General features: G+C 34.8%; 2 protein-coding genes across 4 annotated transcripts; both read left to right on the top strand.

Moving 5' to 3' along the window:
* The first annotated feature begins 45880 nt into the window (after positions 1-45880).
* On the top strand, positions 45881-89537 carry LOC109793341 (nuclear-pore anchor). 3 transcript variants are annotated; one of them, XM_083066041.1, is made up of 49 exons: positions 45881-46341; positions 46500-46646; positions 46725-46823; positions 47174-47302; positions 47407-47499; positions 47585-47650; positions 49229-49318; positions 49417-49494; positions 49779-49891; positions 53220-53340; positions 53433-53525; positions 54303-54351; positions 54890-54993; positions 55072-55140; positions 55380-55535; positions 55621-55725; positions 55825-55938; positions 56263-56338; positions 63605-63657; positions 64086-64159; positions 66438-66540; positions 66621-66755; positions 66861-66959; positions 67023-67064; positions 67147-67200; positions 67333-67512; positions 67596-67643; positions 68469-68519; positions 70642-70725; positions 70803-70877; positions 70970-71154; positions 71234-71336; positions 72530-72646; positions 81475-81567; positions 82278-82436; positions 82547-82600; positions 83439-83552; positions 83700-83777; positions 84049-84198; positions 84291-84362; positions 85976-86131; positions 86210-86263; positions 86393-86480; positions 86591-86658; positions 86763-86891; positions 87349-87453; positions 87626-87800; positions 87968-88225; positions 88307-89537. In XM_083066041.1, the coding sequence occupies exons 1-49, from the start codon at positions 46036-46038 to the stop codon at positions 89302-89304; spliced, it is 6162 nt and encodes a 2053-aa protein (XP_082922167.1). In that variant the 5' UTR covers positions 45881-46035; the 3' UTR covers positions 89305-89537. The 3 variants fall into 3 exon arrangements, with proteins under 3 accessions (XP_082922167.1, XP_082922166.1, XP_082922165.1); XM_083066040.1 differs by having other exon boundaries at positions 88298-89537; XM_083066039.1 differs by having other exon boundaries at positions 87968-89537.
* A 2043-nt stretch (positions 89538-91580) lies between these two features.
* Positions 91581-92650, top strand: LOC109793338 (nuclear-pore anchor-like). Its single transcript, XM_083065779.1, has 3 exons — positions 91581-91779; positions 91843-91884; positions 91967-92650. Exons 1-3 carry the CDS (start codon positions 91606-91608, stop codon positions 92042-92044), a joined length of 294 nt encoding a protein of 97 aa, XP_082921905.1. The 5' UTR covers positions 91581-91605; the 3' UTR covers positions 92045-92650.
* The last annotated feature ends 51529 nt before the right edge of the window (positions 92651-144179 follow it).

Raw genomic sequence — 144179 nt, 5'->3', positions numbered from 1 at the left:
AACAAAGCTAATTGTGAAAATTTTTGTGAAAATTAGTAACTAATTTTAGTGACGGAATTTTTGGTTTCTAAAACTTGTTTTTCCTTACAAAATCCGTTACTAAAATTTGTTTCTAATTAGTGGCTAATTTGTTTTTCTTTGAAATTAAGTGCAGCCACTAATTTCATTTGAAAGTAAATTTACATTTCATTTGGAGTGTGAATTTACATTTCATTTGAAGCAAATTTGAATTTCATTTTCCTTGTAATTTTTGGTTTTCTAAATTTTTGTACAAGGCCTTTATTAAGGAGTGTCTTGGAGTGCCTTTGGTGTATCTCCATCTCTCCTTAAGAGTTTTCATAGTAAATCACGTGTAGTACTTGTGAGAGTGGTCCTTGAAGGTCTTTGGTACCTTTCAAGCTCTCACTTAGGTTTAATTGCTTTCAACGTCTAGTTTATGTTTTCTTGTCTTTAAGTTTTCAAGCACTTTATGTTTTAAGCAATTTATGTTTTCAGTCATTTAAGTTTTCAAGCAATTTATGTTTTCTTGCTCTTTATGTTCTCAAGCATCATATAAATTGTACACTTAGGCACTTGTTTGTTATTTTTCTTTAAGAAAAGATCTTTGTGAAAATTGATTTGTGCAAGGCAAAAGTACAAGGGGGTTTAGAGATTTTTACTTGAAGAGGCTTGGTTATTAAGTGGCTCTTTAGTAGCTCACCTCCCTCCAAAGTTCAATTTGTACTCTTAGACCTCCAAGTGTCAAGTCTAAAGCACTTAAAAAAATTATTTTCATAAAAACTATTTTTGAGTGAAAATATTTTCTTGAATTAAAATGTCTCAATATTCCTCACATAGTGAAAGTGATGGCTCTCCAAAAAGTCTTTCATATATTACTAAAGAGCTCAAATCACTTAAACTATGGAAAAAGCAAGAGTCCATTCAAAGAGAGAAGGAAAAGATTGAAAGAGAAGGACAACTTGCTTATTTAGAGGAAGAATTGAGAATTTTAAGGCAAGAAGAGGAAAAATTGAAAGAAGATATGAAGAAACATAGGAAAAAGAGTAGGAGCTCACTTTCCCAATACACATCCCCTAATGAAAGCATGAATCAAGGGGATCACTACCATCATAATCCTAGAAGGTCCATAAGACCTAGGGAAATCAAAGTTGACCTTCCACATTTCTTTGGTAAAGATGATGTGGAAGTATACTTAGATTGGGAAATGAAGGTTGAGCAACTCTTTGCTTGCCACAAGGTGAGTGAAGATAGAAAAGTCCCTCTGGCTACCCTTAGCTTCCAAGGGCATGCCATGTATTGGTGGATAGCTCTAGAGAGAGAGAGACACCTCCACAATGATCCTCCAATTCAATATTGGAATGATCTTAAAAGTGCAATGAGAAGGAGGCACATTCCCACCTATTATGGAAGGGAGCTTATGAATAAGCTCCAAAGGCTCCAACAAAGAGATATGTCTGTAGAACTCTATAGGCAATAAGTGGAGCTTTTAATGATGAGGGCAAGCATAAGGGAAGACGAAGCTACAACTGTAGCTAGATTCTTAAGTGGTCTTAATTTAGAAATAAGAGACCAAGTGGAGCTACTACCCTACAGGGACCTAAATGACTTGGTCCAACTTTGTGTAAGGGTAGAACAACAAAGAATGAGAAAATCTTATAAAAAGGATAGCTCCCACTCTTCATTTCTAAAGAAAGATTCCAAGAAGGAGGGTAAGACTTTTGAAAAGAAGAAAACTTTTGAACCCTCCAAGAATCTAGCCACAGAAAAAGATAAGGGAAAGGGGAAAGACACTACACACACTAGTTCTAGGACTAGTGATATTAAATGCTTTAAATGTTTAGGGAGAGGTCACATTGCCTCCCAATGCCCCACTAAGAAGGTCATGATCATGAGGGGGCATGACATTTATAGTAGCCAAGATGAGGCTACTACTTCCTCTAGTAATAGTGAGGAAGAAGCAAGTGAGCAAGAGGAAGGTGTAGAGTCTACTTTTCCTTATGAAGGGGAGCTCTTAATGATTAGGAGACTCCTCAACAACCAACCTAGTGATACTCTATCACAAAGGGAGAACATTTTTCATACTAGATGCAAAGTTTCAAACAATGTATGTTCTCTCATTGTTGATAGTGGTTCATGGTGCAACTGTTGTAGCACTAGGCTGGTTGAAAAGTTGGGTTTAACTACTATTTCACATCCTAAACCTTATCAACTCCATTGGATTAATGAGGATGGTGATTTAGCAGTTGACCAACAAGTGAAGGTCAAACTTTCCATTGGGAACTATGAAGATGAAGTGCTATGTGATGTAGTACCAATGGAAGCTTGTCATATCTTATTAGGAAGGCCATGACAATTTGATAAGAAAACCATGCACAATGGCCTTACTAACGAGATTACCTTCACACATAAGGAAAAGAAATTTGTGATTCATCCTCTTACTCCTCAACAGGTAGCTGAGGATCAAGCACAAATGAAACTCAAAAGAGACAGTGATGTAAATGATGGTAACACAATAAGACAAAGAGTCTACCTGATGAGGATCCACTTGGAAATCCTCAAGAGTCCTTCAATGCTCCTCGGTTCCTTGGAAGAATGTCAAGGAATGGCAGCTCCAAGAAGCACCAATGTGACCTTAGCTTGCTTCTAGCTAAGTCCGGAAGAAGGAAGAGTTTCCTAGCTCTACAAGGAGAAGATCTCAAGTAGGGTAGAGATAGGAAAAGAGACTTTCGGAGGAAAGGTTTCTATGGAGAGAAAACTCATCAATATAATATCCAAAAGTGTGTACAATGGTCGGCCATTTAGAATATATATAAAAACAATTAGGTTAAAGTGTTCCATGGGTTAGCCTAAGGTTAAGTAACCATGGTATGGTTACTTAACTTTAGGCGCCCAAAATTTGAATTCAAAATTCAAATTTTGGGAACCAAATCCGGAACCACCCATGTGATTGTCATTTGGCATGTGATTAGCTTCTCATTTGAGTTGCATTTAGGTCACACCATGTGCATGTGTGCACATGGCCGTAAATGCTAATCAAATGCCAAGCTAATTACATGCTAATGATAATTCACATGTAACCTAAATAACCCTAAATTCTAATGGCCTCCAAATGTAAATCCTAATCTACAAGGCCGGAAATACAAGGCCCAAAAGAAAATACAAGGCACTAAGGCCCAAATCCTATACTACCCTAAGCTACTTGGGCTTGAGTCAAAGCCCAACAAAACAAAGTAATGGGCTTCCATTGGGCTTGGGCCCACTCTTCTTGCATCCTCCTTGCCATTGCCCTAGTAGTTGGGCCCTTAGCCCATGGGCCTCCTCCATCACTACCTAGGAAACTTAGAAAGACTTTCAATAAGTTACTTTGGTAAGATCAAATAATTTACCCAGGATTACCTCATGTATGCCTCTATAGCAGGAGGTTTTACAGATAGGAATTTAGGAGACAAGCTGTTCCTAAAACTCCCAGGTAAATTAAGACAAAAAATTCGAGATAGCTGGAATAATGACCAGGTAGACCCTGTCATGAATAACTTAGCTGTCCGAATACAACACATCATGAAAGTGATGGAAGACACCTGTACAAATATTGCCATTAATAAACAGATTAAGATGGCAGATACGGATATTTGTAAGCAGATATATACACCTCAGCAATACCATAAAGAGGTTAGAAAAAAGAAACCCCAACAAAGGTATTCTTCACCTCCTAGGACCAATAATTCTAGGAAGAAACAACAAACATGTAGGTATTCTGTTCGTGCATCTAGTGCAAAGAAACCTACCCTGAACAAAGATAGACATGTGAGAAAAATCAAGAATAACAAAACATACACCAAGCAATTGGAATGTTTTGCTTGTCACCAAGCTGGACATTACTCTCGTGACTGTCCTAACAAAGCAAATCTCTTTAGCAGAGATGCAGAACTAATAAAAAGTTGTAGGATGAATCTTATTCCTATAGACGAAACAGTTTCTACTGATTCTGAAATTTACTCAGTAGTTAGTTGGTCTGATTACACCTCAGAAGAAGAAGAGACTAATAAAGATTATAAAATCATAAATGATTTTACAAAAAATGAGTATAGTCATTTATATCCCCCTATAAATGATAAATACAATAAATATGGTGAAATTCTTGATGACTTAGGATATAGTCTCATGAATATCACAGAAGAACAAAATTTTTGCAATCATGAAATAAATTTCTTTGCAGGTCCTGAACATATAGATTGTTTCTATTGCAAAAGATTTTTCCATAAAAATTTGAGAGCTCATTGTCCTCTCTGTTATAAAAATTTTTGTAAAAATTGTCTTGAAAAATTTCATAAGATGACTTTTCCAAAAATTGAACAAAAAGAAAATGACCAGAATGATAAATTGGTTAATAATCGACTATTTGTTCTAGAAACAAGACTAAATCAGATAGAAAAAACTGTTGATTTTCTTTATGAAAATTTTGAAATTCAAAACAAAAATTATGACGAAGGCCAATCTAGTGGCTTGATGGCTTTACAAAACAAAGATTGTATACCAATCATTTGCAATAAAAACCCTAACACCAGTCTTCATATTTTAATTAAAGTCAATTTTCCAAAAATTGATAAACAAGATAAAACTGAACTGGTCATCCAAGCCCTTGTTGATACAGGAGCATCTTTTACATGTTTATGTGAAAGCATTGTTCCAAAACAAAATGTTTTTCAAAGTGAAAAAACTACAAAGACAAGAAAAATGTCAGGTGACATCATCATCAGAAACAAAAAATTTCACAATTCAGCTTTCTACAAATTGTGATATTTTTGGTTAAAAAATATTTATGACAAAAGCAGACGTTATTAATCTCCGCCCTGCTAATGAAAAAATGATTTTAGGCCTAGATTTTATAATTTCAAAAAATAGGTCTATAACAATAACAAAAGACTACTTGATTATTTCTAATCAAGCACAAATGTCACCAATTTTGGACGAACTTTCATCAGAGTTGCGAACTGAGCATGGTGATACCCCTCAAAATAAACAAACTACTGAATGTCTTTGTGAAATTTCAGGAAGTTGCAAAATAAAAGAAGCCGAACAAATGCTGGCAGATAACTACAAAAACTCTGAATTTTCTGAAGAAATAGATAATTCTTATGAGTTGGCTTTAACAGATTTTGATATTGATTGTTATAACTGCATTAGAATTAATAAGGTTATAACATATGACAATATACAACAAATCATTGACAGGTTAAACAAATCCAGTATAATAGGAGAAGATCCTACAAAGTATTGGGAAAAAGACCCTGTTATTTGCAATTTAGACATAATAAACCCCGATCTTATCATCAAAACAAAAGATATTCCTTACGGGAATTTCGAACAAGATGAATGTAGATCTCACATAAAAGCCCTACTAGATCTAAAGGTTATTGTACCTAGTACAAGCCCTCATAGGAGTCCAGCTTTTATAGTAAACAAACACTCCGAACAAAAACGAGGTAAGACTTGAATGGTATATAACTATAAACGTCTAAATGATAACACTCATATAGATGGTTATACTATACCCTCAAAAGAAGTCTTGATAAACAGAATTCAGAAAGCAAAATGGTTTTCCAAGTTCGACTTAAAATCAGGATTCCATCAAGTTAAGATGCATCCTGACTCCATAAAATGGACTGTTTTTTCTTGTTCTGAAGGACTTTTCGAATGGAAGGTTATGCCTTTTGGACTGAAAAACGCACCACAAATTTTCCAAAGAAAAATGGACAACATTTTTGGAGAATATAAAGATTTTACTTGTACATATATAGATGATGTACTGGTATTTTCTAAAACAAAAGAAGAACATTTTCTTCACCTAAAACAAGTATTACACCTTTTTGAAAAATTTGGCTTAATTGTTTCAGAATCCAAAATGGAAATATGCAAGACTCATATCTCCTTTTTAGGTACAGAAATTGGGAATGAAAAAATAAAACTCCAACCCCACATCTCACAAAAAATTCTTGCATTTCCCGACAAAATGGAAGATGTGAAAACTCTCCGAGCATTTTTGGGATTACTTAACTATGCAAGAAATTTTATAAAGGATTTAGGAAAATTCACTGCCCCTTTATATAATAAAACCAGTTTAACCGGACAAAGGAATTTTAATTCTGAAGACATAAAGTTGGTTAAACGGATAAAAGAGATTGTAAAAACTCTCCCCTCTTTATCTTTACCTCTCGACTCAAACTACCTAGTAGTTGAATGTGATGGTTGTGAGATGGGATGTGGTGGTATTCTTAAAAAGAAAAAGAACAAATTTGAAAATATTTCCGAAGAACAAATATGTAGATATGCTTTTGGGAAATATCATACAAAACCACAAATATATTCTACTTCAACAGATTATGAAGTGAATTCTATCATCAATAGTTTAAAATCTTTTGAACTATTTTTGATAAATAAAAAAGAAATTACCGTTAGAACAGATTGTGAAGCAATTGTGGCTTATGGTAATTCTCAAATAAATTCCGATAAAAAACCTCATAAAAGATGGCTTTTATTCCAAGAGTTCGTCTATCACAATGGGGTAAAAATAAATTTTGAGCATGTCAAAGGAACAAAGAACATTGCTGCTGACATTCTTTCTCGTTTTGCAGGAATGGTAGACAATGAAACCATCTAAGGTTTCATACCCTGGCGTGCGACAAAAAATGAAGTTTGGTAACCAAGAGTTGCCAATACTAACAAATGAATTTCTCTACCCTGGTAGGGAAAATACAAATGAAAAATTCAACTGCATAGTTGATAATATCTGGAATATTCCCAGGTGTACTGAAACAAATGAACAATTAATTTGTTCAATAAAGAAAGGTATTATCTGTGCCTTGTATAAATTTTGTATAATAGACAATCAAGGAGTTCCACTCCTAAACAAAGCCTCTCCTTCAGGAAAAGGATACACATATTTTGTCTTGTTATCTGGCCCTTATAAGGGTGTTTATACAAATTTTACCGACTTGTGCACTGCCAAGGAAGGTTTACAAAATCCTCGTTACAAAGGCTTTTACTCTCGAGAAGAGGCAGAAAAGGCTTTGGAACTGGATACCACTGATATGACAAAAATAAAAAAGGCTCTGAATCCAGAACCTGAAATAAATGTCATTCATACAAGTTTACGAAAACCTCAGCCAAATTCGTTTAAGGAGGCTGTGAGACAAAACCCAAATTCTCCTTAGGAATTAAACCTGAAGAAGTTTTTGGTTTTACAAAAATTCTTATTGAAAGCACACAGAGATCCTCACTCAGTTACAAGATTATATGTAGCAGTTAAAAGCTACTTCAACCAAAGGTTTGCCTGTATAGAAGAATCTCCTATTTGCAAGGAAATCAAAAATGGAAGATGTCCTTGTAAAATCAAGTTTTTGTTCAGAAAGGCAAAACTTGATCTAGAAAACTTCAGGCCCGTCACTTTTGAAGACTTGCCTATAAATATCAAAACATTACTGGACTATGGATGTTTGGACTCCATTCTCATCCATCCTACTGAAAAGTTTGATGGTTTCGATCCCTCAATCAATGAAGCCATTAACTCAATACAAGCAATTTTCATGTGCCACCTTACTGTGAAGATTGTTACTTGCCCAAGTAATTTTTCAACAAATCAGTATCCAACTCATGTAATGAAGCTGCTTACTGAAGGACACAAAGAATATCCAGGAGTTTTATACCATGATGGGTATGAATCATGGGATGTTCAAGGCAATTCTCATTACCAGTATTGCTTATACAGAGCTCAAATAATGGGATACAATTAGTTCTTCTCAACCACTGATGAAGAAGAATTTAACCTAATTAAAGAGTCTCACAACACAAAGTTGTTCCTCCCAGAAGAAAATGGAAAGTTCTTTATTCCCTTTCCAACAGAGAACAACAACAAACTTGTGCAATTTTTCCAAAGAGAAAAAAGACACAAAGAAATCTATGAAGATGGTGGATGTTTTGGGCAACAAACACCCACTGACACACAGTCTATGGCCAGATCATCAGAAATGCAAGATGCCGGAGAAGACGAAGAAATATTAGTCTCTAAATGAAGACTAAAAATAAACAGGACAGAGAAATGTTGGAATGCAGCTGTCCCAACAAAGAACAAAACCTTATCTCTAAAGAATCTACTTTAGATAAGGCCTATCTGTAATTTACGCTTTCTGTCTAGTCAATTACCCTGTGACATAGTAAATGTATGGTAATTCTCACCATACTTGACTGAAGGGGTATTCTAGTCTTTTCTTTTCTTTTGTCGTTCTGTAGTTTCTTTGCCTATAAAAGGACTCTCTCCCTCAGTGTAAAAACGTGAATGAAAACAGAGATAAATCTTTGATAAGTGTAGAGAGAAGTTCGTGGTTTCTTTCCAGTTTGTAATTTCCTCCTCCATCAATAAAGCTTTGTAAGTAGTATTTGTCTTAAAGATGGTAGGCTAAACCATCCGTGGGTAGTTTTTTAGAATGCCCTAGTTATTTTATTTAACATATGCGAATATAATTTAGAACTCTGAACTCTTTTCTTGTGAAAACCTGGGATTTGTAAGCCTAAGAAATTAGGTGTGCCCTTGATAACTGTTTGTAAAAATAAAGAAATAGCAGAAAAAGGAATTTGTCTGGAGGATCATCTGAGGCCGTCGTAAGACCTTATAGATAAGGCAATGAGTAAGTCCTCAAAGTTTCCAGAAGACCCAGAAAATTATTTTACTACTATTCTTTATTTTAACTAATCTAAAAGTATCCCTCTCACTTATACTAGAGTTCTGGTTGTTCATTATATTCTATATTATGTTAAATTTTCTAACTTACAACACATTTCTAAAAAACTATCCTATCTCTCTTGATTGCTTTCTGCTCGTTATATTCACTTTGCTTATTTTAGAAATCCCTAACTAGGAGGCTCTGCCACCTTTACTGGGGTGTTGTGTTTTAAATATTGTTTTACCAGTCTTTTAAATTTTTTTATATAAAAAAAAGAGAAAAAAAATTTAAACCCTAAAAAAAAAAGGGGGGGCTATCAATAAGCCTTCTTTGTTTCTTATATTTTCTTTTAAACCCTGACTAGTACCAGTTTTTGCTATTTAAAATTTAAAATTTAAAATTTAAAATTTAAAATTTAAAATTTTAAAATTTAAATTTAAAATTTATTAATTAAAAATTAAAACTTAAAATTTAAAATCTAAAATCTAAAATAAAAAATTTAAAATCTAAAATCAACAATCTACAATCTAAAATCTAAAATTTAAAATTTCAAATTTCAAATTTCAAATTTAAATTTAAAATTTAAATCTAAACTACAAATTATAAATTTCAACTTTTAAATTTTAAAATATAAATTTTAAATTTTAGATTTGAAATTTTAAATTTTAAATTTTGAATTGTAGATTGTTGATTTTAGATTTTAAATTTTTTATTTTAGATTTTAGATTTTAAATTTTAAGTTTTAATTTTTAATTAATAAATTTTAAATTTAAATTTTAAAATTTTAAATTTTAAATTTTAAATTTTAAATTTTAAATTTTAAATAGCAAAAACTGGTACTAGTCAGGGTTTAAAAGAAAATATAAGAAACAAAGAAGGCTTATTGATAGCCCCCCCTTTTTTTTTTTAGGGTTTAAATTTTTTTTTCTCTTTTTTTTATATAAAAAAATTTAAAAGACTGGTAAAACAATATTTAAAACACAACACCCCAGTAAAGGTGGCAGAGCCTCCTAGTTAGGGATTTCTAAAATAAGCAAAGTGAATATAACGAGCAGAAAGCAATCAAGAGAGATAGGATAGTTTTTTAGAAATGTGTTGTAAGTTAGAAAATTTAACATAATATAGAATATAATGAACAACCAGAACTCTAGTATAAGTGAGAGGGATACTTTTAGATTAGTTAAAATAAAGAATAGTAGTAAAATAATTTTCTGGGTCTTCTGGAAACTTTGAGGACTTACTCATTGCCTTATCTATAAGGTCTTACGACGGCCTCAGATGATCCTCCAGACAAATTCCTTTTTCTGCTATTTCTTTATTTTTACAAACAGTTATCAAGGGCACACCTAATTTCTTAGGCTTACAAATCCCAGGTTTTCACAAGAAAAGAGTTCAGAGTTCTAAATTATATTCGCATATGTTAAATAAAATAACTAGGGCATTCTAAAAAACTACCCACGGATGGTTTAGCCTACCATCTTTAAGACAAATACTACTTACAAAGCTTTATTGATGGAGGAGGAAATTACAAACTGGAAAGAAACCACGAACTTCTCTCTACACTTATCAAAGATTTCTCTCTGTTTTCATTCACGTTTTTACACTGAGGGAGAGAGTCCTTTTATAGGCAAAGAAACTACAGAACGACAAAAGAAAAGAAAAGACTAGAATACCCCTTCAGTCAAGTATGGTGAGAATTACCATACATTTACTATGTCACAGGGTAATTGACTAGACAGAAAGCGTAAATTACAGATAGGCCTTATCTAAAGTAGATTCTTTAGAGATAAGGTTTTGTTCTTTGTTGGGACAGCTGCATTCCAACATTTCTCTGTCCTGTTTATTTTTAGTCTTCATTTAGAGACTAATATTTCTTCGTCTTCTCCGGCATCTTGCATTTCTGATGATCTGGCCATAGACTGTGTGTCAGTGGGTGTTTGTTGCCCAAAACATCCACCATCTTCATAGATTTCTTTGTGTCTTTTTTCTCTTTGGAAAAATTGCACAAGTTTGTTGTTGTTCTCTGTTGGAAAGGGAATAAAGAACTTTCCATTTTCTTCTGGGAGGAACAACTTTGTGTTGTGAGACTCTTTAATTAGGTTAAATTCTTCTTCATCAGTGGTTGAGAAGAACTAATTGTATCCCATTATTTGAGCTCTGTATAAGCAATACTGGTAATGAGAATTGCCTTGAACATCCCATGATTCATACCCATCATGGTATAAAACTCCTGGATATTCTTTGTGTCCTTCAGTAAGCAGCTTCATTACATGAGTTGGATACTGATTTGTTGAAAAATTACTTGGGCAAGTAACAATCTTCACAGTAAGGTGGCACATGAAAATTGCTTGTATTGAGTTAATGGCTTCATTGATTGAGGGATCGAAACCATCAAACTTTTCAGTAGGATGGATGAGAATGGAGTCCAAACATCCATAGTCCAGTAATGTTTTGATATTTATAGGCAAGTCTTCAAAAGTGACGGGCCTGAAGTTTTCTAGATCAAGTTTTGCCTTTCTGAACAAAAACTTGATTTTACAAGGACATCTTCCATTTTTGATTTCCTTGCAAATAGGAGATTCTTCTATACAGGCAAACCTTTGGTTGAAGTAGCTTTTAACTGCTACATATAATCTTGTAACTGAGTGAGGATCTCTGTGTGCTTTCAATAAGAATTTTTGTAAAACCAAAAACTTCTTCAGGTTTAATTCCTAAGGAGAATTTGGGTTTTGTCTCACAGCCTCCTTAAACGAATTTGGCTGAGGTTTTCGTAAACTTGTATGAATGACATTTATTTCAGGTTCTGGATTCAGAGCCTTTTTTATTTTTGTCATATCAGTGGTATCCAGTTCCAAAGCCTTTTCTGCCTCTTCTCGAGAGTAAAAGCCTTTGTAACGAGGATTTTGTAAACCTTCCTTGGCAGTGCACAAGTCGGTAAAATTTGTATAAACACCCTTATAAGGGCCAGATAACAAGACAAAATATGTGTATCCTTTTCCTGAAGGAGAGGCTTTGTTTAGGAGTGGAACTCCTTGATTGTCTATTATACAAAATTTATACAAGGCACAGATAATACCTTTCTTTATTGAACAAATTAATTGTTCATTTGTTTCAGTACACCTGGGAATATTCCAGATATTATCAACTATGCAGTTGAATTTTTCATTTGTATTTTCCCTACCAGGGTAGAGAAATTCATTTGTTAGTATTGGCAACTCTTGGTTACCAAACTTCATTTTTTGTCGCACGCCAGGGTATGAAACCTTAGATGGTTTCATTGTCTACCATTCCTGCAAAACGAGAAAGAATGTCAGCAGCAATGTTCTTTGTTCCTTTGACATGCTCAAAATTTATTTTTACCCCATTGTGATAGACGAACTCTTGGAATAAAAGCCATCTTTTATGAGGTTTTTTATCGGAATTTATTTGAGAATTACCATAAGCCACAATTGCTTCACAATCTGTTCTAACGGTAATTTCTTTTTTATTTATCAAAAATAGTTCAAAAGATTTTAAACTATTGATGATAGAATTCACTTCATAATCTGTTGAAGTAGAATATATTTGTGGTTTTGTATGATATTTCCCAAAAGCATATCTACATATTTGTTCTTCGGAAATATTTTCAAATTTGTTCTTTTTCTTTTTGAGAATACCACCACATCCCATCTCACAACCATCACATTCAACTACTAGGTAGTTTGAGTCGAGAGGTAAAGATAAAGAGGGGAGAGTTTTTACAATCTCTTTTATCCGTTTAACCAACTTTATGTCTTCAGAATTAAAATTCCTTTGTCCGGTTAAACTGGTTTTATTATATAAAGGGGCAGTGAATTTTCCTAAATCCTTTATAAAATTTCTTGCATAGTTAAGTAATCCCAAAAATGCTCGGAGAGTTTTCACATCTTCCATTTTGTCGGGAAATGCAAGAATTTTTTGTGAGATGTGGGGTTGGAGTTTTATTTTTTCATTCCCAATTTCTGTACCTAAAAAGGAGATATGAGTCTTGCATATTTCCATTTTGGATTCTGAAACAATTAAGCCAAATTTTTCAAAAAGGTGTAATACTTGTTTTAGGTGAAGAAAATGTTCTTCTTTTGTTTTAGAAAATACCAGTACATCATCTATATATGTACAAGTAAAATCTTTATATTCTCCAAAAATGTTGTCCATTTTTCTTTGGAAAATTTGTGGTGCGTTTTTCAGTCCAAAAGGCATAACCTTCCATTCGAAAAGTCCTTCAGAACAAGAAAAAACAGTCCATTTTATGGAGTCAGGATGCATCTTAACTTGATGGAATCCTGATTTTAAGTCGAACTTGGAAAACCATTTTGCTTTCTGAATTCTGTTTATCAAGACTTCTTTTGAGGGTATAGTATAACCATCTATATGAGTGTTATCATTTAGACGTTTATAGTTATATACCATTCAAGTCTTACCTCGTTTTTGTTCGGAGTGTTTGTTTACTATAAAAGCTGGACTCCTATGAGGGCTTGTACTAGGTACAATAACCTTTAGATCTAGTAGGGCTTTTATGTGAGATCTACATTCATCTTGTTCGAAATTCCCGTAAGGAATATCTTTTGTTTTGATGATAAGATCGGGGTTTATTATGTCTAAATTGCAAATAACAGGGTCTTTTTCCCAATACTTTGTAGGATCTTCTCCTATTATACTGGATTTGTTTAACCTGTCAATGATTTGTTGTATATTGTCATATGTTATAACCTTATTAATTCTAATGCAGTTATAACAATCAATATCAAAATCTGTTAAAGCCAACTCATAAGAATTATCTATTTCTTCAGAAAATTCAGAGTTTTTGTAGTTATCTGCCAGCATTTGTTCGGCTTCTTTTATTTTGCAACTTCCTGAAATTTCACAAAGACATTCAGTAGTTTGTTTATTTTGAGGGGTATCACCATGCTCAGTTCGCAACTCTGATGAAAGTTCGTCCAAAATTGGTGACATTTGTGCTTGATTAGAAATAATCAAGTAGTCTTTTGTTATTGTTATAGACCTATTTTTTGAAATTATAAAATCTAGGCCTAAAATCATTTTTTCATTAGCAGGGCGGAGATTAATAACGTCTGCTTTTGTCATAAATATTTTTTAACCAAAAATATCACAATTTGTAGAAAGCTGAATTGTGAAATTTTTTGTTTCTGATGATGATGTCACCTGACATTTTTCTTGTCTTTGTAGTTTTTTCACTTTGAAAAACATTTTGTTTTGGAACAATGCTTTCACATAAACATGTAAAAGATGCTCCTGTATCAACAAGGGCTTGGATGACCAGTTCAGTTTTATCTTGTTTATCAATTTTTGGAAAATTGACTTTAATTAAAATATGAAGACTGGTGTTAGGGTTTTTATTGCAAATGATTGGTATACAATCTTTGTTTTGTAAAGCCATCAAGCCACTAGATTGGCCTTCGTCATAATTTTTGTTTTGAATTTCAAAATTTTCATAAAGAAAATCAACAGTTTTTTCTATCTGATTTAGTCTTGTTTCTAGAACAAATAGTCGATTATTAACCAATTTATCATTCTGGTCATTTTCTTTTTGTTCAATTTTTGGAAAAGTCATCTTATGAAATTTTTCAAGACAATTTTTACAAAAATTTTTATAACAGAGAGGACAATGAGCTCTCAAATTTTTATGGAAAAATCTTTTGCAATAGAAACAATCTATATGTTCAGGACCTGCAAAGAAATTTATTTCATGATTGCAAAAATTTTGTTCTTCTGTGATATTCATGAGACTATATCCTAAGTCATCAAGAATTTCACCATATTTATTGTATTTATCATTTATAGGGGGATATAAATGACTATACTCATTTTTTGTAAAATCATTTATGATTTTATAATCTTTATTAGTCTCTTCTTCTTCTGAGGTGTAATCAGACCAACTAACTACTGAGTAAATTTCAGAATCAGTAGAAACTGTTTCGTCTATAGGAATAAGATTCATCCTACAACTTTTTATTAGTTCTGCATCTCTGCTAAAGAGATTTGCTTTGTTAGGACAGTCACGAGAGTAATGTCCAGCTTGGTGACAAGCAAAACATTCCAATTGCTTGGTGTATGTTTTGTTATTCTTGATTTTTCTCACATGTCTATCTTTGTTCAGGGTAGGTTTCTTTGCACTAGATGCACGAACAGAATACCTACATGTTTGTTGTTTCTTCCTAGAATTATTGGTCCTAGGAGGTGAAGAATACCTTTGTTGGGGTTTCTTTTTTCTAACCTCTTTATGGTATTGCTGAGGTGTATATATCTGCTTACAAATATCCGTATCTGCCATCTTAATCTGTTTATTAATGGCAATATTTGTACAGGTGTCTTCCATCACTTTCATGATGTGTTGTATTCGGACAGCTAAGTTATTCATGACAGGGTCTACCTGGTCATTATTCCAGCTATCTCGAATTTTTTGTCTTAATTTACCTGGGAGTTTTAGGAACAGCTTGTCTCCTAAATTCCTATCTGTAAAACCTCCTGCTATAGAGGCATACATGAGGTAATCCTGGGTAAATTATTTGATCTTACCAAAGTAACTTATTGAAAGTCTTTCTAAGTTTCCTAGGTAGTGATGGAGGAGGCCCATGGGCTAAGGGCCCAACTACTAGGGCAATGGCAAGGAGGATGCAAGAAGAGTGGGCCCAAGCCCAATGGAAGCCCATTACTTTGTTTTGTTGGGCTTTGACTCAAGCCCAAGTAGCTTAGGGTAGTATAGGATTTGGGCCTTAGTGCCTTGTATTTTCTTTTGGGCCTTGTATTTCCGGCCTTGTAGATTAGGATTTACATTTGGAGGCCATTAGAATTTAGGGTTATTTAGGTTACATGTGAATTATCATTAGCATGTAATTAGCTTGGCATTTGATTAGCATTTACGGCCATGTGCACACATGCACATGGTGTGACCTAAATGCAACTCAAATGAGAAGCTAATCACATGCCAAATGACAATCACATGGGTGGTTCCGGATTTGGTTCCCAAAATTTGAATTTTGAATTCAAATTTTGGGCGCCTAAAGTTAAGTAACCATACCATGGTTACTTAACCTTAGGCTAACCCATGGAACACTTTAACCTAATTGTTTTTATATATATTCTAAATGGCCGACCATTGTACACACTTTTGGATATTATATTGATGAGTTTTCTCTCCATAGAAACCTTTCCTCCGAAAGTCTCTTTTCCTATCTCTACCCTACTTGAGATCTTCTCCTTGTAGAGCTAGGAAACTCTTCCTTCTTCCGGACTTAGCTAGAAGCAAGCTAAGGTCACATTGGTGCTTCTTGGAGCTGCCATTCCTTGACATTCTTCCAAGGAACCGAGGAGCATTGAAGGACTCTTGAGGATTTCCAAGTGGATCCTCATCAGGTAGACTCTTTGTCTTATTGTGTTACCATCATTTACATCACTGTCTCTTTTGAGTTTCATTTGTGCTTGATCCTCAGCTACCTGTTGAGGAGTAAGAGGATGAATCACAAATTTCTTTTCCTTATGTGTGAAGGTAATCTCGTTAGTAAGGCCATTGTGCATGGTTTTCTTATCAAATTGTCATGGCCTTCCTAATAAGATATGACAAGCTTCCATTGGTACTACATCACATAGCACTTCATCTTCATAGTTCCCAATGGAAAGTTTGACCTTCACTTGTTGGTCAACTGCTAAATCACCATCCTCATTAATCCAATGGAGTTGATAAGGTTTAGGATGTGAAATAGTAGTTAAACCCAACTTTTCAACCAGCCTAGTGCTACAACAGTTGCACCATGAACCACTATCAACAATGAGAGAACATACATTGTTTGAAACTTTGCATCTAGTATGAAAAATGTTCTCCCTTTGTGATAGAGTATCACTAGGTTGGTTGTTGAGGAGTCTCCTAATCATTAAGAGCTCCCCTTCATAAGGAAAAGTAGACTCTACACCTTCCTCTTGCTCACTTGCTTCTTCCTCACTATTACTAGAGGAAGTAGTAGCCTCATCTTGGCTACTATAAATGTCATGCCCCCTCATGATCATGACCTTCTTAGTGGGGCATTGGGAGGCAATGTGACCTCTCCCTAAACATTTAAAGCATTTAATATCACTAGTCCTAGAACTAGTGTGTGTAGTGTCTTTCCCCTTTCCCTTATCTTTTTCTGTGGCTAGATTCTTGGAGGGTTCAAAAGTTTTCTTCTTTTCAAAAGTCTTACCCTCCTTCTTGGAATCTTTCTTTAGAAATGAAGAGTGGGAGCTATCCTTTTTATAAGATTTTCTCATTCTTTGTTGTTCTACCCTTACACAAAGTTGGACCAAGTCATTTAGGTCCCTGTAGGGTAGTAGCTCCACTTGGTCTCTTATTTCTAAATTAAGACCACTTAAGAATCTAGCTACAGTTGTAGCTTCGTCTTCCCTTATGCTTGCCCTCATCATTAAAAGCTCCACTTATTGCCTATAGAGTTCTACAGACATATCTCTTTGTTGGAGCCTTTGGAGCTTATTCATAAGCTCCCTTCCATAATAGGTGGGAATGTGCCTCCTTCTCATTGCACTTTTAAGATCATTCCAATATTGAATTGGAGGATCATTGTGGAGGTGTCTCTCTCTCTCTAGAGCTATCCACCAATACATGGCATGCCCTTGGAAGCTAAGGGTAGCCAGAGGGACTTTTCTATCTTCACTCACCTTGTGGCAAGCAAAGAGTTGCTCAACCTTCATTTCCCAATCTAAGTATACTTCCACATCATCTTTACCAAAGAAATGTGGAAGGTCAACTTTGATTTCCCTAGGTCTTATGGACCTTCTAGGATTATGATGGTAGTGATCCCCTTGATTCATGCTTTCATTAGGGGATGTGTATTGGGAAAGTGAGCTCCTACTCTTTTTCCTATGTTTCTTCATATCTTCTTTCAATTTTTCCTCTTCTTGCCTTAAAATTCTCAATTCTTCCTCTAAATAAGCAAGTTGTCCTTCTCTTTCAATCTTTTCCTTCTCTCTTTGAATGGACTCTTGCTTTTTCCATAGTTTAAGTGATTTGAGCTCTTTAGTAATATATGAAAGACTTTTTGGAGAGCCATCACTTTCACTATGTGAGGAATATTGAGACATTTTAATTCAAGAAAATATTTTCACTCAAAAATAGTTTTTATGAAAATAATTTTTTTAAGTGCTTTAGACTTGACACTTGGAGGTCTAAGAGTACAAATTGAACTTTGGAGGGAGGTGAGCTACTAAAGAGCCACTTAATAACCAAGCCTCTTCAAGTAAAAATCTCTAAACCCCCTTGTACTTTTGCCTTGCACAAATCAATTTTCACAAAGATCTTTTCTTAAAGAAAAATAACAAACAAGTGCCTAAGTGTACAATTTATATGATGCTTGAGAACATAAAGAGCAAGAAAACATAAATTGCTTGAAAACTTAAATGACTGAAAACATAAATTGCTTAAAACATAAAGTGCTTGAAAACTTAAAGACAAGAAAACATAAACTAGACGTTGAAAGCAATTAAACCTAAGTGAGAGCTTGAAAGGTACCAAAGACCTTCAAGGACCACTCTCACAAGTACTACACGTGATTTACTATGAAAACTCTTAAGGAGAGATGGAGATACACCAAAGGCACTCCAAGACACTCCTTAATAAAGGCCTTGTACAAAAATTTAGAAAACCAAAAATTACAAGGAAAATGAAATTCAAATTTGCTTCAAATGAAATGTAAATTCACACTCCAAATGAAATGTAAATTTACTTTCAAATGAAATTAGTGGCTGCACTTAATTTCAAAGAAAAACAAATTAGCCACTAATTAGAAACAAATTTTAGTAACGGATTTTGTAAGGAAAAACAAGTTTTAGAAACCAAAAATTCCGTCACTAAAATTAGTTACTAATTTTCACAAAAATTTTCACAATTAGCTTTGTTCCTTCTTGCTCCAATTCAGCCACCAAACTGCAACCTCACAAGGTGTTTTCACTCCTCTTTAGAAGCAACTTTGATTTTAGTCACTTCTAGGTGTTTTCAAGAGCCTAGCCATCAAGAGAGAACAAACTCCCTAAGCAACCACCAAAGCCTTCAAGTGGATGTCCTTTGCCTTGGCCTCCTACACCTTTTAAGAAGCACTCAACCACCTTCAAGACTGAATATTAGTGTTAAAACTGAAAAGAAACAATTTAGGAAAGCTACACCAATTGGTAGAATAAAATGTGACAAACTAGAAAGAGTTCCACAAAAATGACAAACAACAATTAAAGGAAATTTTGAAAGCTAGCACACAAAGATTAACCTAGGAAAGGCACTAGAATGGATTACCAAATCAAAAGCTAAGATTATAAACAAAAATAAGACACAAATGATATGGCTGAACCAAAAAAAGATGTAGGCAATCACACCAAAACCGAGAGCAACATTTAACAATTTTAACTCCTTTTTGGCTTTTTCTTTTGCTATTTTCTTTCTTTTTCTTTTGCAAAATATTTTTCACTTATTTTTCTTTTGATGTTCAGGAGTTTCAATGCCTTTTAAACACTTATAAGTCTCGGATTTAATGTAAAAATACTGCAGCAAAAATTTCACACAAAACAAGAGGTGTTCACATACATGTTTTCACTAGTGCTTCATAATTTTGTAGTATTTTTAGGTCAAATTTTTATGCACTTTTTCCTTTGTTTTTCTCATGCAATTAGGACACTCCCACCTCTGTTTTGTCTCTGTTTTAATGCTTATAAAAGTGTATTAGGTTTCAGCCACCACAAGACTCAAGGAAAAAACCTAATAGGAAAGTGTTTATGAACTTTTCTTGACAAAACTTTTAATATGACATAATAGAAACCTAACTCTAGGAAATTTGCTAGAACTAATAGAAAATTAGGAACTCAAACATGTAAATCAAAAGCACATATAGTAAGGTTCAGATTTAATAAGAAAAAGACACACAAAATTCGGACTCAACAACACAACACAAAAATTAGGTCAAACAAGCTAATCTAGGAAGTTTCAACATACAAAGAACTACACATGACTTTCTAGGATAACACAAGTGATTCAAAAACAAAATCTATGCAATATGAATGTTGTCCAATCACGGACACATGTTATAGAATGGAGAGACTCAATTAAAAATAAAATGCACAAGTATAGGAACCTAGGCGCACCAAAACAAATTGATTCAAGAATTAGGAACAAGCAACAATATGAATCAATTATTTCTCATGTGACAAATAGGATCCATCAAAATATGAACAAAATTAGATCCATACAGCAAACACACATTAAGACATAGAAAAGGAAGATTAGACAACACGGATTCAAGTAAGAAAAGTTAGAACAAAAAACCTCAAGAGCACTAGGCTCTAGATACCAAAAATGATGGAGAAAAGTTGAAGAAGATTGTTGTTCTTCAATGACTCCATGCTTAGGACCGAATATGCCTTGAGGTTGACTTCAAAAGAAGCTTGAAACTCCATGAGCAAAAGCTTCCATGGAGGAGAAGCCTTGGAGAAGGTTCGGTCACTTCTAGTGTAGTGTAGAAGCTTAAGGAACCTAGGTAAGGTTTGAAACCTTTGGTGAATTCTTAGTGAAGAAATTCTCCACGGTTTATAAGAGACTCTTGATGAGAGAAATTCTGAAGTTTATTTCTCAAATTTGTCAAAAGTGATTACAAATGAAGTAATTAGAAATATATAGGGAAAGGTAGCTTGTAGGAGAAGCTATCCTTAACCATGGTTCACTAGGAACCATGGTAGGGTAAGCTTTAACTCCCACGGTTTAGGTAGGTTGTAGGAGAAGCCAACCTTGACCATGGTTCACTTAAGAACCATGGTAAGGTTGTCTTAACCTTCCAAGGTTTAGAAGCTTGCAAGGTAAGCTTCAAACCTTGAAGAGCAACAAGCTAATTTCGGCCAAAGAACAAGGAGAAGAGCTAGGCGGCCTTGGTTCATGTTTGCTCCTTGAATTAATCCAAAAATGTTTGATTTGGTTTAGTTAGGTTCATCCTATGATGATGAGACCTAGCTAAATCAAATCTATGAAAAATTAGGAGCAAAATGAGTCCAATATGCAAAATTTTGCCTAGGCCCAGTTCTGGCCCAATTACTTGTTACACCCTCAAGCATTGCTAAATATCACCCATTTTCCCTACTGAAAAAATATAAAATGAATGTATCAACTAGGGAGGTTAAATGGAGTTAAACTCTCCAAGTAACCTACCTCAAAATCAATTTACAAACACTAAGAAAAGCAAGTAAAGTACCTCACAAATACAAAGGCAAAAATAACCTATACAAAAGACTATGTATAAACTGTACAATATAAACAAATAGAACTAGGCCTTCTCTTCATGATAGAGCATTCCAAGTGAAGATTACCTTGGGCGTAACAAGCCCACTAGTCTTCACCATGTCCAACTCTTTCTGTATTCTTCTAGCCATAGCTCTGGTCACTGGGCCCTTGGCCCATGGTCTATCAGTTGTAGTCATAGTGACCAGGATTAGAGACATGACTACTATGGTAACTATCTCCCATGAAACCTTTATAAGATTGTATCTCAGAAACTGGTTCAGAAATTTCAGAAAGGTTTTCTTGTTCAGAAGTAACAGAGATTACTTCTTCTTTATGAAGAATCAGTTTATTTTTGAAATTTATATCATTTTCTAACCAATTTTCAAGATCAGAATCCCCTTCGATTTCATCAAGGAGTTTTTGTTCAGGATTTTGTTCATCTTCTTCACAATTTTTACTCAATTGGGAGAAGAGTCTTTGTCTAAAAATAAAATCATCTTCTTCATCTGAATTAGAGATCTCATTTTTATAAATTTGGGAAACTGTTTCCTTTTGTTTTTGGACTTCTTCCTTGTGCTTTTCCCATTTTTCAACAGCAAGAAGGAGTCTTTTTGAGAGTTGACATTTATTAAATGAACTCTCTTCTTTTATTTGTTCATATTCTGGAATGTAAGACCATCCTGTCCATAGATTCATAAAAGAATTTCTAGGTGGTTGTTCTTCTTCTTCGGGAATATGATCAGTTATGTCATCATAATCTGCAAACCTAATAGAGAGACTATTCCTACGGTTTGTCACGATGGTTGTTTGTGGTGCTGTTATGGCGGTTCTAGTAGATCCAGAATTAAGGTGGGTTTGCCACTCTATTCCTTGGTTTCTTCTAGACTCAAAGATTTGTGGAGGAAGAAAATTTATTCCATTTGATCCTAAGGAAGTAATCAAAGGATTTGTATTGATTCTATATCTAGGAGATATATGGTCACTTATTCTTCTTATGAAAGTAATGTCTAGGAGGAGATTATTTCCTTCAAAATTTTCTCCAAAACCTCTAGTTTGTATTTCCAGATTTATATTTTGAATAAAATCTGAAAGGTTCATTGTAAAATTAGGAGCTATGTTTATTAGGGAAACATATTGGTTGAGGTCTACTTCAACTATCCCTATTATAGCCTGAGAATTGTTATATCTAAACCTTTGGTCAAACAAGACTAGGAAGGCTTTTGCTCCTATAAAGGATCTGGTTAAGGTTCTTATACCTATGGTGATCAGTCCTAGATGGACATATCTTCTCTGGGTACTAAGAAGCTGTCGACCAGTTTGTTCAGAGATTAACCTGATAATCTCATGGTGGCCATCGGGTAAATGGAAGTCATCTAACCGACGATACCTATAAAGACTAGTCCTCTTAGAACTAAGCCAATTTAGGTTGTATAATTGTCTAGGATTTAGAGAGTCTATCCTAGAGTTTGTTCCAATATCTATATTAGTTTGGATGTCAACTATTTCTTCTAGCTGGCGAGTATTAGAATTTGTTCTCCTTAGAAACTGTATTATCCGTACTTCGAATCCGGGCTCCGAGCTCGAATTAGCAACGCAAGGCGACCTCGGACACGAGTTGGACGACGTCAGCCCGGTATTTAAGTAAACCACAACTGAAACCCTAGGATCCCGCCCTAGACGGGCTCCCTCATTTAATTATATTATATCATAACATATCTTATCTCAGGCCCAAAGCCCAAGGCAAACCTAAACCACTCCAAGGTATGTGCATTATATATATAAGACTATTATTCATACAAACCCTAACTTTGGCATCGGAGTCTCTTTTGCAGGTACCTCCCCCATCTTGGAGCACCAACATATCAGCAAAGGAGGCTCACCGATCTTACTGGACGGATCACCTCTACGACCAAATTCCGGTAAGAACATTTGGCACCCACCGTGGGGCCGATCAAGACAGCTCTTATCGGCCACCTGTATGGTTTCTACTAGAAGCCATACCAGACGAGCAACAGACGACGCGAGCCACTCAACTACCATGGACAGCGACGCTGCAACCCTGAGGCGACTGATCGACCAAGTCGAGCAGATGCGACAATAGCACGATGCTGACCTTCAAAATATGCGTGCCCAGCACGAAAATGACCTTGCAGCGATGCAGACCGCCAATGAGGCAGACCTCGTGGCATTACATGCCGAGAATGAGCACATTCGCGCCCAGCTCCCTCGAAACCACTCCAATAAACCTCCACACGAGAGTAACACTCATGAGGAAGAGGCACATTCAGCCTCCCAATCCCGAGCGACGACCAAGGCACCAACTTCACGGCGTGCCACGCACCGATCTCACGCATCGACGCACAAATCAGGGCAGGGTACCAGCAGAGCCCCCACTCATGTTTCCGAGGGCCAAGAACCCTTCCGCCGTCATCCTTTTGTGGACGGCATCATGGAGACCCCACTGCCCCGCGGATGGAAACTCCTCCACCTCGACCGCTACGACGGCACAACGGACCCCGACGAACATATCGACTCATATACAACCCAGGTAAACCTCTACACTAACAGTGACGCTATATTGTGTAGGGTTTTTCCGACCTCACTCAAGGGACCCGCATTTCATTGGTACACTCAACTACCCGCCGGATCCATCGACAGTTTTAGCACCCTGGTGCGGCGATTCATGGCACAGTACGCCACCAGCCGACCTCACCATACAACCTCGGCCGCCTTGGCCAACCTTAGGCAGAATGACGAGTAACCTCTGCGAGCTTTCATGGAACGCTTCTCCAGCATCTCGGTCAGAATCCGGAACTTGAACCTCGAGGTCGCCCTGCACGCCATGCTCATGGCACTCAAACCCGGGTCATTCGTTGACAGCCTATGTCGCGACGCCCCCCGCGACATGGACGAACTGCGCGCCCGCGCCGCCGGCTACATTCAGATGGAAGAGCACTCGGCCTTCCGTGACCAAGTTCGCGGAAAAGACCCCATGAAACCGGAACAGGGCCGCAAAGATAAAGTAAAAGTCAATAATGACAGCCAATTCAAGATGCCGGCCAGGGCAAACAGAGGCGGAAGGTACGACTTCTACACTCCCCTGAACGCCCCGAGAGTCCACATCCTGGAGGAAGCCAGCAACAGCAACCTACTAGCCCTTCCGCCACCCGGCCACACTCCCAACAACGCCGACAAGTCCAAGCATTGTCGGTACCACAAGAACCATGGCCACACCACGGAGGAGTGTCGCACGCTCCGGGATCGTATCGAAGAACTCATCCAGGCAGGCCACCTCGGCCAGTACGTCCAACGACAGCAAAGTCACCGAGGTGGCTATGGCGGCCGGGGACGAGGGAGAGGTCGCGAGTCAGGAGCTCGCACGGACCTACCCACAGGGTCCCAGCAACATGCTAGCGGCGCAGTACAGGCCGAAATAAGTCAGGAGACAGAGTCAGTTCCCTTGCGGGGAGTAATCAACATAATTGTAGGCGGCTTCGCTAGAGGAGGCGCCAGCAGCTCGGCCCGGAAAAGACACCTGCGAAGTATCAACTGCGCCCACTCTACCGTTTCGGTCTCACATCAGAGCTCGCCACCGATCTCTTTTTCTGACGAGGACTACGCAGGCGTTAGCCCTAACCAAGATGATCCCATGGTCAACGTGGTGGAAGTCGCCAACTGGGAGGTACAAAAGACACTCATCGACCAAGGAAGTTCGGCCGACGTCCTGTACTAGCCAACGTTCCTCAGGCTAGACGTCCCCCATTCTCTCATCCAACCGCACACAGAGCCCCTAGTCGGCTTCGCAGGCAAGCGGGTTCACACCCGCGGGTACATAGACCTACTGACAACCTTCGGAGTACCCTCAGATGCAAGGAGAATCATGGTTCGATACCTCCTCGTGGAGGCCAACACCTCTTACGACATCATCATCGGGAGGCCGACCCTGAATCATCTCGGCGCGGTGGTATCCACTCCGCACCTCACCATGAAGTTCCCAGGGAATGACAGTAAGATCATCTCCGTCAAAGCAAACCAGAAGACAGTTCGGCAATGTTACGCCAAAAGTTTGAGGATCTCCTCGTCCGGCAAGGAAAGCAAGGGGGTCCCCCCACCATAACCCGCTAGATCCCGTTCTCCTTTAATGTACGAATAAAGCTGTGCACTCTTTTCCCGCCTCAGTCCCCGACTGAGAGGGTTTTTAACGAGGCACACAAAAACAATCAATAAAATTATTCGTTCTGCTCAATCCATTTTCTTACCTATTGCTCTTGTAAAAATCGAAATTGAACTAGCCTCTTTTACGATTATCCGAGGTCGAGTCTGAACCTCTCTAAAAACCTGAGGTCGAGTACGAACCCCGGTACTCTCGTTAAAGGTCGAATACGAACCTTAATCAAATCCTTCACATAAATCCGAGGTCGAGTACGAACTCCGGTATCTCGTTAAAGGTCGAATACGAACCTTAATCAAATCATTCACGTAAATCCGAGGTCGAGTACGAACCCCGGTACTCTCGTTATAGGTCGAATACGAACCTTAATCAAATCATTCACGTAAATTCGAGGTCGAGTACGAACCCCGGTACCCTCGTTAAAGGTCGAATACGAACCTTAGTCAAATCCTTCACATAAATCTGAGGTTGAGTACGAACCTCGGTACTCTCGTTAAAGGTCGAATACGAACCTTAATCAAATCATTCACGTAAATCCGAGGTCGAGTACGAACCCCGATACTCTCGTTAAAGGTCGAATACGAACCTTAATCAAATCATTCACGTAAATCCGAGGTCGAGTACGGACCCCAGTACTCTCGTTAAAGGTCGAGTACGAACCTTAGTCAAATCATTCACGTAAATCCGAGGTTGAGTACGAACCCCGGTACTCTCGTTAAAGGTCGAATACGAACCTTAGTCAAATCCTTCACGTAAATTCGAGGTCGAGTACGAACCCCGGTACACTCGTTAAAGGTCGAATACGAACCTTAATCAAATCATTCACGTAAATCCGAAGTCAAATACGAACCCCAAACATTCAAATCCGAGGTCGGGTACGGACCTCGATGCCCTCGCCCCAGGTCGAGTTCGACCCTAATCAAATCATTTCACTCAAAATCGAGGCCAGGAGTGAACCTTAAACGAACCTTAGTCAAATCATTCACGTAAACCCGAGGTCGAGTACGAACCTCGGTACTCTCGTTAAAGGTCGAATACGAACCTTAATCAAATCATTCACGTAAATCCGAAGTCGAGTACGAACCCCGACACTCCCGCTAAAAGGTCGAATCCGAACCTTCAACTTGAGGTCGAATACAAACCTTGAACACATTTATCCGAGGTCGAGTATGAACCTCAATATTCTCACTTAAAGGTCGAATTCGAACCTTCATTAGCCAGTCTATCACAAAGTGAGGTCGAGTGCGAACCTCGAACACGCAAATTCGAGGTCAAATGTGAACCTCGATATCCTCACAAGGTCGAGTCCGAACCTTAATCAAACTGCTTCGCTTATCACTCTGCCAAATCGTTTAACCCATAACCCGAAGTCGAATACGAACCCCAAACATTCAAAACCGAGGTGGAGTACGAACCCTAGTGTCCCCGCCTAGGGACGGTTTCAGACACTACACGCACTTACTCGAGGTTCAAATACGAGTCCTAAAAATTCTCGCCTGCAGTCGAGAACGAACCTGATAAAGATTTACCCAACCTCATTCTAAGGTCAAAAATAGACCTCAACACACCCTCACTTACGGCCGAGTCCGAGCCTCGATAAAGCCATTTTCATCTAAATCTGATCATCCAACCTCGACGCCTTCGTTACAGGACGAGTCTGAACCTCAACTAAATCACTTTACTCAAAGTTGAGGACGACTTCGAACCTTAGCTCAATCATTTCACTCAAATTGGAGGTCGAGTACGAACCCCAGGCGTGCAAGTTAAGGCCGAGTACGAGCCCTAGCTAAATCATTTCATCAGTGTCGAGATCAAATTCGAACCTCAGTTCAATCGCTTCACCCAAATTGGAGGTTAAACTCGAACCTCCACGAAAACCTAAGGTCGAGTCTGAACCTCGTGTCATTAAGGTCAAATCTGAACCCTCATGAAAATTTCAGAGAACGGATACAACAGACATCAAAATACGTACACAAGGGAAATCAAGCACAAGCGCAGTTCAATCAATTCCCTCAAAGTTGAGGTCGGATTCGAACTCCGACACCCTCACCTAAGATCGGATACAAAACCTAACATATCAACCTAACGACGAGTCCAAACTCTCACCACGGATCACTCAACAAAAAGCCTAGGCGAAGTCCAAAGCACACCATGGGCATCAGACATATGTCTTAGAACACGCAAGTGTCGAAAAATCAGACGCAGTCGCAGACGAAGAAAAAACACACACACACACACACACACACACACACACATATATATATATATATATATATATATATATATATATATATATATATATATATATATATATATATATATATATACATTCAAGACAAGTTCTCAAGGTGCAATACATAAATCCGAGAAAAAGAAACAAAAACAACTAAGTTATTACAAAGGCAGCCTAGGCGGAGGCATTCTCACTAGAATTATCGTTGACATCGTCCTCCTGAACCAGCCTCCCAAAGCGGACCACCTTCTCCACATGCATGGAGGAGAAGTCAAACCCAGGAGCAAGGAGTCATGCCTGACGGGCAGCCTTCTGAAAACCCCTCTTGTGCTCTGCCACGACGGAGCGTTCGACGACCGCGAGCCTCCCCTCCATGGCCGCCTTCCCCGTTGCCAGCTCCGCAAGCTCTGCCCTCAAGGAGGCAATCTCGTCTTCTCGGCCACCAAGAATGACCTCGCTGCGGAGGCGCTCCTCAGCCGCCGCCGCCAACTCTCCTTTGAGAGAGGTCACAACATCCTCCAAAGCCCGTACTTGGCCACGGGAGGATGTCACCTCGTCCTCTAGAGAGCGGGCGCGACCCCGCGAAAAGGCGACAAGCCCCTACAGCTCCCCCACCTGGGCGGCATAAGTCTCATTAGACCGTAAGGCAATCTCAAGAGACTTTTGTACCCTTGCAAGGTCGCCTCGCACAGATCAGAGCTCAGCTTCTTGCCGCTTTGCCTCACCAAGGGAAGCGCTGAGAACCTTGTTCTCCTCCCTCAGGATCCTATTCGCCTCCTTCCAGGGTTGAAGTCGACCCTTAAGCTTAGCCAACTCCTCTTGCTGCTTGGCCAGGTCTTCCTGTTGCTGAGCCCACCTAGGCTTCCAGTGGCTCATTATGCCCATCGCCCTCTACAGAAGGACCTAGGCAGCATCGAAACTGTCCTCGGGGCCGACCCCGTCTATCAACCCCTGGTCATCAGAGCTCAACGAGCCTTGAGGGAAGAATCTCTCGGCGGTCACCCCCGCGTTCCACAGCGAGTCCATGTCGGCGAGGCACTCACATGGTCCAGCCGTACCTTTGAATGGCCCTTCCCGAAGTGATGAGATAGGTATCGGCTCCGGGAGGCCCCTTGCGACGAGCCAGACGGCGGCGCCGAAGCCGCGGCGGTGGACGAGGGAACCCCACGGTTTGGACCCTCGCCATGAACTCCAGCAGAGGCAGAAGTCGGCGCCCCCTGCTCAGCATCTACAAAGTCCACAATAGGGACCTCCGACCTCGCCTGCGAAAACCAACCTTAAGTCAAAAAAAAAATGAACAAGGCGACATACCAGGAACCACAAAAGTAAACAAGCACTACTTACCCCAGCAGTATCAACGACCTGCTCAGTGGCTGGGGGCACCACCCCGGCAGCAGGAGCAGCCGGCCCAGTGCCAGAGGTTGCCACCCCGGCAACATTTCCTGCCTGAAACGACCTCAGGTCAAAAGACAAGAAAGCATAATAAAAAGATAAACGGAAAGCCCAAGAGACAAGGTACCCACCACCTCGGCAACTCGGGCAACTTGCTCAGCAGCCTGGGCTTCCACCTCAGTGACGGCCACCCCGGCCTACAAGAGGACCCATATCGTCTCAACAAACCAAGCAAAGTCAACGCAAAAAAAAATGCACAAAGCAATAAGATACTCACCTCGGCAGCCTGCATAGCAGGCTTAGCAGTCCGGGCCACCTCCTCAGCAACCACTGAAGGAACCTCTTTAGACGGCGGACTCTCAGTAAGGTCCACCGCATCAACATCAACGGCCTTGGAGGTCACCTCCTCGGCATCATGAGGGGCGGAGGTCCCCCCGACCTCTTTCTCCCCCCTTTTTCTTTTTCGGTGTGTCTTCAGGGGGGCAGCATCCTCCTCCGGAGGCTCGGGAACCTCGAGCTCGGTAACGTTGTAGCGATGCTTAAGCTCGCGCCACAAGTTTTTCCCCATAATGCCTGCAGACAAAAACGGAAACGCATCGGCAAAAGAAAATCACACAAGTCCTAGCAAATTACCAAAACACGAGATACTCACTCTCTAGTAGGGGTGGGTATGCGGACCGGTCCGGCCCGTTTAAGGCCCGGTCCGCGAAGTCCGCATTTTTAACGGGCCAGATAAATCCGGTCCGCAAAATAAATGGACTTAAATCTTCAAGTCCGTATCCGGCCCGTGAATCCCGCGGATAAACGGATAAGTCCGCGGGCCCAATTAAATCTAAATTGTTTAAATGAATATTGACTTAGATTTTGAATTTCTTTTCCTTTATTTAACCTATAAAAATATGAGGAAAAAATATATATATAAAATGATATAAATATACTTCTAATAATAACATCAAACATTGTAAATAATAAATCAAAGTCTTAAATAACAAAGTTTACACTGTCTAAATTCACTACAAAAAAAATAACTTATGCCTACAGACACTTTTACCTATAGACCTGAATTAGTGTAGGTAAAACTAAAAAAAAATTTACCTACAAATATTTAATGTAGGTATAACTCAAAAATCTTTATTCCTTTAATCACCTCTTAAACTATATTTTTAAAATTATTCTCTATCTCTTTTATATTTTTCAAAAATTACCCTTACAAATTATAATTACATCTATTCAAAAATTTATTATTAATGACATTTTTACGCATTATTACAAAATTGACGATAAATAACTAATTTATGTTTTCAAGATATAACTTTGGTTCAGCAAATATTATTTTAAACTTTTAAAAAAATAATAAAAAGCAGAACAAATTCCCTCCAACTCCAAGTGATTGGGCAGAGGAAAGGAAAGCAAGGCAAGTCTACTAATCTCCTGGCTCCCCACACCTCTGTGCCCCGCCAAAAGGAATGCCTTGGTGACGATACTATGTCTGCCAAATGCGCACTCTCTCTCCCCTTTCCAATATAAACCCTTCGCTTTCTCTCTTCTTCTTAGTTCTCACATAACAAACCATCATATTTTCTCTCCCTCTCCGCAAATCGCTCAAACTTCCAGAACTTCGCGCCATTCAGGTCAGATTTCTCTTCTCTCTCTCTCTCTCTCTCTCTCTCTCTCTCTATATATATATATATATATATATATATATATATAGATATATTTCTTCGAACGAAGCGTTGTTTCTAATTTTTCTCGTTCCAATTTTCGGCGACGATTTCTCTGCGACTTTAATGAATTCTGATAAGTTGCTTCTGTTTGATTGCCGATAAATTTTGACCAAAATTGAAAACGACCTCTGTTTTTTTGCATGCGTTCTTCAGTTCGATTTTATTGACCGAGTGAAATGCAATTTGCATGTGTGCGGAATTCTAAGTTAGGAAACATTACACTGAACTGCGGACTGGTGCTAGGGATGGACTTCCAACAGATTTAGCTAGACCATTATATGTTGGACAGCGAGTAATTGCTCTTCATCCAAAAACAAGAGAGATTCATGATGGTAGTGTGCTTACTGTTGACTATGACAAGTGCAGGATTCAGTTTGACCGTCTTGAATTGGGTGTTGAATTTGTAATGGTAATATGATTTCTTATTATCATGCCAACTTTTAAATGTTATAGTCTTTCTTCTAAAGATAGTATCAATCAGTACGTTTGGCACATTTGTTTCAGTTAAATTTAGGAGAAAAATTGGCCTTTTCCTTTTCTCAAAAGTTTCTCAGGAAGATGCCTAAAAAAGTGATTATTTCCTCGCAATAAGTTGAACCAAGCATGCATGCTACACGATGTAATGTTTTAATAAACTAAAGAGCTGCTTTGTGCTATAAAGCTCATGCTATGCAGAGTGTCTAGGGAAAGGTTGGACCTATAGAAAGCAACCTTGCATAAGGTTGATTTCAAGACTTGAATTTGTGGTGTCCAGCTCACTTTGTGATAACTCTAATTGAATAAAATTGGTTTGTTATTTGTAAAATATATAAATGATCTTTGTGAATCATGTTCTGTAAATAAAAAATCAAAGGTTTAATATTTCTTTCTCCCAGTTGAATAAATTATCTTGATATATTTTATGTCTGATAATGGTTTTCACATTTTCTTGTTTTTAATTGGTGTTTTTTTTTTTTGTTCAGGACATTGATTGCATGCCTTTGAATCCATTAGATAATATGCCAGAAGTTCTGAGGACGCAGGTTGGTGCCGGAAAAGCCTCTTTTATGACTAAAGAGCCACAGATTAATGGAAATTCAAATTTTGGGGGGTGTGAAACACATTCTTCACCTGTGAAGGTACATATCTCAAGTGCTTTTGTAATTTGAAATGTTAGATTGCTAACAAGTATCAATGTACTAATATTATGCCTCAATGGCTTGATTTGGTGCATAAACTTTTATTTTTTACATTCCATCTATAGTCTATACTTGACATTGTACTATCTATCATGTATTGTCACTTCATTAAAGGAGTTTGACTATAATAATAGTTACTTGAAAAGTTAAACTTTTAAATTTTAATGTGTTAACATGTGATTTGACTAGTGTTAAAATCATTTAAATCAACAGTACGTCAAAATTAAATTCTTAATTTTTTCATTGCAAGTCAAATATTTTTATGTTCTTTTATGCTTGCATAAAATAATCTTGAACAGTTAATAGTAGAACTTCATAGTTATTACTTCTAATGGTTGACTAATGGACAAACCTTCACCATCTCATATCTTACAGATGTAGTAGTGATTCTGTAATATTCTAAATTTGTAATACAACATTATTAATATTATATATATATATATATATATATATATATATATATTCTTAAAATAATACTTCTTTTAAATTTCAATTACCTTATTTAAAATAAATAAAATGGTTGTATTATTATTTTTAGAATTAGTTATAATTCATATTTTAAATATATATAAATACATATATATCCAATGATATTATAGATAATTATAATATTATAATTACATAACAAACTATTTAATATAATTACATATATATTAAATTAAATATATTAGTTAATGAAATTTGACTTTTTTTTATACTTTAATAAATTAAATATATTTATTTATTAATTTATAGGTACAATAATAATAATAATAATAAATAAATAAAAATATTTTTACCTATAGTCAGAGCATGTAAGAATAAGTTAATGACTTTTACCTACAGTCATGACATGTAAGTACAACTTAATGGTGTTTACCTATAGTAGGGAGTGTAAATATAAGTCAATGACTTTTACCCACACATATTGCAAATTGTAGGTAGCTCTTATAGTGACAGTCAAATGTAGTTGTAGGTAAAATTATGTCTGTAGGTAAAACTTACAGTGATAGGCTATTAGTTGTAGCTATATGCCCCCTCAAAGTTGACAACTTCAATGTCTGTAGGTCAAAGTCCATGATACCTTTACCTATGAAATTTATATTTTTAGTGACATTTTTTGTGTGTAGGCATAGGTCATTTTTCTTGTAGTGATTTCTAATAGAAATATTTAAGTCTCAATGCCTTTAAAATTTAAAGTCCAAGCATACCAACTATTAACCAAATATTAAAGCTTTACTACCTTTAAACTTTAAAAATCTTAATACACAACCAAACAAATATAAAACATTTATAAGTCCAAGTAGATCAAAGTCTAAATACCTTAAAACATCAAAGTCTTAATTAATATCTTAAAAACAAACATAAAATATTTGTAAGTCCAATTACATCTATCAAATATAATCAAGTATCTTCAATAATAAAATTTGAGTCCACATTTAAACGGGTAATCCGCGGGCTCGCGGATTAAATTCGCAAAATCTGCGGACTAAACAGGCCGGACCTAAAAAGTCCGTATGATTATACGGATTAAAAAAAATGGGCCCGTTATCCGTGAAGTCCGCGAACTTACGGACCGGTCCACGGACTCAAGTCCATATACCCACCCCTACTCTCTAGGCCCCTCTCCCTGTAGAGTGAATTCGCAAGCGACAGAACGAGCTTGCAATCCAAGGGGCGAGGGAGCGCGGCAAGGTTTTCAATGGCGGCCGCCTCCGAGGCCGTCACTTTCAGGTCACCCAAACCGTGAAACCTAGACGGTTTGGGGCACCAATAGAAAGGAAACTTTGGCAGACCGCCGAAGTAGAACACCTCTTCCTCCAAAGGGTTGACACCCACAAGAACAACCCGGAAGAGCTCTTGTTTAAAATTTTTATAGGACTGGGAGTAGGGAGTAAACAGACCCCCATCCCTACTCCTATTCAAGGACAAAATGCCATAAGGCGGAGCGCCTATCTTCAGCTGATAAAAATGAAGAAAGATGCGAAGAGACACCTCTATCCCTAAAACTGTTCACAGGACTTGGAAAGCCCTCTAAAAACCCCAACTGTTGGGGTGCAACTGGCAAGGAGCCGAGTTGATGAAGTTCAAAAAATCACACTCGAACTGAGTGAAGGGAAGACAAACACCTAGATCCCTAAAAAAGCATTGATACATATAGAAATGGGGGGGTCAGTAGACTTCCCCATGTACACACCCTCATCGGCCTGACAAGGCTCAAGCCGAATCATATGGGAGATGGAGGAGTCGCAAATCCTATGCGTCCTCCGAATCGCATTCACCTCAGAAAGGACCGGAAAATACTTTGAACCTCCGCCACCTCGTGTTTAACCCAGTCGTAACCAAGGACGTCGGGCTACAAGCCCCTAGGCGGCGACAGGACCTTCTTCTCAGCAGTAACCCTTCCAGCGGCCACCGCCTTGCCACGCACCTTGCCCCCGGCAGGCGCAGAAGAACCAACACCACTTCCACCAGCCATCAAAGGAAGAAGAGCACCTGAAAAATGATTTGGGAAAAAGAGAGAAGAAACAGTAAAAAGGAAGTACCTGGTACTCTTCCTCAGAAAATAACCCTAACAAGGAAGGGGTTACCAGAAACGGTGACGGAAGCACAGAAAAGACAAAGAGAGGAAACGAAGGGAAGCAAGAAGGCAGGAAAGAACCACCGTACTCGAGAAGCCAAAGGGGAAACAAAGAGTAAAGTAAAAGAGTTGAAGAGGCGCGAGTGAAAGAAAAGAAAAAGTTTTCCCCCAAAAATTCAAAACCGTCACGACACGTGTCGACCAAGGGGCACACCTGCCAACTCATTAATTACAAAACATCATTGCATAACCGTCATTTCCCCTGATGCGCCGCTCGCACGATTCCGGGAAATGAACAGTCGTGACACATGGCTCCTTTTCAGGCAGCGAACGCGAAAAGTCACTTCCCCCCAACGAGCCCGGTCTTAACTCCTCGACCAACGGTCTTCAGAGCTCGGGGGGCTAGTGTACTATCCGTACTTCGAATCCGGGCTCCGAGCTCGGATTAGCAACGCAAGGCGACCTCGGACACGAGTTGGACGACGTCAGCCCGGTATTTAAGTAAATCACAACTGAAACCCTGGGATCCCGCCCTAGACGGGCTCCCTCATTTAATTATATTATATCATAACATATCTTATCTCAGGCCCAAAGCCCAAGGCAAACCTAAATCACTCCAAGGTACGTGCATTATATATACGAGACTATTATTCATACAAACCCTAACTTTGGCATCGGAATCTCTTTTGCAGGTACCTCCCCCATCTTGGAGCACCAACGTATCAGCAAAGGAGGCTCACCGATCTTACTGGACGAATCACCTCTACAACCAAATTCCTGTAAGAACAGAAACCTATCCAAGATTCCAGGTTGTCTATTTATTGATTCTCCTATGGGAGTATGCCCAGTGAGAGTTTGTGAAGTTCCTATAAAAGGAAGAGTTTGTGTAATGGTTCTATTTGTCATTTTCTAGGCTTTGCTAGAATATATTTGTTAGAACTAATGTTGGGGCAAGAGGAATTTCCAAGACTGAGCTTAGAAAGTTGTTTAGAGATTTTATCTAAATCTCCACTTATGGGTTGAGATCTGATTTTGACAAGATCAAAAATCTGATCTATTTTATCTTCTAAAAATTTTATCCTAGAAAGGATAAGATTTTGAGTTTTTATTACACTATCGAGATTTTCAGAAAGAACCTCTAGATCTCTCTTAGTGGCCAGAACGTACCAACTTTTTAAATTTTAAATTCTAAATTACAAATTTTAAATTTTAACTTTTAAAATTTAAAATATAAATCTTAAATTTTAAATTTTAAATTTTAAACTTTAAACTTTAAATAGGGATATTTTAAATTTAGAGTTTTAATAAGTTCAATAAATTTAAATTCATTGTAAAAATATAAAAAATCATTAGAAAAAGTAAAATTAAATAACTTAGTTAAAAAAGACTATAGTTAATAATTTTATGTAGAATTTATTTTAAAAGAATATTGTTAAAAAAATCTGAAAAAAAAATAATAAAACAAAATCCGTTAAAATCGCAAATCTAACTACAAATAATAAAAAAATCTAGAAACAAATAATATCAAAAAACAAAAACCTTCGAAATAATATCACAAAACAAAAAATTTTGAAACTGTTAAATTTTAAATTTAAATTTTAAATTTTAAATTTTAAATTTTAGATTTTAAATTTTAGATTGTTGGTTTTAGATTTTAGATTTTAGATTTTAAATTTTAGGATTTAAATTTTAAATTTTAAATTTTAATTAATAAATTTTAAATTTTAAATTTTAAATTTTAAATTTTCAAATTTAGATTTAAAAATTTTAAATTTAAAATATAAATCTTAAATTTTAAAATCTAAATCGATTGGAGGTCAACTTTCCTTCGCGGTTTCCACCGTCAACTCGGAAACGTGCTCGTGAATTTCACACACACAGAAAGTTTGATTAGTGCGTGTTTGCTTTAGTTTTTAAACGTGAAAATTCAATGAGAAGCAAAAAAATGTAACTTCTATGTAAATTGGTTTGTAAATGTGGAAAGAGAATAAAAAATCACGTTTTTAAATCTAAAGCAAACACGCACTTAATCGATTGGAGGCGTGTTGCACTGGCATTCCTTTCCCGAGAAGATGACCATCGACTTGGATTCGGTCGCTCGCAAAATCGAGGTTGATAACCGCATTCCCCTTCGCTATTACTATCGGATTACCGATAACCTCCTGAAGCAGTTAAATCACTACTTCAATTTCTCCATTTAAATGTTGATTGCTTCATCCTCAACTACGTTAGGGCTTTGCCTTATTATCATGATTCGAACCTTCTCGAAGCCAAATATAGGATCCTTTTCGTTTATTAATTTCTGCTTCGGTGCTTACAATTAACGAATTCGTATCCGAAGAAGAACCTTTAATCCTTGTTTTCCCTGTAGTTTTTGATTATGATTGTGTGACTAATTCATGCTATTTAGGATCAGTTAAAATTTAAGATTTAAAATTTAAAATTTAAAATTTAAAATTTAAAATATAAATCTTAAATTTTAGATTTTAAATTTTAAATTTTAAATTTTAAACTTTAAATAGGGATATTTTAAATTTAGATGTTTAATAAGTTGAATAAATTTAAATTCATTGTTAAAATATAAAAAATTATTATAAAAACTAAAATTAAATAACTTAGTTAAAAAAGACAATAGTAAATAATTTAATTTAGAAATTATTTAAAAAAATATTGTTGAAAAATCTTGAAAAGAAATAATAAAACAAAATCCGTTGAAATTGCAAATGTAACTACAAATAATAATAAAAATCTGGAAACAAATAATATCACAAAACCAAAACTTTCGAAATAATATCACAAAACAAAAAACTTTGAAACCGCCATTGAACCTTTTTGTTATTTTGTACATGTTTCCATGGTACAAAACTTTTATAAGTTGCTCAATCACATGTTATTTAAAGAAAGAAGAAAAGGAAGGGAAAAAAAAACCCAAACAATATCAGATATCGTCTTTTAAATTTATTACACAGTTTTAAATATGTACGTCATCAAAACTAATTTGATTCATTAAAAAATAAATTGAGGCAGAATAATCTACGTATATGATAAACACTCATTGTTGAAAAAATGGAATGTTACTTTACAATAAGCAACATTGAAAATCAAAGGAAACAAAATATGAAGGAAATAAACACTCGATGTTGAAAAAATGGAATGGTACTTTACAATTAGCAACAATGAAAATTAAAGGAAACCAAATATAAAGAAAACGTACCGTAAAATGGAGAATAGATTTTGTAGTGATATGAAGTTGGTTTAAAAAAAAAAAGAGGAAGTAAGAAATACAGAATTGTGAGAATGAGACAGTTGCTTGGATGTATGCGGTTAAAATAAGTAAAAGTGGCGGTTACTTAAATAATATTTGGTTAAAAGAGTGTTTGGTGAAGAATAAAGGATTTCAAAATTATATATAAAGACAAAATAATTAATTGTATTATTAAGGGTAAAAAGATAATAAATAAAAGTGGAGACCAAATGACAGTTATCTATATTTGTATCCCTTTTATATAATGTTTGTATTATTAAGGGTAAAAAGATAATAAATAAAAGTGGAGACTAAATGACAGTTATCTATATTTGTATCCCTTTTATATAATGTTATAGATTATATTATATTATATTATATTATAGGCTTAAATATGTTTTTAGTTCTTTAAATTTAAGATAAATTTATTTTTAGTCCCTTAAATTTAAAACCTTTATTTTTAGTCCTTTTAATTTTTAAAAATATTGTTTTAGTCTCTTAAATCACCAATAACATATTTAAAAGTGACTAATTAAGACAATTATGTAATATCAATCAAATTTAATGTAATATTTCCACTAATAGAAATACTAATAGGTAGATTTTATGCAATAATGTTTAAAAATTTTCTTAACAAAATTTGAATATAAGGACTAAAATAATTTTTTTTGGAATTACAAGGACTAAAAACAACAATTTTAAATTTGAGGGACTAAAAATAGATTTATCCTAAATTTCAGGAATTAAAAACATATTTAAACCTATATTATATTATATTTTAATAAAATCAATGAATTGATCAGTTTTTTTTTTGGATTTGAGAAAATAAAATTAAAATTAATTAATTTTTCTTGAAATTAGGAGTAAAATTTGTCGGTAATTTTAGTTAACAATTTTCAAAAAAATAAAATATTACACAACTAAATCAAGAATAAGTTAGTTTAATTTAATTTGAATTCCTACATATGTAAATGTACAAAATTTTAACTCTACTAGAGCACAAACTTAAATATTTAAACATATATAAATTATATTTAAAATTTATATAAATTGAAAATATTTATTAAAAGGAGATAAAATAATTATCAATTGTGTCATTTAATATTGATTAATAATATCTTATAAATTATATTAATATTTTATTTATTTATTAATAAATTTTTTAAAAATATTAAAATTAATTCTTAAATAATTATTATAAATAAAAAAATTAATTTTATAAGAATTTTTAAAAAATTTATAAAATCTCTCCTTGAAAAAGAAATTCTTATACAAGATAAAGGTTAATGTTCTTTTATAGTAATTGAAGTAGAAGAAACAAAACAAAAAATTACACCTTCAGAAATGGGACACCTCTAGCATCATTTGAAAGCAAAGCAAAAATAAATAAAATAGATGTTCAAATTTAATATATAAGAATAATTTATTTTTAAAATATTAAAATTTAATTCATAAATAATTATAATAAATAAAATATAAATTAGATAAAATGTTAAAATTTCTCACTTAATCTCATTCTACCAAACAATTAAAATTTCACATAAAATTATCTATTTTTTATCAAAATAATTTTCACCTATTTTCTCTTATTCTCTTCAATTACTTTTTTCTTCTAAATAGAAGGTTAATGCGTTGAAGTTTGTGTGGAAAAAAAATAGAATTTTTGAGTTGGAAGAATTTGGGGATGTGCATGTTAGTGCATAGAAATGAGAGAAATGAAAAAATTGAGTAAGAATTTTGTTTTTTGATATGTGATTACACAATAATTTATACAACAATTTATATAATATTATTTTTAGTATCTTTCTCTTTTCATCATTTTCACAATATCATTTATTACATTTCAAATTCTCATCTCTTTCAATTTGTACAAATTATTATATGTTAAGCCAAAAGATGATTTTGGATACCTTAAGTTTAGAGTTTTAATGCTAACAAACAAATTATTTTTCATTGAAAAAGTATCTTTAAAAACGTATTTGAAAATATCTTTGAAAATGTTTATCAAATGAAGTGTAAGACACATATCATCTATAAGACAATGTAAATCAAATGAAACATACAATCTATTTCATACACATTAAATGCTTATTATTTATTTAGACTAATAACAAAAACTTCTTGAATACTTCATTTCTTAATAAATCAAACTAGAAGATTATCTTAGAACTCACAAATTTGTTAAAGAAAACAAAATCATGCTTTTCATCAAGACCAAGGACAAAGATTCATAAAATCACAGAAAAAGTAGATAAAGTCACTACTATTACTACATTGAGTTGACATTATTTCCGAAAGCTCTATTTAGTATGTAAAGTTGATAAGTAGTCTCCTTGATTAGATAAAATACATCTAATGCTCACATTAAATAAACAATGGTCATCTATCATCATAAGAAAAGATGATGAAGACAGACGAAGCTAACATGAGTTGGACTCAAAGTGTTACAATGGTCATCTTCTTCAAGCTACTATATAAGAAGATTTAAAGCTCAAGAAAGAAAAGATGAGCAATATATAGACAAGACTTGTATAAAAAGAACCACTTTTTGTAAATTTATTCTTTCTTGGTAAAATCTTACTATTCTATACTAGTTGTATAACGTCTAAGTGAGACAAACATAATATTTGTGTAACCTTCATAACCATTGTTAAAAGGTTAAATCTAGAGAAGCTTGTCTGGAAAAGAATGCTTGTTTTGAGCTTAGAGAGACTTGATTGAAAAAGAATACTTATTTTGAGCCTGGAGAGGCTTTTTATTAAAAGAATACTTATAGTACGTTTGGAAAACCATTTTTTTAACGAAAACGTAAAAACACACTTTCCAAAGCATCAAAATACAAAGCAATTATTTTTATTTTTTCCGTTCAACGTACGTTTGCAAAATTTTAACAATAAAACAAACACACACTTAGGTACTTACTTGACAAGGCAAGTCAAAAAATACTTAAGGTTGAGTCAGAAGCGGCTTGTTGGAAGAATACTTGTATCTTTGTTTAAAGATAATGGAACTCAATCTAGTTGAATTGAGAACTGAACATAGTCTCTATGGTTGAGACGAATTAGAATAAAAATATTCAATATTCCATCTAACTACTTTCTTGCTTCATTTGACTAGCATTACTACTTCACTACAAAAAACGTGTAAGTTTTCAATACACATTATTCAAACCCTCTTCCAGTGTTTATTTTTTCTCCAAAGTTTGGTATCAAAGTTCAAACTTTGATGGGGTTGAGCATTTAACCTTGCTAAAGGAAAAAAATCTATCTTGGGAAGTAGTAAAGGACAGTACGTACTGAAAGGAGCTTCTCTCATAAGGTTTTCTTCCTTTAATGGAGAGGAATACCTGTATCAGAAGGATCAAATGAAGATGTTCATCAAATCCACCCAATACCACCTTTGGAGAATCATCACTCGAGGTGATGTTGCTATTACTAAGCTTGAGAATGAATATACTCAAGATAACTACAAACACATTGTAGCTTAACACTAAAGCAATATACATTCTTACTTGCTCCTTATCCATAATAGAGTATAACAAGTTCTGCAACTGCTTAACAACCAAGGAAATGTGGGATGTCATCAGCGTAACTCATGAGGGTACTAAAGATGTAAGGTTTAAATTAGTTCCTACACTTCAAAGACACTATGAATTGTTGTCCATGAAGGAAAGCAAGTCCATAGATGAAATATTTAATCCAAACAATTTTGAATGGGTTAAAATCCACGGGAACTGAGTTCTCTAAAACTTATAATAACTTGAAGATTTTGGGCAATCTTCCTAAGATTTGAGAGCCTAAAGCCACAACTATCTCAAAAGCGAACAACCTTAAAGTTCTCATTCTTGATGAACTTCTTGGAGTTCTATAAGTTCATGAGATTTATTTGAATATCAGAGATCATACTAAAGAGAATGACATTATTGCTTTGAAGGTTGGTGAGACCAACAAGAGTAGAGAGAAAAGGAAAGCTTTGAAAGCAAAATCTAAGTCTAAGGGAGATGTTTTCAAAGTTGCTCATCACATTGTGTGGATTGAGATAGTTGTGGTGCTCTAAGAGTCCAATTTGTTGAAAAACCCTCATTGGGAAGTTGTCCCTTGGAGTGGTCGTTGTGTTGTTCTCCTTTAGGACTTAGTTGATCTCGTGTGTGGGCAAGGTCGAGGCACACGTGTATAAAGCGACCACGGTATAGGGGCAACGTTGAGCTATACCGATTATAAAGCGACCACGGTAGGGGCAAGGTCGAGCTATACCGATTAGAAAGCGACCACGGTATAGGGGCAAGGTAGAGCTATACCGATTACAAAGCGACTATGGTATAGGGGTCAGGTCGACCTATACCGATTTCAAGTGGCTAATTTGAGTAAAGTACGAAGTCGGGAACTTAGTTCCTAACCGAGTACTATACTTCCTTGTTTAAGTGGCAAAGTCTGAGAAATCATTATCGTGTTGTGGATTGATATCCAAATTTGTTGTGTTGTCGGTTCGGTAGGACCTAGCCACTTAGACTACTTACCATGTTGTAGGAGATCTTTGAGTCAAAATGCGTGACGACGCATAAGTTATTGATGAGTTGATTTGTTGTTGATATGAGTTGTATATTTGTTGTTGTGTTGTTAAGCTATGATTGTGTTGTATGTTGATTGTGACACCCTCTACCCCATTATTAATATACAACAAATGCAACAATAAAATATTTCTTTTCTTCTTTTTAGGTAAATAAAATCTTTCATAGTTGACAAATATTTCAAATATAACAAGGTAGAAGATTCACATTCGTAACTCATAAATCATAACTCCAGTGTAAAAATTATAAAAGAAAAGAAGTTAAGATTTTCAATACAATTTAGTGTAAAACAAGAAATCATATATATACAAATAATAATAAAGGAAATATAAATTAACTCCAGTAAAGGTGGCAGTGCCTCCTAGTTAGGGATTAATTTATACTCCCAAATCATATAATAAAAATATAACAAAAATGTACATCTTGGTCTTTTATCAAGAACGTTCTAATTACAAATCTTAACATATAGTTTCCTTGAATTTTACATGTTATCTACGTTATCTCTTCGTTAGAAATTACAAAAGAAAAGAAACTAAAGTTATAAAAACAATAACATATTAAACTAAAATAACTATGCCCCGATGTCACATCCTATCAGAGCATGCCCAATTGAAGCCTTAAGCCTCATCACCAACATCCCCATGATGCTGATCATCTGCAACACAATTTAAAACATATACAAAACAACAAGGGAGTGAGAAACATCTCACTCAGTTTCAGGTGCAGAAATAAAGGTTAAATAGCCCACACACACACAACAAATATAAGTCACATGTAAATAACATACATAAATAATCAAATATCACATATATATTCATTTATCATGCTATGATGTCATGGACTCAACTCATAAATGCATGCATGTGGCGCCATACGGAAGATTCACAATTCATCGTTGGTGACCCTAAGGTACACCTGGTTACATCGCTGGTGACCCTAAGGTACACCTTGTTAGCATGTTACATCGTGGGTGACCCTAAGGTACACCTTGTTAGTCGTGGGTGACCCTAAGGTACACCTTGTTAGTCGTGGGTGACCATAAGGTACACCTTGTTAGTCGTGGGTATGCGGCCTCAGCGGCACACCTGGAGTAATATATGCATATGATGCATGTCATACATTCATAATCTCATGGACTCAACATTTAACTTATTACATAATTTCATTTAATACATCATGTCCTCATTTTTCATAGTCTCATAATCATAGTTTGTCTCAATAGTCCATTCTTAAGTCTCCTGTCATTTGTCCATATTTCACTAGGTCATGTCATAAATACTCCTCATAAGGTCCGCACAGGAATTCACAGAGATCCAGAGAGCATTCTTGTTCATATTAAACCTCATTTATTATTAACATTAATTTCATATTCATTTATTACTTTCAACAAAGAACAAAGTAGAATAAATAGAAAATCGGACAGAACAACGGCACCTTTAACAAAAACAAAGTAGAGTAAATAGAAAATCAAACAGAACAACGGCACCTTCAACAAAGAACAAAGTAAAGTAAATAGAAAATCAAACAGAACAACGACATCTTCAACAAGGAACAAAATAGAGTAAATAGAAAATCAGACAGAACAACGGCAAGGGATTGGGGGCCAATCCGACAAACAACTATCCAACAATTATCCCCACACCCCTGAGCGAGGTTCTCACTCCCCCCCTTACCTGGATAGGCGGAGTTGGAACTTGGGCAGGGTCTCCTCCTCTGGATCCCCTTTTTCTTCCCTCTCTTTCTTTCTTTCTTTCTTTCTTTCTCTCTCTCTTTCTCTCTCTCTCCTCTTTCTCTCTCTAAGATTTTCACTTCTTCTCCTCTGTACCAAATTTTCACCCCCTGCCCCTATTTATAGGCCTCCTGGCGCAACCGGAACGGCCCGTACTGATTTTGGAACGGCCCGTTCCGGATCCTTCAAACGTGGGCAAATTTCTCAACTGGAACGGCCCGTTCCAAAACCGGAACGCCCGTTCCCAAAAAGCAGAACGACCCGTTTTGAAACCAGAACGGCCCGTTCTCAATCTCAGCAGAACGCCCCGTACTGCTTCCAGAACGGCCCGTTCTCCATACCAGAACGGCCCGTTCCAGGCCCCGTTCTGGGTCTTTAAAAACAAGCATATTCCTTCTTTTGGAACGGCCCGTTCTGCATTTGGAACGGCCCGTTCCGAAACCCAGAAATACCCTTGTCCCTTTATTAAAATTACGAAAATGCCATCAATAATTACGAAAATGCCATTATTAATAAAAAATATCCTTTTAAGGAAATTGGGGTGTTACATTGATCTTGTTGAGAATGACGTTAGTGTTGTTATGTTGTAAGTTGAAATGAATGTTAAGATGTATAGTATATATATATGTTGTTTGTCTTAAGTGTCGAATACGAAGATGATTATATAGTTGTTATGTTGAATATTAAATTATTATGAGTTGTTTATTGTCTCTAGCTTACCCTTGCATGTCTCCATGTGGTTTGGACTGCGATGATCATACGTGGTATGAGAGCAGGACAGAGATAGGCTAGGAGGTAGTTGCTAGAGGCTACATGAGGTGCTTGAAGATGAATATTTTTTTGGGCTACCTTATATAGTAGCAGATTTTCTTGTATATAAGTAAATATTTATTATGCTATTTTAGTATATTTTCGAGCCGTATGTAGTGTTGTTCCGTAGTGTGACGGCCACGGCAGGTCGTTACAAATTACATAAAAAATTTTAAATTATATTCTAAAACCAAATAAATTAATTAAAACTCTACTATTATTTTTAGGAAAAATTTGGAATGTTACAAGTCAATACCTTATAATATAAAATTAATAATTAATATAATTTTTTAAGCTAATTATTTTAAAATTAGACAATTTTGGTCATATTTTTTTTTTATGAGTAAGAATGTAAACAATAAGTTAAAGATAAGAATTAATGCCATAAAATACAAACACACATAACATCAACTAGGATGATATGTTACATAAGGATGAAGACATTGTTCCAAAATGATGAAATCAACAAGAATCAATGAACATTCGTTGGCATGGGTATCAATCAAACAATTACCCTCTTTAAAGTATGTTGAAACATGATGTGTCAATCCTTATCACAATACTATTTGATTTTTGTGATTAAAAAATCATAAGGATGAAAAGCCATGTTACTACTAGTGATAAGATTTATAGTCAATTTAGAATTAGACTCACAAATAAGGTTTTTAATACCTTTTTTCTACACAATCTTCAAGTCATGATAGATTTTAAATATGCCATATATGTCAATGCTTGAATTGTAATATGGTGAATATGAATACTTATATTTTTCTTATACAATTATTTAAAATAAAATATTTTAAAATTCAAAAATAAAAAAATTAGCTTAATTATGTCTTTAGTTCTTAAAATTTAGAATAAATTTATTTTTTTCTCAAATTTAAAATTATTATTTTTAATATTTATAAATTTTTAAAATTTCATTTTAATTCCTCAAGTCACTAATAATATATATGAAATTAATGCTTTGAAATAATTATATAAGTCAAGTTTAACATGATGTTTTTATTAACAAATACACAAATAATATAGATTTTATGCGATAATATTTAACATATTTTTTAACAAAATTTGAATATAAAATTTAAAATATTTTTTTTAAATTATAAAAATTATAAATATTAATTTTAAATTTCAAAATTTAAATATAAATTTACTTTAAATTTCAAGAAATAAAAATATATTAAAAAAAATTTCCCAAAGCAAAACGGTTTTTGTTTATCCAAAGAAAAACCTGAATTCCAACAGGGCCTGAAGTCCATTCCGTAAAATATCAGGGAACTTGTCTCGTATATTTTTACAATCGTTTCCTGTCCTCTTCAAATTTCTCACTTCCCTCTTTTCCTTTCGATTCCATTTTCCCTTTACTCTCTTTTTTCTTTCTCTCATTTATACTATCCCTTCCAAACTCTTCTTCCATTAGGGCACGCGCGATGCCTCTCTTCATTTCCGACGAGGAGTTTTCGCGCTGCTCCGGCGACACCGCCGCCGTGGCCGCCAAGGCCGACGCCTTCATCCGCGGCCTCCTCCATGAGCTCGACACCGTCCGCGCCAAGGCCGACGCCGCCGACATCAACGCCGAGCAGAACTGCGCCCTCATCGAGCAGAAGTACCTCAACATCGCCGGCGAGTTCTCCACGCTCGAGTCGCACGTCGCCGAGCTCCAATCCTCCCTCGATCAGCGCCGCCGCGAAATCTCCGAGGCGCAATCGCAGAACCACCAAATCGAAATGCAATTGGTTCGAACCACTCAAAAAAAAAAAAGCTTCTCTCGTTGCTTGTTGTTGCTGTGGTTATTGTTGTTGTGAAAATATTATTTTATTTTATTTTTTATATTTATATATATATATATATATATATATATATATATATATATATATATTTTTTTTTTTTTTAGGTTGAGAAGGATAGGGAGATAGAGCGGTTGAGGAAGGAGGCGGGGGAGTTGCACAAGTCCAGGAGGGACTTGATTGAATTGAACGAGATGAAGAATGCGGAGCTTAGTGAGAAGAATGCAACGATGAAGAGTTATCTTGATAAGATAGTGAGTTTCTCTGCTTTTTTTGGTTTGTCGTTTTGGTATTGGTTTGGTTGTAACTTGTAAGTTGTAACGGTTTTGAAGGTCCATTTAACTGAACATGCTGCTCATAAGGAGGCTCGTTTGAGTGAGCTTGAGGCAGAGTTAGGGCGGTGCAAGGCTGCTTGCACTCGCCTTGAACAGGTATTTATTTATTTATTTTTTTTTTCCATATGGTTTTGCTCTTATTGTGACGTTCCTTTGATTTCGCCTTTTTTTTTATTGCCTGGGGAGATTACTAGTGGCACTGGATTTCTTCACTCACTGGCTGTTTTAAATGACTTATTTTTGAATGGATGGTAGTTATGGCATGTTATAATGATGATTGACTTGGAAATTTTCAAGTGGGCTGTTCTGTTTTGTTTTCCGAAATGACAAAATGTGTTTGAATCTGAACATCTATTGCTCTTATTGTGGCCTGGATTGTTTCTTGTTTATCTGGAGTGAAAGCTTGAATGTTTCTTCTGCGGCTACTGTTTGATGTGTGTGAGCAGGAGAAGGAGATTGTCGAGAAGCAGACTTTTTGGCTTAACGAGGAGTTGAATGCTAAAGCTAACAGTTTATTTGAGCTGCGCAGAAAGCACTCAGAATTTGAAGCTGATATGTCTTCCAAGCTGGCAGATGTAAGCTAGTTTAATATTGTAATTGAAAATTGACTTTTTGTTTTGAATTTTAAGGGTTTATTCCCTTACCGTGATGATATTGAAGTTGTTGTCAATGTTTTCAGATGGAGAGACAATTCAGCGAAAATTCTAAATCTCTGCAGTGGAATAAGGATAGAGTGAGGGAGCTTGAAATGAAGCTTAAATCCGTGCATGAGGTTGAAAATGGAATATTATCTTGAAATTTGACATGGATTCCTTTTCTCTCAAACCCTGCTTGATTGATCATTTTTACCTTTTCAGGAATTTATTTCAGCTAAAGATGCTGCTGCAGCCAATGAAGAACAATTATCTGCTGAACTCTCCACTGTGAGTGCTATCACAATCCATCTAAAAAAAATATGCTCTTTGTTGATATGGCTCTAATATAGGTTAGGGATTGGATATAGGATTATAGGTTCATTGCTATTGACTATGCTTTTGTAGTATAATGGAGGAATCAATTGGAAATGAGGAGTTCAATGAAAAAGAAGAGAGTTTGAATTTAAATTTAAGTAGGTATTTACATTACAATGCTTGAAATTGATGAAGTGGAATTTGGTGTCTTTTTGTGTATCAGTTAGAACAGAGAAACATGAATTCTAAAGCTCTGTTTCATGAGAAACAACAATTTCTTTTTTATGTGAGGACATCCATTTGGGGGTTACTGGAAAACCAATATGCATTTCAAGATTTTTATAGCATGTTGCTTAAAAGGCTCTTTTCCATAAACATTTGCCATAACAAATATAATCCATAGGGAGGGAAAGCAGAGAACCCAAAGACAATCATATTTTAAATTTCTTAGTAAATTTTGAATGTCTCTTGTTGTTTACTATTGTAGTGCTTTTGAGGGTAGCTGCTTCATGATGTGTTCTGCCATTAACTAATAAATAAAACTAATGTGAACAGTAGAGGGAATGTTTATCACCTTGCACATCTCCACCTGTCCATGAAACCTAGAAATTGACTTTTACCAGTCACTATCACAGAATAAGTAGCATTTGAGACATTCATAAATCCCACCTTGTTTAAGATTCAGAGAATGTTGATAAGGTTTTGAGAATGAATAGTGATTGTATTATTAAACTGATATTATACACCAGATATTTATATAAAGAGATACAGAGGGTTCAGTACTTCAGTTGTGACTGAGGGAATGTGCAGCCCCTTCAAGCTTTTCTTGATCACCTTTTCTCTAAGAAAGAAAAGGACCCACTCCATATGATTTGTTGATTTGTCCTAGCATGAAGTATTACCGTGCTTATTTTTTTTGGGGCACTGAATTTGAAGGATACCAAATATTTTGATTGTAAAATAGAGACAAGAGGGATGGATTGAAGTACAACTATGATGGGGACAAAGAGAACCTTCAATGCTAAGAAATCTATGTAGGGGGAGTGGGAAAGTGCTTGAAAAAACTTGGAATGCAACTATGTTGTCCTTTATGTTAGCATATTTGAGATAGTAAATTCACTTAATGCAGTAATGAGCAGAAGACCAAAAGAGAAGTGAAATGTAACTCTACCCGGTTTCATTTTTTGGGCTACAGATGTATATACTGTGGAAAATTGAAATTGGGTCTATTTGTTTAAAGTTTAAAATTTGTTTCTAAAAAAATGCTTTTTAAAAAAGCAATTCTTTAAGAAGAAAATAAGAGTTACTTCTTAAAAAAGAAGAAAACTACTTATTTTAAATGAAAAAAAATTAGACAAGCTCGTTAAAAAAGTAGAGAAGTACATATTTTATTAAGAAAGCGCTTTCTTTAGGAGGAAAAAAATTTAAACAAACAGAGTCATTGTCTTGACACTTTATGAACTATGGCATAATCTTCAGGCTAATAAGCAACAATTGTTGATTTATGTGTCTTTATTATGTATTTTGAATTTGAATGTGTCCCATTTTTAGGTTAATAAGCTTAATGAGCTATATAAAGAGAGTTCTGAGGAATGGTCAAAAAAAGCAGCAGACCTAGAGGGTGTGATAAAAGCGGTGGAGGTAGACTGTCTTTTATTATGCTATCTTAATGCCTGGAATTAGTCAGATTAGAAGTTAAAATGCTTGATTTTTATTTTTTGAATCTTGTGTGTAATCAGTCACGGCTAGAGCAAGTTGAAGATGATTATAAAGAGAAACTTGAGAAGGAATTATCTGCCAGAAAACAGGTTGAAAAGGTATTATATTCTTCCTCAGTTGTGTTAATGTTCTGTGTTTGCTTGCTTTCCCCTCTTATACGAAGCTAGTTATTCTGGAAGAGATAATAATTAACTTGCTACTTCAAAAAATTATATATATGGGTCTGTAAACTGCTACATGTAATGCTTAAAGTTGATGACTACTTAGGTGACTTTGGGTTCCCATTGCTCTCATCTTATTTGTTGCTAGATTTCTACTCAAAATATATTATGTGCTTGGATGTACTAATAACCATTCTTTATGTCTATTTGGGTGCTTGTAGGAAGCCACTGATTTAAAAGAAAAGCTTGAGAAGTGTGAAGCTGAACTTGAGACAAGGAAGAAGACTACCAATGAACGCAGTAATCTTCCTCCTGGCAGTTTCACTACTGAATTGTATGTCTTTCATCACTTCTTTTGCTGCTTTGAATTACTTGATTTTATTCATTTTTGTGTCTTGTTCCCCTGTGTACTTCTCATGGCTTAAGTCATTGAAACTGTCAAGCCTCAAATGTTTTTTATATATAATATAATATATGGTTTATATATAATACCCATTTGATTAGTTGAGAAAAGGCTGAAATATGCAAAATTCAACCTCTTCCATTCTGGAAGTTGTAGCCACCTGAGTTATGTTACTTGGCCATGAAGGTATTATGATGTGGAACTGTATTGCTCTGTCATGGTATTTATTATCCACTATTGACAACGTTGAGCAGTGGGCATGGTCAGACATATGTTAGTACTTTAGGTGTTGGAATGTAATTGGGGTGAGATGTTGGAGTTGGATGTCATAGTCGAAATCATATTACTATCTTAATTATTGGATCTTTTGTTTTATCTTTATTAGAAAGGGTATTCCTTTTGTTTTGGGGGTGATGAATAGAAATTACTCAAGTACAATGTTTGAATTAAATGTTTTTGTTATGAACTAGCATTTAAACCCTTGCAAATGCACAAGCTAAATATTTTATATAGAATCTTTTAATTATATAAATTGAAATCACTTATTGTATTCTTTCAATGAATCATATTAATATAAAAAATAACATCTAGTTTGATTTAAATTTGAAGATATTATTATCATTATAACAATAACATTTTAAAGACAATATGATTTGTTAGAACTTAAAATAAAGTAGGATTTATTTTAAATTTGAAGATAACAACATACTCGTAATAACAATAATTTAAATACATTATTTTAAAATCTTAAAAAACCAATCCCACTCTCTGATCACTATGTAATGAGGGGAGAGAAAATGTGTAAAAATTGAGTTAATTAAGAGAATGGGGAGATTCCCTCTCCAAAGTGAGACTCATGTTTACTATATAGGATTATATCATATGCTTAGGGTTATGGAAGAAGATGAAGACAGAAAGATGACTATCAATAGTAAATTGAAAATTAGATGGTTAGATGTAGCATTTTAAAAAATCTTAAACCAATATTATTATAGTAATAATGATTGAGACAAGTAGTCTACTAGTACAAGCCCAATTTTTTTTTTTAACAATAAGACAGATAATTCTAATATTTTAACAGTTATACTGGAGCCCAAACACAATCTTTTACAAGTAGCAAATCCATATGCTAAAACAAAGAATTCCATCTCATTTCAACATAGCATAGCACTCGATACTTACCCTGAAATATTAATCTTGATGTTCTTGTAGTGCTAATTAATTATATCTCCAAAAGCCATATGTCTCCTAGATTGTCCTTATCACACATCCTTAGCAAATGTGACATTTTTTGCAGTCTTTGATCTTTCTCTTGCTTGGTATCCAAAGTATTCAAACCACACTATCATTAATTGCCACACGAAACTAATATATTTCACCCCACTAATCAATTTGCCCTATATGTTAACATAGCACAAACCATCTTAGAAGTGTAGGATTTAGGATTCACCACACAACAGAGAATGAGAATGAGAATGATGGGATGGAATCAGATTATGATTGGAAGTTGTGAGTGTTACTGTAGTTAGTCTGTTAAAGTATAGCTAGTTATTCTGTTAAACTACTGTATGTTGGTTAGTAAGTCAGTTCGTTGTAACTGCCTCTGTCAGACAGTTATAGCCTGTCTTCTTTGAGTCTCTGTAGTATATATAGGATTGTAAACAATGACTCATTATATTGTATCATAAACACTTTAGTCTATCATTTACATTTTTAGTTTACTCTAATATGATATTAGAGCTATCATAGATTTGCTCTGAAAGGGTTACCCACCATTTATACACACACCAAGTCCAATAGTGCTGGGTGTGAGGAGGTGTATTGGGAAAAATCCAAGTCCCACCTATCCTTGATCACCAAACTCAGTAATGCTAGACGTGAGACGGTGTATTAAGAAAAATGGAAGTCCCACATCGGCTAGAGATAAAGCAAATAAAGAGTTTATAAATGGGGGGAAATGACAACCTTCACCCTATAAGCCGATTTTTGTAGGATTGAGTTAGGTCCAAACTCACTATTCTACGAGAAGTGATTAAATAGGTTCAAAAATGTATTTAGGAGCGGTAATATTTTGTTTATTGGTCAAGGAAGAGCAAAATGTCTCTTTTTTTATTTGAAAGGGAGAGCAGAAGTTGTTATTTTTAGCCAAAGAGGGACACAAGGGTATTTGGGCTTTGAAGGAAAAAAAAGTTGGGATTAAGTTTTGGGCTTTTTTTGGCTGAATGATGTTTTAAACTATTGGTTACAAAACTGGGTTGCAAACCTGACCTGCAAAATAACCTAGAAACAAGCTCACATAAAAGCGTCGTTCCACAACAACTTGTGATTTTCAATGTCGATCTGCTACAATCCTACACATATGATCTTACAAGTGAAACTGCGATTTTGACTACCTTGCTAATGACTGTAATATGTGCGATGTGCCCAGTTTTAGTTCTTGATTGATAAATATTCTCTGTGAAGGCTGTTGCAAAGATGATTATAGTTTTCACTTTTGACATTTTTGTGTGAAATCAACATATGTAACTGAATTTCCTTCCTACTTTTTTCATGTTTTAAGTTATGAAAACATACCCAATTATGGCAATGATAAGAAATAACATTAATAGTGTGTTTGGACGAGGAATTTATATAGGGTAATTCATTTATTTGAAGAATTTCAAATTCCTTAAGGTGAAATGCTTTGTTTGGATGAGGAATTTACAAAGAATTTGAAATCCAAGCATTTGTAAAATTCCTTAAAATAGTATAATTTCAAATTCTCCTAAAAGTGAGAGAATTTGAAATTCCTCATATTTGTTTTTCTTATTTCACCTATATATTTTATCTTATCTCTTCATTCTTTTAATTATTATTGGATATTCAAAAATATTTTTAAAATTATTAAATATTATCTTATATTAATTTTTAAAATTATTAAATATTATCTAATATTAATTTTTAAAATTATTAAATATTTAAAAATGGATTAATATTTATTTTTATAAAATTTAATTTAAAAATTTCAACATATAAATATATTTTTAAAATCAATTTTACTATGATGGAATCAAATTATCATATTCAACCTAATAATTTAAAATTTAAGAAATTTGAATTGACTCATCCAAACAAAATATTTTAAGAATGATAGAAATTGAAATCAAAGTAATTCAAATACTAAGAATTTAAAATTCCTTGAATTTGTAAAATTCTTCATCCAAACACACTATAAGGTCATTATGAAATTTTTTCTTAGTAACTTGATTTGTTCTTGAAGGTGGCTGGAATCAACTGAAGCTGATAGCTTGGTTGAGGAAAATAGTTTAGTAGTCCCAAAATTTCCTGTTGGTGTTTCTGGAACTGCATTAGCAGCTTCACTTTTGAGAGATGGGTGGAGTGTGAGTTATTAAACTTTTAGTTATACTGGCGCCATTTTTTCATTTGATTTACCTGATTAAATCTTCTTACCATATATGCCTATATTTTGAAGTTGGCCAAAATGTATGCAAAATACCATGAGGCTGTTGATGCATTGAGACATGAACAATTGGGAAGGAAGGAGTCAGAATCATTACTACAACGGGTATGATTGACCTGATGCATCTTTTTTGTATAACCTAGAAAGATTAATAAGACAAATCACTTCTTTAATGTTTTGTGTTGTCTGTCTGTTACTGATTTGTAAAATGGATAGTAAAAGGTTTGTCAATGGGTGGCTGCAATGATATAAATTATTAATTATCCATTAAATAATTTGTTTGCAAGCATCTAACAGGATGTATTCTGTCTCCCAAAAATGTCTAACTTGATTCAAAAAAAATTGGCATGAAATGGCTATTTTGATGTATTTATCAATGGAGGACCAAATTAATGAGTAATGATACTTGTATTTTTGGAGGACCGAGAATTGGTGCCAACTCTTACTATTATTTCTTTTGTTTTGGTAAGCTAAAAGAGGTTTGATGATTGCTTCTGATATTTCCCCCCCTAAAGAATATAATTTTGTTGTCTGTATTGAGCTATTTGGCACATATCTTCTTTGAGGTGCATTTTGGTTTAGACGGTTAGTTACACCTCTGGATGCACTGTTTTGATTTGGAGATGAATTGTTTTACAACAATCCTACAACTGTGTTCTGGACTTCTGGTATGCTTGAGTTCATAGTATATATCTTATGAATGGGAAACTACATTCATTTTAATATGATTTTTTTTTCAGGGCTTTTGTTTATGCTATACTGTTAACTATTATATTTTTAATTTTGCTTTTTACTATCAGTATAATTTAATAATACATGCACTCATGTTTTCCATGTCTATTTTGTTAAAGATGATGCAATGCTGTTCTATAACTTTTTCAGGTCCTAAACGAGTTAGAGGAGAAAGCGGATGCAATAATGGATGAAAGAGGTATATCTTTCTGTTGGAATGAATGGGTTTATTAAATATGCTGTAAATTTAGAGAAGAAAAAGTCATTAAATCCCAATCCAACATTGCTCTCCTTATTGTTCTGCAGTAAAAGTTTAACTAGGAAACATAAAATGCAGATCTGCATCTCTAATGTACTGCATTGTTGCTTTTATTATATATAATGTGAAATTGTGAATGGACCAACAGTGGGTGGATGGTTACTTTTTTTGTGCTTGCTCCTGTTTATGGTCATTTTGATGGTTGTAGTCTTGTTATCTAGAGATTTTATTTTGCAACTACTTAGGGAAATTACTCAAGGATTTGAAAATTCATCTTAAATTTCAATTTTAAACTGGCTGTGTAGATTTTCATGTTTTATTATGCTGATTTTTCAATCAGGAATCACTTGTTCCTGACTTCCTGTTGTCACTGTAGAGAAAAAGCTATGCTAGCATGGTCATTGCTACATTGTTTATTTGTTTGTCATTGATACTGTATTTTTTTTTTACTAAAATAATTATATTGGCGTGCTTGCAGTGGAGCATGAAAGGATGGTTGAGGCATACTCCTTGATGAATCAAAAATTGCAAAATGCCCTCAATGAACATTCGTACTTGGAGAGAACCATCCTCCAACTGAAGGTTTAAAACATGAAATACAGTTTCATCTTTCTCAATTTTTTGTGTACATGAGGATTTGCTTAGGTTTAATCCTTGCAGGCTGACCTAAAAAGGCGTGAACGGGACTGTGATCTATTCCAGAAAGAAAATGACGACCTTCGAAAACAGGTAACAGAAAAATACTAATTTTTCTGTAGTGAATGATGATTTGCTTTCTTGGTGCTTGTTTAGAAGCCTACACTTTTTAACTTGTTAAGAAGTAATTTTTGTACCAAAATATTATTATTGGTTGGGCATTGCATAATTTTCTTACTCTATTATAGTTATCAAGGTCATGAATTTATCCTCATGGCCTTGATTATTATCCTTTATATATAAGTTATTTATTGATAATTTATTCTTTACAGGTGACAGTACTTTTGAAGGAATGTCGAGACATACAACTTCGTTGTGGTGGCTCAATGGGGTATGATATTGTTGATGATGCTTCAAATATTGCTTCAAATATTGCTTCAAGGACAACTACAGAAACCGAAGCTGAACATGTCATATCACAGCACCTTGTAAGATGATTTTGGATTTATTTTGTCTCCTTTTGAACTTGTCTGTTTCATTGTTACATGTGTTTAACTGAAATTTTGAATGCAGTTGACCTTCAAGGACATCAATGGACTAGTTGAGCAGAATGCCCAACTTAGAAGCCTTGTACGTAGTCTTTCTGGCCAGATTGAAAATCAAGAGCTGGAATTCAAGGTTTGTTGGAAAAGAAATCTAATGCTATCCTTATACTTTAGCCTGCAAAGACCCTCAACCTTAAAAATATTTGGATGTTCTTCTACTATTAAATTGTAGGAGAAACTTGAAATGGAACTTAAAAAACATACTGAAGAAGCTGCTTCTAAAGTTGCAGCTGTTCTGCACAGAGCAGAAGAGCAAGGGCAAATGATTGAATCGCTTCATGCAACTGTAAGTCTATAATTTTTTGTTTATAATTCAAGGTCTGCAGCTTGGGGAGGGTTTTGGGGTTTTCTATGAGATAGGAGGAAATACCTTACAAGTCCAAGTGGTATTAAAAACAACGGACCCAAAGCACACTAACTGGAATAACTCAGTTATAATTGTTGGTCAGAATGCTCTTATTGATAATTATTTCATTGATAAATGTCATTTATTTACTTTTGTGGTTGTTGATAAGAGAGCCTGTCAAACAGTGTTACTGTTACTAGCATTCCCCTTGTTACTTTACTTTTTTTTTTCTGGCAAGTTTGTACTTATTTCTAATTCTCGTAGGTTGCGATGTATAAGAGGTTGTATGAGGAGCAGAATCTTCATTTATCTCATACCCACTCTTCAGAAGCTCTTGCAGGTTTCATAAATATTTATTTGCTGTTGTTTCCTTTTAATCTCCCTTCTTCCTTTGTGCTCAATTTTGAATAAGAACAGGTGCTTTATGGGATTGGTTTTTTTTTTTCTTTTTTTTTTTCTATATATTTGGAAAAAAAACTTTGTAACTTGTAATATTTGTGGAGATTGAAAGACGTTATGAGAGAAAGAGATATGAGAGAGTTTTAGAGAATTCAGTAAATTGTATTATTGATGAAAATGAAAGAGATCTGCAAAGATTACAATAAGCGTATATATAGACATAACCAACTTCTAACTAACTATAACAATTAACTAATTTCAATACACTTAATAAAGGTGTTTATTATTCTATTCTCTAATATACCCCCCACAAGCTCAAGGGGGATGAAAAATAGTGGACGAGTCAGTCACATTGAGCTTGGACCTAAGAAACAGGAACCTCTTGGGCGACAGAGCTTTAGTTAAAACATCTGCATATTGATGCTGAGCAGGTATGTGTGAGACAATAAGAGTTTTGCTTAACACCTTCTCTCGAACAAAAAAGATGTCTATTTCCATATGCTTAGACCTTGAGTGTAGCACAGGATTGTGAGATAAAGAAACAGTACTTTGATTGTCACAAAGTACTTTGGGAGTATTAACTTTGACTTGCAATTCCTTTAGAAGGGATTGAAGCCATAAAACTTCCGTAACAGCTTGAGCCAAGGCTCTGTATTCAGCTTCAGTACTTGACCGTGCAACAAGTAGTTGCTTCTTTGACCACCAAGATACAAGATTAGGACCAAGATAAATGCACGCAGCTGAGGTAGATCGTCTATCATTAGGATCAGCTGCCCAGTCAGCATCAGTGAATGCAGTGAGATTAAATGAATTAGTAGATGTAGCAGGTGTGAACAGCAGACCATGACCAAGAGTGCCTTTGAGATATCTAAGTATCCGTTTAACCACTTTCCAATGCTCCTCCATTGGTAAGCACATAAACTGACTTACTTTATTAACACTAAAAGCAATTTCTGGCCTTGTAATTGTGGCATATTGTAGAGCACCAACAATGGATCTGTATAAGGTTGGATCATCAAATAAAGTGCCATCCTTAGGGAGTTGTTGACCACCAATCATAGGAGTAGATATTCCTTTACAATCCTCCATTTTAACTCGAGTGAGAAGATCCGTAATATACTTGTCTTGAGATAACAACAGTCCACCTTGAGGAGTAGTTTTAACTTCGATACCCAAAAAATAGTCCAAGGAACCAAGATCCTTGAGAGAAAAATTGGCATGAAGCTCATCAACCAATTTTTGCAACAAGACTGACGAAGTACCTGTAAGAATGATATCATCTACATAGACTAGCATGTAGACAGTGGCTGTGGACTGAGAGAGAATAAATAGACTTGGATCACATTTGCTTTTGGTAAAACCCAGTTGAAGTAAAACAGAGGTCAATCTGTCAAACCAAGCACGAGGGGCTTGCTTTAGACCATAAAGGGCCTTTTTCAACTTACAAACAAGGGTTTTGTTTTCAGATTGAACAAAACCAGGAGGCTGAGACATATAAATGTCTTCCTCAAGCACTCCATTAAGGAATGCATTGTTAATGTCCAGTTGCCGAAGAGGCCATCAAAAGGAAACTACCAAAGAGAGAATAGTCCGAATGGTGACCAGTTTCACAACTGGAGAAAAAGTTTCTGAAAAATCAATGCCAGGCTATTGATGGAAGCCTTTTGCAACAAGTCTGGCTTTATATTTGTTGATAGAACCATCAGGATTTTCCTTAATCCGAAAAACCCATTTGCAACCAATGGGTTTCCTTCCAGAAGGGAGATCAACTAGAGTCCATGTTTGATTGTCATGAAGAGCTTTAATTTCAGCTTTCATGGCATTTAACCAGTTAGGGTCAGTGAGAGCAGCTTTCACTGTCTTTGGTTCAGCGTTAGACAGTAAAAGTGTGGGAGTGATTCGAGGTTGAACAATTCCATTCTTGGAGCGAGTAATCATTGGATGAACATTGAGTTGCCTGGCAGAAGATGAGTTGGAGGGAAGAATAGGAGCAGCAGATGATTGGTGCTGAGAAACTGAAGGTGAAGGTGAGGTAGCAGTACCAGCACTTGAATCAGAATGCAAAGTGTTGAAACTTGAGGAGTCTGAGTTGGTGTTGAATGCAAACTGAGTTGGTGTTGACAAAGAAGGATTGTGAGCACAGATTAAAGAAGGAATTGTTGACACCGAAGTTGCAGGGTTGGTAATTTTGGTCTTGGGAGAAAACAGATCATGATAGGGAAACCGCATTTCATTAAAAATAACATCCTTGCTGATGTAAATTCGGCCAGATTTACTTAAGCACTTATAACCTTTGTGACTAGGAGAGTATCCCAAAAAGACACACTCCTCGGATCTTGGTTGAATCTTGTATTGATTATAAGGTCTAAGTAGAGGAAAACAAGAGCAGCCAAAGATCTTGAGAAATTGGTAATCAGGATTCTTGTGGTAAATCATTTGGTAGGGTGATTGAAAATCAATTGAGGAAGATGGTAACCTATTGATTAGATAGGTAGCAGTCAAGAATGCATGATCCCAAAATTTTAATGGAAGTGAGGCATGATGAATCATAGCTAACCCAAGTTCAACAACATGTCTATGTCTCCTCTCAACCATGCCATTTTGGTGATGAGCATACAGACACGTAAGCCTATGAGTAATGCCTTGTTGTTGAAGATAGGAAACCATAGAACGAAATTCACCACCACCATCAGTTTGGACAGATTTCAAAGGATGTTGAAACTGTTTTTCCGCAAGAGCCTTAAAATTCAGAAAATGAGAGAATACATCCGATTTCTTGTGAAGAAGGTAGATCCACATATAACGTGTACACGCATCCACGCACGTTAAAAAATAAGAATAACCACAACTAGATTCTAATGATGCAGGTCCCCAAACATCAAGAAAAACAAGTTCAAGCGGTTTAGAATAGATAGTTGTTGAAGACTGAGATGGAAGTCTATGAGATTTTGCAACACAACATGAATCACAAAAATCAGAATTTTTATTAATAGGAGGAACATGAATATTACAAGATTTTAAAGCCTTAGTTAGTGCATCATGATGAGGATGCCCTAACCGCAAGTGCCATTGTTTGTAAACAGTGGGAACAACCCCTTTACATGTTTCAGACAGAAAAATACAAGGTTTAGAAACACTGAAAATAGAATTTTCTGGAATATCATCTTTTGGTGATTCACTCTTTGCTAAAGATGGATGAAACCGATAAAGCCCATCTTCACCAAGTTTTCCTTCAAGAAGAGTCTCGTTCAAATCCTGTGATTTGACAACACAATAGTGAGGATAGAATACAAAGTAGACATTATTGTCTTTGGCAAATTTGGAAACACTCATCAGATTTTTGGTTAAATTGGGAACAAGGAGAAGATCTTTTAAGGACAAAAGAGTAGAGGAACGAATAGGGGACCGAAATACATTAGAACCAATTGAGGTAATGGATGTACCTTGGCCATTAGCCATAACAATGTGCTCAGCTCCAGTAAATTGAGCACTTTGAAGTAAATGTTGTGGATTGGGAGTAGCATGGTGCGATGCTCCTGAATCAGGAATCCAAGCTGTGGCTGTGTTCAGGACAGGAACAGGTCGCTGTGAAGAAGAGGCAGAGTTTGAACGAGCTTGCTGAGTGGCAGATGGAGTAGCTTGAAATGCAAAACCAGGTGGTGTGAAGCCAAAATTGGGAAAAGTCGACCCAAAAGAGTCACTTGATGCATATGTAGGCCACGGTGATGATCCTGGATGTCCAAAAACATTGGGAGATCCAGAAAAAGGTTGAATTCCAGTATTAGGAAGAAAGCCAAAGTTGTGAGAGCCATAGCCGGTTTGAGGTCCAAGACCAAAACCAAAATTCTGAGGAGCATAACCATTTTGAGATCCAAATCCAAAAGAAGTGTAAGGAGAAACATTGGGACCAAATCGTTGATAGCATGTTGAAGCTTCATGTCCTCTTTTATGACATATCTGACACTGAATTGATGATCCACGGTTTCTGCCACCACGTGAACCACCACGACCACGTCCTCCATCACGGTTCTGACTAGACAAACCCATATTGTAGCCACCCTGAGAATCAAAAGCTGGGTTCTGAAACGTATTCTGCTGAGAACTTGGCATTTGAGACTGCTGAAATGCCAGATTCGCACTTGGAGTTCCATTGACAGCTGAGGTAGTTTGAGCCAGATTTATTGTCAAAGGTTCTTGAATTACAGATGTTTTGGCTTGTTCCAGCCGTGCTTCTTGAGCAAGGATCATAGTTTCAATTTCACCAGGGGAGAGGTCATCATCACGGCTGACAAACGCTGTGATTGTGGAAATTAACGAATCATAGTCACTTGGAAGACCTCCAAGAATGCATTCAGCATGCTCTCTGGGAGAAACATGACTTCCAATTGAAGCAAGAATTTCAACAATAGTGCTTATTCGAAGAAGATACTCAGAACAGGTCCTGGTACCTTTCTTGATGGTGCGAAGTTCAAGTCGGAGCTGTGTGGCTTTAATTTTGGTGAGAGTGAAAATGCTGAAACACCATATTCCAGACCTGATATGAATGACGACAGGAGACCACTCTTGCTTGAATGGAGTCAGACAGGGTAGTCAAGAGCCAAGAGAACAGAAGCGAGTCCTTGCGATCCCACGTGGTGTATTCAGGATTAACATTATTTGCATCACGATCTTCACTGGTGATGAATTTCATCGGAATTTTCGGATTAACAACAAACCGCTCAAGGTCATGAGCACGAATTACAGCCGTGACCTGTTGTTGCCAGGTCATGAAATTTTTCTCATCAAGTTTACAGGTTACACTTTGGGAAAAAGTGTGCGAGACAGTTGAGGAAGCCTGAGTGGAAGTGGAAGCCATTGAACAAACGAGATAGAGGTAGAGACAATCGCGCAAGAATCTTCAAGAACAACAAAGAAAGGAGACAACGAAGAGAGCAGTAGAGACGCTACGAACCAGAAAATATCACAACAGACGTTTGCGAAACAAGCAAAACAGCGAACACCAAACCAGCCAAACGCGACACGATCTAGCAAGAACGGCGCAATCAGTAACAAAGAATCAGCCAAACACGTCGGACGAGCGTCAGGGAAACGATTCTGAACTCAGAAAAAGGAGATGACACAAACGCCCAAGGTTTGCAGTCGAAAACGATGAACGAACAAAAAATTGCAATCAATCGCAGTCGTTGCACAATGCGGAAGCAGGTACGAAGAACAACAAATCGTCGTAAGCAAGAAGACGATACAGAAGAGTCGAAAGCGAAGAAGAAAGAAAATACTTCCCGGACCCTAGCTCACGATGATACCATATGAGAGAAAGAGATATGAGAGAGAGTTTTAGAGAATTCAGTAAATTGTATTATTGATGAAAATGAAAGAGATCTGCAAAGATTACAATAAGTGTATATATAGACATAACCAACTTCTAACTAACTATAACAGTTAACTAATTTCAATATACTTAATAAAGGTGTTTATTATTCTATTCTCTAATAGACGTTTGCTAATCATCTTATTTATGAGCTTGAGACGGCAACATTCAAAGTTCACAGAGAATTCAAAACTGGGCAGAAAAACCCTGGGAAAAGATATAGGATTATGCTACCTTATTTATTTACAGACTTTCTGCAATCGGGTTTTTTCATAGGATTCAATGTTTGATCCCATGATATCTGAATGAAAACGAAACATAAACAAGATTGCATATTCTATTTTGCTCTGGCATTTATAAGGGTGGTCTTGTTTGATATTTTCCATTCCTTCTCTCTAAATTCTTTCCTTTTTATTTCTATAATTTAATATTGTTTGTTCTTGTGATTTTACATCCCTTGCTCGTTGCTAATATTTTCTTATTCCAAAATGTTAGTGTTCAATAGTTCTGCAACTCATCATAACACTAACTAACTTTAATACTAAATTACTAATCAGTATTCAATTTTCTAGAGGTCTTGTAGATGAAAATTTCAATTTTGGATAGCTTGGAGTTTCACAAGTTTGTTTGTTGAATGGGTTATGATGTGGGAGAGCTGAAAGTTATGGATTTTAATGGATAGGATTCGGGTTTATATTGAATCAAAGGGAGAGCACAAGTATATCAAAGGCTTTGCTGGGATTAGCACGTTGCTTAAATGGTCAATTGCTGGTTCTTTTGGTGCTGCGAGTGTACCTAGAGATTTTGGTTTGTTCCAACTTCCGAGGAAAGTTGAAGGAAGAAAAGGATTGACAAGGGTTTAAGTGTTGGGGTTGGCTATTGTTAGTCTACAGAAGAAGTTAGATTTGGGTAGCATAGAGAATTTGGATAAAAAATAACGTAGAAATTGAGAATTAGCAAAAAAATGTTTGGTCATCTCACTTGAGATCCCTTGGACATTAAATACAAGGTTTAGTTGCATAGGAAATTGAGAAGGGGGTATATGCTGCTCTACCTTGTCACTTAAAAATATATTGAATTCCTTTTCCTTGTATGATATAAATATGTCACACGTTACAAATTTAGATTTATATGGTATAAAAGAATGGAAGTAAAAACAAGAAATGAATAGGTTTCAATCATATTGAAATTGTATTAATAATTATACTTTATCATTGATATGGTATGGTCCCTCTTTCTGTGTTTTTTTTTCTCTTATAATAACTTACATATGATTTATTTGAGGATTTAGGTAGATGCTAGATACCATATCAGAGGATAGATTGAAATGCTTATGGGTTTTGCCTTAAATCCTTATAGGTCAATTACTTGAGAAGTCTTTGTATCTTTGCGTGTTGCTTATGCTTGTTTGTTTGCTGAGAAATCGGTGTAATGCAATTCCATTGATGTATTTTTTTGCTTGCTCAATTGATTGTCTTGCTGTGAACCATGTGTGAGCTTTTGACAAGTTTTACAACAACCATCCTTTACCTGGGTTTGTCATGGGTTATGAGAAAACATTCGTAGAATTTTGATTTCAAGAGTCTAATGGCATTGTGTAAATCATGTGTCCACCTCACCTGATGGGTTGTTGTTGATTGCTTGTGCTTGTATCCATAAGTTTCTCTGTTATATTGTGAAAAATGCCAATATGCATGGAGTAAATATTTCTTAACGGAATTTTAAGAATTGTATTCTGTTGTAGATTAGGTTTTGATCTTTGTTTGGTTATTGTAGATCAAGTGTCCTCACCTTATACATTGTTGGCATCTTATGTTTTATTGATTCTGGTTTTTTCAGCTGTTGCTGAAGTTGGAAGAAACAACCTTAAGACTTCAATTGAAAGTTCACAGGTAAAGATAACGATGGGACAGTTGGAGAAAATTACTTCTAGTCTCATAGTTCCTCTCAAGGATCATGGCTGCCAATAGTTTAAGCTATTATATAGAAGCTTAGGAATGGTTTTATACATAATGTGCTTTAATATGTGAGAGCTCTTTGGGCTTGAAGTTGAATATGTCTAATATGCCCTGTGCTGAAATTAAATTTTTATATTGTGAAGAGTTATGTAAAGTTGGTTTCATCATTGCTTAATCTAAAATTATTACCTAATCATATTATACTACTTGACATTATTGTGTTGTAGCCTATCAATTTTGCTTTCTGCTCTTACATTGTGTGAAGGACAAACTCTCCAATAAGCTTTAGTTATTAGGTGAATTCTCATGAAAGGTTCTATATTTAACACTTGTATTGTGTATTGTCATTTTCATTATCGTAGGAGGTTGCTAAGAAGTCCCTGGAAAAAGCTGTCGAGCGTGTCAGATGCCTTGAAGATGATTTAGCAAAGTCTAGGTAAGTGTTTGCGAATTTCCCATACATTATTTTCAGAAAAGTATGGCATTGATGGTCATAATTTTTTTAAATGGTTGGTTTCAGTAATTATGGATTTCATACTACTGTTATTTTTGGTACTGTTATTCTTATGTATTAATTTAGTGTCTAAATCGATGAAAAGCAAAGATTATAATGATAAACCTATGTACATGCTACTGAATTTAACAATAAAACGTATATAGACAACTAAATTCAACATGGTACTATAAAGCTTCTGCTGTATGCAGGGTCTAGGAATGGATCCTATTCCTATCCATAATGTGGGTGTATAATTGGGCTGCCTTAACCTTTCACCGTGGCCGCCCTTCTTGATTATTTGTTGTATGAAGTGGCATAAACTGCTTTATAATTTTTAGTCTGCTAACCATGGAGAAGTAACTTAAATTCAGTTATGCAAAATCTCAAAAGCAATGTTGTTAAAATTGAGATTTTACCTAAGATCAGGAAGGGGAGAAAAAATTGAAATTGGGGGTTGTAAGATCCTATATTTTTTGCCTAAAATGTAAAATTATATTTCTATATAATATATGCATAAAAAAACCTTTAAATTTTCATAATTATAGTAATAATAATATATTTAACAGAATAGTTATAAACAAAAAAATTTAACATAATGATTACATATTATTACAATTATGAATAATTAACTCAAAACAGATAACTTAGGTCCACTCAAAATAACATAGTCTCATTCTTTGAATCTATACTTCTATACCAATGATAAAAGGGATACCAACTTATGGTGTCCACAATTTGTTTCCAATTATACTATTATCAGAAGTGGAAGAAATCATTCTTCTTATTTTATTCAAATGATTGGTCTAGTACATAAATAGGTAAAACAGGGAAATAAAAAAAGAAACAAATAATAGGCAATTCCTATAATTAAATAGGAATCCCTATAAATCAGTAACAGCAATAAAGAATAAATTGTAGATCCTAATCCCTGAAATTCTGCAACATAATAATATTCCATAAATTTTGGGATTTCTATCCAACATATACCCTTGGATTAACTATCATAAAAATAATTGTATACTACAAAAAAGAAAAACTACTCAACATTTAACTAAAAAGGAAAAAATTGTTTCTCTCGAAGGCATGAAGTGCTTTCTTTTCATACTACTATTAATAATAAAAATAGTCTATACTAATAATAAATGGGATACCATCTTTTGGTGTCCACAATTTGTTTCCTATTATTCGGTGTAATTAACTATCATAAAATTAATTGTATAATACAAAAATGAAAAACTACTCATCATTTAACTTAAAAGAAAAAAAGCTGATTCTCTTGAATGCACGAAGTGCCTTCTTTTCCTACTACTGGTAATAATAATAAAGATAATAATAATAATATAAATATTAATATTAATAATTATTATTATACACTAAGGTGAGTTAGGTCCATTCCAAAAAGGAAAAAACCCTTGGCAATTCAAGGACGAGGCACTAGGACACACGAAGAGAAATAGATGCAGTGTCTTCTGCAAACAAGAAAAGAAGATGAATTGTTTCGAAGTGGAAATTATTCTCTCAAATTCACAAACACATTTACAATTACAGAAAATTTGAGTTTCTGCAAAGTGCAAACAGAGAAGAAAACGAAGCCCAATGGTGTCACAGCCACAATGTTGTGCAATTTAATTGCGGTGGACTTTCATCATAGGTCGCATTTGGAGGGAGAAGATATTCGAGGCATGGGACTAACAAGAGAGACATTGAATCGTGAAAGGGGATGCACTATAGGATTTTAGGAAATTGCAATACCCATTTTATTTTATTTTTTTATTTCTTTGCCTTGCAAGGGATCATCAATCCCACGATAGAGTCACAATTCCACTGTGACCTACCTGGTCACAATTCACAGAGCGAGTTAGTTCGGAAGACCACTTTTGAGATGTTAGAGCACACGATTTTATGATCTAAATTGTGATTTTGACAACATTGCTCAGAAGGTTTTGGTTTGACTGTTTGACTTGTAGTAGATTTAGCAACAATATTTCTAATTTCAGGTTATTTATTCTTAATCATTTGTTATAAATTTTTTCATGTCCAAAGAGCTATAATTCCGTTCTTTATTCATTTTTTGTAGAAATTATAATCAAATAATCTTATTGCTCATTAGAGAAATGAAATATGAATAACTAAACATTTTACACGATCCTTTTACAGATAGTTACATGCTTTCTGTATATAGCATGAATTGGTTCTAAATCTGAAATTGTGTCTTCAGGAGTGAGATTATTGTATTACGATCAGAACGTGACAAAATGACACTTGAAGCAAATTTTGCTAGAGAGAGACTTGATAGCTTCATGAATGAATTTGAACATCAGGCTAGTACCTGTTTGTAATGTTAAGTGCTGTCCTAGCATGTCTTAGTTGTACTAATTTGAGTTTTTGGATGACAATTTAGAAAGCTGAAGCAAAAGGCATTTTAGAAAGAAATGTTGGGTTTTCTCAGCTGGTTGTTGACTACCAACGGAAATTGCGTGAAAGCTCTGAGTCATTGATGGCTGCTGAGGAGCTTTCTCGGAAACTTACTATGGAGGTTAATATTTTATTGAAGTTAAATATTGAGCTATTTGAAGTTTTATGAACTTTTGAACTGAGATGTACCAATTTTACATTGACAAATTCCATAATATTATTTCAGTTGTCAGTTTTAAAGCAAGAAAAGGAAGTCATATCAAATGCTGAAAAAAGAGCATCTGATGAAGTTCGCAGTTTATCTGAAAGGGTGCTGCGTTTGCAGGTCAGCTGTGTTTTTATTTTTTAATTTTCATAAATTTGCATATTCTTACACTCGATATTGCAGGCTAGTTTGGGTACCATACAGAGTACTGAGGAAGTTCGAGAGGTAGGTTATCATCATGAACTCGTGTTACTTTCATGTTTCTATAGTAGTTTCTATTTGATTCTTCTTTATTTGAAAAATGTAGGAAGCAAGAGCTGCAGAGAGGGTTAAACAAGAAGAATATATAAAGAAATTGGAGGTGTGTTCTCCTGTTTCCTTATAAGTACTTCCTATTAGTTGTTTAATCATATTTTTCTTTCCTTGAAGAAGTGCATTTTGGCATTTTTTTAATGATTTATTGTTTTGTTTATCATAAATTTTCACTTTTCAGAGGGAATGGGCTGAGGCCAAGCAAGAGTTACATGAAGAGCGGGAAAATGTGCGGAGACTCACACTAGATCGGGACCAGACCCTAAAAAATTCTATGAGACAGGTTGAGGATACAAGCAAAGAGTTGGCCAATGCATTGCGTGCAGTTGCAACTGCTGAATCAAGGGCAGCTGTTGCTGAGGTACATGTTTTGTTTGCTCTATTTTGTATACCTTGGTCTTAGGTCTTCACAAATTGTAGTTTAACTTCAATATCTATACACAGGCAAAATTCTCAAGTCTTCAAAGCAAAATGGGATCCGCAAATGATAAGGTTTGTTTCTTTGATTGGTTTTGCTAATTTGTGAAGTGTCTTGTTGATGGTTTGTCCTTTAGAACTATAAGGGTTTTACACACTTTATGGTTTAGTGTGTAGAATTTTTCATTGAATATCATTTCCAACTTCGAAGTTATAATTTTTGTTGGCATTGTGATTTTTTAATAGCTCATTTTTAAAATTTATTTTTTATCAAAAATGTAATTTATTAGATGTGTCAGAAATCTATAACAACTAAGAAAGGGAGAGAAGCGGGATAGAGTTAATGAAAAGTTTACAATGTGAAAAAGATAAGTTTTTATTCTGTGTTTTGAATGAATTGACTGAAGTTCTAACAGGTTCTTTAACATCCATAGTTGGTATTGTTACTTGGATTGCTAACCTAAATCTAACAATTCAAACTGATTGCTAGCTAGGCAAGCTACGATTAACAGTAAAAGGGCAATCAAGTTCATGAGGCTCTCACCTTTTGTCTGGGGAGAGTGGATGTATGGAGCCTTACCCATGCAAATACAGAAGCTGTTTTTACTATAATCCATCTGCTTGTCTGATGTCTTGATAGTATCTAAATGCCGCTTCTTTTGGTCAAGTGTATTGTTAGTTACAGGTAGATCTTGATGTGTCATGGAACTGCTGGGTTTGACATTTATTATATGGAATTCCAATTTTAGTATTTGCTTGGTACTGTTATGTGCCATGTCAGTTGGTGTTTTTTTTTTTTTTTTTTTGGTGAAATGTCAGTTGATGTTTTGTATATGTTCGCTTCCCTGCAATCATAATATTTATGCTCTTAATTTTAACTTGCTGTATTATTGAATGTAGCTTGGTGAAATGGATGGAGTGAGTGGAGCTTCTACTCTATCAAGTGATGAGGTGGGCATACATTTTTGTATATCAAATTCACTTTATTCCTATGCATTTTCTTGGCCAATATGTTATGTAATATACCTATCTGTTGAGCTTATTGAAGTGCACACAGTATCCAGTTAAGTAAACAGTATGGGTTAAAAACAAGACCTTTTGTGGAGACTCTTTTATAAGTCCCCAGAATAGTTGTATATTTTTTTTTTGAGTTAATCACTTATACACTGCCAGTGTAAGGTTTTTTTACACTGACAACCAATTATATCTTTTAATTGTGTCATGTCACTGTAAATACATTTATTTTTAACAGTGACATGACACAATTAAAAGATATAATTGGTTGCCAGTGTAAAAAAACTTTACACTGACAGAGTATAGGTGATTAGCTCTTTTTTTTCCCAGAATGACGAGTTAGAATTTTTCTGAATCTCATTGCCCTCCTTGGTTGCATTTGGTGTATATATAAATGCAGTAATTTGTCTTTTCCAATAATTTGTGTATAATACAAGATGAATATGTTTTACCTTATTTTCTCTTCTTGTAAGTGTTTATTAAGATATTTATCCGTATTGGAACCAATACTCTTGGATATTTCAATTTGCTTCATGTATCTTTATTTGATACCTGAACTCTTGGATACTTTACCCATGCATGTTATGCTATCTTTAATTGCCTAAATGATTTGTGTTAAAAAGGATTTACTTGAGCACCCCCTCTATTGTTTTCTATTTTATTTTAAGTAGTCAATCCCGGATAGCGGAGCGGAGCGGTCGACTCTAAAACTGGGATAGCGGGATGACGCGGAGCGAGATAACCGCTATTTTAATATTAATTTATATATATTAAATAATTAATAATATATATATAAAAGCTAAAAACAAAAAATAACTCTAAATTCATGCATTAAACATTTTTAATAATTAAAAGTTCATAGTACTCAAACAATACATAATATAAAATGTTTAGGGCCAATTGCTGGAGTTTATGATTCAAATTTACTGAGGCCCAATTAGTTACTACTTTATCTAATCTCTGAAGTTTGATAATTGCTCTTGTCTCCGAATTTATTTATACTCTCATTTTATCTTACAAATGTTTACTGACTGCTTCAAACTTCATTTTCTTGTTATAGCTGTGGAGCTATGACACATGATTCTAAGTCATGCATGGAAATTAAAAATAAAATCAGCTGAATTAAATTTAATAAAAAATTAAAAATAAAATTTGCTGAATTAAATTTAATCAGAAATTAAAAATAAAATCAGCTGAATTAAATTTAATCAGAAATTAAAAATAAAATTTTCTGAATTAAATTTAATCAAAAATTAAAAATAAAATCAGCTGAATTAAATTTAATCAAAAATTAAAAATAAAATTTGCTGAATTAAATTTAATCAGAAATTAAAAATAAATTTTTTTGAATTAAATTTAATCAGAAATTAAAAATAAAATCAACTGAATTAAATTTAATCAAAAATTAAAAATAAAATTTGCTGAATTAAATTTAATCAGAAATTAAAAATAAAATTTGTTGAATTAAATTTAATCAAAAATTAAAAATAAAATTAGCTGAAATAATTTAATAAAAAATTAAAAATAAAATTATGTTGCAATGTTGCATAAAAGAGAGAAGAGTCGAAGGAGAATAGAAGACAAACTAAGCGGACGGAGGCGCGTCGGACCTGGAGGCGCGTCAGAGTTGGAGGTGCGTCGGAGCTGGAGGCGCGTCGAAGCTGGTGCGTCGGAGCTGGAGTTCGAAATAGAGGACTGCGCGCACGATCGCGGAGAAGAAAGAAACAAAATCCGAGAGAGAGAGAGGAGAGGAGTGCGAGAACTGAAACCGCGAGAGGGAGAAGGGAGCATTAGGGCAAAAAAAGCCCATTTGAAAAGATGGACTTACCATTAATGAAGGGTATGTCGAAATCGCGCCGCTGTTTCCGTGATTTTTGCCACCCCGCTCCGCCACCGACGCGGCCGCTCCGGCCGCGACACAAATCTGCCACGCGACAGCAGCGAGGTTGCGGGGTCAGGCGGCTCCGCTACAGAGCGCCGCGATAGCGGCCGCTCTGCCCGCTATTGACTACTTCATACATGTGATTGTGCTTGACATTTTCCCGTAAACTTAATCTAGGTTTTTGCTGAATTGCAAAAGGCAAAGGAAGAGATTGAAAATTTGAAAGAGGAAGCACTTGCCAACAAAACTCACATGCTGCAGGTTTATTATTATTTTCGAACAAATTATATTTAATTTGTAATTCAACTAACTGGTTGTGTTTAATCTTTACACTGAAGTATAAGAGCATCTCTGAGGCAAATGAAGATGCTCTGAAACAGATAGAAAAGGCTCATGAAAATTTTAAAACCGAGGTATTCTAGCATATTGAATCTTGAAATATTTTTTTCCATGTAATTGCTATTGTGCTTACATATTTTGTTTGTATTTTTTGTTAACAAAATAGGCTGACAATGCAAAGAAAGTTCTAGAATCTGAACTAAATTCACTTAGAGAGAAGATGTTAGAGATTGAAAAAGAATCTTGTTTGAAATATGAAGAAGTTGCTTCAGAAACTGTGGGAAAGGATGAGGCTCTTACATCTGCTATGGCTGAAATCACAAATCTTAAAGAAGAAATTTTAACTAAATCGTAAGTTTTATCGTAGCTCTGCAGTGTTAAATTTTCTGCACGTTTGGTTTCACATTTCTTTCATTTTGTCTGCATGTAGTTCTCAAATTTCAGAAATGGAAATTCAGATCTCGGGTTTGAAAGAAAACCTGGAGATGGAGCATCAGAAATGGCGGGCAGCTCAAACCAATTATGAAAGACAGGTACATGTTTTTGATATAGTAAAATATATTTACGTTAGGTTAAAATCTTATTTTTAGTCTATATAATTTCACTTACTTTACCTTTTATTCCATATAGTTTAAAATATACTTTTTTTGTTCATATACTCATCTTTTTCAATCCTTTTTAGTACCTATAGATTAAGATAAATCTTTTTATTTCTATACTTGCAGTTTTTAATTCTTTTAATCCCTATCGTTAATTTTTTTTTTGTAATGTCTTTTTTGTTGATGTGATAAAGATATTAATTTAACTTTTTGTATTTGATCTCGAATTTATTTTATTAGAATTACTCTAAATTAGGTTCTTTGACGCATTGTGTTACTTTTGTACCTTCACTTGCAACATTCATTATTGAGACACCCACTTTTTTACTCTTACAAAATTGAAGACCTTTACCACAACAATACAAAATAGATACGGTTACAAAATATTAACAATAAAGACTAAAAAGATTAAGATCTGCAAATATATAAACTAAAATTTTTTATCTTAAACTATAGGGTTAAAAATGATTGAAAAAGATAAGTATAAAGATTAAAAATGTCTAATTTAAACTATAGGGAATAAAAGGTGAAGTGAGTGAAACAATAGGGACAAAAAATATTTTAACCTTTATTATATTAGATTGTTGCATGAATTTAGTCGAATGTTGATTTTGCCAGGCTGTCTGAATTTTGAGCAATCTGACTTTTTAATTTGGTAGAGATTATAATATTTTGATTCCTGTTGCTGCAAATTATTTAGTTGATGTTGGGTTTTTTTTTTTGTTTTCTTAAATGTTCATTAACTATAATCATAAAAAAAAAAGTGCTCGTTGACTAAACTAGTTTTATTTTCTCTGTAGTTCCTTTTCTTTGTCTCTGTTTTTCCCTGTTGTTTTGCCTTTATTGAGTATATTTTATCCTTTAACCTTTTATATTCAAATCACTTTCGTTCTCAAATAAATTATCTTGTTATGTCAAATAAATTAATTAGTCTTGCTGCTTAATGTGCTTGGGAAAATGAAAGTCATGCTGAAATCCATTCGTTGTTGTTTGAATTGCTAACATCTGAAGATGTGAACATATTTTTTCTAAACAATTTTGGAAACTGTTGAAGATAACATATTGCATTATCTCTGCTTGTTATGATTTCTTTTCATTGTTTTTAATCTTAGATGTTTATTGTTCAGGTTGTTCTCCAGTCCAAAACTATTCAGGAGTTGACGAAAACATCTGAAGCACTAGCCCTGCTGAAGGAGGAGGCATCCGAATTGCGGAAACTAGCTAATACTCAGAAAATTGAAAATGTAAAAAATTTCCTATTTAACCCCTGATTTATTTTTATTATCTGTTTCTTTTTCAATACTTTTAACACAAATACATTAGTTTTTGAGGTACTTATTATTGTACCCCTTATGATTACCTGTTTTTGGTGTGATTTATGCTGTTTTTCTGGATTGCCATTAGATTAACATACTATATCTTCTGCTGCTTTGCCTTTTGGCTGTCATGCATTTTTAAAGGGATTCAAAAGCTTAAACCTAAGTGATATTTTCATATGAATTGTTTAATTATTGTTATTCAATGTTAGTGACACATGCTCAAGAATAAATGATTAGTTGTTTATTTCTTAAGTAATGAGTGTTGTTCTAAAAGAAGCATTATTGTATCACTATTATAGTGCAACAACAGGAAAATTATTTTGATATTTTTATGTATTTCTTGTTGAGTTGTTATTGATGTATTGCTTTATTTGTTATGAAATAGTTGATATTGATGTATTGCTTCATTTGTTATGTGTTTGTGTGTGTAGCTCATTGTACTAGTTCTTATTTATTCCAATAGTTCTAGCTAATTAGGGAAACAAATCATGAAAAGATAAAAAGGAAACAAGTTAATGGATAATTTAGGTCATAATAAGATATTTTCATATATTCTAACAGTTCCCCTCAAGTTAAAGCTTACTAAGCTTTAAGCATAATAGAAACCAAACAAGCCCTGAACTTAGAGGGAGAGTACCATGAGCAGAACAAACCCTCAAAGGATGTGAACAGGGAGAGTCCAAAGAACAATGCGAGTATCACAGTGTGCAGATTGGTTGAAAACTCCCGTGAAGTGCCATGGGTTAGCTGGAATGTTCATTGGTGTGCCATAGGTTAGCTTGGAACTCCATTGGAGTACCATGGGTTGGTTTGAAACTGATGGGAGCTCTTAGTCAGATGGTTTGCATCTATAAGAGAGAAGAAACCAGCATCATTTATGAGGGTGAGAAAATAGGGTCACGTAAAATAAAAGGGAATAAAATCACAAGACTTTCCCCCAATTAAACATCACAAAGTGTCGTCATTTGAGCCGGTGAATAAAAGGGGAAACAAGGTTGGTTTGTATCACTGAGCAAGTAGCAGCTGTAAGTGGCCGTTTTTAACCATTATTCACCCTACTCAAAATGTGACATTAAACTGTGACACAACCTGTTATTTATAGCGGTACACTACTGCTCCACACTAGAGCATTGCAATTGCCCAGTTACATAATGCGATAAACTACTATGGAAGTTAGGTTATTTTAGATTTTGAGGTAGAAGAAATGATAAAAGATAAATAATTGCTGATTTGATAATAACTGAATATTAGAAAATTGGGGAAAAAATCATGATAAGAGTTCTAAAAACTTGCCAAATTAAGGATACAGCACAATAGTGGGCTTGTTGGAATTAAGGAGAAAGTTATTGATTTACAATTTGATGGAAAGCAACCTTAATTTTGATCAACCATAGCTCCATTTAGTTTTGGCCTCTTTGGGGGTTGCCTAAATTGGAACATCAAGGGTGGTGGTTTATTTCCACATAGACCAGGGATAAAGTTGATAAAAGCTTCGATAGATTGCACCTTACATGCCAAATTTTTGGAATTGAGTTAGGCCCCAAACACAAATTCTAAGATGGTATAGGAGCTTATCTTATATTAGAATTTTGAGTCTTAGAGATTAGCGAAATAAAGAATGAGAGAGACAGAGAAGGATTAACAAAGAAAAGGAGATTGTATTTTCGGTAAGTAAATCTATAATACAATTATCCTATTTATATGTTTCAATAGCTTCAAAGGAAGCTATAGAAACATTGACCTGTTGAACAGGTAACCAAGCTAAAACAAAAAATAACTGACTGAAAGAATAACCCTATACATTGATATATCTAATACAATATTAAGGAGTAAAGATATACTCCAATACCCCCCTGCAAGATCAAGTAGGGTGAGGAGAAGAGTCGACCAACTTGAGCTTGGTCCGAAGTTCACAAAACCGAGATGGAGACAATGCTTTAGTAAGAATGTCAGCATATTGGTCAATGGCTGGAACATGAACCACTTGAAGGAGATAGGCAACAACTTTTTCACGAACAAAGAAGAGATCCAGCTTCATATGCTTGGTCCGAGCATGAAGTACTGGATTATGGGCTAATGCAACGGTGCTCATATTGTCACAATAAACAACAGGGGTATGATGGGAAACATGCAGTTCAGAGTAAGGTTTGAATCCGCATGACTTCAGCAGTGGCAAGGGCAAGACATCTGTATTCAGCTTCAGTGCTAGAGCGAGCAACAACTGTTTGCTTCTTGGACCACCAAGAGATGAGATTGGGTCCAACGAAGATAGAAGCACCAGAGGTAGATCTTCGGTCATCAGGATTAGAAGCCCAATCAACATCACAATATGCATGAATAGACAAAGGAGAGTTAGATGGAGCTGGTTGCAGATGTAATCCCAGGAACATAGTGCCTTTTAAGTATCGAAGAATGCATTTGACAGCAGACCAGTGTTGTTCAAGGGGATTGGACATGAAGTGACAGACTTTATTGACAGAGAAGCTGATTTCAGGTCTAGTGATGGTTGCTTATTGTAATGCACCAATCACAGATCTGTATAAGGACACATCGAGGAATTTTTCCGAACTTGTTTTAGACAATTTACACCCACTGATCATGATCATGGGTGAAGAGATAGGATTAGAGTTTTCCATGTTGGGGCGATTGAGGAGGTCACGAATATATTTGCTTTGAGTTAGGGTAAGTGAGCCATCATAGTTAGATTTAACCTCAATGCCAAGAAAATAATCTAGGCGACCAAGATCCTTGAAGGAGAAGGCTGAGTTGAGTTGGGAAATAATATTCTGTAGGACATAAGAATTATTTCCAGTGATAATAATGTCATCTACATAGACAAGAATGTAGATTACATGGTTGCCATGGGAATAAACCAATAGGGAAGGATCACACTTGCTGATCTGGAAGTTGAGTTGAAACAATGTAGCTTTAAGTTTATCAAACCAAGCACGTGGTGCTTGTTTAAGACCATAAATTTCCTTATGAAGTTTGCAGACTAGAGTCTTATCCGATGATTCAAAACCTGGAGGTTGAGACATATATACCTCTTCTTCAAGATTGCCATTTAGAAATGCATTGTTGACATCCAATTGCTGAATGGACCAATGATGAGTTAGGGCTAAGGTGAGAACGAGACGGATGATAACAGGTTTAACAACTGGTGAAAAGGTTTCATTATAATCAAACCCAAATTGCTGATGAAATCCTTTTGCAACCAGGCGGGCCTTATATTTGTGAACAGTACCATTAGGATTTTCTTTAACACGAAAAGCCCACTTACAACCAATGGTTGTTCTATTGGAGGGAAGAGAGACTAGAGTCCAGGTTCCATTGTCCAGTAAAGCATTATATTCCTGCTTCATGGCAACAAGCCATGTATCATTAGCCAAGGCTTGTTTGGTACTTTTGGGTTCAGTATGAGTGAGTAAAAAAGTAGGTTGAAGGCGGGGTTTGACAATACCAGCTTTGGCCCTGGTAGTCATGGGATGAATATTAGCAATTGGGGCAATGACATGAGTGGGCAAAGAGGTGGATGAAGGTGGGAGAAGGGTAGAGGATGAACTAGGTGAAGTAGTAGCAGAACTGGATGGAGAAACAGAGGTAGAAGTTGTAGGAGATGTGTTTGAGAGATGATAGGAGGAGAATTAGTGGGCATGGTAGGCTGTGGACTGGTAATTACAAGGGGAACAAAAATTGAAGTGGGTGGATTGCTGGCTGACGCAGGGAATAAACTGGGATAAGGAAAACGATTTTCACAAAAAATAACATCTTTGGAGATAAAAAATTTGCCAGTAGGGGCTAGACACTTGTAACCTTTATGAGAGGTGGAGTAACCAAAAAACACACATTCTTGGGCACGAACTTGAAGTTTGTTCTTGTTTTAGGGTTGAAGTTGAGGAAAACAAGAACAACCAAAAATTCTAAGAAAGTTGTAGTCTGGTAGCTGATGAAATAATTTTCTGAATGGAACATCATGCTGAATGGATGAGGAAGGCAGTCTATTAATGAGATAGACACTGGTTAGGAAGGCATGATCCCAAAAATGCATAGGGAGTTGAGCCTAGGCTAGCATTGTAAGACCTAATTCAACAATATGCCAGTGTTTGTGTTCCACTATTCCATTTTGATGATGAGTATGTGGACAAATGAGGTGGTGTTGAATGCCATTTTGAGCAAGGTAAGAGGTGAAAGAGCGAAATTCTCCCCCCCCCCCCCCCCAATCAGTTTGAATAGCTTTAATAGGTAATTGAAATTGATTTTGAATCATAGCATGAAATTGCTTAAAGACATCAAGCGTTTGAGCTTTGCTTTTGAGAAGAAAAATCCAAGTATACCGAGTATGCGCATCAACAGAAGTAACATAGTATTGATAACCATTATCAGATATAAATGGTGCAGGGCCTCATAAATCACTATATATTAGTTCAAATGGTGTATTATATATTGTTTTAGATAATGTAGAAGGTAATTTTTGAGATTTGCCAAGACAACAAGGAGTACAAAAATCAGAGACGGTTTTATTGATGATAGGAGAATTACAAAGTTTGAATACAGATTTCAGTACATCATTGTGTGGATGTCCAAGTCGAGAATGCCAAGTGGTGTAAGAAACAGAATTACAAGAAGCTGTATGAGCAGAGGGTGTAATGGCTGATTGTTGTCTTGGCTGAAGCAAAGATGGAAATTGCTACAGGCCATCAGGGCCAACAACTCCCATGAGGAGAGTCTCTTTAGTGTCCTATGATTTAACCAAACAGAAAGTTGAGTGAAATTCTTGCAGAATTGACTCACACTGATTAGATTTTTGGTAATATTGGGAACATAAAGAAGGTTATTGAGAGTAAGAGAAATGTGAGATCTGAAAGGGGAAGAAAACTCAGTTACACCTGAAGAGTTTATGGGAAGACCCTAGCCATTTGGCAATGATGATCTGATCTGGCCCTTCAAAGGGAGTGAATTGCTGTATATTTTGAGACATGTTGGTGACATGATTAGAAGCTCCTGAGTCTGGATACCACAGATTGGAACCAGGCGAAAAGGAAGTCATAGCCAACGCTGGTGGTTGAGCTTGAAGGTTGCCAGTGGAGACAAGGTATGCCTGAGATGAGGTGGGGTTGGGTGGTCGAGAACCCAAAATACCATTAGAAAACCTAGTGGGATGCGTTGCAGGTTGTGAGTAAAAGGGAGAGGGAGTGTACCCAGGGGCTAGGTTGGCAGTTGAGTTGGTGGAAAAGGAATTGTCAAAGGGTAAAACTGGGACAAAATTGCTATCAAACCTGTAATAGCAAGAGGATGCAATGTGGCCATATCGGTGACAGACTTGGCATTGAATGCCAGCAAACCTGTCACGGCCTCATCCATAGCGATTGTTGGGTCGTCCACCACGACCATTCCGTGCACCAGCTCTGCCACCACGGAAGGAAGCAAATTGAGAGTCTTGATGGGCTAGATTGGCTGGCGATTGCAAGGTGGGGGAATTAGAACTTGAGGAGTTTTCAAGGATATTGACAGAGATGAGGTTCTTTTTCTTGAATTTCTCAAGGCGCGATTCATGAGCAAGAAGAAGGGTTTCAACTTCTTCTATTGACAGTTCATCAAAACGGTTGTTGATTAGAGAAACAATGGACTCATTCCTCCGGAAGACCGTCAAGAACAATATCAAGATGTTCTTTGGGGGAGGCGGAATCACCAATGGCGGTGAGGGCATTGACCAGGGATTGAATTTGAAGAAGGTAATCGGAGATTGAACGATTGTTAAGAGTCGTGCTGTGAAGATCACTTCGGAGTTGAGGGGCTTTGGCATTAGTGTGCGCATGAAAATATGCATGGATCTTGTCCCAAATTTGGAAGGAAGATTTGCACCCAATGACTCGAGTGAGCATGTCCTTGGACATTGATGATTGTAACCAGGAAAGAAGTAACTGATCTTATTGTTCCCAAGCAAGATATTCTTCAGAAATTTGATTGGCATCTTTGTCAGAAATTTAAAGAAATTTTTGAGGAATTTGGGGATTGACCAAGAAATGGTGAAGACGGTGGCCTTTGATGACAGGTTCAACTTGTTGACACCAAAGAAGATAGTTCTTCGTGTCTAATTTTTCAGAGATAGTGTGCGAGAAGGTAAGGGAAGGGGTTGAGGAGGGTTTGAACGGTGCAGCATGAAAGTGGGGTGGTGATTGGGGAGGTATTGTTGAGGAAGACGATGGTGGTTCTTCAGCCATGAGAGGAAACAGACAGTGCAGTCGGGCAGAGAATGAGAAAGGTGGTAAGGATCGACAGCTCTATGTCTTAGAATAGTGGATTAAGCCTAACTCAACCCTACAAAATCGGCTTGTAAGGTGATGGTTGCTTTCCACTTATATACTATTCAATTGCCTAATCTCTAGTCGATGTGGGACTTGGGTTTTTTCCAATACTATGATACCATATTAGAATTGTGAGTCTTAGAGATTAGAGAAAGAAAGAATGAGAGAGACAAAGAAGGATTAACAGAGAAAAGGAAATTGTATAACTGACTGAAAGAATAACCCTATACATTGATATATCTAATACAATATTAAGGAGTACAGATATACTCCAATATCTTAACAATTATGTTGGGCTTATTAGGGCACCCATTAGCCAACTGTTATGGAGCCACTACAAATTTCCACTTTTTCATACTTCATTCTTTAGATGTCCAACCCTAAACATGAATGGAGTGTGTTGGAGATCCCAAATGACTAGTGATAAGGCCATATTTGTATGAGTGGGAACAATTTTCACCTTGCAAGCTAATTTTGTGGACTTAACTTACACTCTGACCAAATTAAGATGGTTTCAAAGCTTCTATATCCATTGTTGGGCCATTTGTGTTTGCCAAGTTCCAGGTCGGTAACCTTGGGTGTAAGTGGTCAAATGTAGCTTTAATCATGATCACCTTAATCGGCCTTAGTTGCAACATTTTTGGGGGTTGTCTTAATTGCAGCTTACCGGGAATTGGTTTAGTCCCTCATTGAATATAGATGACTTAAAAAAAGCTTATTAAGTTTGATCATTACTCACCTTAAAAGCAAGTTTATGTGGGTTGAGTTTGGCTCCAAAACCAAATTCTTGATTTGCATTATTTTAGGAACATGGTGATAAAATTGCCACCCATAGATCATGGAGGAGGGTATTATTATTGTTAGAAAAGCTATTAAGGTATCTATTGTTCAACTTTTATAAAGTTGTTTCTTGTGTGTTATCAAACTTTAGGATTTCACTTTTTATCTCCATATGTAATCTTCTGTTGCCTTTTGTCCCCATTGGTCGTTGTCTCTATCTGGCAACCTTCGGATTTGGTGTGTATAGTGACACCCAACCCTAGTGGTTGCAAAAGAAAAAACAACCTCACGTTTCTCCATGCGCCTCCTCTTTGTGTGGTTAGATCAAGCACATGAATGTGTGTTTCATGCACTTCCTTGTTGTGACCAGAGTGATGCTATTTTCGAGATGTTTGTCAACCCTGTCCTAGCCCCAAACCCAACCACTTTTTGTTTGTTTTTTTTTCTCTTGTTTTGTTTGTTGTTGTTTTTTTTTTTCTTTTCTTCTATTTGTGTTTGGACAGCAGGCTTGAAAAGTTCCCTTTTTGGTCTTCTTTGGAACTCCCATGGTAACTTCAGAGAAACTAAATGGAAAAAACCATCTTTCCTGGGTAGCCTTTGTTGAGCTTTGGTTTCTTGGTCATGGTTAGTATGATCATCTTTTCAAAAAGACAGCAAAGATGTAGATACTTTTGAACAATGGAAGAGGTTGGATCTTCCAAACTTGAAAACAATTCCTCTTTGTCTTGTTTTGTATCTCCATCTCCTAAACTTCTACGTGTTTGCTTGGGTGATCCAAACTTGTCAAAGTTGAAGAAAATAGTTCTTGAACTCAATAAACTTCAAACCTTGCCTTTTATACATGTCAATTAGGAAAACTTGTTAGGTCCTCTTTCCCAAAGAAAAATGATACAAGATGTAACTTTGCTTTTTTCGCCATTCATTACAATATTAGGGGTCCAAGCTGTGTCACATCTATTGGTTTTAGATATTATGTCACATTCATTCATGAGTATTCTCAATGTACTAGTATATATTTAATGAAAGAGGGATATGAACTTTTGTTTATTTGTGTCTTTTTTTAATAAGATCAAGAATTAGTTCAAAAAATAGTTAAAATTCTTTGGAGCAATAATGCAAACCAATATTATTCTTCATATCTTTCTTCATTTTTATTCTCATTGAACATACTACATCTATCCATGTGTCCTCACAAACCACAACAAAATGATATAGCCAAAAGAAAGAATAAATATTTGGTTGAAATAGTATGTACAATATTGCTTAGTGCAAATGTTACTTTCATTGCTGGTGTGATGCTATTCTTACAGCTTGCTATCTCATAAATAGAATGCCTTCTACATCCATTGAAAATCAAATTGCTTACTTTGTTCTATACCCAAATGATGCAATGATGCTATTCTTACAGCTTGCTATCTCATAAATAGAATGCCTTCTACATCCATTGAAAATCAGATTGCTTACTTTGTTCTATACCCAAATGAACCCCTTTATCATGTGTCACGTATTTTTGGTTATACCTGTTTTTGTCCATAGTTTGTCTCTAGGATTAGACACTCTTTGCCATGTCCATAAAGTGTGTTTGCCTCTGCATAATTTTATGAGTTGTTTTTCATATCATGAATAGAAGTATGACAAGTTTTAAATTACATTTCGTATGTTGGATAGAATGAACTAAATGCTAAGTGGGAACATGAGAAGGCACAACTGGAGAAGTCTAGGAATGATGCTGAAATGAAATACAATGAAATCAATGAACAGGTGACTGAAAAGATCTTTCATGGGTATTTTTTAGTACAAAAGGAAATTTTTTGCTGTATACTGTTGATTTTGTATATAGATGCTTATGTATTAAGTTCGTTTGCATAGCTTTATTATGATAATAATATATTGAATAAATGCTACATGATTGTTTCCTTAATGTCAAATTTTTTGGTCTCTAATTTGATTCATCTGTGAAATGGGTTGTTAATATTGTTAATGTTTTTTAATTTTTTTAATATGTGACTGATATAGACATTACTTAAGATTTTCTCTCGGGTTGGATAATGTTGCTCCCTTTATGTTTTTTCCTTTATATTTTCTTGTTATAATTTCCTCTTTTTCTTTTATGGAGGATCATTTGTTCATCTGTGATCTGTCTTAATTATACCTTTTATAATCTGTTCAATTGCATTTGTTTCGGGGAAGTAGGAATGTATTTTTTGTCCATTTGCCATGGTGGGGAAATCATTGAATATTTTTATGTTGAGGAATTTTTTTGGCATAGTAGAACTCTATGTGACATCTTGTTTGCTTGCAGAAAAAAATTTAGTTACTAATGATTTTCTATCACATGTACTTATTTCCTCCTCCGATTCTGAATAATTATTATTTAATTAAATATTATTATGACTTCATATATCTAATACTGTATTGTAGTGTTAGTGTTTGTTATCATTCTAATGCATAATTTTGTCTACATTTTCCAGAATAAAATACTACATAGCCAACTTGAGGCTTTTCATATTCAATGGGCTGAGAAAGAGCGAAATGCTGCTGGTATTTCATCTGGAAGCAGTAGTGTGGATGCTTTTGGTGTTGGTGGCCTCCAAAGCGTGATCAATTATCTCAGGCGTTCAAAAGAAATTGTAAATATCTGTGTCTTGCTAAATTCCCTTCTATTTGTATGTTAATCTCCCATTTATTTATTTGTAAGTTCATCTTCTGGTTATCTAATAATGCTTTTGTAATTTTATAGGCAGAAACAGAAGTTTCATTGTTAAAACAAGAGAAGCTGCGATTACAGTCACAGGTAAAATTCTGTACTACTAGCGTATGCTTCTTACATGATGGATGAACAATACACTTCTTTTTGAGTAAATATCTAATCTCTCATCTTACTTTCATGTTACAAGATGGAGGATAAATTATTCATCCTGCCTTCATTTTTGAGTATTCATGATTAATATTTATATCAAGTTAATCTTGTATTCATATTACTAATTATTACCTAATATATTGTTCCAAAGCACACCAGTTGTCTGACATGGGTAATAACTAATAACTTTTCCCTTTCAATCTTCATATAATTATCTTTATGGATAGAGTTATCATCTATATCTCAACCAAGTCTCTTATCCAGTTGCACTTTCTCTGCTAATTTGAAGTGGTGACTGGTGATCATTATGATTGGTTTTGTGAGTGGGGGTGAGGATTTTGTTGTTATATTTTCTTGTCTTTTTTATGTACAATGACTCCCATAAAAATTCCTAACTTTGGTTTCAAAGAGATTCGGTATCTCTTTACTGTTACTGGTGCCTGTCCTAGATGTGTTTGCTTTCTGGCACTAATTTAGAAGCTGCCTCTCACCTTCTGATGTTCACTGCCAAAAAAGAGCTAATATACTGTTTTGTTATTAAAAACCCAATGGTAACAATAGTCTTTTGTTTTTTCATGTTTTATGCTGCTAGCATTTGAAACTCGACTGGATATAAAAGACTGCTTTTGTATTATTTGTGTGTGGGAATGATCCCTGTTCATGTGAAAGGACCTTATAGATTAAACTTGACTATTTATTTCAGTTTCTTGTGACCAGCTATGGATTTAGTGTATAATCGTCTAATCTTCTCAAATCTCTTGGTTCTCTGCAGCTTGACAGTGCTTTGAAGGCAGCAGAGTCTGCACATGCATCACTTGAAACTGAGCGTGCAAAATCTAGATCATTTTTGTTCACTGAAGAAGAGTTCAAAGCATTGCAGCTTCAGGTTGAGAATCCTATAATTGAAATCCACTTCTCTTCATTATCTATGGCTTGTTTCTTGATGACATAATAAGTTAATGTTGTTCAACAAATGCTCTAATGATGTTATGTTCAATCAAATAATGACCTGATTTTTTAAAATCATTTGTAGGTCAGAGAAATGAACTTACTTCGTGAGAGTAACATGCAGCTAAGGGAAGAAAATAAACACAATTTCAATGAGTGTCAGGTATGTGGCTATGTCAATTACCTATTCCCATTTAATCTTATTTCAACATATGAAGTTCATAAAATATTTCTTTGTGATATGTAAAAAAAGCTTTTGTACTCCTTCTCTTTCTTCCTCCTCTTCTATACTATTTCATGCTTCATCAACTTAACAGTGTTGACTTGTCATAAAAGCAAGATGCAGTTTGTTAGTGAAATATATATTTTGGTAAACATCTGTTGCATTGTGTGGTGTTTTCCTGTTACTGATACACATAATTTTCTTGGCATAGAAATTGCGTGAACTAGCACAGAAGGCTAGAGCAGAGGCAGAGAACCTAGAGAATCTCCTGAGGGAAAGAGAAATCGAGCTTGAAGGCAATAAAAAAGAAATTGAAATGCTAAAAGTTGAAAAAGATCATCTCAATAACAGGGTTTCTGAGGTATTTTATTTTGAAACCTTGAAAACAAACATACTACAATGTATTACTGTGTCTTTTTTCTAATTTCTTTTTTTTTGTTTTATGTTGTTCAGTTGCTTGAAAAGAGTAAAAATGTTGATGTCGAGGATTATGATCGAGTGAAGAAGCTTGCTAGAGATATCCAGGTTGTTATATTAGCATGGATTGCTCATTTTAGTGAATTTTAAGACATCATTTTCAACCTTGAAGTTGTCTAAAACAACCAATCAATTAATGCATGTTCCTTTTCTTATACATGTTCCTAAAGTTGGTGTGATTAGTAATTCAAGACTACTTGGTTATCAAACTTGGTCTGTCAATTTAAAATCTACCATGAACTCTTCTAAAAAATTTCATGCAATTCATTTTGATGTGATGTTATTAAAAAACGGTTGTGGTGCTGCCTTGGAGGTATGGTGTGGCATTTTGGAGCCTCTACATTGGCCATTTCCAATATGGTGCCTGCTATTCATGTGGCATCCTTGTCATGTGCAGCGGTTAGGCAGAAATTGCAGACATTTGTCAAAAAAAGGAAAGGGTGGTTGTATGACCCGTCCATTGGCTTAAAAAATGTTTAAAAAGCCTAAAAAAGGAAGATTTTGGGCCATGTAATCTGATCCAACTCAGGCCTAAAATGTTTTAAAAAGCCTCAAAGTGTCTAGTATTCCTGATACTAAACGAAACACCCAACAACTAAGGTGATGACCATCTCTGCCGCTGCAATTACCATATCCAGCGGTGACGACCATCTCCATCTGCAATGACCATCTCTGACAAACTTGACTTCTCTTCCCATTCTCTGCATATCATTTTCCTGTTCTTTTAAATTCTATTTTCTTTTGGTTGTGCTCTTCTTTCTCTGGTTCTACTCATTTATTTTCTCCTTTATGTCCTTATTTTTTAATCTGTTTTTTCTCTGCTACTCAGTTCTATTATTCTATTATTTTGTTTTCCCCTTTATAATTCTTTTATTTAAAGGCCTACGTTTTTTTCCCTTGATTTTTCATACTTTTGATTATGATTGTTAATTCTTTTTTAAATTCAGCTATATATTTTCAGTATGTTTTCAATTTCTTTTATTTAATTGTAATTTTTTATTTATCATTTTTAATCACCATTAATTCTTTGATGGATGTTATGACATTGTTGTTTTGAGTCGTGTGATATTTTCTTGAAACTTTGTCTATGATTATGCTGTTTTCTTATTTTATTTCTTCTGTTTTTTTATTTATTTTGTGTATATATATTATTTATTTATTTATTTGTCTGCCATGGCATCCACTGTAGATCGCCATGCCATCTGCCATATGTATATGCTGGGTATTTTGGCTTACTACCATAAGCTGCCATCTGTTATTGATAATTTTGTTTTGAAATTATATGCTATAATTGATATTCAAGTTGTTCTTTTTGGCTGTGTTTTTCCTTCCATTGTCTACTATTTCATCACTCCATTAAGCTTAAAGAAGAGTGAATGAAGCAATTCTTTGTTTTGTCAATCCTCTTATAAAGTAGTGTTTCAGGATTTTTTGTTGTTGTTAATTGCTGAACAGCATAAGAAGAGTACATATAATCAGATATAATCAGATATAGCAGTTTTGAAATTGGCAAGAAATTTCAAGTTTTATTTTATATATGTCTAATTATATTTGTAGAGAAAGAGACAGAATTGATTGATTTCTTATTTATTTTACTCAATTTGAAGTGAGATATGATTATCTTTTCTAGAATTTATTAACTTTATATTTTATTTCATCAGGATAAACTAAGAGATAGGGATGCTCAGATTGAGGAAATTAATAAAATTCTATCAGAAAAGCAGGATTGTGTATCACGTCTGGAGCAAGATCTTTCAAACTGCCGCCTAGAGCTTGCAGGGAAAGAGAAGAAAATTAATGACATTTTGCAGTCTGAGGTCTCTAGGATATACTCTACTTTTGCTGTTTTGAGAAATATTTTCTTTATTAACATTAGTTGTGTTTGATTAAAACAGGCTAACCTGAAACTTGAATCGGAGAAGCATAGGAAACTGCTGGCTCAGTTTAAGGTGCATGGAGGTTCTTGTTTTGAAAAGTTGATAGAGTTCTCTGGATAACTGCATATTCTATTATATATATATATATATATATATATATATATATTTCTCATTGCTTTTTCTTTTGCCATCCTTATCCAGAAAAAGATTGATGTTTTGTCAAGGGAAAAGGATGACCTAGGGAAAGAGAACCAGCAACTTACTAAGCAATTAGATGAAATTAAACAAGGCAATAATCTTATTTTCCTAATCTCTCTCCCTTGCTGTCTATGTTTTTATTTGTTTCTAATCTGCAATTTCTGCTGGAGTTTATTGTTAAATTTTAATGGTGTATATCAGGGAAAAGGTCAACAAGTGATACACCGGGTGAACAAGCAATGAAAGAGGAAAAGGATACTCGAATACAGGTTCATTTGAAATAGTGGTTTTGATTGTTTATTTTTTCACTTTTTGGGAAATGACAAGTTGACAACCCAAGTTGTCTTAATTTTACTTATTTTCTGTTTGCTAGATTCTGGAGAAACATCTTGAGAGATTGAGAGATGAATTAAAGAAGGAGAAGGAAGACAATCGTATAGAGAGAGGTAGACGTCTGAAGACTGAAAAGGCGATAAAGGACTCTTACAGTATTGTTGAACAGGTTTCCCCGTTACTCATATACTGTGATGCATGTTTAAGCTCCTTCAGTTTTACATCTGGTCTTAATAACTTAGTGCAATGATGCAAATGCAATTCTTCTTTATAGTAGGATAGGATGAATGAAACTTTCATTTCTCTGGTTTTTACAATGTTTTATGAGTATTATCTTTTAGTTACATCATTATTTTTGGTTGCGGAAGAGATTGAATGTAAAAACTGTAAGGGAGAGGCGAGGAGGTAGGAAAGAAAGGTTTCTGCAAGCTCAGAGTGAAGGAATTTGGCCTTCAAATTTGCCTAACACATTTCGTCCTCCCTGACTGTTACTCATAATTCACTGATATTAGTTTGGTTGAGGAGTTACTATTAAGCTTATTCTTCTACTGTAATTTCTTGTCCAGTTCTTCAACTATATGATTATGTATTTTCTTCTCTCCTTTTATTGATTTATTTACTCTCAGGAGAAAACAAAATTTATTAATGAAATCGAGAAGCACAAGAAGTCTCTGAAAAGGTTGTCTGATGAAGTTGAAAAGCTCAAGGTTGTTATTGGCAATCTTCCTGAGGTAATGATTCAAAACAGTGGTTTATTGTGCAATCTAACTAACGTTGAGCATATAGACATGGTTTAGCCTCCAGGGATTATTTTTTATTTTGTTCTGAGCCCTCACTAAATTTGAGCCAATAATTCATAAGCAGAAAATTTTATCTGCCTTTTTTTTGTATAATTTTTCTTAGGGTACGAATGTGGTTCAACTTCTTTCTGGATCCAATGTTGATGACCTTGCTGCTCCTTACCTATCTGCTGTGGAAACTTTTGAAAAGGAAGCTCAGTCAGTATTTCGTGAGTTTGGAGGTCGTGGTAATCTCGGAGAAATAGCAACAATTACAGATAGTTCAGCGGCTGCTACAGGTTATTTCATTTATAATGTCGTGCAAATCAAGTTAGCTAAATATTGAAAGAGTGTAGATTAAGGATTTTAAACAGAATGCAGTTTTCAATAATTACTCATAGTGGTTCTCTAAATAATCTAACCTTGTACCGCTGGCTATATTAATGGAGTGGCTACAATATGGCAGGTTCTCTTGTCCATGCTCCATCCCAAAGCATTGTATCTCAGGCTGCCCCTGGAGCAAGTGTTTTACGACCTAAAGCCCCTGAAGAAAGTGAAAAAAGACTAGCATTGCCCAAAGCTAGTAGTATTGAAACTCGTAGAGCAGGTAGGAAATTGGTCAGGCCTAGACTAGTAAGACTTAATGAGCCCCAAGGTGACACAGAAATGTCTGATGCCGAAGGAGCAGGCAGCAAGCCTGGGCCATCTAGTGACACAGAAACAGGTAGTTTTTCTCAATCATCAATTCGTAAGCGAGTTGCTTCTACCTCCACTTCTGAATTACGTGAAGAAGCAGTTGCACCAGGTGAGATGAACTCCGAAGCACCTGTGTTGAAGAAGTCAAAAGGATCAGAGTCCCCAGAAGAGAGTACAGAAGAACAACCTGCTGCCTCTCTGGAATTTACTGGCAATCAGCCTATCACTGAAGAATTATTTGATAGTGGTGAGTTGCCAGAAGGCCAAAATGAGGAAGTCAATGAAGCTCAAACTGAAGATGGTGAAATTGCTGTTGGGAAGGATGACGAATCTGAAGATCCACAACCGTTGGATGGTACGAGTCAAGAGGAATTCCAAGGTGACAGGACTGGAAATTTAGAAGAGAATGCAGATCAAGCAATTGATACAAAAATGCTATCGGATGAGATTCCAAGTGAACACACCGAGTCAGACAACCAGCAGTCAACATTGGCACCAAGTAGTGAAAGAGAAGAGGGAGAATTGTTGCCAGATAATGTAGATGTTGAGGGTGAGTTGTCAAACATGGTGGAAAATCAAGAATCCAGGGAAGGTCAATCTGAGTCTGCTGCAACACCTGAACGTTCCCCAGCCAGGGTTGATGATGAAGATTTGGAGGCCGGTGAGATAAATTCTCCTGAGCTTTCAAGTGATGATAAGAATGATGAGAGTGAGTTGGTTGAGGAGGCTGGTGATGGTGCCGACAAGTTAATTGACGTTAACGAACCAATATCAGTTGAGAGCAATCAAGTGGCTGTTATTGCGAGTGAGGGTGCTACTTTGACAAGTGCTGCAGAAAGTAGTTCTTCTAAAGTGAACTTACCTGTTCCAAAGCCCAATGAAACAGAAGAGGCAAAGCAGGCATCACCCATTAGCAGTACTTCAACGACCATCAATTTGTCAGAGAGAGCTCGAGAAAGGTCTCAAATGAGACAGGCTGGGTTGGTTCCTTCCCTTCCTAGACCTCGTGGTGGAAGACTTGGTAATCCTCCCCGTGGTCGGGTTGCTCGTGGTGGTCGAGGAGGAGGCCGCAGACCTCTTCCTCCCGCTCCTGGCCCAGAATCATGAACAACAAATTGTGTGGCAGACGGTTAATAAAGTTATTTTACCTGACTAGACTTATAAACTTGTCTCCCTTGATACTGACAATGACAGTATAGACCAGTGAGTATTGAGTAGGTGTAAATGGGCGACCAGTAATCTTCGTGTAAATACAATTTTGCTTTGCACTCGTTTCTCCTGCCTAACTAATTTTGACTACGTTATCATCATGTGGGAATGGTCATTTTATTTAACATTCATTTCATGTTACAAATGTTACTTTAAACTCATTCATAGAATATTAATGGGCATATTGGAATTCGTTACATGGAATTAGATAAAACAAAAACAAATATTCGCGTTTCTCATAAATTTGCTTAATGATAATTTAAGTCCCGTTATCCATACACATCAGGTCTACATGTTGAGAAATGTTAGCTTTACGAATTTAGATGCTTCAGATATTTTACAAGTGTAGAATAATATCATCAACAAAAAATGGGAATGTGGAAGACTTAAATATTATTTTAGTTTTGGTAAAATGAACAAGTTCTTTTATTTTGTTTTTTTGTAAAAAGTTTATTATTTTTCATTTCTCTCAAATTTAGAATTATTATTTAGTCTATATTATTATATTAATATTTTTAACAAGTTTGTTTATTAAAAAAGTTATGAAATCATTTTATGTGATACTTAATGATGTTATGTTTGTCTTTGACGCCTTTTAAATTTTGTATATATTTTTAAAATGTTATTTATCTTAAATTATTGAAAGTGATAAAAAAAAGTTATTTTGGATTTTAAAGAGTGAAATTTAAGAAAAATATTTTACAGTAACTAAAATTAAAATTTATTTGTTTTTCAACGATCAAAATTATTTTGAAGAAAAATATTATTGGACATTTTTAAGCCGAATATATAACACTGAAAATGTTAAATATTTCTTTTTGTCCCTCATAATATTTTTTGTTTTAATTTAGTCTCACTTTAATTTTTTTGTTCCAATTTAGTCCCTAATAATTAAAATCATTGTAATTTGGGACTTTCGTCCAAATGATTTAAATGGGGTGAACTGTTGGCCACATGGATGTCACGTAGATGCGTACGTGGACGTCAAAGTGCATGAATACACCTGGAACCAGAACGGTCCGTTCTAGCTGCATTTTTGGTGTGTTAATTTTGCAACCGGAACGGACTGTTCCAAATGCAAATTTCACAAACTATCAGTGCATCAGAACGGGCTGTTCTGAAACCAGAACGGGCCGTTCTGGTTTCAGAACTACCTGTTCCAAAAAACCAACTCCATGCATCCGTTGACCAAAATACCGCAACGTGATTCAAAAATTGAAAATAAAAATTCATAACATATCATAAATTCAAAGATAGAAACATGGTTTAGAAACTGAAAACCAAAATTCAGAACATAACAATGAAATAAAATCTACTACTATTGTCTTTAGTGATACACTGCATTGTCCTTAATGATACACTGTATAACCCAACTGTTTAGCAATTGAAGTTATCAATTTTCATTTATAATATTACCAAATTCAGTGTTTGAAATTCTTTGTACCTTGGGTCACAACTGCAAACTATAATAAGTGACCATTCGTGTTTGGTATTCTGGAACCAGAACGACCCGTTTTGAAATCAGAACGGGCCGTTCTGGTTCCAGGTTTTTTCAAAAAGTTTGGCGTCCACGTACGCATCTACGTGGCATCCATGTGGATGCCACGTGGCCAACAGTTAACTTCGTTTAAATCATTTGGACGGAAGTCCCAAATTGTAATAATTTAAGTTATTGAGACTAAATTGAGACAAAAAATTAAAGTAAGACTATCAAATAGTGATCAAATAGATGTCTCACATTCTATAACGAGTTTACATACTACATCTCTAGTGTGATCTTCAATAAGTTCTTACTCTTTCAAAACATCACATTCTTCCTCTTCTCTCGTATAATCAATTCAAGCAAAATATATAATAAAATACATAAAACAAATAAAATAAAACACATATTTTTCTCTAATAAATATTATAACAAATAATTTCACAAACCTTTCTTTATTAATAAAAATACTCATAATTACATAATTTTTTTTAAATTATATTTTAAAACCAAATAAATTAAGTAAAACTCTACTATTATTTTTAGGAAAAATTTGGAATGTTACAAAAGTCAATACCTTATAATATAAAATTAATAATTAATATAATTTTTTAAGATAATTATTTTAAAATTAAACAATTTTGACCATATTTTTTTTTATGAGTAAGAATGTAAACAATAAGGATGATATGTAATAAGGATGAAGACATTGTTCCAAAATGATGAAATCAACAAGAATTAATGAAATGAGATGTACCAATTTTACATTGACAAATTCCATAATATTATTTCAGTTGTCAGTTTTAAAGCAAGAAAAGGAAGTCATATCAAATGCTGAAAAAAGAACATCTGATGAAGTTCGCAGTTTATCTGAAAGGGTGCTGCGTTTGCAGGTCAGCTGTGTTTTTATTTTTTAATTTTCATAAATTTGCATATTCTTACACTCGATATTGCAGGCTAGTTTGGGTACCATACAGAGTACTGAGGAAGTTCGAGAGGTAGGTTATCATCATGAACTCGTGTTACTTTCATGTTTCTATAGTAGTTTCTATTTGATTCTTATTTATTTGAAAAATGTAGGAAGCAAGAGCTGCAGAGAGGGTTAAACAAGAAGAATATATAAAGAAATTGGAGGTGTGTTCTCCTGTGTCCTTATAAGTACTTCCTATTAGTTGCTTAATCATATTTTTCTTTCCTTGAAGAAGTGCATACATGTTTTGTTTGCTGTATTTTGTATACCTTGGTCTTAGGTCTTCACAAATTGTAGTTGTATACCTTGGTCTTAGGTCTTCACAAATTGTAGTTTAACTTCAATATCTATACACAGGAAAAATTCTCAAGTCTTCAAAGCAAAATGGGATCCGCAAATGATAAGTTTTGTTTCTTTGATTGGTTTTGCTAATTTGTGAAGTGTCTTGTTGATGGTTTGTCCTTTAGAACTATAAGGGTTTTACACACTTTATGGTTTAGTGTGTAGAATTTTTCATTGAATATCATTTCCAACTTCAAAGTTATAATTTTTGTTGGCATTGTGATTTTTTAATAGCTCATTTTTTTTTTATTTTTTTTTATCAAAGATGTAATTTATCAGATGTGTCAGAAATCTATGACAACTAAGAAAGGGAGAGAAGCAGGATAAAGTTAATGAAAAGTTTACAATGTGAAAAAGTTAAGTTTTTATTCTGTGTTTTGAATGAATTGACTGAAGTTCTATCAGGTTCTTTAACATCCGTATGTAATCTTCTAATCATTATTGTTGCATATACATACATATATATGTTTGTGTGTATGTTCAGATAAACTTGTTTAGTGTGAGTCGAATCACTCGAGCATTATTTAGAATAACTCTCAAACTTAAGTTGGTATTAGAGCAAGTTGATCCTACTTTTTCACTGTTCAAGGTTAACCACAGTCTTTTGTTGCCTTTTGTCCCCATTGGTCGTTGTCTCTATCTGGCAACCTTCGGATTTGGTGTGTATAGTGACACCCAACCCTAGTGGTTGCAAAAGAAAAAACAACCTCACGTTTCTCCATGCTCCTCCTCTTTGTGTGGTTAGATCAAGCACATGAATGTGTGTTTCATGCACTTCCTTGTTGTGACTAGAGTGATGCTATGACTTTTCAAGATGTTTGTCAACCCTGTCCTAACCCCAAACCCAACCACTTTTTGTTTGTTTGTTTGTTTGTTTGTTTGTTTTTTTTTTTTTTTTTTTTTTTTTTTTTTTTTTTCTGTTTGTGTTTGGACAGCAGGCTTGAAAAGTTCCCATTTTGGTCTTCTTTGGAACTCCCATGGTAACTTCAGAGAAACTAAATGGAAAAAACCATCTTTCCTGGTTAGCCTTTGTTGAGCTTTGGTTTCTTGGTCATGGTTAGTATGATCATCTTTTCAAAAAGACAACAAAGGAACCCCCTAGGTGACCTAGACGACCTGCGGCAAAGGGCCACCAAATATATGCAGATGGAGGAACTGGCCGAGTTTTGCAACCAAAACCGACCCGACCTGTCTCTCGCTAAAAGAGAGAATGACAAGGAACCCCCTAGGTCTCGTCCTCGAGAAGCGAAAGATCGTGAGAAGAACAATAACAGAGGTCCAAGGTATATGCAATATACGCCGCTCAACACTAGCAGGGCCAAGGTGTTGGAGCAAGCTCTAGCTACGGAAGTTTTGGCCGTTCCTCGAAGAGCCTTGACCCCTCCTCACGCCGACAAGACAAAAGCATGTCAATTCCATCGGAATTGAGGACACACTACGGAGGAGTGCTCCGCCCTTCGGGATCACATCGAAGATCTCGTTAAGGCCGGTCACCTCCAAAACTTCATTCGGACCACAGATAACAGAAGAAACGACTACCGCCCTGGAAGAGGGGAGCACAGAAGGGACAACCGAGATCGAGCACCTCCCCGGAATCGATCCCGCGAGCGTAGCAGGTCTCAAGAAAGAAACGACCAACGAGACCGCAATCATCCCAGGCGAGTCATAAACACCATTGCTAGAGGTTTTGCAGGGGGTGGGAGCTCGTCTTCAGCCCGGAAGAGACACTTGAGGGCTATTAAGTCGGTCAACGTTATAGGACGAGCATCTCCCGTTCGTATGCCCCCTATAACGTTCACTGACCGAGACTTCCACGGCATTGACCCGGTGCAAGACGACCCAATGGTCATCAGCGTGGAGATCAACAATTGTCTTGTAAAAAAGACGCTGGTCGATCAGGGAAGTTCGGCCGACATCTTGTACTGGAAGACGTTCGAACAATTAGGCATCCCGGAACAAGAGCTGACGCCTTACGATGAGCCTTTGGTAGGATTCTCGGGCGAACGGGTGGATACTCGAGGAACCATAGACCTATACACCTACTTCGGGGATGACCAGCGCAGGCGGATCAAGGTGCGTTACGTGGTAGTGCAGGCCAACACCTCGTACAACATTTTATTGGGTAGACCTTCTTTGAACAAGCTCCGAGCCATCGTATCCACCCCACATTTGGCCATGAAATTTCCATCAGAGGAAGGGACCGTGATCACTATGCATGCTGATCAGAAAATGGCACGCGAATGTTATTTCGCCAGCTTGAAATTACAGCCAACTCCAAAGCCACGACGAGATGTTAACGTTGTTGGTGATGTCGACCAACAGAAATTAGTCGAAGGCCTAGAACTTGATCCGAGGATGGAGGATGATGATAGGGTCGAACCCGTTGAAACGACGGTTCCTTTCCAACTCGGAAGGAATGAAGACCAAGTCACCTTCTTGAGCTCTCAACTATCTGAAGTAGAGGCCAAGGATATTAAGCAAGTCCTACGAAAGAACTCGGATTTATTCGCTTGGATCGCAGCCGACATGCCGGGCATCGATCCAAGTTTCCATTGCCACCGACTCTCAATATGTCGAGACGCCAAGCCCGTTGCCTAAAAGAAGAGAAAAATGGGTGGAGAAAGGGCCCAAGCGATAAAAGAAGAGACCTCCAAGCTACTCCAAGCAAGATTCATAAGGGAAGTCAAGTATTCTACTTGGTTGGCTAATGTGGTGATGGTCAAGAAATCAAGCGGGAAGTGGCGGATGTGCACAGATTACACGGACCTGAACAAGGCGTGCCCAAAAGATGCCTACCCTTTACCCCACATTGACGCGCTGGTGGATGGGGCGGCCGGCCATCAAAGATTGAGTTTCTTGGACACCTACTCGGGATATAATCAAATACCTATGTACCCACCGGATGAAGAAAAGATAGCCTTCATTACCGACTCGGCTAACTTCTGCTATAAAGTAATGCCATTCGGATTGCGAAACGCCGGTGCCACCTACCAGAGGCTCATGGACAAGATCTTCCGCCACCAAATAGGGACATGTCTAGAGGTATATGTGGACGACATGGTGATCAAGTCCACGTCAGCCACCGACCATTTGAAAGACCTCAGCACGATCTTTGATGAAGTAAGGCGGCATCACATGCGTCTGAATCCAGCAAAATGCACCTTTGGGGTAGCTGGCGGAAAATTCTTAGGATTCATGTTAACAAAAAAGGGCATAGAAGCCAACCCCGACAAGTGCCAAGCTATTATCAACATGCGAAGTCCTCGCAACGTAAAAGAAGTACAGCGACTGGCCGGGCGCATCGCTTCTTTGGCCCGTTTCCTCCCCTGCATGGCCGAGAAATCAAGGCCCATAATGACCTTACTGAAAAAATCTGCTAAGTTTCAATGGAACGACGAATGTAAGTTAGCTTTTCAAAACTTCAAAACAATGCTCTTGTCGCCCCCATTATTGACCAAACCGGATCCTCAACTAGACATGATAATGTACATATCAGTCTCGGACAAAGCCATTAGCACGGTTTTGGTTCAAGAAAAAGTGGAACAGATGCCGGTGTACTTCATCAGCCGGGTGCTGCAAGACGTCGAAACAAGGTATCAACACCTTGAGAAAACAGTGTTAGCCCTTGTACATACTGCCAGACGCCTCCGACACTACTTTCAAAGCCACAAGATACTGGTCCGAACAGACAGCCCCATTGTCAAGGTCCTACGGAAACCCGAATTGGCCGGAAGGATGGTCGCTTGGTCCATCGAATTGTCGCAATTTGATATTCATTTTGAACCAAGGGGACCCATCAAGGCACAATGTATGGCCGATTTCATCAATGAATTCGCTCCACCAATGATCTCCGAGCCGCACTCCTGGACGCTACACGTAGATGGATCATCCAACCAACAAGGTAGCGGCGCCGACATCATCTTGGAAGGACCAGGGACAATGATAATAGAACAGTCACTGCGGTTTGGATTCAAAACCTCGAATAACCAAGCAGAATACGAGGCCCTTCTCGCAGGACTCAGGTTGGCTGCCGATCTCGGCATCACTAAGCTCCAATGCTTTAGCGATTCGCAAGTGATAACAGGGCAAGTCAACGGCACTTTCCAGATCAAAGATCCGACTTTGTTATTGTACTTTCATGCCTTCCAGAAGCTAAAAAGCAACTTCAAAAATGTCCGAGTCACACACACTCCCCGGGAACACAACGCTAGGGCCGACCAGCTAGCCAAACTAGCTAGTAGCAAGAAAACTAGCCATTTGCGTAGCATGATACAGCAAGAGCTGCTAAGCCCGAGCATCGATGAAACCGAATGCCTGCAGATTGATCAGGGAAGCCCGTGCTGGATGGATGCCATAGTAAACCACCTTCGGACCGGGGAGTTGCTTGAAGATCCCCTTGACGCGAAGAAGATGAGGACCACAACCGCACGATATACGTTGATCGCTGGAGAATTGTATAAGCGAGGCATTTCTTCCCCCTTGTTGAAATGCCTCACTCCCGAACAGGCAAATTATGTTCTCCGAGAAATTCATGAAGGAGTGTGCGGAACTCATTCCGGAAGCCGGACTCTCGCGATAAAAGTGATTCGGGCCGGCTACTACTGGCCCACCTTGAAGACTGATTGTGCCAAGTTTGTGCAACAGTGCAGGCAGTGTCAGCAACATGGACCTCTGACGCATCAACCTCCAGAGGAGCTCCATTCTATAACCACTCCATGGCCATTCTCTGTTTGGGGCATGGATATTCTAGGACCATTCCCACCGGGTAAGGGACAAGTGAAATTCCTTGTGGTAGCAGTAGATCATTTCACTAAGTGGATTGAAGCAGAACCGTTGGCCACCATCACGACCAACAATGTCCAAAAGTTCTTCTAGAAGAATGTTGTCACACGCTTTGGAATCCCATACGCCTTGATAACAGATAATGGTCTACAATTCACTGATCGACGCTTCAACGAATTTTTGACCGAGTTAGGTGTCAAACATAAGATGACCTCGGTCGAACACTCCCAATCCAACGGGCAGGCTGAAGCAGCAAACAAAGTCATCCTAAGAGAGTTAAAGCGACGACTCGGGCAGGCCAAAGGATCCTGGCCGGACCACTTACTGGACATCCTTTGGGCATACCGGTGCACTCCACAGAGCTCAACCAAGGAGACCCCTTTCCGGCTAACCTATGGCACAGATGCAATGATTCCGGTTGAGGTGGGAGAACCTTCGCTAAGGCGAACACAATTCGATGAAGACACCAACCCAGAAGCACTCAACATTGAGATGGATTTGGTGGACGAGGTCCGAGACCAAGCTCTTGTCAACATGGAAGCATACCGAACCAGGATAGCAAGGAAAATTCGAACCAAAGTGAAACCAAGGGAATTTGAGGCCGGGGACCTCGTGTGGCGAGTTACAGGAGAAGCAAGGAAGGACAAAGTTCAGGGCAAACTTGCACCCAATTGGGACGGCCCTTTCCGCATAATGCACAGCTTGAAGAACGGAGCCTACAAGTTAGAAGAGCTCACGGGAAAGGCTATTCCCCGAACATGGAACGCAACGCATTTGAAACATTATTTCAGTTAACATTATGTAATTGTTTCGGTGTACTCTTTTCCTTTCTCAGGTTTTGTCCTCTTGTAAAAATGTGAAAGAGGTTTTTTTTTCTGGGAAAGGTTTTTAACGAGGCACCATATCAATGAAACAAGCCCCTTATCTCTCAGGCATCTTTGTTCAATTTAATCGCAAGTCTTAATAATCCCTCCCGAGTACCTACTACTCGGCCAAGGTTGAAAATAATCCCTCCCAAGTACCTACCACTCGGCCAGGGTTGAAAATAATCCCTCCCGAGTACCAACTACTCGGCCAAGGTTGAAAATAATCCCTCCCGAGTACCTACTACTCAGCCAAGGTTGAAAATAATCCCTCCCGAGTACCAACTACTCGGCCAAGGTTGAAAATAATCCCAGCCGAGTACCTACCACTCGGCCAAGGTTGAAAATAATCCCTCCCGAGTACCAACTACTCGGCCAAGGTTGAAAATAATCCCTCCCGAGTACCTACTACTCGGCCAAGGTTGAAAATAATCCCTCCCGAGTACCAACTACTCGGCCAAGGTTGAAAATAATCCCTCCCGAGTACCTACCACTCGGCCAAGGTTGAAAATAATCCCTCCCGAGTACCAACTACTCGGCCAAGGTTGAAAATAATCCCTCCCGAGATACCCTCTCGGCCAAGGTTGAACGTAATGTTTCCCTCCCGAGATATTCCTCGGCCAAGGTTGAACTCCACAATCTCTCGAGACACTTTCTCGGCCAAAGTAATTATCAAACCCTTTACCGACTAACCCCCAACCAAGAAGACCACTGGCCTTGCCCAACGCATTCCCGAGTACCTCTCTCGGCCAAAACAGGAAAATCGTCTAGGCGATCCTAGCACATACGAAACAAGAAAAGATGCATACAAAGGCGCACAACAGAAAATAAAGCAGAATCCAAATAGGTGGAAAAATAGTTCATTAGGACTCTAAGGTCAAAGCGGCACTATTGGCCGAAGGGTACAGGCAAGAATGGCTCTAACGGCCCGAAAGGAATCAAAAGCAAAAAACAATAGTATACCCTAAATCTTTACATCTTAAACAAAACAGATGTATAATCAAAAAACAAAAGGTCGAGGCGTCCCTCAGTCGGCGTTGCCGGTCTGCTCGGTCTCCTCATCATCGTTTAAGGTGGTGCCGGGGTCTTCAGGAGCCGCTAACCGAGGAGGAGCAGCTTGATCGGGCTCAGCATTTGGGTCGGCCTCGGCATAGTCCATGTACACCCCTTGAAAAAAGTCCTTGCTGAGTGCGAAGGAGAAATCTGGAGGAAAAGTGCCGAAGTGGGTTGCCTGCCGAGCACAATGCCAAAACCCTTCCTCGTGCTCCTTAACAATCTTGCCCTCAACCTTGGCCCGAAAGGACGCCATGGCCGCATCGGCTTCGGCTTTAACTTGTTGTTCCCGAGCTGTCAGCTCTTCTAACTCTCGGACCCTCAGCCGCTCGGCATCCTCCGCTGCTCGGCATCCTCCGCCGCAAGCGCTCGGCCCTCCATCTCCGAATAGGCTTCCTTCAACCGGGCCACCTCGGCCTCCAATGATAACTTTTCAGCAGAAGTTAGCTCATGTGCCTCAATGGACTGATGCAGTGCCGACTTAGTCTTATCCAAACTTTTCTTCAATAAGTGCACGTCGGCCATGGGCTCTAAGGCCAACTTCCGAAGTATAGCCGTTGCCGGGACTTGCATCTCACACGCCATTGCCCATTGGGCCGACGGGGTTGCCGAATCAAGCATTCGGTGGCCTTGGTCCGACAACAGGTCCGGCGACATCATCCGAGCCGGTCGTACTTCCTCGGATAGAAAATCCTTGGCCACTATGGCCGACGGGATGGCCAGGTCATGAGTTGAAGGGGTCTCCACCCGTCGTTGCTTCGGTCGATTGGAGTCCCCAGCAGCAAGGTCGGTTTTTCTTTTCCCCTTGTCCTTTTTCTTCCTCCCATGCGGATCCGGGAGGGCAATAACATGAGGAGGCGGGGGTGGCGCGGCCATGGTTATTGGTCGTTGATCAATTGTCACATTCCTATGGTCTTCGGCGGAGGAACCGGCGGGGGCACGATTCCTCATGAGTTCCCGATACGAAAGGTCGGCACCTTGCTGAGCCATCCAACCTGCAAAAGCACAAAAGTCACAAATCAACTTAACAAGACCAAATGAATAAGACAATCATTACATACCCTCCAATTCGAACCCAGGCCGAGGCGACTTCAGCAACAACACCAGAAACCTGGCCGGGATCCCCTGGGGTAATCCATTCAAAACGTTTGCGGCCGACACCTCGGCCTCGGTCAACATCTCCAACGGAAACTCGTCATATTTCCGAGGCTGCGTAGTCCAATACAAAGGAAAAAGAGGATTTCGCTCGGCATCAAAGAAATAGTTCCGGCCAGCAACCGGGTCTATCATCACTTTTACAAACCTCGACTTAAATCCCTTAAAAGAGGAGGTATACGGCCTCATGAGTGGCCGGTCGGCATGCCGAATAAGAGACAACCACTTCACAAATTTATTTGAGGGACGAGTACAGAAATAGTGCAAAAATAAACCTATGCTAGCCACTTCATATCTTTCTTCATTTTTATTCTCATTGAACATACTACTTCTATCCATGTGTCCTCACAAACCACAACAAGATGATATAGCCAAAAGAAAGAACAAATATTTGGTTGAAATAGTATGTACAATATTGCTTAGCGCAAATGTTACTGTTCATCACTGGTGTGATGCTATTCTTACAGCTTGCTATCTCATAAATAGAATGCCTTCTACATCCATTGAAAATCAGATTGCGTACTTTGTTCTGTACCCAAATGATGCTATTCTTACAGCTTCCTATCTCATAAATAGAATACCTTCTACATCCATTGAAAATCAGATTGCTTACTTTGTTCTATACCCAAATGAACCCCTTTATCATGTGTCACGTATTTTTGGTTATACCTGTTTTTGTCCATGTCTCTAGGATTAGACACTCTTTGCCATGTCCATAAAGTGTGTTTGCCTCTGCATAATTTTATGAGTTGTTTTTCATATCATGAATAGAAGTATGACAAGTTTTAAATTACATTTCGTATGTTGGACAGAATGAACTAAATGCTAAGTGGGAACATGAGAAGGCACAACTGGAGAAGTCTAGGAATGATGCTGAAATGAAATACAATGAAATCAATGAACAGGTGACTGAAAAGATCTTTCATGGGTATTTTTTAGTACAAAAGGAAATTGTTTGCTGTATACTGTTGATTTTGTATATAGCTGCTTACATATTAAGTTCGTTTGCATAGCTTTATTATGATAATAATATATTGAATAAATGCTACATGATTGTTTCCTTAATGTCAAATTTTTTGGTCTCTAATTTGATTCATCTGTGAAATGGGTTGTTAATATTGTTAATGTTTTTTTAATTTTTTTAATATGTGATTGATATAGACATTACTTAAGATTTTCTCTCCGGGGTCAGGTTGCTCGTGGTGGTCGAGGAGGAGGCCCCAGACCTCTTCCTCCCGCTCCTGGTCCAGAATCATGAACAACAAATTGTGTGGCAGACGGTTAAGAAAGTTATTTTACCTGACTAGACTTGTTGTAGACTTGTCTCCCTTGATACTGACAATGACAGTATAGACCAATGGGTACTGAGTAGGTGTAAATGGGCGACCAGTAATCGTGTAAATACAATTTTGCTTTGCACTCGATTCTCCTGCCTAACTAATTTTGACTACGTTATCATCATGCGGGAATGGTCATTTTATTTAACATTCATTTCATTTTACAAATGTTACTTTAAACTCATTTCATAGAATATTAATGGGCATATTGGAATTCGTTACATGGAATTAGATAAAACAAAAACAAGTATTCGCGTTTCTCATAAATTTGCTTAATGATAATTTAAAGTCCCATTATCCATACAAATCAGGTCTACATGTTGAGAAATGTTAGCTTTACAAATTTAGATGCTTCAGATATTTTATAAGTGTAGAATAATATCATCAATAAAAAATGGGAATGCGGAAGACTTAAATATGATTTTAATTTTGGTAAAATGAACAAGTTCTTTTATTTTGTTTTTTTGTAAAAAGTTTATTATTTTTCATTTCTCTCAAATTTAGAATTATTATTTAGTCTATATTATTATATTAATATTTTTAACAAGTTTGTCTATTAAAAAAGTTATGAAATCATTTTATGTGATACTTAATGATGTTATGTTTGTCTTTGACGCCTTTTAAATTTTGTATATATTTTTAAAATGTTATTTATCTTAAATTATTGGAAGTGATAAAAAAAAGTTATTTTAGATTTTAAAGAGAGAAATTTAAGAAAAATATTTTACAGTAACTAAAATTAAAATTTATATTTTTTTCAACGATCAAAATTATTTTGAAGAGAAATATTATTGGATATTTTTAAGCTGAATATATAACATTGAAAAGGAAGGTTAAATATTTCTTTTTGTTCCTTATAATATTTTTTTGTTTTAATTTAGTATCACTTTAATTTTTTATTCTAATTTAGTCTCCAATAATTAAATTCATTGTAATTTGGGACTTTCGTCCAAATGATTTAAATGGGATGAATTGTTGGTCACATGGATGTCACGTAGATGCGTACGTGGACGTCAAAGTGCATGAATACACCTGGAACTAGAACGGCCCGTTCTAGCTGCATTCTTGGTGTATTAATTTTGCAACTGGAACGGACTGTTCTAAATGCAAATTTCACAAACTATCAGTGCATTAGAACGGGCCGTTTTGAAACTAGAACGGGCCGTTCTGGTTTCAGAACGACTCGTTCTAAAAAACCAACTCCATGCATCTGTTGACCAAAATGTCGCAACGTGATTCAAAAATTGAAAATAAAAATTCATAACATATCATAAATTCAAAGATAGAAACATGGTTTAGAAACTGAAAACAAAAATTCAGAACATAACAATGAAATAAAATCTGCTACTATTGTCTTTAGTGATACACTGCATTGTCCTTAATGATACACTGTATAGCCCAACTGTTTAGCAATTGAAGTTATCAATTTTCATTTATAATATTACCAAATTCAGTGTTTGAAATCCTTTGTACCTTGGGTCACAACTGCAAACTATAATAAGTGACCATTCGTGTTTGGTATTCTGGAACCAGAACGACCCGTTCTGAAACCAGAACGGGTCATTCTGGTTCTAGGTTTTTTCAAAAAATTTGGCGTCCACGTACGCTTCTACGTGGCATCCATGTGGATGCCACGTGGCCAACAGTAAACTCCGTTTAAATCATTTGGACGGAAGTCCCAAATTGTAATAATTTAAGTTATTGAGACTAAATTGAGACAAAAAATTAAAGTAGGACTAAATTGAAACAAAAAAATGTCATCAGGGACAAAAAGAGCTATTTAACCCATTGAAAATTTAATATTTTACCTTAAACTACTGAACTTAGTGTTGCAGTCATGTATTATAAATGCATGAAAAAATCATTTTAACCTGATTATTTATGAGTTGCAAGATCCTAAATATGTTATGAGAAATTTTGATTAAAATACACTTTTAGTCCTTATAATTTTTTTAATTGGTCTGTTCTTTTTATAAAGACTAGTAAGTAAAAAAAGAGATATTTCAGATCTCTATATTATTTCTATGTTAAAATAATAGTAAAAAAAATCAAGATTTGAAAATAAATAATGATATACATCAGTGAGTGAGTATTTTTTCTTATTGTAAAGTAAATAATTTTAAAAATATCTTATTTAAGAGAAAAAACTTTCCTATAAAAAAAGTGTTGTTCGATTTGAAAGCAATATCTTTGAGCTGTAGAAATATTTAGTCGATTTTAATATTTATATTTAGTCGATTTTCCTGACATGGATTTTTTTTTCATCCCGTTAAAATTTATGTAAGACGTGGTCCTCAAATAATTAATTGACATTGACAGTAATTATAACCTAACAAAGACAACAAACAACAAACTCTGACCTATTCCTCACGATTCGTAACAAAGACAACAAAGCTTTAATTCATCACCCCGAACCTTATGGTATCCCAAAATCGATTCCATTTCTATGATTCAATACGAGAAAAAATCTTTTCTTTTTTTGGCATGTTGATGTGATTGTAAAATCATTTTGGTGACTCGATTTTTAAACTGCACGTTTAGATCATGATTGATGTTGCTGCGAGTTTAGTTGTGTGGTTCGTTGAGTTCGATAGGGTTCTCTGCATGCACCAATATGATTATTTGTAGTACTAGATTATGCATGAGTTGTGGGGGGATTAATGCATGCTTAACTTTATGGTATTATGGATAATATTGATGGTGTGTGATGTTGTCAGCTGATACATTGGCAATGTTGTACTTTTCGAACATGTGTAATGTTTCATCAATTAACTTTGATACATATCGTTTAGATAAATTTCTTGCTAAATATATAGGAAAAGAATAAAGAGGAAAAAAAATAAAGATATTAATTTTTTTATAAATTAAAATTAATTTATATAAAAGTCAATTTTGAAGGTAATGTTCTTTGTTATTGAGTTAGGTTTCGTAATCACATAACTTACAAAAAATGTTGCAAGATGCGTGATTTTGAGAGCTCTTGATTTCGAAATATTGGTAGACTTGACATGTCAAACCTTTCTTAAATATCTTAAAAGTTTGTTAATTATAGTACTCTTTAGATTTGATGTTTTAATTGTTCCACTTCACAACATTTCATATAATGATACTTCACACAATTTTTCATTGGTCAAAATCTTTAACCGGTTAAAACCCTCTGTGAATAACTCTATGAAATGTTTCATTGCCTTTAAGATCATCGACTGTCCCTACAAACTAATGTAAATTTTTTTAGTGTGTTTTATCCTTATTCACGCAATTTTGGAAAACTTTTCAAAAGGTCATTTATTCTTAAATTGCTCCAAGTCAAATACACTTAACTATGAAATTTTTAAGTGATAAGCTATTGAAATGTAGATGTATATTGTTAGTCTAGGTAGTACTAATTAATTCGTTTAAGTCATCCTTAACTATACAATCTCACACATGTACAACCTATAGATCCCTCTCATTCTAGTGTGTTCAGGATGTTACAAGTCACTAACTTCCACTTAGTTCGTTTCCAAACCACATCGTACTAGGAGAGTGAACCTACTTTGATATTGTTCTCACCTGAAGTTGGTCTGATGTCGACCTCTTCGGCAAGGTTGGTGAGTCTTTTCTACTCCCGTAAGTTGGATGCTCCAAGGTGGAGGTGGTACCCATAAAAGAGACTCTGAAACTTAAGTTAGTCCCTGTAGGTGTGAGTGTTTCATATATATAGTGACGTAATTAGGGTTTTTCCTTATACGAATATTTCTTAATATATGATGAGATTGCGCACTTATCTTTTTATGTTAAATTATGATGCAAATTCTAGAAAAGAAAAAGAAAATTCTAGAAACATAAGATAAGATGTATAAGTCTCTAGAAAAAATTAAAAGAGTGTAGAGACTTGAAGAGTCTAGAAAATTCTAGATATTTTCACCATCATCTAGAGATAGAGCACCATGCCTATAAATAGGCAAATTGGGACTTCATTGTAACAACAACAACAATAACAACTACCACCACTTCTACTACTCTCTAAATACAAATAAGTTTCTATTATTCCACCAACTATTCCCTTGACAACAATTATCTTATCTGTTGAAGAATGGCTTAATCTTTGGCCAATGTGATTGGGTGGATTTGATGTCGAGGTGAGTCTCAATGACTGATGTTGGTACAATATCGCACACCCGACGTTACCGACCTGACGTGGATGGTACACTAGCTCCCCGAGCTCTATGTGCTTATGACAGGCCGGGGAGCTTACTCAGATTACGAGACGAGGTGTCGCGGCTTTTCATTTCTCAATCTTGTAGATTAAATACCACGTGTCTTCCAAGGGGTGCTTCGTTTCTCGAAGCGATGTCTCATGACATCAAACGACGACGAATGTAATGAAGGGTGACGACTCATAATGATGGGCTGCACCCTATCATTATGAGCCTTATTTAATAGGGTCCATCCCTCAATATTTTTGTCGTTTTGTGGCTTTATGTCCCTTATTCCATTTTCATTTACTCACATTCCCTATTATTTCTCACAGAGCCTTCTTCGTCTTGCTTCCTCTACTCTCTCTTGGCCGAGTCATTTTTTTCAGTCGCACCGCGTCCTCCAGTCACGATTTTTGTCCTTGTTTCATCCTTTCATTTCACACAGGTACCTTTCCCTCCCTTTGCTTGGTCTAAATTGTAGGCATTTTGGTCATGTCACTTCCTTCTGGTTTTGGCCTCCCATCCTTGAATGAAGTAGTGGTAATGGTGGGAAGGAGTCGCCGTCAACGACAACGGCAACCATAAGAGGAAACAGGGTGGGAATAATAGGAAAGACTCCCACCCTGCTATCTCCGTCGTTGAGTATGAATGAGTTAGAGGTGACGTGGGCGAGTTCGAGAGTAGGTATAGGTTCTTCCTTGAAGTCAATGCCCTTTGGAAATCCTTGATGATCTGTTCGTCAGTCATTTCTAACCTCATCCGGGTCGAGCCCTATCAACCAGATGAGCGTGTCTTTATGTCGGATACTGCAAACACTCATTTCTTTTATATGTATCATTACTTGTTTAGGGATCTCGGTGTCTCCTTTCCCTTTACTTCTTTTGAGTGTTCATTTCTTAAACACATGTTGCTCCCTGCCAACTTCACCCCAATAGCTGGGGTTTCCTCCGTGCTTTTCAAATTTTATGCTCAACTTTAGGGATAAATGTGTCACTGCCAAAATTTCTTCACTTCTACCAATTGAAGTTGGGTGAGCCTCCTCTAGGTTGGGTGTCTCTAAGTGGTAGCAAGGTTGGGGGGTTATTTCAGTTGTACTCCCAATCTTATAAGAATTTCAAGAAGGAGTTTGTCAGGGTCCGGCCTATCATTACCGACCTGGCTAATGAAACTGCCTTCCACCTCGACGGGGAGTCGAGGTTTCCTTTCTTTTGGCAGCGAAGTCCTGTCAAGTTTAATGGCTTCCTTGGTCTTAGTTTATCTGCTTCTGACAAGGCCGATATAGCCCATCTTTAGGAGTTACCTCAACCCCCGGATAACATGATCATCTTGTCTCTTGCTGATTTGATGAACAAAGATAAAGGTCTGGAGAGTGAGTACTTTATTGTTAAGTTTAGTAGATTTATATGTTTTTTTGCTAAGTTTCTCATGGTTGTTTTGTTGTTTTCTTTTTATAGGGTTGATAGGGAAAAATAAATGGCGTGAGCTGAAGGCCAAATTCAACATCGAGGAGAAAAAGATCCCCGATGTTGAGGAAGATTAGGGTAACCTCCAACTTCGTCATAAGAGGAAAAAGAAGGCCCCATAAGCTGAGAAAGAGGTAGTCACCGAGGCTATGGCAACCTCTGAGAGGGTAATGTCAACACCGCTTGTCGAAGAGGTAAGTGTGAGTTGGACTTAGAGAGAAGGGTTTTGGTGTTGTTTTGTTTTGTATTGGTTGACTTTGCTATTGTTCTTTTTGTGCAGTGGTTATCACGTCGATCTCGGCTGATTTGTCTATGGTCGCTAGGGTCGATTGTGAGGGTCCTTCATCTAATGTTCCACCATCAAGCTCCCTTCCCCGATCTCGCTGTATATATAAGAGGTTCGATACGATTCGTCCTCTTGGTAGGTTGGACCACGTCAGCATGTCTCCTTACGTGACTTCCTTGTGGAACCTCAATTTGACCGTGAAGGAATTCTACAAGGAAGATCTTGTCTATGTGGTTGATAAGGCCATGGTAGAGAAGGTGGGGACAATCCAGTGTCTTGATTCTGCCAAAGTGTTTATGCAGAGGTCCATTGTGATAGTAGACCACTAGAGATGAAAGTGGCAAAAGCATCAAGCTGATTTGGGGAAGGACCAGGCTGAGCTCCAGGTTACGAGGAGACACTTGGAGAAAATTCATAAGTCTTTCACCATTGCGGTGAAAACTAACAAATCATATGCTGCGAAGGTTGGTGAGCTCTCGGAAGGTATCAAGGCGGCGAGGAGCGATGCGAAGGATGCTCGTGCTCGGGTCCGATCATTAGAGGAGAAGAATCAAGCCTTGAAGACCAAGTTGCGAGCGGCCGAGGAAAAACATATGTGCGACAAAGTTCTCGTTGGTAGTGTAACACCCCAGCAACCCGCATGTGGATATTGTCCGCTTTGGCCGCAGCCCTCACGGTTTTGCTTCTGGCAATGGCACGCATGCCACCCCAAAACGCGTCCACACAAGGAAGGTATCCACACCCATATATATGGCATGCTTCGTTCTCCTTCCTAACCGATGTGAGACTTCACAATCCACCCCCCTCAAGGGAGTCCAGCGCCCTCGCTGGCACACCGGCCCGGGTCCAGGCTCTGATACCAAATGTAACACCCCAGCAACCCGCATGTGGATATTGTCCGCTTTGGCCGCAGCCCTCACGGTTTTGCTTCTGGCAATGGCACGCATGCCACCCCAAAACGCGTCCACACAAGGAAGGTATCCACACCCATATATATGGCATGCTTCGTTCTCCTTCCTAACCGATGTGGGACTTCACAATCCACCCCCCCCTCATCGGAGTCCAACGCCCTCGCTGGCACACCGACCCGGGTCCCGACTCTGATACCAAATGTAACACCCCAGCAACCCGCATGTGGATATTGTCCGCTTTGGCCGCAGCCCTTACGGTTTTGTTTCTGGCAATGGCACGCATGCCACCCCAAAACGCGTCCACACAAGGAAGGTATCCACACCCATATATATGGCATGCTTCGTTCTCCTTCCTAACCGATGTGGGACTGCTTCGTTCTCCTTCCTAACCGATGTGGGACTTCACAGGTTGGGTCGAGGATATCAGTGCTTTGAAGATGGACCTCGAGGTCCTAATGTCGTTGAAGAAAGACATGGATAAGGAGCTTCGTGAGACTCTACGCCTCATTGATAAGGATGTGTGGGACGAGTAGCTAGTGAATGAGGATGATCTTTCCAAGAGCTCAAGTGAAGATACTGCTGTTTAAACCTATATATATAATGTTTTATATGTTTTATCATTTTGTAATGGATTATTTATCCACCTTTAGCGTATATTGTTCTGAATACTCCCTTTTTTTTATGAAATGTCTATCTTATTCTAAGGATACACATTTTTTTTCTTTGGAGTTGCTTGATTTTCTTTCTTAGAACACTCACTTATCTCCAATTAAATGCAGCCGCACGTTACTCTGCACGAGGAAGATAAATAGGTGCCACGTAATACATGAATTTAAAAATAATTATAAATTCTGAAGATTTCTCTGGCTATAAAAACCCATAGGGCTCTTAGAAATCACAACACAACTCACACCTTCGAACTCCAAAAGCCTTTCTAAATTCCTATACTCTACTCTCTTTCAAATGATCGTCACCTACTACAATGGATGGACATAGCAACCTTGCTGAAATATATCATACACCCCATAGTGAGATTACTCACTCATCTCTTTCTCACTATCAAATAGATGTCTCACATTCTATAACGAGTTTACATACATCTCTAGTGTGATCTTCAATAAGTTCTTACTCTTTCAAAACATCACATTCTTCCTCTTCTCTCATATAATCAATTCAAGCAAAATATACAATAAAATACATAAAACAAATAAAATAAAACACATATTTTTCTCTAATAAATATTATAACAAATATTTTCACAAACCTTTCTTTATTAATAAAAATACTCATAATTACATAATTTTTTTTTAAATTATATTTTAAAACCAAATAAATTAAGTAAAACTCTACTATTATTTTTAGGAAAAATTTGGAATGTTACAAAAGTCAATACCTTATAATATAAAATTAATAATTAATATAATTTTTTAAGATAATTATTTTAAAATTAAACAATTTTGACCATATTTTTTTTTTTATGAGTAAGAATGTAAACAATAAGTTAAAGATAAGAATTAATGCCTTAAAATACAAACACACATAACATCAACTAGGATGATATGTAATAAGGATGAAGACATTGTTCCAAAATGATGAAATCAACAAGAATTAATGAACATTCTTTGGCATGGGTATTAATCAAACAATTACCCTCTTTACAGGTATGTTGAAACATGATGTGTCAATCCTTATCACGATACTATTTGATTTTTGTGATTAAAAAATTATAAGGATGAAAAGCCATGTTGCTACTAGTGATAAGATTTATAGTCACTTTAGAATTAGACTCACAAATAAGGTTTTTAATACCTTTTTTCTACACAATCTTTAAATCATGATAGATTTCAAATATGCCATATATGTCAATGCTTGAATTGTAATATGGTGAACATGAATACTTATATTTTTCTTATACAATTATTTAAAATAAAATATTTTAAAATTCAAAAATAAAAAAATTAGCTTAACTATGTCTTTAGTTCTTAAAATTTAAAATAAATTTATTTTTTTCTCAAATTTAAAATTATTATTTTTAATATCTATAAATTTTTAAAATTTCATTTTAATTCTTCAAATCGCTAATAATATATATGAAATTAACGATTTAAAACAAGTATATAAGTCAAGTTTAACATGATGTTTTCATTAACAAACACACAAATACGTAGATTTTATACAATAATATTTAACATATTTTCTAACAAAATTTGAATATAAAGATTAATTTTTTTTTTTTAAATTATAAACCAAATATAGGATCCTTTTCGTTTATTAATTTCTGCTTCGGTGCTTACAATTAACGAATTCGTATGCGAAGAAGAACCTTTAATCCTTGTTTCCCCTGTAGTTTTTGATTATGATTGTGTGACTAATTCATGCTATTTAGGATCAGTTAAAATTTAATATTTAAAATTTAAAATTTAAAATTTAAAATATAAATCTTCAATTTTAGATTTTAGATTTTAGATTTTAAATTTTAAACTTTAAATAGGGATATTTTAAATTTAGATGTTTAATAAGTTGAATAAATTTAAATTCATTTTTAAAATATAAAAAATAATTATAAAAACTAAAATTAAATAACTTAGTTAAAAAAGACTATAGTAAATAATTTAATTTAGAAATTATTTAAAAAAATATTGTTGAAAAAATCTGAAAAGAAATAATAAAACAAAATCCGTTGAAATTGCAAATGTAACTACAAATAATAAAAAAAATCTGGAAACAAATAATATCACAAAACCAAAACCTTCGAAATAATATCACAAAACAAAAGACTTTGAAACCGCCATTGAACCTTTTTGTTATTTTGGACATGTTTCCATGTTACAAAACTTTTATAAGTCGCTCAATCACATGTTATTTAAAGAAAGAAGAAAAGGAAGGGAAAAAAAACCCAAACAGTATCGGATATCGTCTTTTAAATTTATTACACAGTTTTAAATCTGTATGTCATCAAAACTAATTTGATTCATTAAAAAAATAAATTGAGGCAGAATAATCTACCTATATGATAAACACTCATTGTTGAAAAAATGGAATGTTACTTTACAATAAGCAACATTGAAAATCAAAGGAAACAAAATATGAAGGAAATAAACACTCGATGTTGAAAAAATGGAATGGTACTTTACAATTAGCAACAATGAAAATTAAAAAAAACCAAATATAAAGAAAACGTACCGTAAAATGGAGAATAGATTTTGCAGTGATATGAAGTTGGTTTAACAAAAAAGAGAGGAAGTAAGAAAGACGGGATTGTGAGAATGAGACAGTTGCTTAGATGTATGCGGTTAAAATAAGTAAAAGTGGCGGTTACTTAAATAATATTTGGTTAAAAGAGTGTTTGGTGAAGAATAAAGGATTTCAAAATTATATATAAAGACAAAATAATTAATTGTATTATTAAGGGTAAAAAGATAATAAATAAAAGTGGAGACCAAATGACAGTTATCTATATTTGTATCCCTTTTATATGATGTTATAGATTATATTGTATTATATTATATTATAGGCTTAAATATGTTTTTAGTTCTTTAAATTTAAGATAAATTTGTTTTTAGTCCCTTAAATTTAAAACCTTTATTTTTAGTCCTTTTAATTTTTAAAAATATTGTTTTAGTCTCTTAAATCACCAATAACATATTTAAAAGTGACTAATTAAGACAGTTATGTAATATCAATCAAATTTAATGTGATATTTTTACTAATAGAAATATTAATAGGTAGATTTTATGCAATAATGTTTGAAAATTTTCTTAACAAAATTTGAATATAAGGACTAAAATAAATTTTTTTGGAATTACAAGGACTAAAAACAACAATTTTAAATTTGAGGGACTAAAAATAGATTTATCCTAAATTTCAGGAATTAAAAACATATTTAAACCTATATTATATTATATTTTAATAAAATCAATGAATTGATCAATTTTTTTTTTGGATTTGAGAAAATAAAATTAAAATTTATTAATTTTTCTTGAAATTAGGAGTAAAATTTGTCGGTAATTTTAGTTAACAATTTTCAAAAAATAAAATATTACACAACTAAATCAAGAATAAGTTAGTTCAATTTAATTTGAATTCCTACATATGTAAATGTACAAAATTTTAACTCTACTAGAGCACAAACTTAAATATTTAAACATATATAAATTATATTTAAAATTTATATAAATTGAAAATATTTATTAAAAGGAGATAAAATAATTATCAATTGTGTCATTTAATATTGATTAATAATATCTTATAAATTATATTAATATTTTATTTATTTATTAATATTTTTTTTAAAAATATTAAAATTAATTCTTAAATAATTATTATAAATAAAAAAATTAATTTTATAAGAAGTTTTAAAAAATTTATAAAATCTCTCCTTGAAAAAGAAATTCTTATACAAGATAAAGGTTAATGTTCTTTTATAGTAATTGAAGTAGAAGAAACAAAACAAAAAATTACACCTTCAGAAATGGGACACCTCTAGCATCATTTGAAAGCAAAGCAAAAATAAAATAAAATATATGTTCAAATTTAATATATAAGAATAATTTATTTTTAAAATATTAAAATTTAATTCATAAATAATTATAATAAATAAAATATAAATTAGATAAAATGTTAAAATTTCTCACTTAATCTCATTCTACCAAACAATTAAAATTTCACATAAAATTATCTATTTTTTATCAAAATAATTTTCACCTATTTTCTCTTATTCTCTTCAATTACTTTTTTCTTCTAAATAGAAGGTTAATGCGTTGAAGTTTGTGTGGAAAAAAATGAAATTTTTGAGTTGGAAGAATTTGGGGATGTGCATGTTAGTGCATAGAAACGAGAGAAATGAAAAAATTGAGTAAGAATTTTGTTTTTCGATATGTGATTACACAATAATTTATACAACAATTTATATAACATTATTTTTAGTATCTTTCTCTTTTCATCATTTTCACAATATCATTTATTACATTTCAAATTCTCATCTCTTTCAAATTGTACAAACTATTATATGTTAAGCCAAAAGATGATTTTGGATCCCTTAAGTTTAGAGTTTTAATGCTAACAAACAAATTATTTTTCATTGAAAAAGTATCTTTAAAAACGTCTTTGAAAATATCTATGAAAATACTTATCAAATGAAGTGTAAGACACATATCATCTATAAGACAATGTAAATCAAATGAAACATACAATCTATTTCATATACATTAAATGCTTATTATTTATTGAGACTAATAACAAAAACTTCTTGAATACTTCATTTCTTAATAAATCAAACTAGAAGATTATCTTAGAACTCACAAATTTGTTAAAGAAAACAAAATCATGCTTTTCATCAAGACCAAGGACAAAGATTCCTAAAATCACAGAAAAAGTAGATAAAGTCACTACTATTACTACATTGAGTTGACATTATTTCCGAAAGCTCTATTTAGTATGTAAAGTTGATAAATAGTCTCCTTGATTAGAAAATACATCTAATGCTCACATTAAATAAACAATGGTTATCTATCATCATAAGAAAAGATGATGAAGACAGACAAAGCTAACATGAGTTGGACTCAAAGTGTTACAGTGGTCATCTTCTTCAAGCTACTATATAAGAAGATTTAAAGCTCAAGAAAGAAAAGATGAGCAATATATAGACAAGACTTGTATAAAAAGAACCACTTTTTGTAAATTTATTCTTTCTTGGTAAAATCTTACTATTCTATACTAGTTGTATAACGTTTAAGTGAGACAAACATAATATTTGTGTAGCCTTCATAACCATTGTTAAAAGGTTAAGTCTAGAGAAGCTTGTCTGGAAAAGAATGCTTGTTTTGAGCTTAGAGAGACTTGATTACTTATTTTGAGCCTGGAGAGGCTTCTTATTAAAAGAATACTTACAGTACGTTTGGAAAACCATTTTTTTAACGAGAACGTAAAAACACACTTTCCAAAGCATCAAAATACAAAGCAATTATTTTTATCTTTTCCATTCAACGTACGTTTGCAAAATTTTAACAATAAAACAAACACACACTTAGGTACTTACTTGAAGAGACAAGTCAAAAAATACTTAAGGTTGAGTCAGAAGCGGCTTGTTGGAAGAATACTTCATCTTTGTTTAAAGATAATGGAACTCAATCTGGTTGAATTGAGAAATGAACATAGTATCTATGACAAATTAGAATAAAAATATTCAATATTCCATCTAACTACTTTCTTGCTTCATTTGACTAGCATTACTACTTCACTACAAAAAACGTGTAAGTTTTCAATACACATTATTCAAACCCTCTTCTAGTGTTTATTTTTTCTCCAAAGTTTGGTATCAAAGTTCAAACTTTGATGGGGTTGAGCATTTAACCTTGCTAAAGGAAAAAGATCTATCTTGGGAAGTAGTAAAGGACAGTACGTACTGAAAGCAGCTTCTCTCATAAGGTTTTCTTCCTTTAATGGAGAGGAATACCTGTACCAGAAGGATCAAATGAATATGTTCATCAAATCCACCCAATACCACCTTTGGAGAATCATCACTCGAGGTGATGTTGCTATTACTAAGCTTGAGAATGAATATACTCAAGATAACTACAAACACATTGTAGCTTAACACTAAAGCAAGATACATTCTTACTTGCTCCTTATCCATAATAGAGTATAACAAGTTCTGCAACTGCTTAACAACCAAGGAAATGTGGGATGTCATCAGCGTAACTCATGAGGGTATTAAAGATGTAAGGTTTAAATTAGTTCCTACACTTCAAAGACACTATGAATTGTTGTCCATGAAGGAAAACAAGTCCATAGATGAAATATTTAATCCAAACAATTTTGAATGGGTTAAAATCCACGGGAACTGAGTTCTCCAAAAATTATAATAACTTGAAGATTTTGGGAAATCTTCCTAAGATTTGAGAGCCTAAAGCCACAACTATCTTAAAAGCGAACAACCTTAAAGTTCTCATTCTTGATGAACTTCTTGGAGTTCTATAAGTTCATGAGATTTATTTGAATATCAGAGATCATACTAAAGAGAATGACATTATTTCTTTGAAGGTTGGTGAGACCAGCAAGAGTAGAGAGAAAAGGAAAGCTTTGAAAGAAAAATCCGAGTCTAGTAGCTTAAATGAAGGTTTTGAGAACTTTATAGACGATGAGATATCTCTCATGTCTAAAAATATCAAGGACATGTTAAAGAAGAAAATAAGACTATGAAACTTCCACAAAAAGTCTAGTCACATGAAGGTTGATTGCCCTTTCTCAAAGGAAAAGATGGTCTTCCAAAAAGAAGGCAAAGAAGAGTCTAATGGCCACCTGGGAAAAATCTGGATAATAGTGGTAGCAACAACTCAAATGATAAAAATGTCAACATATGCCTCATGGTAGACGTTGAGTTAGACACTATTGATATAGAAGTAAAAACTCACTTAAACTCATATTTTTCTGAATTAGATGATGATGAGATGTCCTATGAGACTCTTTTGGTTAAATCTCACATGATATCTCTAAAGAACAAGAAATTAAAAGAAAAATTAAAGATCTTTGAAAAAAATCTTAAACTATGGAAGAACATGTCAGACACAACAAGAAAGATAAAATCTCTTAGGGATAAGATCACTAGCTTCGTTCCACCTGAGGTTGAAGCATTGGAAGTTGAAAACTTACAACTCACAAAGGATCTAGCTAAGTTTGTTAACAAATCTTCTAAGTTGAACATGCTTTTAAAGAATATAAGACTTCCATATGACAAAAGTGGTCTCGGTTTTGACCCTAGATCAGGGACATCTCAATCCAAACCCAAAGCCTTTTTCATAAAGCCAATGGAAATGGAGATAAAACTCCAAGCAGACAAAAAAGTAAGACTAGGGCATGTGGATTAACAAAAAAGGACTGAAGAAAATTTGGATGCCAAAATCTCAAATAATCTCTATTGCAGATATAATTAATGGGAAGAAGGAAGGTTACACATTGGTACTTGAATAGTGGTTGCTCATAATACATGATAAGAGAAAGGTAAAATCACAAGAGGGATTAGTCTCCTTTGGAAGCGGAAAAGGAAAAATCAGAGGTATAGGTAAAATAGGTAAAGACTCTATACCTACTGTAAGTAATGTTCTATATGTTGAAGGTCTAAAGTATAACTTACTTAGTATAAGTCAATTTTGTGATGGTGGTTATGCAATAGTCTTTGATAAAGATGCATATATAGTCAAGCAAGTCGATGGATCTATGTTTTTTACTATTTTGAAAATATATAATCTCTATGAGATTAATTTGACTAGTTTGAGCAAATAAAATGTAATCTGCCTAGTGTAAAACCAAGATGAAAAATGGATTTGGCACAAAATGCTTAGGTATGTCAATATGAAACATAGTTCAAAAATAACCAAAAAGGGTTTAGTGAAATGACTATGTGAGATCTCTTAGAAAACTGATCTTCTCTATGAAGCATTTCAAAAAAGAAAACAAATTAAAACATCTTTCAAAACCAACAAAATTGTTTACACTTCTAAACCATTAGAGTTGTCACCTATGGGTTTGTTTGGTTCAACTAGGACACTCAGTCTAGGAGGTAAAAAACATGGATTTGTCATTGTAAATGATTATTCTAAATATATAAGAGTATACTTCCTAGGCCACAAATACGAGTTGTTTAAGGTCTTTGAAATATTTTGTTAGCATGTTTAAACTAAAAAAGGTTTTTGTATTGCTGCCATCAGAAGTGATCATCAAACTAAGTTTAAAAATTCTGATATCAAGAACTTTTGTGAAAACATGGTATCTTTCACAACTTCTCTTCACTGAGAACACCTCAACAAAATGGGGTAGTTAAAAGAAAGAATCAAACCTTACAAGAAATTGTAAGAACACTTCTTTGTTAAAACAATTTACCAAAATACTTATGGGACGAAGCAGTGAACACTACATCTTAAATTCAAAACAAAATATTAATAAGACCATTACAAAATAAAACCCTGGAAAGAAAGAAAACCCAACATATCATACTTCTATCCTTCTAGATGTGAATGTTATATCCTAAACACTAATGATTAACTTGACAAGTTTGATTCCATAGAGTGGACAAGGATATCTTCCTTGGATATTCTGATAATTCAAAGGCATATAGAATTTACAACTCTAGAACCTTTGGGGTAGAAGAATCTATCCATGTAAGGTTTAATAATGCATTAACAACTAGACACTGAAAATTAGATGATGGATTCTCCTAAAGCACAAACGAATCAATCAAACAAACCCACCAAATCTTAAAAAATTGGAAGTTTGTCAACTATCATCCTCAAAATCAAATATTAAGTGACAAGACTAAAGGCATCAAGACCATATGCTCTTAAAGATAATGCCTTGTGTGCTTTGATTTCTGAAATAAAACCAAATAACATAAACGAAATAGTGAGAGACAATGACTAGATCATTACCATGGAGGAGGAGCTCGATCGACTCGAAAGGAATGATGTCTGGACCTTAGTACCAAAGCCTAAACACCAAAGTGTGATTGAAATCAAATGGGTGTATAAAAACAAGTTAAATGAAAAAGATAAGATGGTAAAGAATAAAGATAGGTTAATAGCACAAGGCTACAATCAACAAGAAGGTATTAATTTTACTGAAACCTTCACTCTTCTTACTAGACTCGAAGCTATTAGGATTATGTTAGCTTTTCCAGCTCACAAAAATATAAAGCTTTTTCAAATGGATGTAAATAGCACATTTTTAAATGGAATAATTAAGGAGAAAACGTTTGTTAAACATAGTTTTTGAAAATCCTAAATTTATAAGACACATTTTCAAACTTGAAAAAACTATTTATGGTATTAAACAAGCTCCTAGAGCTTGGTATGAAAGACTAAGTAATTTTTTACTTAATAATGGTTTTGTGGGGGGTAAAGCTGACACAACCCTTTTTAGAAAAGGATTTGCAACATATTTCATTGTAGTTCAAATATATGTAGATCATATAATATTTGGTGCTACTAATGAATTCTTGTATGAGAGTTTTTCAAAGCTAATGAAGACAAAATTTAAGATGTGCATGATAGTTGAGTTGGAGTTCTTCTTGGAACTTTAGATCAACCAAATAGATGAAAGAATTCTCATTTATCAACAAAAATATACCAAATAACTTCTTTAAAAGTTTGGGATAAATGACTGCAAGCCAATGCTCACACCCATGCATTTGTTTGTATGTATGTCAAAAGACAAATAAGATAAACCAATAGATCAAACGATCTACAAAGGTATGATTGGATCTCTACTCTACCAGACTACAAGAAAACCTAACATCATGTTCAACATTTGTCTCTATGCTAGATTTTAATCTAATCCCAGAGAGGAACATTTAAAGGTTGTTAAACAAATATTCAGATATTTTACAGGTTCTACTAACCTATGTATGTTCTATGAAAGGAATAATAATTTCAGGTTAAAAGGATTTCATGATGCTAACTATGTTGGAGATAAGATTAAAAGGGAGAGTACAAGTGGCGCCTATCAATTCTTATAGGAAGTTGCCTCATTTCTTGGGCAAGCAAGAAATATAGCTCCATAACATTTTTAACTATAGAGGCAAAGTATATCTCAATAGTTGGTTGTTGCTTATAGCTCTTATGGGTACGCAAGTATCAACTATAAAACTATTCTAGTCTTGAAAATAATATATTTGTATTATGTGATAACACTAGTGTTATTAATCTATCTAAAAATCCTATACAACATTTCAAGGCAAAGCACATTGAAATAAGATATCATTTCATTTGTGATTATGTACAAAAAAATGACATAAATTTTATTGACATTTGATCATCAATGAGTTGATATTTTTCCAAAGGCTTTAGCTAAAAAACGTTTTAAACTCATTAGAGGTCATTTATATCTAAAATGTATGTCAAATTGAACATCACATGCATCATCTTACTTTGTTTTATTATTAGTTTACAATATGTATCATCTAACTCATATCATATGCATATGTGTCATTGTAGACACCCAATTTTGTCCAGACCCACAAAAGCAATGAAATAGACGTCTATTATCAAGGAAAGGAGCTCCCAAAGCATATAAACAATAGGACATGACATCAGAAGGCCTAACGCCCAACAAAGGGTGACTTAGTAGCCTAGAACGGGTTGTTCCAAAGACGGAACGACCAGTTCCCAAATTGGAACAAGCCGTTCTCAAGCTGGAACGACCTTTTCTAAAACTGGAATGGGTTGTTCTAAAACTAGAATGGTCCGTTCCAGACCATAAAAAAGCCTAAAACCCTAGTTTGGAATGGGGCAATCCAATTTGGTATTCATGTGTTAAAACTCAATTTGAGAACGGACCGTTCTGATATCAAAACGGGTCGTTCCAAGATGTGAAATTAACACATAACGTACAGATCCAGAACGGGCCGTTCTGGAAATTTCTAATGTCTATAAATAGCATACTCGGGCACAGTTCTCAAGGGCAGAAAATCAATCCAGAGCTCCTTATAGCTCGAAAATTCTCTCTTTCTCTCTCTTTTTGTATTTCTTGAGAGACATATTGTAGTGTGAAAGGTTGCCACAAAGCACCTAAAAATATTTATGTTTGAAGATTCAATAAAGCTCGTTCAAGAGGTATTTCTGTCAATCTTCTTTTCTCTCTTTATTTCTTATCTTTGATAAATATTATTATAATAAAAGCAATCATGTAGACATTTTAGAGTCAATTGTGTAATTTAAATTTCAAGCATGTAAATAATCATTAATAAAGGGGATCAAATATTTAACTTATTAATTCTTCTTATGCTAGCTTCATCATAGGGTACCGATTAAGGGCATTGTAGGGGTGCTTAATACCTTCCCTACATGTAACCAATCCCCGAACCTAATTCTGGTTATCAAGGCCATTATTGGACTTTTGAAAAACTTTTTCTTTTTTCCAATGTTTCGAGTAAAACATTGGTGGCGACTCCTAAGAATCTATTTTTCAAAATCATTAATTAAGGATTAGTCTAGTGTCTGGGCATTCGTTAATTGATGAGATTTTTAAAAGGATGTCTAAACCATAGGTCGCAAGATCGAAAATTTTTGGGTTGTGACAGATGGCGACTCTGCTGGGGACGTTTAAAGAGGGTCAAGCCCATATAAATGATAAAGTTAATAAAATAAGAATAATAATTTAAATATTATTCCTCTTTACTTTGTTTCTTGTATTTATTTGGCTTTAATATCTATTTGCCTATTGAAATTCTACACTTGTTTGAATAAAAATTATACACAAACCTTTTCACACAATAGTTCTCCCTACACTTGGGGGCATGAGGGTATTAAACATAGGGAGTGGTTGACGTACGATCGACCCAAGTTTGGCCTTGGAGCCTGCGAGCCATGTCGGAAATCACACTCAAGGTGATAACCGGTTACTCTAGACCGAAATACTGCGACAGACCTTAGAGTTTGTCAGGTGACGGTGACAAAGATATTGGGTCACTATAATGGGGGCACCTTGGGGGCCTTAAGGCCAATGAGATTAGAACTGTCCTATACAACACACTTTTCTCAACAGGGACCACAAACCAAGGATTTGAACATGATCGTTCGTGGGTGTTTGTTGTTTGAGCATGTGTATGTGCATTTGTTTGTATTATTTTATTCTAATAAGATGGATTGGAATTTTAAAATAAGCAAACAGATAATAAAAAGTAATAATAATAATAACAAAATTTTATACCCCTTCGTACATTCTTAGGTCATCATTCCATTAATATCAAATAGGTAGTTTCTTTTCTAAAAAAATGAATAAAAGAAATCTCATCTTTACTATGCATTATTCCCCTTTAGATAATAGAAACATGATAAAGATTAGGCAAAAAAAAATATGACACGCATTCTAGATTAGCTCATTAATTTCATTCATTTTATTTTATTAGCTAAGGAGGATTAGGTTGCAGTACGTATAGAAAGTTAAGAAAAGTGAATGCTTTAATATATGACAGTATCTGTGCTCTAAAGAAAAGCCCAATCAATTTTTAAAATTACTATGGTTGGGCCCTTGCTTTGATATTTTTGTTGAAATAAGTCTTCTTAGAATATAATATAGATTCTCGCTTAATACTGTCAAAATTTATTTAAGCATTCACAAATAAACAAATAAATGAGACTGATATTTATCATCCTCAACTTTCTCTGCATTCTAAGCTACATTCATTTAGAACACATCCTTCCTTGTAAAAGAATAAATGAGAATAAAAAGGAAAATTAACCTATGTGCATTAGTCGAAAGTAATGGGATATAAGCCATGCATAAAGAGTTTTCAAGAAGCCAACTCCTGCCCAAAAAAGATAAAGTCGTGTCGTGCAACTGTGAAATCCAAGTGGAATAGGAGAAACAACTAGGAATGGAGGGATCCACACTCATAACGAGTTGCAAGCTAATAAAGAGAACCTGAGGAGGACGAATCCCTCAAACTCTAAGGCAAAGTGAATAGAGTTTTCCTAAAAGATGATTTCAACAAGAGATAAACATTGCTTGTTAAGAAGTTTCTAGAATGAAAACCCGTAAAGGGCATTCTAGGCAAAAGAAAAAAAAAGGAAAAAAAAAGAGTAATGTGTGTTCGAGCTGAAAATCGAGAGACAGCTTGAATGTTCCTATTGAGAAGCAAGACTCCATGAAAATCTCTATCATCACTTCTACCCATTCCTACTTCTTAGGAAAGTCTCAGGATATGGGTTGACAACACCTTCATGAGAGAAGAAGCCAAAGGACCTCCCTCTACACGAGATCTTCTGAAGCGCCACATCCAAGCAAGTGTAGGACTAGCCCTATAGTCAGACAACCTAGGCCTCTTTAAGGGGCAACCTCTTTCTATTTCTCTATGTATGAATCACAAACTCAGGGCATGCTCGGGCCCTCGAGCTACATTAAATAGACACGTGTAAATTGAAAATTTTATTTTAATGTCATACACTTTTCTACTTCATTTTTCTTCTCCCTTTTATCTACTCTAAGCCTCGTCAACGAACCTTAAATGAACAAGTACATTTGAAATAAGGACGTTATTAGGAACAAGGGCTTAATACGCAATAAGGAACATATAAAGATCAATCAAATTCGGCATGACTTATGGATAAAAGTACAAAAGAAATCAGTGCAAGGGGCATCCCCCTTAATGAAGGAATGAAAGATGATCACAAATATTGCAAAGACAAAAGCCTGGCAAGAAACCCACTGAGAGGGTAGTACAAAAATTAGGGCAAGGTTCGCTAGGAGACCCACAAACAAAAAGGGTAGCCTAGGCAAAAGTGAGGATCAAAAAGAAAATGTCCGCTACGGAACACATCTCAAGTACCTAGGCAAAAGTTAGGAAAAAGCAGTATCCCGAGCTGAAAATTGAAAGGAGGCTCGGGAAGATCATTTAATCAATATGCAATCCTAAGTCATCACTTAACTTTGAAGGAAATCATGAGCTAATGCGGAAAATGATTTCCTCACTTTGAATGTGCTTGTTCATCAGCCTAAACCACTAGCCTACCTCGACCAATCATTTTTCTAAAAACCATTTTTGAAAAAAATCCTTTCTAATAAAACTTTTGGAAAAAATATATGTATATATCCCCTTCCTCTCTTTCCTCTTAACCTATATGGAATTAAGATAAATTTGAGAGATACACGGAATAGGCATAGTGAACACTCACAAGAAAAAGATGGAGGTGTCTTAAAACAGAGTCTAGGTACACCTGATCTAAGGGCTAACATATCATATCCGGTACAAGCAAGAGAGCCGAACTACACAAGCCTCAGGTTCAAGAAGCAACAATGAATTCCACAAGGCTAAAGACTAACAATCCATGTTATTGATCAATGCGCATAGATTAATTTCTTAAAAGTAAAAATAAATTTTCATTTTAAGCATTAGCATAAAAGCATCATTGCATAACATGCATATGGCACAAGTGTGCACAAAAGGGTATAGGTTCACTTAAAAAAAATTGGAAAAAATCAAAATCATTCATGCTTTGCATTTTCTTTTGCATTCTTACATTTTTTGTGTGTGTTTATCCATCACTTGTTAGAGGAATCAAGAGGTCAAAGCACTCGTAAAAAAGATCAACTGCTAGACAGTGCCTTAAAAGCCAAGATCATGTCAAAAAGCCTAGCCCCAACAAGGGCATTCCATACAAGTGGTTTCATATAGCCACCAAGAAAAGAAAGACACATCAACAGCAAGACGGGATAGAACCGGACCAGGAAGAATAATCAAGCCTATAAGCATGAAGAGGCCATCACGCCTTACTTCTTCACCAAATGAAGGATAATCCAAGAGAATGCTAAGAATAGGAATGGTTTCCTCACCAAAGCCAGGAGTGGCTTCCAAAATAATACTCATCAATAAAGATTTAGCGAATAACATCATGGGAATAGATCCTTCCACCAATGATGACAACAAAGAGCAAAAGCAACAACATAAGAAAAAGGCAAGCTTCGTAATTGTTGAAAAAGCCAAAGCATTTAGAAAAATAGCAGAAAAAGGCAAGTTTCAAACATGAAAAAGCTGAAGCTAAAAAAATAAAATTCAGAAGAACCCTATCACAAGCAAGCGCTTGGAGAAGCATTACAATACTCGCATGTCAGGGGCAATACCAAAATCCTTGTCATCCATCTATTTCCGCCCACCAACACAATGGCACATCAAGCATCTCCTTCCCATTCTCCTTGGGACAGTTTTTCATCCAACAACACCAATGAGAATAAATCAAGTACAAGCTCGAAAAGGGTTGCTAGATCCCTAAAACTAGTACATGATCGGAAAAGGGTTGCTAGATCCCCAAAACTAGTACAAGATCGGTAAGGGTAGCTAGATCCCCAAAAACTAGTACAAGATCGGTAAGGGTTGCTAGATTCCCAAAACTAGTACAAGATCGGTAAGGGTTGCTAGATCCCTAAAACTAGTACAAGATCGGTAAAGGTTGCTAGATCCTCAAAACTAGTACAAGATCGGTAAGAGTTGCTAGATCCCTAAAACTAGTACAAGATTGGTAAGGGTTGCTAGACCCTAAAACTAGCATTGGGTCAGCTAAAGCCCTAAATATCATTCTAGCCTGGAGAGGTTGAGCTCAGAATATACTCCCTCTTCAACAAGCTACAAATAAAGAAACACACTACCATGAGACAAGTAGAAGTAGTAGGAAGCATCTACATCAAGACTGGAAGCCTAGATGTTTCGGTTTACCATCCTTGAACATCCAACGGGGCTACAACCTAACACTCAGTTGCTCCAAAAGGCAAGGATATAGGAGAACACCATCTACCTGAAGGAAATAATGTAGGGACGTCTACACTGTTAAAGCAAAGGGGAAGATTCAGACACAATAACAAAAGAAACAACATGAAGCATTCACATGGATCTTGAAGCCTAGATGTTTCGGTTTACCATCCTTGACACCCGACAGAGCATACAACCCAACAATCAGTTACTCTAAGGGGCAAGGATACAGGTAAGCACCGTCTACCCGAAGGAAACAACGTGAAGGTATCTATTGCCAAGAAAAAAAAGCGAAGACCCAAATATCCACCTCACTATCACAAGAGAAGCTATTAGAGCAAATGGCATGGAGCATCTACTCGAATACTGAAGATTAGGTGTATAGTTTGTCACCCTTGTTACCCGATAGAGTATGCACCCAACACTCAAATTGCTCTAAAGGGCAAGGATATAAGCAAGTACACCTATCTTTACATGCCTTTGAAAAAGAAACACATTATGATTCCAAAGGATAAGTAAAGAGGGGCAGCTGCAGACACCCAATTTCGTCCGGACCCACAAAAGCAATGAAATGGACGTCTATTATCAAGGAAAGGAGCTCCCAAAGCATATAAACAATAAGACATGACATCAGAAGGCCTAAAGCCCAACAAATGGTGACTTAGTAGCCCACAACGGGCTGTTCCAAAAATAAAATGGCCCGTTCCCAAACTGGAACGGGCAATTCTCAAGCTAGAACAGCCTGTTCTAGAATTGGAACGGGTCGTTCCAGGCCACAAAAAAGCCTAAAATCCTAGTTTGGAATGGGTCGTTCCAACGTGGTATTTATGTGTTAAAACTCAATTTTAGAACGAGTCATTTTGATATCAAAATGGGTCATTCCAAGATGTGAAATTAACACATAACGTACAAATCTAGAACGGTCCGTTCCGAATCCAGAACATGTTATTTTGGCAATTTTTGATATCTATAAATAGCATACTCAGGCCTAGTTCTCAAGGGCAGAAAATCAATCCAGAGCTCCTTATAGCTCGAAAACTCTCTCTTTCTCTCTCTTTTTGTATTTCTCAAGAGATATATTGTAGTGTGAAAGGTTGCCACAAAGCACCTAAAAATCTCCATATTTGAGATTCAATAGAGCTCATTCAAGAGGTATTTCAGTCAATCTTTTTTTCTCTCTTTTATTTCTTATCTTTGATAAACATTATTATAATAAAAGCAATCATATATATATTTTAGAGTCAATTGTGCAATTTAAATTTCAAGCATGTAAATAATCATTAATAAAGGGGATCAAATATTTAACTTATTAATTCTTCTTATGCTAGCTTCATCATAGGGTACAAATTAAGGGCATTGTAGGGGTGCTTAATACCTTTCCTACACGTAACCGACCCCCGAACCCAATTTTTGTTATCAAGTCCATTATTGGACTTTTGAAAAACCTTTTCTTTTTTCCAATGTTTCGAGTAAAACATTGGTGGAAACTCCTAAGAACCTATTTTTCAAAACCATTAATTAAGGATTAGTCTGGTGTTTGGGCATTTCTTAATTGATGAGATTTTCAAAAGGATGTCTAAAGTATAGGTCGCAAGATCGAAAATTTTTAGGTTGCGACAGCCATTTCATTAATCAGACTTGATCATTGCACTAACATACCATCTGAATTATTGAAAAGATTTTAGGTGCATTTAATGCTCATTCATGAAAGACATCGTTAGATGTGTTGGTATTCAGGAAAAGTAACGTGCGGAGCAATGAGAATGACAAAGTCATGTCACAATAGCTACCTCTAATCTCTTTAATCTACCAACCATGTTGCTCAAACACAGTCCCTTACAACTTAACAATACTTAACCATTTTTTCACCATTCATATTCTCTGAAAAGGCCTTTTGATACTCAACTATTCATATTCTTCCCAAAATTTCTTTACAGACACAAAATCCTAAATCTTTAATACACCCAAAGTTTCTACGTTTGGCCATAAGGTACCTATGAAAGAGTACCCAAAATTCGCATTCCTGCCCCGACAAGATCATGGTTGTTCAAAAGATGTAAGATGAAGGCTACCTAGTGAAGGCCTACCTCGACTAAGTTGGTTGGACCTTATTCATCGAGCTAAAGTGCAATTGGCACCATGCCCCTAATGCCAATTTCTAGGCAACTTCCATCCAAGAGTCACACTCCATCACCGAATGAGTAGACCATATGATCATCCGAGTGAATCCTTTAATATTAGACCAGTCTTAGGTTGTAAGAAGGAAAGTGAGGCCTACAAGGGTGACTAGGAGCTATCCATCACCCAAGACATAGTAGATGCACTCATCTACTCAAATGGTTTATGACCATCAAAGAGGAATGAGCTGAAGAAATTCTTCTGCACAGCCAACCTCACTCCACTTAGTAGGATATTCCACAATCTACTTTTTAACACTTTCTTACTGTTAAGATTTCCATTGAACGACTTTTGTTATCATTGTAAATCATTTTAATTATATCAACGGACTCAAACACGGCAAGTATACCGGTCCTTCAAGTAGTAAATTATATCGTATCCACAGAGATTAGTAGGTAAAATAAGCATTTATTGACTATTTGTGACTAAAGAATAATTCCAATTTCATAGTTTGTCATGCAAATGTGAATTAAAGGTTATGACTATTGGAATGTTAAACTATAAAAGTATTTGGTTGTGTGTGGAAAAGGATAGAAATGGTATTATGGTTTTGTGAGATTGTGGGGTCAGATATCACCGAACGTCACACTAATGAATCCTTAATCTCTTGTTACATCCATTGCTTAGTCAACCCATAAGTTTACTTAAACCTAATCCCTTAGAGCAAGAGTCTAGGTGCGGATAATGAATATCAATTCCTTGAGTATCCAATACCTACACCCGCATTACGAGTTAGGATTTAAGACTACTAATGGGCCAAGCTCCATTCCTAGATACATTTCCCACTAGGAATTTGTTTCAGAGCTAGTTTCAATGGTTATTTTCCAACACCCAATGGAACCTATATCATGCAAAGGAGGATCAATCCCAAGCAAGCATTAAGAATAGAAACATACACAACAATGAGTGAAACAACATGTATATATATCATTGAAAGTGTAAGGATTACAATAGAGTTCGTTGGTTACATCTAACCCCATGAAATAATGGGTAAAATCACTCAAAACAATGAGAGGAAAGCAAAAATAGAGATGGAAGAGAGAATGAAGAACTGAAGGAAAGACCCACAGACGAACGGTCCCAAGCTCTAGGAATCCCTTCCTCAGCTCCTAGAATTCGCCCAATGTGTGAATAAGGAGAAAACCCTCGAAGATTTCTTCAAATACGAGCTTGGAGAATCAGATTAGGGTTACCATGCCCGGAGCATTAGTCTTTGCGCCCGGTGCAGGGCCTTCCAGAGAGTTTGGTTAATCTCTGTCTCGAGCACGCCCGACGCGTCTTCTTGCGCTCGGCGCATTTCTACATTGCAGAGAGAGTGGCTCTCTGTTCTTCTCAAGCCCGGTGCGGGTAATCTTGCGCCTTGCAGTTACTTTTCTCCTGCTCCTTAGCTTCTTTAATTTCTAATCCAAAGGATCTTCAACTTTCAACTCTTCACTCAGTACCTGCACAAAAAATGAGGTGTATCAAGGTATTGTTAGATGAAATTAGGTTAGCTATATCTGCACAAAAATTGAATCAAAAAGAGAACAATTATCTTGCAAGGGTGCATAGGATGAGTGGAATTGTTCAATAAGTTTTGTCCAAAAAAGAAGTATAATTGAGACTTAACAACTCCCCCAAACGTAGAACCTTGCTTGCCCTCAAGAAACAGGTAATTGATCTAGCAGATACCAAGCAATACATGTATGTCAAATTCCTAAATTCTAGCTCACTTGGATTTTCTTTTTGCAAGCATGAACCTTAGATGAACTTTCAGTCACAATTATTGTAATGGAACATGACAAGGTGCAAACAAAGGTTTCAAAAGAGATCAAAGAGCTGAGAAAAGTTAATGACCATCTATGAATGCATCCTCACTAGGAAAGTGTTTCTCTCTATGCACACTAGTGTATCAGGGTGAGTGTTTCTCTCAAATCTACTACTCACGCCACATAATTCAACTTTGCTCTTCGTTTCCAAATAGAACCAATGGTAGTGCAAATGCAGGCACTTATCACAAGGTCTTTATTAGGGCAATCTGGGTCAAGCAGTAACAGTCTTATGGTTTGTCAAGGATTGAAAGTGCTAAGGCTTAAGAGAGTAATTGAGAATTTTACAATGATATCCCTCTCTACATCCCCAATACAACATTTTAGCACATGCCCTTAACTGGACCCAAGCCATTAGCCTTTATGTGATGCATATTTACACTTTTGCATCTTTATATTTTTGTTTTGTTTTTTTGTTTTTTTTTGCTTTTTTTTAAATCACTGACCACATACTTTCCTTTTCCCAGAGCCCCTCATTCTTCAACTCCCCAAACTTGTTTGATGTCATCAATTACTCTCTTAACCAAAGCAAAGGTTATGGTTAAGTTTTCATAATTTGGGATAAGTGGAAGGTGTGGTGTTTAGGCTTAGGAAGCTATGGATCAAGTGAAATGTGAAGATGGCTTTTTGGCTTAGACGGTTAGCAAAATAAGGAGATATGAATGCCTTAATCATATAAATGCACAACACTAGCAAACTACCAGGGAAACTCAAGCAAAGTCTATCATGCAACTTAAGCGTAGTTCACTCATCAGTATTTAGGGCTCAAACCTCACCTGGCTATGCATCCATAGATTATCAAGCTTGGCTCAGTACTATGATCAACATTGAAACCCGTATGCAACTAATCATGAACTAAAACTCTAACGTGACTTGAAAATGTCTAAATTACACGCACCACAACATCAAAAAATATTTTATTATCGTTTCATTTTAATTTATTGTAAAATAATTAAAATATTTAATTTAGCATCATTAAAAAAAATAATCATTATAAGATTAAATTTTTTAATTTAATTATTTATTATAATACTTTTAGTCACCGTATTGACCAAAAGATATATTTTTTATTAAAATATATTTTAAAATTTTAGTTAATTCATTATAATATTTTAAAATAAATATTTTTAAAAATTGTCATTAGATAAGTTATCTAAGAGAATTTTCATAGACAAGTTATCTACGGAAATTTTCGTAGATAAGTTATCTACGGATTTTTCCGTAGATAACTTATCTACGGATTTTTTCATAGATAACTTATCTACGAAAAAATCCGTAGATAACTTATCTACAGAAAAATTCATAGGTAACTTATTTACGAATTTTTTCGTAGATAAGTTATCTATGGAAATTTTTGTAGATAACTATACCCGTAGATAACTTTACCCTTAGATAAATTCCGTAGGTAATACATTTTATTTGAAACATCAATTAACATATTTTATTATCTTTTCATTTAATTTATTGTAAAATAATTAAAATATTTAATTTAGCATAATTAAAAAAATAATCATTATAATATTTAATTTTTTAATTCAATTATTTATTATAATACTTTTAGTCATTGTATTGACCAAAAAATATATTTTAGATTAAAATATATTTTAAAATTATTTTTGATTAAAATATATTTTAAAATTTTAGTTAATTCATTATAATATTTTAAAATAAATATTATTAAAAGTTGTCATTAGATATACAAGTTATCTACGGAAATTTTTGTAGATAAGTTATCTATGGAAATTTCTATAGATAACTTATCTATGGATTTTTCTATAGATAACTTATCTACGAAAATATCCGTAGGTAACTTATTTACGGATTATTTCGTAGATAAGTTATCTACGAAAATTTTCGTAGATAACTTCACCCGTAAATAAATTTCTTAGATTACATTTTATTTGAAACATCAATTAACATATTTTATTATCTTTTCATTTTAATTTATTGTAAAATAATTAGAATACTTAATTTAGCATCATTAAAAAAATTATCATTATAAGATGTAATTTTTTTATTTAATTATTTATCATAATACTTTTAGTCACCGTATTGACCAAAAAATATATTTTTGATTAAAATATGTTTTAAAATTATTTATGATTAAAATATATTTTAAAATTTTATTTAATTCATTATAATATTTTAAAATAAATATTATTAAAAAATTTCATCTTAAATTTTTTATTTTTATAAATTAATTGATGATAAAAAAAATAACATACTAATATATGGTTTTAAATTTGATATGAAAATATTATGATATAATTAGATAAGATTTTAAATTAGTATTTTATTAATGATTGATAATTAGAAAATAAAACAAGAATAAATAAATTATTTGAACTTTATATCTTAGATTTAAGATGAATAAATATATTAATTTAATTAATAATTTATTTAAAATGTTAAAATTTAATTTATAAAAATAATATTTTAAAATAGAAGGGCTATAATAACACTAATGTAACTATTGTTAAATATGAATTTTATAAATTCAACCATTAGATTAAAAGTTTTCTACTCTTAGCTCATATATACAAAATTTTATATTAATTTAAGGTGATTTGATATATACTTCATTCTTGTAAAATAAAATTGATGTAATATATACATTTCAAAATATATTAAAATATGAACACTTTGATTACCTTCAAGTTGTTGTTCAATTTTAATAAAATTTGATATAAACATATAAAGTGATATAAACTTTGAATCTAACGGTTGAATTTACAAAATTCACATTTAATATAACATTATTGAGCGGTGTAATACTTAGTAAAAGTTACACTAGTGTTATTTCAGCCCTTATCATTTTAAAATATAAATTATTATTTAAACTTTTAAATTTATAATAATTAATTTAAATTGTATCATAATATTAAATTTGAATAGAAATAAGTAGATTGTTAATTATACAAGTGAGCATGCACATATATATATAAATATTAATTAAATATATTATTATTATTATTATTCGTAATATAATTATTATATATATTTTTATAGCGGTCTGGACATATCAAGGGATCCAAAAATAGTATAAGTATGAGATTGTACTTAAATGAATTAATTTGTACTATTTATACTGATAACATGCATTAGCTTTTCTATAGCCTATCTCATCAGAATTTCACAGTTAAGCGTGCTTGACCTGGAGTAGTATAGGGATGGCTGACCTTCTGGGAAGTTTTCCAGAAAATGTGCAATAAGGACAAAACATGTTAAAAAGTGAAGTGTAATGAAATAGCATCCTTGAGAGGCCAAATATGAGGGTTATTACACTAATAAATTTATAAAAATTAAATAAAAATTTCTTGAAAGTTATCTACGGATAAAATCCATAGATAACAACTTTCGTGAATTATCTACGGAAAATTTCGTAGATAATGTTCCATAGATAACGTTATCTAAGACCATATTATCTACGAATTTTTTCGGTAGATAATCCGTAAATAATTGACACTTATTTAAGGATTTCATGTTTATCTAAGGATTTTTCCGTAGATAATCTTGATTTTTCTTGTAGTGTCATAGACGCTACTCTAACTGCTCTGAAGGCTTAGCAGTTGGAAGTTGCTATTAGTTTGTCTCTTTTGAAGACCCCGTGTCGCAACCCGTTTAATTTTCGATCTCGCGACTAAGACTTCCTTTTGAAAATCTCATCAATTATGGAATGCCCGGACACCAAACTAATCCTTAATTAATAGTTTTAAAAATAGGTTCATGGAGTCGCCACCATTGTTTTACTCAAAACATTGGGAAAAGAAAAGTTTTTTAAAGATCCAATAATGGCCTTGATAACCAAAATTGGGTTCGGGAGTCAATTACGTGTAGGGAAGGTATTAAGCACCCCTACAACGTCCTTAATCGGTACCCTTATGATGAAATTAGCATAGTAAGAATTAATAATTTAAATATTTGACCCCCTTTATGAATTACTATTTACATGCTTAAAACTTAAACTGCACAATCAACCCTAAAATGTCTACATTATTGCTTTTGTTATAACAATGTCTATTAGAGATGAAAAATAAAAGATAGGGAAGACGATAAAGATAAGAAATAAAAGATAGAGAAAAAGATTGATTGAAATACCTCGTAACAAGCTTTGTTAGATCTTCATATATGAAAAATCAAGGTGTTTTGTGGCAACCTTTCACACTACAATAATCTCAATAAAGAAATACAATAAGAGAGAGAGAAATAAGGAATTTTCATTCTCAAAGGAGTCTTATTCAAAATTTTCCTGGCTCCCTAGAGAATTGTGCCCGAGTCTTCTATTTATAGGCATCAGAAAGGGGCCAGAACGGCCCGTTCTGGATTCAGAATGAGGCGTTCTGGGCTAGTTCGTTATGGGTAAAATAAGAATCTGGAACGGTCCGTTTCAAAAGTGGCACGGCCGGTTCTGGGTTTGAATTTTACTTACAACAAGTTGTTCTAGAATGACTCGTTTCAAACTAGGGTTTTAGGTCCATTTGATGATTTGGAACGGCCCGTTCCAGTTTTAGAATAGCCAGTTCTAGGCAAGTCTTTTATGGGTAAAATAAGAATCTAGAACGGCCCGTTCCTAAAGAGGAATTGCCCGTTTTGGGTTCAAATCTTGCTTATAACAACCTGTTTTGGAACGAGCCATTCCATTTTGGGAACAGCCCGTTCTGGTCTTGGAACAGCCTGTTTTGGGCCACCAAAACTAGCTTATTTAGGCCCTAGGTCTTTTGATGTCATGTCCTGTTATTTCCATGCTTCGGGAGCTCTTTTCCTTGACAATAGACATCTATTCCATTACTTTTGTGATCCCGGACGAAATTGGGTGTTTACACCCCCACTCTGTCTCAAAAGGAGCACAAGATCGATGATAATCAGGTGTAGGAAGCACCTATACTTTAGGCTCGAGAGGAGCCCCAGGCAATAGTTCAGGAGGCACCTTAAGCCATTTTTAAGGGGGGGGGGGCCTCAATTTAAAGGTTGTTCTTAAGCTAGTGGGGTTGATGTTGAAGCCCATAGCTTGGACTTGCTTGGTATGTTTGGCATCCCTGTTGTACCATATTTTTTAATCTATTTGGAACTTATGGGCATAGTTTTTGATGCCACAGTGTCAACAAAAGTGATCCTCAATATAGAACCTCTCAATATTGACAATTCCATGGTTGAACTAGACTAGAGGGACCCAAAGAACTTTGACATTGTGGTACCTCCCTCTAATCTATTTGAGTCTGATAATGGAAGCACAAACTCTGAAAGAGCAATGGATTTGGAATGCTTAAAGGAGGAGATGTCATCAAATGATCATTAGACCCTAGCCATTTATGACTCCAACAAACACTCCTTTTTCTATAATTTTCATGAGTATGAGGGACCACGCCTCAGTAGTGAACCAAGCATTATTATTTACCCACCATTAAGATATAACCTAATTGAAGAGAGGTCGACTTGGACTATCCTCCCTAGCTAGATGGTCAGACTTTATGAATTGTCAAGCAACAATAGAGCGAAATGCAAAATCTTTTAAACTTTAGAGTTGTTATTCAATTGAGCACAAAAGACACTTCTCACAACCTTTCTTCCGCACTTGGTGAGCAATATAGATCATGGATGATTCAGCCTTCCATGAAGTTTTACATGTAAGAATTTGTTTCCAGACCTGCAATTCACTTTATTTACAAAGGTAAGAAGAAAATGTCTCAATAGGAGCTTGACAAACGCCATAAACGTTATGCATGCCAACTCACCTCTTAGCTTCTTTATACTATTAGTGAGAAGCTTGAACGACTTCCCTCAGCCTTGGGTCAATGCCTCACCGTCTACCCTCTCCTTTTTAGGACCAAGCCTACTACACTCAACACTCTCTCTGTCAGATAAATCTGCACATTTTGAGAAAGAATTGATTGAAACATCTGACAAATTTTTTTGTCTCTTTTTTGTCGCGGATATCTTCAAAACCCCAATTTCTTAGATTTGAAATTGTTTTCTTTGAATCGATTATTCCCAAAATTGATAGGGGGTTTTGGATTGCCGTGAAGGGACAATCAATTAGTCAAAAAATCATAGTTTGTTGTTGCCTGTAATGGTGGTTTTGCGCCTAATTTTTGTTATGGGTCGAACGACCCGTTTTCTATTTACCAAGTGAGGGAGAAGATGAACAATAATTTTGATCAAAATAGTTTTGCGCGTGGCTATCCGTGCGTGCCTATCCACTCGTAGAGCCAGGCACGTGAGACCCTATTTTGATCAGAAAATTTATATTTTTATTTTGAATTTAAATAATTAATTTTCTGATTATTTGATATATTTTTTGTAATTTTTTTAGATACCTATAAGTATTTGATTTTAATTATTCCAAGAATAAAACTTAATTTTTTCTTAATTTTAAATATTGTACTCTTGGGATTTGGGTCTGAAATTTATATATATATATATATATATATATATATATATATATATGTTTATTGTTATCTTAGTGACATATTAGTATGTTGTACTCTCCCTGGTAGCATATATATATATACTTGAGTTTAAAAAAAAAAATTGACCCTTAATTGTATTAATAGTTGTTTGTTTTGTATTTATTTCATGTGTTGTTCATGCATAATATAATTTTATTATATTTTGTTAAGCATGAGTAATATAATTTTATATGATTGTGAGCTCACCTATCGTGGGTACAATTATATAAAATTTATGTGAATGAAATAATTTAATTATTTCTCTAATTAATTTTATATTACATTACCAATAATTGTGCCCTATCGGTATTTTGTTGTTAATGTATTTTGGTATTATGATACAATATTTTTTTTAATTATATCTTATGTCAATTATTTTTCAAGTACCCTATCGGTATTAGATTTTTTTTCTGACATAAGTTATATGTTATATTTTATATTTCTTATTTATTATGGTTCAGGACCCTTAGGTGGGATCATAATGAATGAGAAATTTTATATTATAGGCATGTTTGGTTGTGTACTCAGAAACATTTAATTTTTATCGCATAATAACTATGTATATGAAATGTTTCTTTGTTGTTCGGATACCAGTTTCTTTGCCTATGCAATTGACTTCGGTCAAAATATTGAATGGGACAAATTTTGAGGATCAAAATGAATCTCTGGACTTATATATGACAATTACTAATATGGACTTTTTCTTAAGAGAGAAAGAGCCTCCAACTCTTACTCTTAAGTCCACTATTGTCTAAAGAACTTCTCATGAGAAATGGGAACACTTAAATAAGGTGTGCCTGATGGTGATGAAGCACACCATGGAGAAGTCTATTCAACAGAACATTCTAGAAAATGATAAGGCTAACGATTTTTTGAGGTTAGTTGGTGAGAAATTTAAGACTTTGACAAAATTCAAAAGGGTTAGTATTTGTCTCTTCTTCAAGTGTTCACTTATTTTGGCTTCAAGGAAAATGCCTCAGATTAGCGCATTTAATTGAAGACTAGTGGGAGTCATTTCATCATTTTTGTCTTTTATGTTGATGATATTATTCTTGCTACTAGTTGTGTTAAACTTTTGATTGAGACAAAATTTATGTTAAATAGCCACTTTTATATGAAGGACCTTGGTGATGCCTCTGTTGTTATTGGCATTCAGATTTTCCATGATAGGTCACGTGGCATTCTTTAATTGTCTCAAAGAGGGTATATTGATAAAGTCCTCAAATAGTTTAACATGCAATTTTGCTCCCCATGTGTTGCACTTGTTCAAAAAGGCGACAAACTCTCTAAACCTCAATGTCCTCAAAATGATAATGATAGAGTTGAAATGGAAAAAGGTCCCATATGCTTCCGTTGTTAGTAGTTTGATGTATGCTCAAGTTTGTATTTATCCCGATATTATTTTTGCTGTTAATGCTTTAGGGAAATACTTGAGCGACCCGGGTTTGGGTCATTGGAAAGCCGTTAAAAAGGTCTTTAGGTATCTACAGGGAACCAAGGATCATATGTTGACCTATAAGAAGTCTGATCAACTTCAGGTCATTAATTATACTGATTCTAATTTTGCTGGTTTCCCTATCGACCAAAAATCTACTTCCGGCTTTGTTTTTATGATGGTAGGAGAAGCTATTCCTTGAAAGAGTGTTAAACATACTCTTATAACTACTTCTACCATTGAGACAGAGTATGTCGCTTGTTATAATGTTACTTGTCAAGCTATGGCTTAAAAATTTGATTTCTAGCTTTCATATTATTGAAAGTATTTCTAGGCCACTTGTGATATATTGTGACAATACTACTGCTATGCATTTCTCTCAAAACAATAGAAGTTCTACTCGCTCAAAGCATTTTGATATAAAATTTCTGTTTGTTAGAGAGAAGGTTTTAGATTTTCCTAATCGAATTGAGCATATTGGTACAAAAAATATGTTAGCAGATCCACTGACTAAAGACTTAGCTATTGGAATTTTTCAAAAACATGTAACTCATATGGGTGTGGTTAAGTTTTTTGATGTGCTGGGTTAGTGGGAGTCTGAAATTTACATTTTATTATTATGGTTTTCATGAGATGTAAATTTATCAATGACGTCGTTTTCATTACATCTCTTTTAGCATATAAAATTGCTTGGACCATTTTTGGGATCACATATTTTATTATGTTTTTCATTATCCATTATTTATGAAATATAAGCATAAGGTATGTATCCCTATCGGAAACTATCTTTGTGGTTCATGTTTATATTTCTTATATTGTTAATTGATATATGTACTTGTGTTATAATTGATATATTTAATTTATTGATTAATGTTATCCAAGTGGGAGAATGTTATATTTATATATTTATTTATATAATTATTCTCTATTTTATTATTATTATTATGGATTAACATTAATTAATAAATTATATTTATATGTTAATATCAATTATATTGCACATTATTATTAATTTATGGGTAATGCATATTGGGCTTCTGATGAATGGTCCATGATGGGTTGGACTGTTTAGTAGCCCGTTGAGAGGTCCCTGGTCTCTACTGGTAAGGATATAGAACTGATACCCCATTAGTCAGTTTATATGATGAAATACATTTTGTCTTCTACCTTTTCATCTCCTACCAGGAAGAGAGCAGTCTTCTCTCACGTTGTTTAAGACCGACAAGAATGGATCTTTTATTGATTCTGGATACGCAATTATTTCTAAACCTTACTCAAACATACTATAATATTGTATCTTATATTATTCATTATTTGAGTTATAACTATGAATTTCTTTCATTTTATATATATATATATATATATATATAAATATATATATATATATATATTTATATATATATATATATATATAGTATAAAAGTAATGTCATTTAAACATTACTTTCTCGCAAAATAACAAAGAGACAAATAAAAAAATAAAAAATAAAGAGTAAAAAGAAAGAAAAATAAGAAAATTTTGCAAAAGAAATCTCTTAAGAATATTATTACTGTTTATGATAATATAATTAAAATACATTAATTATATAATCTTTCGAATGTCATAAATTGTAAACTAATTTATATATCAAAATTATTGTTTGTTTAGATTTGAGGATGGAAAAAAGGGAGTGGAAAAGGAGGGATTTGAAGGGAAAGTGAGTGGAAAAGGAGGGATTTGAAGGGAAAGTGAGTGGAAAGAGAGGTTGTTTGAATTAAGGAAAAGTGAGTGCAAAGTGTAGAGAAAATTTGTGAGTAAATTGATTGATGTGATAGATAAAAATAAATTTTTTAATTGATGATTTTGTAAGATTACTATTTTTCCCTTAGGTTAAAAAAAGTTTATAATTATTATAATTAAAAGATAAATATAAAAATTTTAACTAAAAAAATAAATATAAAATCTTAATTTAAAAATAATTTAATTTAAATATTTGCTTTAAATTTAATGATAGATAAAAATTAAAAATTCATAGATGAATATGTAATTTACACTTTTACTCTTGGATTAAAAATTAGTATAATATTATTTATTGTAAATAATAATAATTACGATAAAATTATATTAATAGGTATAATTTATTAAAAAAATAATAAATAATGATAATAATAATAATAAATATTAGAAAAATAATAAGATTCATAATAAATAATAATGATACTAATTATAATAAATAATAATAATATTAATAATAATGATAATAATAATAATATTTATAATAATAAATAATAATAACAAAATATATTATGATAATTATATTTTTTAACATTATTTTATTAATGTTTATGAACGTGTTATTATTTTAATTTTATAAACATGTATGACTTTATTTTTTTATATTTCCACTTTTTGATGTCAATATTTAAATAATAGAATTTTTTACTATAAAAAATGTACAATAAATTTTTTTAAAGTTAATTAATAAATTAAAAAAATTGATAAATCATTGACATAAATTAGAATGAAATGAAGATACATTTATTAATTGTACAAGTTAATTTTTACAAATTAAAAAATTAAGAAATTTTTAACATTACAAAGAAATTGGGTAATAACATATTTGTAAAATGGAACAGAAAATACAATTCAGTCATCAATTAAGTAAAGAATAATTAAATATGACATAAAATAATAAAAATAAAAAATGTTGCAACTAAATAAAACATATTTAAAAATTTCATATCTAAAACGGCTTGTTCTCAGACCAGAATGGCCCATTCTGGGATTACAAGTTTACCTACAATGGCCTTGTGTGAAACGGCCCGTTCCCAAAGTGGAACGACCCGTTCTGAGTTCGCATATTTGCGAAAATATACCACCATAACCGATTATGTATGACACATAATCGATTATACCTCACCATAATCGATTATGTCAGCTCATAATCGATTATGTGCCATGCATAATCAATTATGTGCCTCCATTCTTCATCTCTTTTCAGTCTTTGGGGTAGGAATATTATCGAGTTTTCTCATTTCTTACGTGACTTCATCTCTTTTCTTCACAGTTTCGCGAGGACATTCTCATGCTTTTCTTCGCCTTTCTTTCGTTACAAATCAGCGGAAACAAATGTGAAGAAACTTCGCTTTTCTTCACCTTTCATTCGTCGTTAACAGTAAATCAGTGGAAACAAATAGGGGCTAAAGCAGTTATTTCAAAATTATAAATTAAATGATTATTATTGATTTGACAATGTGAAGTTCACGCAATCAATTCCAAAATTACACTCATTTTTTTTTATTTATTTTTTATTTTTGATACCTGTCAGAGACAGATTTACATACAAGAGAGTGGGGGCACTTGCCCCCACTACCATTTTGCATATACAAATTTTTTTATTAAAAAATAATATATTTTAAAAAATAAAAATAATATTATAATATATATATATATATATATATATTTAAATTATCATATGTATAAAATATAAATTTGGAAGAATTGTTCATTTATTTGATATTTGTCAAATTTTTGAATGAGATTAAATTTCATACGTGATAAAAAATATTTCTTAATAATAAATAGTTTTTTTTAAAAAGTTTAATTATAATATATATATATTAATGCTCACATATATAATGTAATATAGTAATTCTTTCTATTTATTGTATATGTTGATAAAAAAATCAAAATAATAAAAATTGTAAGATTGTATACGTTAATTTTTAAAAAAATAGAATTGGAAGATTTATGTTATATTTATAATTTTTATTATAAAATATGTTTTAAAATAAATTAACATCTAAAAATTTATATCACATATTAAAAACATGTTTATATCATAAATAAATTAAACTTGATTTTTATAAAATTTAACATATTTATTTTTATATTTTTATTAGTGCTAAATTATTATAAAGTAGGTTTTTAAAATTATAATTTTAACCAAATATTTAAAAATATATATGATAGATAAATATGTCATATTTAGAACATGTATTTTTTAAAGAAAATTAGGTTCAAACATATTAAATTATAATATAATATAGTCTAACATAATTTATTTTCATCCTTAATCGTAATTATAAATATAAAAATTTTATATAAATTTTTTAATATTATAAATATATGAATAAGTATTGCCCCACTATCTAAAGTTTCTGGATCCGTCACTAATACCTATCACGTGTGATATTGATATAAGTCATATAACCCTTTGCTTAATTTGGTGAAACCTATTACTGTGCGTGAAATGTTAATAATTTAAGAGTTTGATGGTTATGAACTATTAACGAAAAAAATAATTATACGCTAATTAATAAAAGTTATCGATAACATAATTTTTAAAATAATTATTATAAAAATTAATAAATCTATCATACTTTATGGTTTTTAATTGAATATAAATGTAAAATTATTTTATAACGAGAATACATATTTTTCCTATAATTTAATTGTCATTGGTACATTTTTTTTTTGGAAAAAAATTGTTACAGGTACATAAACAATTAAACATTATTATTATTACCGGGTGTAAAAGAGACATTACGTGCATTTCTATATTTTAAAAATAAAAATAATAAAGTAAGAGGTTATTTAAGAAGTGAGGGAGATTAATTTGGAGAAAAAAAATGTAATTGAGTAGATTGAAAAATGATTATAACTTAAAAGGTTAAAATAGTTCAAAAATTGTGTATAAAAAAAATAAATTATTTTTATATATAAGTATGGATATAAATTTAAACATTATTATTGACTCTTGTATTAAACATAAATCTCTATCTTATACAAGAATTTTTTTAAGAATTTTTTTTCAACAAAATAATTATTAGAGATTGTTCAACTTCTTATATAAATTGTTTTTTAATTTGTCATAATTATTTATAAATAAAATTTTAATTTTTTAAATAAATTATCAATAAATAAAACGATATTGTATTACAACATAAATTATTTATCATAAATCTAAAATATAATTTATATATATAATTATTAATACAAAATTTAAATATAATTTATGCATTCAAATATAATATTTATTTATATATATAATTTATATTCAATTTTAGTTACATACAATAAATATTTAACTTTACATTGCACAAACTAAAATGAGAAAGTAAAGCCAAATCACTTCTAGTTATCATCTGAAGGAACAAAATTTTGAGATAGTGACCTCCAATGTTAGAAAAATGGAACGGATAGACATTTCCATTCATAAATGAATCAATGACAATAGATATAACATGTAATGGCTCAACATGTTCTTACATTTTACAATTCAGCTCTAAAGCAACAGAAAACATAACTCTAATTAAGATTATCGTGCAAGTAATTTCTAGACATACATGTAACAATATATATATATATATATATATATATATATATATATATAAAGTTATTAAGCGGTGTAACACTTAGTAAAAATTACATCGGTGTTGTTTGATCCCTCCTCATTAAGCGGTGTAACACTTAGTAAAAATTACATTGGTGTTGTTTGAACCCTCCTCATATATATATATATATGTGTGTGTGTGTGTGTGTGACACCCTTACTACCCCAACACATATATTGTAATAATGAAAACTTACAAATAAATTTTTTCAATTTTGGTAAAAGGATTCACATGAGAATCTTCAAAATTATTCTTCAGTAACCACAATAATAAAAATGAAACGCAGGAGTTTACAAATTATTTTCAAAAATAATAATTACAATTTCAAATCCATATAAAAATCTATGTCCTAAAAATCCTCTGCCCCGATGTCACAAAATCATAACATACCCACAATTCCACTATTGGTATTCAAGATGCCACTCGAAGCCGGATCTTCCTCACCTAAAATATCCACAATTTATACAGTGAGAAAAGAAAATACCTATATGCAAAACACATACAAACACACCACAAATGTAATCTCATCAAAACTCGTTGCTTAATAAAATATTTACGAGCATTCATATATATATATATATATATATATATATATATATATCATAATTTATCAATCATTCATCGTCTTCACATCTCAATTCACAATTACATCAATCCATCACAATCCACATAAATCTTACAATTAACACTATGTCAAGACCACGTCACAATTGACACAAGTGATACGGGTTAATTGCTTCACTCATCCCACACCATGCCAGGGGCACGCTCGTCCTTGTAGCATCACTTACCCAAGGTTCGTCTCATCCCTGGTCATTTGTGTGAGGAACCACAATCACATCACAACCACATCACAACCACACAATCTCTTGCAATTAACCCTATGTCAGGGCTTTCATATTTAACATAAGTGATGCGTGTTAATTGTCTCACTCATCCCACACCATGCCAGGGGCACGCTCGTCCTTGAAGCATCACTACTCAAGGTTCGTCTCATCCCTGGTTATTAGTGTGGGGAACAACAATCACAATCATATTTACATCCATACAACATCTCATCTCATATCTCAATTCTATATTACATACACAATTTCATATCACATACACAACAGATAAGTCCAACAAAATAAGGGTTTACACACCCTTCGAGCAATTCACATCTAGATCATAAATTTTTATCAAATAATATACCAATAACATTCATAAATTAATATAATAATCAATTTAATATAATTTTAGCATAAACAGTAAAACCCCCAATTATTCCAAAACCTAACTCACAAGCACTTTTCTACAATTTCGTTCTCCCTCTCAGATCGTCATTCTTACAAATTAAATATATATTTATAATCCTCAACACATACAGAATCTAATGATAACATTAATTCCTCAAACAAAAATAATCCAATTTTTCCAAAACCTAACTTACGGGCACTTTTATATAATTTCGTTCTCTCTTCCAGAGCATCATTTTTACAAATAAATCATATATTCGTAGTCCTATATACATACAGAATCAAATAAGACCAATAATTCTCCAAACAGAAATAATTATAAAATTTCTCATAATCCTAAGGGATTCTTCCTCTACCCAATTCCCTCATGTAACTCTACATATAAATAATTCCATTTTGCCCCGTACCTGGATATGTAGAAGCTAAATTTACACAAGATCTGGTTGGTCTCCCTCGCTAGGTTCCCCTCGGTCTAAAGCAAAAAGTAGAGAGAAAAGAAGAGAGAGCAGAAGAAAAGAAATCAGAAAATGAGAGGTGTGCTTTTTGGGAGTGGCAGAGAGCTCAATTTATAGGCCTCAGGCTTCGCCGGAACGGCTCGTTCCAAATTCGGAACGACCCGTTCTAGACCCTTGAATTATGAGTAAAAATCACACCTAGAACAGCCCGTTCTCAAACCAGAACGGTCCGTTCTGGTTGCATTTATTACTCACAACTGCCATAGCCCATTCCAAGCTCGTTCCCACTTCAAGTTTAAAGCAGTTTTTAATAGTCCGGAATGACCCGTTCTAACTTGAGAACGGCCCGTTCTGGGCTATTAACTCACATACAATTTGGTAGTTTGGAACGGCCCGTTCCAATTCTGGAACAGCCTGTTCCAAGCTACTAAATCACCCCTATACCTTTATAAAATTACCAAAATACACTCAATTAAAATAAATAAAAAGTGAAATAAAAACTGGGGTCTTACAGTGTGTAACGTAGTTAGTAGACTAGAACGGGGCATTCCCAGATTGGAATGGGCCGTTCCAAACTATTAAATAGGCCTATGAATTTTGGATTGGAACGGGCCATTCCAAAATGGTCATTGTGAGTTAAATTCAACTCCAGAACGGGTCATTCTGATTTTAGAACGGGCCATTCTAGACGTGCCAGAATGGGCCGTTCTGGTTTCAGAATGGGCCGTTTTGGTTTCAAAACGAGTCGTTCTGCATGTGAATTTTATACATGATGAAGGAGCCCAAAA

Source organism: Cajanus cajan, chromosome 10, assembly GCF_000230855.2.
Source record: "Cajanus cajan strain Asha chromosome 10, NIPB_CcT2T_4, whole genome shotgun sequence".
Lineage (NCBI taxonomy): Eukaryota > Viridiplantae > Streptophyta > Magnoliopsida > Fabales > Fabaceae > Cajanus > Cajanus cajan.
The sequence above is the reverse complement of the archived record's forward strand: the minus strand, read 5'-3'. Positions and strand labels throughout refer to the sequence as shown.

Excerpts from the sequence above, each read along its gene's own strand:
- LOC109793341 (XM_083066039.1), top strand. The coding sequence starts at position 46,036 with ATGCCTCTCTTCATTTCCGACGAGGAGTTTTCGCGCTGCTCCGGCGAC. Across the intron at positions 55,939-56,262 it reads TTGAATCGCTTCATGCAACT|GTTGCGATGTATAAGAGGTT; the intron begins GTAAGTCTATAA and ends TAATTCTCGTAG. Across the intron at positions 82,437-82,546 it reads TCAGGCGTTCAAAAGAAATT|GCAGAAACAGAAGTTTCATT; the intron begins GTAAATATCTGT and ends GTAATTTTATAG.
- LOC109793338 (XM_083065779.1), top strand. The coding sequence starts at position 91,606 with ATGATGAAATCAACAAGAATTAATGAAATGAGATGTACCAATTTTACA. Across the intron at positions 91,780-91,842 it reads AAAGGGTGCTGCGTTTGCAG|GCTAGTTTGGGTACCATACA; the intron begins GTCAGCTGTGTT and ends TCGATATTGCAG. Across the intron at positions 91,885-91,966 it reads GTACTGAGGAAGTTCGAGAG|GAAGCAAGAGCTGCAGAGAG; the intron begins GTAGGTTATCAT and ends TGAAAAATGTAG.